General features: G+C 36.7%; 2 protein-coding genes, 1 non-coding gene and 1 pseudogene across 4 annotated transcripts; 2 read left to right on the forward strand and 2 right to left on the reverse strand.

The window, feature by feature from the left end:
• Positions 1 to 786: 786 nt before the first annotated feature.
• On the reverse strand, positions 787 to 44,310 carry Dbt (dihydrolipoamide branched chain transacylase E2). Its single transcript, XM_076861673.1, has 11 exons — positions 44,228 to 44,310; positions 35,369 to 35,492; positions 30,596 to 30,671; positions 19,816 to 19,997; positions 16,732 to 16,853; positions 12,511 to 12,730; positions 12,115 to 12,281; positions 8,219 to 8,296; positions 6,081 to 6,272; positions 5,880 to 5,951; positions 787 to 2,205 (listed from the first exon to the last, which is right to left on the reverse strand). The coding sequence occupies exons 1-11, from the start codon at positions 44,276 to 44,278 to the stop codon at positions 2,038 to 2,040; spliced, it is 1,452 nt and encodes a 483-aa protein (XP_076717788.1). The 5' UTR covers positions 44,279 to 44,310; the 3' UTR covers positions 787 to 2,037.
• On the reverse strand, positions 14,180 to 14,316 carry LOC143405350 (small nucleolar RNA SNORA2/SNORA34 family). Its single transcript, XR_013092059.1, has one exon. It is a non-coding gene; the product is annotated as a small nucleolar RNA SNORA2/SNORA34 family (small nucleolar RNA).
• Positions 44,311 to 52,512: 8,202 nt separating the features above from the next.
• Positions 52,513 to 80,318, forward strand: Rtca (RNA 3'-terminal phosphate cyclase). Of its 2 annotated transcripts, XM_076861674.1 has the most exons (11): positions 52,513 to 52,707; positions 52,809 to 52,909; positions 53,330 to 53,473; positions 56,379 to 56,502; positions 59,056 to 59,114; positions 60,823 to 60,964; positions 61,231 to 61,355; positions 63,257 to 63,315; positions 72,517 to 72,611; positions 74,077 to 74,181; positions 77,880 to 80,318. In XM_076861674.1, the coding sequence occupies exons 1-11, from the start codon at positions 52,663 to 52,665 to the stop codon at positions 77,979 to 77,981; spliced, it is 1,101 nt and encodes a 366-aa protein (XP_076717789.1). In that variant the 5' UTR covers positions 52,513 to 52,662; the 3' UTR covers positions 77,982 to 80,318. The 2 variants fall into 2 exon arrangements, with proteins under 2 accessions (XP_076717789.1, XP_076717790.1); XM_076861675.1 differs by lacking the exon at positions 52,513 to 52,707 and having other exon boundaries at positions 52,821 to 52,909; positions 53,315 to 53,473.
• An 8,174-nt stretch (positions 80,319 to 88,492) lies between these two features.
• On the forward strand, positions 88,493 to 94,468 carry LOC143404248 (WW domain-binding protein 2 pseudogene; annotated as a pseudogene).
• Positions 94,469 to 112,786: the final 18,318 nt, after the last annotated feature.

Below are 112,786 nucleotides of genomic sequence, written 5' to 3' on the forward strand. Positions count from 1 at the left end.
CAAGAGCTTTGTTCACCCCTGGCACACCCCAGGATGTGGATAGCCTTGTGGAATAGCACTGCTGCCAGAGCCAGGCTCCTGCCTCTGCCTTCCTCCAGGGGATCCTGCCATCCTGAAGGTCCTACACACAACAGGGAATGAATCCTTTGTTGAATTCTCAATGGATGAGACTATAGAGATGATAATGGCATTGGCATGGGATAGGACAAGATGATGAGAATTATCTTGAGCCAATGATGTTGAACCTTCAGGTGAATATGTTGCATATTTACTTCAGGCCTCCTTCTCCTTTATGCAAAGGGTAAGGCTTTACTGATCACGTTATTTTTCATTTAAAATTCAGCAAATGCCCATCAGTGGGGAACTGGTTAAATTATACGACACCTATCTTCTGATTGTCTTAGACAGATTCAGAAACTTCTATTAGATAGTTCTTAGTATCCTGTTCTTTTCCCTGTATAGAAATATAATTATATTTTTATTTTTATGAATTTTAGTATCTGTTTTCTTCATTAGACTGTAAGTCAATCAAGGCAGGGACCATGAGGGCAGGCATTGTGTGCACAGTGCTTAGAACCATTCTTAGTATACAGTAGATGTTTGATATCTGAATGTATAATAAATACATCAATGGAATATTATACAGTCATTTAAAATATGATAATGTGGAACTGTTTATTGACATATAGGAATCCAGAATATAATGACAAGTTGAAAAAAAATTAAAATGATCAAATAGTACATATACTATGATCCAATTTTTATAAAAAAGAATAAGCATATAGATACATCAAAATGTTAATAGTGGTAGTACTATGGATTATATCTTATTTTGTTTGTAACTTCCATATTATCTGAATTTTTAAAATAACAGCATTTATTTATTATTTTGATTTAAAAACTATTCCCATTTAGAAAAAAAATTTAAGTAGACATTAAAATGATCTTTTTCTGCCACAAAACTTCACATGAACAATGAATTTTGGCATACAGTATTCAGTTGAACAATATCAGAAACAACTCAGATTTCTGAATTCAATTCCCAATGCTGGATTACATTCATCTTGATATTTCTGATAACGTGAACCTTTAACAAAATAATCATTATGAAGCCTTCCTTTCTGAATAAATTTCATTATTTTATTTTTATGTTCATAATTACTCATCATACTCTTATCTCCTTTTATTCATGTTCCTACTCAGGATATGGAGGATGGAATAGACACTTTTTTCTTTTCTTAATCTATTTGTAGCTAAAAATCAAGAAAATTAAAAGGCAGCAGGCTTTTGAATTAAAAAAAAAAAAAAATCAACAGTTGCAACATTTAAAGTACTTTCCTCACATGAAGTAAGTTGTTGAAAGTGAAGTTTCTTCCCAATTAAATGCCAAAGTATATCCACTTTAAACAGGTACCTTTAACAGCCTTACTGATTATAAAACTATCATTAAGATTAGGCTATAATTTCCCCCTTTAAAAGATGTTAAATTATATAAATAAGGCATTCATACATGATTCTCTCTACACAGAACAAGAGTATATATATATATATATATACTCAAATATCTTAAAAGAAGTATAATTGCACTTATATATCGATAAGCATGATTATAGGGAAATGGAAAATGTTTTGGTATACAAATTCCTTTCCCCAATTAAGTATAAAGTTTCATTAAGAATTAGTTAAGAAAGAAAGGAAGGAAGGAAGAAGCAAACGCTGTGTGTATATGGCTACTTGCCTGTTAGTAACATTGCTTTCGTTTTCTTGTCAGTTTCAATCCACTGACACACAGACCTCAGCACCATATCAAGAAGTCCCACTCTGACCTATAAAATGTGACAGCCCCAGGAGACCTATTACATTATTACTCATTTTCATTAAACAGTTAACATAGTAGTGATAAATATTGTGCCTTAGAACCTTGATCATATAATACAAATCATTTATAATACAAATTATGATGAAGAATGTGTGCTGGCACAGCGAGGCTTTACATACTTTGGAAGCTCAGAAAGTTCAACAATGTCTTATTCATCTTCATTTCAGATCTAGTAGCATAAAAGCTGGGTTTTCTAAGTAGGATTTCCACAAATTAGAGAAGCGTGACATTGTAGCACCATCAATAATTCTGTGATCAGCCGACCAGCTCACATTCATTATCTGTGCTTTATATACTTCTCCTTTCTGGTTAAATCGGGGAAGGGCCTAGAAATAAGCAAAACAAATAAATAGGTAAACTTTCATTGCTCAAAATCAAACTCTGCTGACAATGGTATAAAATCAGGCAAACCCTCTTCTCTATGATAGAGATGAGGTAGACATCCCAAAACACTAACTCCTATTATTCCTATCTTTGGGAGGATGTGCCCTAAGCATTCAGTTTCTACAAGGTTATCTTATATCTCTATATAATTGCCACACCTACCATAAACTTCATCAATTTCAAATATTTATCAATATTTAACAAGCACCTATTATGTGCCAGGTACTCTATGGACCTTGGGAGAGCCCCCAAAAGTTGAGGATTCCAAGCCCCCTCACTGAGGACAAGAAGGAAATGAGCCTTATGGATACCTGAGGAGATGGTAGGGAAGCACAACTAGAGTGTTGTGGGAAAACCAAAACTGGAAGGTGACTACAATGGAGGGCAGGGGTGAGAGTGGAACACGGGGTGGGGTGGGGGCACGTCATGAAAGGCAGTGTTTCTCAATCTGTATTTGGTAAAGGATCTTCTCTTAAAATACAACGTCTAATCCATGGTAGGCTATTTTTTAAAAAGCACACTAAAAGTGAACTATTAAAAAAAGAAATAGAGCCCGGCACAGTGATGCATGCCTGTAATCCCAGTGGCTTAGGAGGCTGAGGCAGGAGGATGGTGAGTTCAAAACCAGCCTCAGCAAAAGCAAGATGCTAAACAACTCTGTGAGACCCTGTCTCTAAATAAAATATAAAATAGGGCTGGGGATGTGGCTCAGTGGTCCAGTGCCTCAGTTCAATCCCTGGTACCAAAAAAAAAAAAAAAAAAAAAAAAAAATAGAAATTACTAGCTCCAACTTCTTATTAGATTTGTTATACAAAATCACTCTGTAAACTGCTTTAAAAGTTCCCAAGGTCCACCCTTTCCATCTGTACTTACTGCCTCATGGCTTAGACACAACAGTTGCAGCCCAATGGGGGTCCCTGGTCACACTAAGTGGCATCCCTGTGGTTCTAGGTAGGCCATTGTGGCTACCTTGTTTTTGACTGAGTGAGATGAAAAGCCACTGGAGGTGTCTGAGCTGAACTCTTACTCACAAATGGGGAAGATTTCAGGAGGAACAGGATGGTGGAGAGGAAAAGAGCAGGGGCTTAGTTCTAGATTTGTTAAAACCTGAGATGCTTATTGACCTCCAAGCAGGATATGTCAGTTTGAATTTAAAAGCTGAGGTCCAGTCTGGAGATACAACTTGAGAATCATAGGTGTGTAAATGGTATTTAAAGCCGTGAGACTAGATCAGATAAAGAAAAGGGCTAGAATTGAGCTTGGGTACTCCAATGTTTAGATATTGGGGAAATGAGAGTGTACAACAAAGGAGACTCAGAGCTAATGGGCACTGAGACAGGAGGAAAACCAGTATAGCAAGATATTCTGCAACTCAGTGGAATGGATCACTGTCTCAAATACAGTTAAAAGGTCAAGCAAGGGATTGTTGTACTCAGTGGTAGAGTGCTTGCCTAGCAGGTGAGAGGCACTGGGTTTGATCTTCAGCACCACAAGAAATAAATAAGGATACCGTGTTCATCTACAACTAAAAATAATATTAAAAAAATAAAAGTCAAGAAAAGGAGAACAGTATTGAGTATCAAGGAGGTTTTGGTGTCTTAGACAATTTAGCAATAAGGAGTTTAAAATTTATAGTTAAAAAAAAATAGGAAAGGAGAGATGAAATGGAGGGAGAGAGAAATGAAATACTATTTGTCCCTACTGAACAAAGACTACATTAAGTCACAATTAAGATTTATATTCTAAGATCTATACTTCATATCTTGAAGAAACCATAGGTTAACCAATTATTTAACAATACACCTGGCTGATGCTGGGAGAACTGGAAATCCATATGCAACAAAATGAAAATAAACTCCTATCTCTCACCATGCACAAAAATCAACTCAAAGTGGATCAAGGACCTAGGAATTAGACCAGAGACCCTGCGCCTAATAGAGGAAAAAGTAGGCTCAAATCTTCATCACATCAGATTAGGCCCCGACTTCCTTAACAAGACTCTTAAAGTGCAAATATAATCAAATCAAATAAAAAAACTAATAAATGAGATGGTTTCAAACTAAAAAGCTTCTTCTCAGCAAAAGAAACAAACAATGAGGTGAAGAGAGAGCCTACATTTTGGGAGCAAATTTTTGCCACAGGCAGGTTAGATAGAGAATTAATTTCCAGAATACATAAAGAACTCAGAACACTTAACACCAAAAAAAAAAAAAAAAAAAAAAACCCAATCAATAAATGGGCTAAGTTGCTTCTTCTCAGAAGATATACTTTCGATCAACAATATATGAAAAAATGTTCAGCATCTCTAGTAATTAGAGAAATGCAATCAAAACAACTCTAAAATTTCATGTTGCTCCAGTCAGAATGGCAATTATCAAGAATATAAGCAACAATAAGCGTTGGTGAGGATATGGGGGAAAGTGCATACTCATACACTGCTAGAGGGACTGCAAATTGGTGCAAACACTCTGGAAAGCAGTATGGAGATTTCTTAGAAAACTTGGAATGAAACTACCATTTGACCCAGTTATCCCACTCCTTGCTCTATACCCAAAGGACTTAAAATCAGCATACTATAATAACACAGCCACATCAATGTTAATAGCCGCTCAATTCACAATAGCTAAACTGTGAAACCAACCTAGATGCCCTTCAATAGATGAATGGATAAAAAAAAACCTGTGGTATATGTACACAATGGAATATTACTTAACATTAAAAGAGAATAAAATTATTACATTTGAAGGTAAATGGATAGAGTTGGAGAATAACATGCTAAACAAAGTAAGCCAATCCCAAAAACCAAAGCCAAATGTTCTCTCTGAAAAGTGGACAATGATCCATAATGGGAGGGTGAGGAAAAATGGAGAAACTTTGATTGGGCAGGAGGGAGGGGGAGGGGGTATGGGGGGCAGGAAAGATGGTGGAATGAGATGGACATTATTACTCTAGGTACATGTATGACTGCACATATGATGTGATGCTACATTGTGTACAGCCAGAGAAATGAAAAGTTGTGCTGCGAATAAAATAAACTAAAAAATATGTATCTGCTGAGCAGATATTTGTACTAATGTTCATGTAGTGTTATTCACAATTGACAAGAAAATGGAAACAATCCAAATATTCATTGGCAGACGAATGGAGAAGCAAAACATACTATATACATACAATAGAGGCTTAAAAACAAGTGAAATTCTCATATATACTACAATATGGATGAACTTGGAAAATTATATGCTAAATGAAGTAAGCCATACACAAAAGGGTAACTATGCATGATTCCACTTACATGCAGTACAAGAGTAGTTAATGCAAAGAGTAGAATGGCAGACGCGGGGGGCTGGGAGGAGGCAGGGTGCATACAGACTTTCAGTTTTACAGAGAAAAAGATTTCGATTGACCTGAACCTAAACAATCTAGATCACCATTTATTGCCCATGGCAGCAGCCAACAGAATTGCAGGGCTACCTGCAATTAGGAAGAAACAACTGATTGAGCCAAACTTCACAAACTCACACCTACAGTAAGGGGAAAAACTTAGAAATGATAACTCTACTTTGTGCTTACTTCCCTAATTTGCTTTAAATTGTTTTTAATTATGTAATACACATACCATAATTGATCCAAGGGCCCCAATGGCTACTTCAGGTGGCAATATCACTGGCTTGGTATAAGTGCCACCAATCTTTAAAAAAAGAAAGAGAGTAGGATTAAGAGTTTAAAGAACAAATGGCAAATATCATTTTATATTTTTAACTAAGCATACGAACAAAACTTTAAATGATGGTTCATGAATCTGAACATCATCACTCACTGATCCAATGTTGGAAAGAGTAAATGTTCCTCCGGTAAGGTCACTGGTGCTGAGCTGACCGGCAGAGCCCAATTTCTGGAGGCGGTTCAATTCAGTGGCAATCTCAAATACAGAGCGGATCTGAACATTTTTCACATTAGGGACAATCAACCCCTGTTCGGTGTCCATTGCTATCCCAATGTTATGTGAAGCCTAAGAAATAAAAAAATTACACAACAGTCTTTTAATACATAAGTAAAGGAAGGATAAAACTTCACCATTTTCTAAAATAACCATCAACAACTACTTTCTCCAAATTGACAATGACTTATAAGAAACAATTTTTCTGTTTGTTTGTTTTGGTACCAGGGGATTGAACCCAGGGGCACTTAACCACTAAGCACATCTCTAGCCCTTTTAAATACTTTATTTAGAGACGAGGTCTCACTGAGTTGCTTAAGGCCTCACTAAATTGCTGAGGATGGCTTTGAATCTGTGATCCCCCTTCCTCAGCCTCCCAAGCTGCTAGGATTACAGGCATGTACCATGGTGCCCAGATACAAGAAATGATTTTAAGCAGGTATAGTGGCCCTTAACTCATAGGATCACAAGTTCAAGGCCAGCCTCAGCAACTTACGAGACCATCTTTCAAAATAAAAATAAAAGGCATAATTTTGTTCGGCTTTCAGAGTCCCTGTATATCCTCTATATCTGGAGAGACTAGTAAAGATTAGCATTGGAGGTGGGTGCAGTGGCACACACCTGTAATCCCAGCAACTCAGGGGGCTGAGGTAATAGGAATACAAGTCTAAGGTTAATCTTGGCAACTTAGCAAGAACCTGTTTCAAAATAAAAATAAAAAGGGTTGGGGATATGAGCTGGGGATGTATCTCAGTGGTAGAGCACTTAACTCACATGTGTGAGGCACTGGGTTCGATCCTCAGCACCACATAAAGATAAAAAAATAAAGCTATGTGTCCATCTACAACTAAAAAATATTTTTAAAAAAAGGGTTGGGGATATGACTCAGTGGTAGAGTGTCTCTAGGTTCAATCTCTAGCACTGCAAAAAGGAAAGAAAAAGGAAATAAAACAATTTTTAAAAAATTTTTTTGAAAAATGATAATTGCTTTGCCAGTAGGAAAGTAGGGCATATGTTGTTAGTGGGAGTGTAAACTGGCATAGATTTTCTGGAGAAGAGCTGACAATCTGTACCAACATTTATAAAAATTTGTGCTAAGAGATAAATACAGAGATATATAGAAATGAATAGGGATGTTGAATACAGATTGCTTTTAAGTTTGAGAAACTGCAAATAATAAAAATATTTATCAATAGGTTACTGATCAGTTGAATATCAAAGCTATATTTATTGACATATAATAATGCCCATAATACATTACATAAAAAAGAAAAAAAGAAGCAAGAAAAATTTCAAATATTTTTCTAAAATATGTGAAAAATGAAATCCTGGAAGAACATATATCTCAACATAAACAGTGAGTTACTTTAAAGTCATGGAATTGAAGGTAAATATCATTATTTTGTCTGGATTTCTTGTCATATATATATATATATATATATATACACACACACATATATATATATATATATTTAGTCAGGAATTATTAAAACAAAATTAAATACAATTGCCTATTTTAATCATATTGGAATATTTTAAATCTGATCCCCTAAAGAATCTAAGCTCACTGAGTGAGTGTGTGTGTGTGTGTGTGTGCGCGCGCGCGTGTGTGTGTGTGTGTTGCAGTGGATCAATCCAGGGCCTTGTGAATGCTAGGCAAGTGCTCTTCTACTGCTGAGCTACACCCTATTCCCTAAGCTCATATCTGGTTCTATATTTCTAATGAGAAATGTACATAAGGATTGACATCCCACAAAAAGTACTATCTTAATAACTCCAAACAGAAGAGTTCACTTGAACTGAATTCAAATTTTATTAGTTTTTTCGTTTAAATTATTCTCACTCTTAAAATTCTAGGAATTCACCTTTGAGGGACTTGCTTCTTTTGGGAGGCAGTTTTATCCCATACCTTAATTCTATATAAAAAAAGATTACCATTTGAGGTATGATGGAAGTCTCTCTAACCTACAAGCATCATCTTCTATTTATAACAGACACTTTCACATTGCATAGCCAACCTTGTATGTTATATTCTGGCAGTTTTCATCCACAGAAGAATTAAGAATAGGAAACTGCAGTAATCCCAAAGAAGCGGCCTGTTTAACAGAAAGAGAATGCAAAGTTAGCATTTGAACTCAGAAAGGATAAGGAATTTGAAGCAATAAGAGATATAAAAGAGGGAAGGAGAGAATCATCTATGCTGAGTTTAATCTCAAGCCTAAAGCACTGAGGCACGACACTTCCACTGTTACTCTCAATCAATTTGAATCACTGAATCACCTCTATGTCTTCCTCTTTGCCTTCTCCTTTAATTTCCCTTCCTCTTTTTTCCCTTAATACCATTTCTCTACTGCGCATATTCAGATTTCCCCAATTGTACCCAAAATCCTCTCAATAGCTTTCTCCACCCATGCAGGATTTAATAATCAAGGTTCACTTGTATTTGGTGGATGTGACGTGTATTAAAGTTAAAAGGCAGCAAAATTAAAAGATTGTTCTTAAAAAGAATCCACTTCCCTACTGCCCTCATCTAGACCTATTAAAAGTCTTAGTTTACTTGTGTTGTTTTGTTATTTCTGTCTGGATCTGTGGTCTGACAGGAAAATAAATAAATAAATAAAATACTTGAACTAGAGTTAAGGAAAGTTATGGAAATCTTTCATAGTGATTAGTTTAGATAGGATGGGTTAAGGAATTAGATCAATGAAGGTCAAATACAATGAAAACATTTGTTACAAATTCCTGAATTTTTATGACTTGAAAGTTTTAGCAAGTATTTCATTTGTTAACTATAACTTTTATCTTCTTCATGTAGAAATGTATAAGTAAGACTAAAGTATTACACATAATAAGTGTTGTGAGCCAGGCATGGTGGCACACCCTGTAATCCTAGCAGCTTGGGAGGCTGAAGCAGAAAGACTGTGAGTTCAAAGCCAGCCTCAGCAACAGTGAGGCGCTAAGCAACTCAGTGAGACCCTGTCTCTAAATAAAATACAAAAAAAGGGGACTGAGGTTGTGGCTCAGCAGTAGAGTGCTTGCCTAGCACGTGGGAGTAACTGGGTTTGATTCTCAGCATTGCATATAAATAAATAAAGTAAAGATCCACTCAAAGAAAAAAAAATAGGGCTGGGGATGTGGCTAAGTTGTTGAGTGCCCCTGAGTTCAATCCCCAGTACATGTTCCCCACCTCCAAAAACCCAAATTTGTAAAAGAAAATACAAGACACATGCCCATGGATTAGGTAATTTTCCTCCTACATAAATATTTTATAGTATCTTTTAAAATATTTTTTAGTTGTAAGTGGACACAATATCTTTATTTTTATTGACTTATTTTTATGTGGTGCTGAGAATCAAACCCAGGGCCTCCCGCGTGTGAGGCAAACTCTCTACCACTGAGCTACAACCCCAGCCCTTATAGTATTTTTTAAATGTTCTGAAACCTATATGCTATTTTAAAACAAAGTTCACTAAATTTTATTTTCAAAATATCTATCAGATATTTCATTTAGACTGGAAAAATAAAGAAAAATGGCAATAAAAGAGATCCAATATATTTAAGAACTGGTCTATTCTAGCTTCCAAATAGACATGCTGTCACCAGGAGGCAGTGAGAAAAAGCCAGTCAAAACATGGTGGCACTCTCTTGCTATTCAAGGTTGCCTCCCAACCCAACTCTTCTTCCCCTAAGGCCAGGGGAATTTCTTTGTCTCTCCTCTTCTTTAATTCCTATTCATTCCCAATTAACTGCAATCATACTTGTACCTCAACGATACCTTCTTCCACCTGTCTTGGTAGAGGCCACTCTCAACTTCCCAATGATTACTCCAACAGCATTGCTACCCTTATCCTGTTTAACCTTTGTGAAGCACATAACTGCCATCTACTTCCCTCCTTTCTCTGGGGCAAGAGAGGCTGAATCAATGGTCCCACTCTTCCTGCCTCCCGGCCCTTAAGTGCCCTATCAAACATTGAGCTTACATATGTGACTTGTTTTGGTCAAAGATAAGAACAAATTTATAGCAGCAGAGCTAGGGGAAAAAATGGTCTTGGGGAAAAAAAAAAAGTGGGCTTGCACATTTCTGCTTTCTCTATCAACCCTTCCAGTGCTGAGACCATTTATAGGTGAGCATGCTGGGGAGAAGAGAGATGTGGAAGAGAAAGGATTCTCTTTCTGTAGAAGCCATTCCATACCAGCCTGTCCCTTGCCCACCTATGAGCTGACTACAGATATGAGAACACCGCTGAGGTCAGCAGACTCACTCACTCTCCTGAAAACTCAAGTGACTCAATAAACAGCTATTTTTTTTTATATTTGTTTAATTGTAGATGAACACACAGTATCTTTATTTATTTTTAATGTGGTGCTGAGGATTGAACCTGGTGCCTCACACATGCAAGGCAAGCACTTTACCACTGAGCTATAGCCCCAGCCCCTAAACAGCTATTTTTTAAATAATTAAATTTTAGGGTAATTTGCTGTATAGCAACAGAAGCCAGTTACCTGGCTTCTAAGCAACTCTTTCCTGGTCTATCTCCACTCACTGTCAATTTTCTTTGCCAATTCAACTTCTACTCATCCCCATGTAATCCTTCACCACCTTCTAATTCACACACAATTTGGGTGATGTCTTCCACCTATTTCCACTGCTTCGTCTCGACAGCTGACTCCCTACAGCTGTCACAGAATCCAGATGCTTTCCTTCACCTACAGATATCTACTATATCTCATTTCTATACAGCATGCACTTACTTGTCAGGGTGGCTGCTCAAGGAGAATGGTTTCTGTCTCATGAGTCTCAGTGTCCAGCAGAGAGACAACCAAGTAAACACTGGCAATACACTGAGACATATACATTAGAAGGGGAAAGAAAAGTGTATTTAACTCAAACAGTGACAGCCACAGAAGCTTCTAGAAGAGTTTATATCTGAACAATTTGGTATTTAGGATGTGCAGGTATTTGGTCAAGAGAAGAGTGGCATTTAAGAAGGAATTATATATTCCACCAACTAGGCATAGCTTACTATGACTATCAGAGGCAGCAACCATGTGAGAGAAGACTGGAGATGTAGACAGCAGGGACTTAAAAGTATTTGAATGTCACAATAAGGATTTTGGAAACTATCCTAAAGGCAAAGAAGGAGAACCCCTGAAAAGAATCAGGAACTAATAAAATAATTTGTTTTAAGGAAAATCAGTCTTGTGTAGCAAGAAGATAGAAACATCAGTATGCACTTTCAAATAAATAGACCAGGACCAGAAACTTAAGTTTTTTTTTTTACTGGTTAGCTATGTTTCCTTGACAGGTTTCTCAATCTTTTGGAGGCCTAAATTTTTTTTTAAAAGAAAATGAGGTCAGTAATATTTACATGTCAGGGTTACTCTGAGGATTAAGAGATACTACACAGCCTACCACATGGTAGCTACTTCACACTGGTCATTAATGTGAGCTACACTATGAGTTGCTCAAGGTCAGCTGATGGTTTCACTGTATACTGGCCCCAACACCTGTGACACTAGAAATGATTTACAGGAGCCTCCACCTAAGTTTGTTGAAGAAATGAAAATAAATGCATGTCAGCAATACACAAAATCAATACCAAATCTCACTGTAGTTCAAAGCAGACTTTTCTGTGATCCTTTCAGAATTAAAAGCTTTACCTAACTGGCAGGACAATTCCAACCCCCAACACCATCCCATGTTCAGAGAAATAAGCAGATAAGAATATAATACACAATTCCAATTTTATAAGTTCTTAGGCAAAAAATAATGTGCCTGCACATTTTTCTAACTATACGATATGGTGAGAAGTAATATTTTATTCAAATCTGGTTAGCACATTGCATTTATGCAAAAAAAAAAAAAAAGTCAATATCCTACTCACAAACATGTTTGAAACAAATGAAATCTCACCTTTAAGAAAAAGGGCATAAAGGAGAGTTTAATTCCACGAGCTGCAGCAATAGGTTTTAATTCTTCTCGTAGCTTAACCAGTTCAGTAACGTCAACTTCATCACAATAGCCAAAGTGAGGTATCTTCAGGGCTGCAGACATGGTCTTAACCATTGCTTTTTGAAAGCCTGGAAAACATTCAATTATATTACTTATAAACCTGACATAGTATCATTCTTCAGAAATTAACTATACATCAATTGAAGTGTTTCTGGAAAAGCTATTATAAATTATATGCTGAATTTGAATTTTCCTTTTCGTAAGACTTAAAAACATTGTATTATAGACATGCATCTATTAAAGTAGCTTCCTCCTAAACAAAGGTACTGTTGCTGTGTGTTACTGTTAGGACTTTACCTTTTACAGGTTCCGTTATGTCTTTGCCTGTGAATACTGGAGGCCTTGATATTGGTATGGGAACAGTCCTGTCTTTTGGTTTTGGTGGTGGCGGTGGTATAATTTCAGCTTTAGGTGAAGGAGGTAATATAGCTCCTGTCTGCTTTTCCAAATAGTTGAGAATATCTTCTTTAAGTATTCTGCCATCTCTTCCTGAGCCAACAACTTCACTCAACTTGATCTAAAAAAAAATACCTTTTAACGTTAAAAATACAACTGCTCTTTCTTTGCTGAATAAATTAGTATAGGAAATAACATTTTCATCATCTTAATAGACATGCCACACCTCCCCTACATAAGTAATCACTTGTTACTTTTGTAACACTGTTCATTTGCCCATGTAGTTTTGAGGTATTTATATGTAACCCATAGCTATTCATGAAAAACTTATTTTTAACAGTCAAGTATTTTTAAATTTCATCCATAATTTTACTTTATTTACTTATATAGGCACTAGGGGTTGAGCCCAGAGGTACTCTACCACTGAGCTACATTTCCAGGCCTCTTTACTTTTCTTTTTACTTTTTAATTATAAAACAGGGTCTCACTAAGTTGCTCAGGCTGACCTCAAGCTTGCAATCCTCCTTTCTCAGCCTCCTGAGTCGCTGGGACCACTGGCGTGCACCACCACACTCGGCTCTTTCCTAATTCTTTCTTGAGTTTTTCTATTCTTAGAGACTACATGCATAAAAGGGAGAACTGAGAATTTAAATAAGAATACACACTATAATTAATTTAGACTAATATTTTTGATGTTGGTTACCAGTTAGACATATAATAGCTTAAATAATCATATAAAAGCTTTCTCAAATTATTTTTTTGATGGTTGCTTTGGAAACATTTGTACAAAACATTTAATTCTATTTCAATAAAAATAAACACAAGTTTGGATGATATCCTCACACAGTGTGTATTAATTTGTTAGAGTCATACCTCATTTTTTTTGTATTAGTGCATCTGGAGAAGATGATGACCTTTTTTCATTTGTTCTAATTAGTTATACATGACAGTAGAATGAATTTTGATACATCATACATAAATGGGGTATGTATAACTTCTCATTGGTCTGGTTGTACATGGTGTAGAGTTACACAGATCATGTTATCATATGCACACAGGATAATAATGTCTGATTCATTCTACTATCATTCCTACCGCATGCCCCCTCCCTTCCCTTCTGTCTAGCCCGAAATACCTCTACTAGAAGATGACTTTAAAAGAATAAAAAATTTTATCCTGTCAACATGAACTTTATAACAAGTGGACTCTGAATTTCAACAAAACTTTTTAAGGAAATGCAAACAACTATAAATGCCATTGATATTTAGTTTTAAACTCAATTCATAATTATTCAAACTGCAAGAAAAGAAAAAAAAATGACTTAGGATAATAAACTCCAACATTTAATTTCTAGTAATCATACAAATATTCTAGTCATTATATGTATCTTTAGGAGGTCATGTAGGAAAACCAAACCATGTATTTCTTCTACAGGTGATCTTTCTATATATTTAAGAAAAAAGCTGGTAAAATATTTTATGACTTTTAAAACAATAAATCATTATTTCATCTGATGTCCTAAATAACTTAGTGTGTCATATTAAAATTTCTGTTTTCTTCCCCTCCCCTCAGATGTTTCTTTCTATTGAATTGACTATTACACTTCTAAAGTTCTGAAGTAGCCAACAGACCATAGAAAGACATTTCTTTAGGCTCCTGCTTGAAACCAACAGCTTCAACAAACTGCTGGCCTTGATTCAGGGCCAAAAATTTCTGTTTTCTATTATGCTAAATGGTCTTCATATTTGAGTACACTTAACGATTATATACAATTTCATCAAGGGTATATAACATAATTTATATAAGCATTTCCTTGATTTTGAACACATATGTACTTTCTAATGTTTGGCTATCTAAAACACAAAGAAGAAAATGTCCCAGATTATTTTCTTGGGATAATTCCCCAAAGGCAGGGTAACTAACTGAATGAATATGAACATCTTAATGATTTCTATTACACATTCCCCAAACAGCTTTAAAAAAAAAAAAAAAAAATATATATATATATATATATATATATATATATATATATATATATATATATGTATGTATGTATATAAACTCATAGTTGGACATAGTACTTTTATTTTATTTATTTATTTTCATGTGGTACTGAGGATCGAACCCAGGGCCTCATACATGCTAGGCAAGCGCTCTACCACTGAGCCACAACCCCAGCCCACAGCTTTTGTTTTTTCCCCACTGCAATTTAACTACTTTTCTCAAGAACAGAAACAATTCTGCACTGTGGGCCACAGTGGAAAGAACTCAGGCTTTGGAACACCTATTTACTTCATCAACCTCCCTTTCTCATCAGCAAAATGGGGATAATCCAAACCACCCCTATAGGGTTGTTTAATTATTAGAGATAATATGTGTTTGGTATCTGACCTATATTTACTCAATAGTTACAACAGTGATTGCTGAGGCAGTATCTGATGACTGAGAACACTGGTTTAGAACACTAGTCTAAATTCACATAGCTAACACTACTTGGTAGTATTAGCTATGTGAATTTAGACTAGTTACTTTACATCTACAAGTCTGAGAACAGCTCTTTATCTCACAGGGTTAAATGAGATAATATATAAATACTTATGGGCTTCATTATACTCTCCATTTGCTCACTAACTGTGCTATAGTTTGGATCTGGAATGTCCCCCAAAGGCCCATGTCTTAAAAGATGTGGTCCCAGGTTTTAGAAGATGGTGGAAACTTTGAAGTGGGGCTTAGCGGGAGGTCTTCCAATTGTTGGGAATGTGCCTAAGCGGCGGACTGTGGAACTTGGTTTCTTTCTTTCAATTCACAGCCATGAGGTGAATGGATTTCCCCTACTGCACACCTACCATGACATACGATGCTGCAACAGGCCCAAAAAACTGGGGCCAATTGGTCATGGCCTGGAAACTCTGAAACTGAGACCAAATAACCTTTCCACTTTTGAAGTTGATCATCTCAGGCAATTCAGATTGGCAAAGGGAATACAACTGGTTTGCCTTCTTCCCTCTAAGCAGTACAATTCTGTGGTTCTCCCAATCTTTCTTGGATCAGAGCCTATCCTTGCTACTACATCCCATTTCTCCTTTTCCCTTTCCCATCCTGCTTCTCTCATTTCCTTCATAGATTTTTATTCTTTTAATACATGAATCACAGACATCCAAATTCCTACTTCAAGTTGTATTTCTAGGTCACCTGACATAAGATACTGTTATGTATAAATGCTCTGTTATTAGGCTATAAGAAAGAATAAAAACACACTGCTCAATGTTAAGTAATAAATTCATAATCCCTTCTTACCTTTCTCAAGTGCTGTTTTGCCACTAAGACTTTTTTTTTTTTTTTTTTTTTAGTATTTATTTTTTAGTTGTAGTTGGACACAATACATTTATTTATTTTTTTAATGTGGTGCTGAGGATCAAACCAGGGCCTTGCACATGCTAGGTAAGCAAGCACTCTACCACTGAGCCACAATCCCAGCCCCAACTAAGACTTTTTTTAATATATTTTATTTTAGCTGTGGATGGACCTTTTTTTTAATTATTCATTTTTTATATGTGGTGCTGAGAATTGAATCTAGTGTCTCACATATGTGAGGCAAGCGCTCTACCACTGAGCCACAACCCCAGCCCCATTACCAGTTTTTTTTTTAATATTTATTTTTTAGTTATAGTTGGACACAATACCTTTATTTCACTTATTTATTTTTTATGTGGTGCTGAGGATCGAACCCTGGGCCTCATGCATGCAAGGCAAGAGCTGTACTGCTGAACCACAACCCCAGCCCCCTATCACTTTCTTTTTTTTTTTTTTGGTATTAGGGACTTAACCCAGGGGCTCTTAACCACTGAGCCACACACACCTTTTTATATTTTATTTTGAAACAGGGCCTCACTAAGTTGCTTAGGTCCTCACTAAGTTGCTAAAGCTGGCCTTGAACACACAATCCTCCTGCCTTGGCCTCCCAAGCAGCTGAGATTACAGGTATCCACCACCACACCCTGCCATTTTCATCTTTTGTTAATCCTAACATAAGCCATTTCATCCTGCATAGTTGGTCACTTTTTCAGAGATACAAATGTATACATTTGTGCAGTTTCAGACTTAGATATTAAGAGAACTCACATTGTTTTCCATTGCCAGGCGGCGAACTGCAGGGGTTGCCAGTGTTTTCTGGCCCTTTATCTCCTGGTGTATGTGTTCATCATGGGACACAGCAGGAGTTTCAACAACATCTTCTTCTGAATCTGGAAACAAGAAAAATTTTTTACAAAGCTTAGTGGCCTCTAATATCTAAAACTCCAAGTCCATAGTCAAAATGCATAATAGTGGTTATAGTTGGGCTACTTTAGAGTGGGAAAACATGCAACTACACCAATGGTAGGCATAGAATGGGAGGTAGGTACCAATACCTGGTATTGTTTAAGTTATAATTACAGGAACTCCAATACTAACTTGGATGATACATATTTGCTAAAATAACGGAAATATATAAATATCCAAATGTATCATATAGCAGAGTTATTCTATATTTTTTCAAAACATCTAGTAATTCACTGCTATTCACCTTCCTGGAAAATATTTTGTGATACTATAATACTATAATACCGCCTTTTAGAATAACATGGGTATATATGAGAAGTAACTCATATTATTGTAATAGTCATGTAGTTGTTGGAGTAAAGCTCTAATTAATAAAATAGGGCCTTACTACACAGCACTTCAAATAATTTCCACAGTGTTTTTACACATATTTTATTCTTTAATTATCACAAAAATGCTAAGAAGATTAATCTGAGGGAAGAGATTGAGAGGTTTCTCAATAAACAGGGAAGATTTCTCAATTTTACCAATGTAGAAGAGACTAAGAATGGCACTGAAACTAATCTGAAATAATTTCATCACTTTGTTGGGTTGATGAAATTTTAGTGGTTCTAGCATTGCATTCTAATATTTAGATTTCATCTCTTTTTTTTTTTTTTGTACTTGGGATTGATCCTGGGATACTTTACCATTGAATATTACATCCCGTTTCCCTTAAAAAAAATTTTTTTTTTTTTTTAAATTTGAGTCAGGGTCTTGGGATAAGGTCTTGCTTGAAGGTTGCTGAAGGTCTTGCTAAATAGTTGAGGCTGGCCTCAAACTTATAATCATCCTACCTCAGTTTCCCAAGTCACTGGGTTTATAGGCATGTGCCACGATGTCCAGTAAATTGGGTTCATTTCTTTATCCTGGGCTGCCTCACATGAAATGATAAAACAAAATAGTAGGAGCAAAATATTTTACAAATTATAAAATGATTCTGAAAAAGGTGATAATGATTATATAGGCTACACTATAACTTGGATATTGCTCCCAGACTTTTGAACTATACTACTAAAATATCTTTATCTTAGCACTTGCTGATGAAATGCTGGCTTAGGAATCCCACCACAGAACTTATTACTCCCCAGGCTCTGATATCAAAGTGATTTTCAGCCAGGTATGGTGGTGCACACCTATAATCACAGCTACTTGGAAGACTGAGGCAGGAGGATTGCTTGAGACACAAGTTCTATACCACTTGAGCAGCAAAGCAAGACCCCATCTCAAAAAAGGGTGGGGGTGGCTATTTCATAGACGATATAACTTTTGTTTTGTGACCTTCTGCAGGAAACCATCTGTGAAATACAAGAGGACCTTCTCTTGGCATGAAAGCCAGGAAGGGATAGGCCTGGCATCGGGAACTTCCCATGGCTCTTGGGGGATGACATATCACCCAATGCATGTGACCTTCCCCTCTGCTCTGCTAGAAAGGTTCCTCATAGTAATGCTGAAGATGGACATAACCTGTTAGGAACTGAACAACCCACCTTTAACCTTTTTTGGAAAAAAAGATTCTATAGAATCTCTTTGATGTCTCCGGATATAAATGAAGCAGGCACGGGCTCCATTTTGTCAGAAGGTGGATCGTCTGTCAGCTTGCCCCTCCTGTCTCCACTTTCTGTGTTCTGTAGGTTTTTTGCCGCTCTATTTTTCAGCCAGGTGTGGTGATGCACACCTATCATCACAGCTACTTAAAAGGCTGAGGCAGGAGGATTGCTTAAGACACAAGTTCTACACCAGCTTTTCTTTCTCAGCCAGCCCATTCCACTGAGGGGAACCCCATTCCCACCACGGCTTGGGAGGTGGGCGGGAATCTTCTGAGGTAGGGAGTTAAATATCTGCCACCAGTGGGACTACTTATTGTTTCAGTTTTCCACTATAACATTATCTTAATGAATTACCTTTTGGAATAACATTCCCTGTTTATAAGTTCCACAGGTGCTGATGCTATGGAATGCTGAGCTCTTTACTTTCACTCTGGTTTTATATCTTTTTTGTTCTCTCTCTTCTAAAGAAGTCTGCATTTTAAAAGAATGCTTGTACATATGAGTGCTACTATTGTTTGGGTGTGCTTTGAGTCTCCCCCAAGAGTCAGTGTAATAGGAAGCTGGGTGTCTAGGGTGGCAGTATTATGAGATACTGTAGAAACTTTAAAAGGTTTAAGAGGCTGTGGATGAAGCACAGTAGTAGAGCACCTACTTAGCATTTGTGAAGCCCTAGGTTTAAACCCAAGCACCATACACAAAAAAAGAGGTGGGCACTCCGGTCATTGGGGGCATGATCTTGGAGGGTAGTTCCTGTGCAACCTTTGAGTTCTCTCTGCTCATGGTTTGAAATATGCCAATTTGCTCCTAGACACACTCTGTTGTGATGGGCTGCCATCTGTGCCCTCACCAGAGGCTAAACCAATGGGGATGCCCAATCTTGGACTTTAACCCTATAAAACTTTAAGTAAACTTCCTTTCCTTTAAAAACTGCCCATATTCAGGTATTTTGTTATAGGAATGAAACACTAATACAAGCTATCCCATTATGTTAATCTTTGTATACTCCAATTTTTGTTCTTAGTGACTAGTGTTTAGGACTTGAATCTTTAATTCTTAAGAGTTTTTCTGTTTTTTGAACACTAAGATTTTCAGAAGGCAGGCTTCCTAATAAATGAAATTTTACTATTCATGATATCAAAAGAAAATCATGCATCACTAAGAACCTTTTCTATTTTCTTAATTTTGTCTTTCAAACACCCGACCCAGATCCTGTAAGTTGGTAAAATTATAAGTTGTTCCAATGACGAAAAGACAGCAGTAATCAATTTGGTAAAAGAGATGAACACAGTTACAGTACCTTTTAAAGCTTCTGTTTCTATGTCCACTAATGGCTTCCCCACATAGGCAATATCATCTAGATTATAATAGAGTTTTTTAATGACTCCATCATAACGACTAGTAATAGTAACAGAAGCTTTATCACTTTGAACTTCACAGATGCTATCAAACTGAGACACTGTATCTCCTTCTTTAACATACCTAAAAGAAAAAGACATGAGATACTTTTATATGGACAATCCTAATTAGAGATCATCCTAACAATTAAATGCCATGCCATGCTGCATCAGTATCCATTTAGCCTAGCAGTTAATCCCAGACAGTGCACCAAGGAATGTTTCAGAGAAGATGATGCTAGCTTCCAGAGTCTCTTGGATATACCTCCAAGAAATATTAAAGTTTCTAATATTTAACCACTTATGGATCTATAACCCATAAGTCCATAGTATAATTAAACTTCCAGATTTTCTACCTGACCCATTTCTTGGGGAAAAAAAAAAAGCTTAAAAATGTATTTTTAAAGTGAAATTTTCTCTTTACTATGTTATAAGTTAAGCATTCTAATCTTAAAAATCTAAAACCTGAAACATTGTAAGAGTTGACATGTTGCTTAAAAAGTTTCAAATTTTGGATCCTTTTGGATTTTGGACTTTCAGATCAAGGGTGTAAAGTCTATACAAGTATTCTAATATATAAAAAACTCAAAAATCTGAATTAATTTTGGTCTCAAGCATTTAGGATAATGGATACTAAACTTATGTTAGTCTTTTTAAAACTTTAAGGAATGCTTATTATTTCTAGAACTAAGTAAACAAATTGTCTTCAATTAGTTTTGTGAAATAACTAGTCAGTTAATTATTTTTTAATTTTAAATTTGTTTTAATTAGTTATACATGACAGTAGAATGCATTTATGCACTTTGATATATCATACATAGATGGGATATAATTTCTTATTTTTCTGAGTGTACATGTTGTAGAATCACATTGGTCATGCAGTCACATATATACATAAAGTAATAATGTCTGTTTCGTTCTCCTATCCTTTGTATCTCCACATCCCCTTCCCTCCCCTCCCTTCACTTCCCTTTACCTAATCTATGGTAACACTATTCTTCTCTAGTGCCCCACCCCCCTTATTGTGAATTAGCATCTGCATATTACAGAAAACATTCAGTCTTTGGTTTTGAGGGGGATTGGCTTATTTCGCTTAGCATGATACTCTCAAACTCCATCCATTTACTGGCAAACGCCATAACTTCATTCTTCTTTAAAGCTGAATAATATTTGCCGCGCCCCTCCCCTGACTCAGGCAATGGCAAGGCACTACTGAGGTGGATGGCGCAAGGCGTCCATCCTCTGGAGGAGCGCAGTATGTTTCTGGGAATGGGCTGGTTTGTTTTTGTATTCCTTTAATAAGTATAGTTGCAATTTCTCATATGACCATTAAGTATGAAGGAAAAAACATGACTTTCCCAATTAATGCAACTACCATATGACCATTAAGTACGAAGGAAAAAACATGACTTTCCCAATTAATGCAACTACTTCTAAAGAATAGATCTGTTTGCTCTAAATGCAATGATTCAGCTGTGGAACATAAATTGTTAATGTCTAATGAAAAACTTCCTGTATTCCTGTCAAGGAAGTTTTTGAGAAATTAAATTAAAATTTAGAGAAGAATTAATTTTAAGAAGACAGATTAGTGCTTAGTACTGGCCAACTTGTTCTTGTTCCTGTGCACAATGGTTTGTGCTCTTACTCTTGTTTGATTAAAATTAATAACAAGTTAACCACTTGCCATAACCATGGCACCAGTTCCAGTCAGTAAGTCAAGAAAGAATAATCAAGGTATAGGCCAATAGTTTGGGACATTTCTAACTATTATTAAAAGTTAACTAAGCAGAAACAGCTCAAAGCAAAACACGAACTGAAAGTAAAAATGCTTGCTTAAGCCTAAGCCAAGAGACATTCTTCTTATCTAATTGTAGCTAGGTAATATTTTGTTTCTTTGAATAAGATTCCTGTTTTGTAACCATAAAGTACTGTAAGCCTACCAAAATGAAAAGTATATATGGTCAACTTCACAAGTAAAGATTGGGATTCAGCACCTTCACTTTGGTGTCTGTGTAGTTTCTCCACCCCCCTTTCGCCGACCATCCGTTCGTCTCCTGAGACCCCCTGTTGGAGCTGGACTTGGACAAATATTCTATTGAAATATATATGCCACATTTTCTTTATCCATTCATCTATTGAAGGACATCTAGGTTGGTTCCATATTTTAGCTATTGTGAATTGAGCTGCTATAAACATAGACATAGCTGCATTACTGTAGTATGCTGATTGTAAGTCCTTTAGGTAAAAACCCAGGAGTGGGATAGCTACGTCAAATGGCAATTAATTAATTTTTGAGACAGGAGGCTCACTATGGCTGGGCACAGTGTCGCACGCCTGTAATCCCAGCGGCTCAGGAAGCTGAGGCAGGAAGATGGCAAGTTCAAAGCCAGCCTCAGCAAAAGCTAGGAGCTAAGCAATTCAGTAAGCCCCTGTCTTCAAATAAAATATAAACCAGGCTGGGGATGTGGTTCAGTGGTTGACTGACACTGAGTTCAATCCCAGGTATCCACGCCAGAAAAAAAAAGTCTCACTATATTGCCCATGCTGGGCTCCAACTCATTCTCTAGCTCAACCATGCCTGGCTTAGTTTTTGCATTTCAGGTATGACTTTTCTCAGTTTTCCTTTCTACAACTATTTTAGCTTGTCCTTGTACACCAGTCTATTTTTCATTTTTCATATGCTTTACAATGTTCATTACATGTTCTTAGCAAGCAGAACAAGGAGAACGGGTCCAAGCCTGAAATGCTACATGTATATTCTAATATTACTCTTGATGTGTCTGGCTCATTTCTGGCTACCATCAATTCTTCAAAATAATAATTAATCCATTCTTAATGCCTGCCTTTGTGTCTTAATCAGTTTTCAGCCCTTTGCTAAAACATCAATCATGACATAAACACTAATTTTAAAAGCACATATAGGGGCTGGGGTTGTAGCTCAGTGGTAAAGCACTTGCCTCATATGTGTGAGGCCTTAGGTTCAATCCTCAGCACCACATAAAAATAAACAAATAAAAATAAAAAAAATATTGTGTTCATCAACAATTAACTATTATTATTTTCATTATTTTATTATTAAATAAATAAATAAACTGGAAAAAAAGCACATACAGATAATTTTTATTTCCAGAATGGCAGAGTAACAACCTCCAAAAATTTGTTCCTCCAAGTAAACAACAAGTACACTGACAAAAATCTTTCATCTTTAAAAATTAACTTTTTAAAATTTTGGTAATTAAAAAAAAAAAGCTTACAAAAGCTGAGAAATACTTATTTAAGAAAAATGACTGATTCTCATTAAAAATAGTGAGTTCTATGGCATTCAAACTTGCCCTATTCTTATCCTCGTTTCCCTATATCATTGGTAGCCTTAAAAATCAGCAACTTCACAGACAAGGTTTGGAGCTCCATAAAAAATCATACCTCCAAAAAACTGTCACTATTTGACTTGTCTGGCAGCTAACTGAAAATGTTGTACTCACACAATTCAAGAGTTCCCTTTGCTGGGAAAAAAAGTCTATCCTCAGAGTGTTTGCTGAAAACCATCAGCAAAGGTTATTTAAAATCTCAGCTGGTTAAAGGAATGATAGAAACTGGGACCAAAGATTGGCCAGAGATCTCACAAGGAAGTCAACCTGGGGAATGAGATGTCCATAGGAGGCTTTGTAAAGTTCTGACATATTCAAAGGGATCTGGAGCCATGAAATGCGTAGGGCAGTGTACATGATTAACAGACCAGAGAGAACACCTGAGGCCCTGTGCAAGCAAGAAATAAAGGCTAAGAAAATGTTGTAAAATGCTACAGGACTGAAGGCAAGTACAACCTGCATAAAGAACTCCTTGACAAAGGGATGAAGACTTACTGCTTCTAGATACTTAAGCAAGTCACTTTCTAATGATTAGTAATCCACCAAGTTAACTGAGTACAGATTTCAATGGCCACACATGAAAGTGAATACAGACTTTATAAAATCAGTCTAAGAAAGTCACTAAGCAGAGAGCAGTCTCCCAGCCCTGCCCCGTCCCACCAAAGCAAAAGTCTGGGGAGGTAGGATCTGATTTCTAGATATGCCACAATACTGTATCTAAAATATCCAGTTTTCAATCAAAAAATTATGAGACATGCAAAGAAACAAAAAAGTATGGCCCTATACACAGGAAAACAAAAAATGTGGTCAATAGAAACCATCCTTAGAAGAGGGGAGGGGAGGGGGGGGAGGGGGGATAGTAGAGGATAGGAAAGGCAGCAGAATACAACAGACACTAGTATGGCAATATGTAAATCAATGGATGTGCAACTGATGTGATTCTGCAATCTGTATATGAGGTAAAAATGGGAGTTCATATCCCACTTGAATCAAAGTGTGAAATATGATATATCAAGAACTATGTAATGTTTTGAACAACCAACAATAAAAATTAATTAAAAAAAAAAAAAGAAACCATCCTTGAGGAAGCACAGATGTTGGACTTACAAGGCAAGACTTTAAATCATCAATTAAAAGTTAAATCAATCATTAAAAATATATTCAAAGAACTAAAAGAAATCATGTCTAAAAAATTAGAGGGAAGGATGAGAAAATGATTTCTCACCAGGTAAAGAATATCAATAATGTGATAGAAATATATACATGGAAAAACACACCAAATTCTGGAGTCAAAGATTACAATGAATAAAATGAAACTTCACCAGTAGGGCTCGACAATAGATTATTGTCAGCAGAAGAAAAAACTGGCTAATTTGAAGAAAGGTCAAATGAAAATTTCCATCTGAGGAATGAAAAGAAAAAAGAAGGAATAAAAATGAACAGAACCTCAGAGACTTATGAGACACAATCATCAAGTATGTTAACACATACATTGGCATTTCAGGAGAAAAGAGACAAAGGGGCAGAATAAACATTTATAGAAATAGCAGCCAAAAATATCCCAGATTTGAAGAAAAAACATTAATGTACACATGTAAAAAGCTTAACAAACTCCAAGAAGAATAAGTTCAAGGACAGCTACACCTAGATACATTATAATCAAACTACTAAAACAGAGTATGTTGAAAACAACATAAGAAAAACCACATACATGTATAAGGAATTATCCAATTCAAGAAAGCTCTTAATATTTCTTTAAGAATTTCTTAAAAACAAATCAAATGATTTCTCATTTAAAGAGCTATTACATTTTCATTAGGAATTAAATGACTTCCTTTTCCAAGAGCCTTGTATCCTATACTAAATATATGAATCTAAAGAAATAATAAGAGATAGAAATTTAGAAATTAAAAAAAAATTTTTTTAAATCTAGAAAGAGTAGTCCTGAAAATAAAGTATCAAAATGTAAATGGAGAGGGGCCTTTTCAAGATGGTGGAATAGAGGAAGTTGATTTCCTGGCTGTTCCATGGAGTGAAACCAAGAAAGCAGAGAGGCAGCTTTCTTAGCAAGGTAGGTGAACAAAAAAAGTGGGGGGACTTTACTGGAATTTAAAATTGGAGATTCAAAGCAGAATGAGGACTCAGGAGATTGGATATGATAAAATAAGGAAGAAATCCCCAGTGGCACAGCCACTGCCACAGCCTGGCTAGAAGCACGAGCCAGAGAGGCCCTCTGTGAGCATGTTGTAAGACAGATGAGGCTGGGGCTGGACAGAGGCTGGATACGGAGGAATCAGCAGAAGCAGGTTGATTGGCTGCAGCCAGGTTCAGAGGGGAAAATTTTCGCTACGATTAATCAATCCCCCTGAATGTGGAGTTCAGAAAGTTTTAGAAGTTTATACCCAGTGTGTAGCGGGAGGGGCTCAGAGGTTCACAATCTACAGAAGTCCATATAACAGTGGTTTTCTTCTACTCTTCTGGGCTCCCAACTCAGGCCAGGTTTTACAAAAATAACCCCCAAGGATGCTCTCTGTAAAAATCAGTGCCTGGGAAAGAGTTTTTTCAAGGACCTAACTTTGAAATGCAAACACCTCTGAGAAAGCCTTGGGTTAAACTTTCTTGTCACACTCTTGCCTATAGGAATTCAGACTACAGGATTACTTCTCTCTCTCTGGCAATTCAGAAGGTGGAGCATCAGGCTCCAGATGACCCCACTGAAAACTGCTGAAGAGAGAAACTGAGAATATTTTGAACTTCAACGGAAAGAATTATTTGACTTTTTATCATGATCTTTTTCTCTGTTTAATTGTGACCTTAATGGTACATGGATTCTTATATGTATTCATATTTGTCTTTTTCTCATTTCTAGCATTTTTGAAGCCAGTTAGTTTTCATGGATTAGTTTTTTTGAGAACTAGGATGTTTAATTAGTATTTTAGTTTTGTATTATTTTACTTTTATTTTTAATTTTTAAAAAATTTTTACTTTTATATGTATATATTTCTTTCTCCTACCTGTTCCCCTTGATTCTCTTTTCTTCTGTTAACAGTCAATCTCTATTATTCTCTCTTTGTCTTTTAATTTTTTTACTTCTTGTCTTCTCCTCCCTCAGAATCATCACATTCTATATCACTTCTGTTCTCTCCCTAGCCACCATTTGAAATTATAAAACCTGTTGCAAACTTGCTATTTTCATTGTTGGCAATAACTGATCATATCAGTTCTAAACAGAAATCACAATAAATATTGTGGTAATTAACATTGTAGACGTCACAGTAGGAACTATTTGGTTTAATACTGTATATTGCTTGCATTGGTTGTTGTTATTATTTGTCTCCCCCTAAACAGTGAGGTACTGGAAACCTTCAGGGACACAATAAGTACATGGGTAGAAACTACTGACTCAGATTCATTCTGTTAGATGGGTAGACACACAAACAACATGAAAAAGCAAGGGGACAGTTTGCCCCAAATAAATCGAGATACTCCAATACAAAATCCACTGACATCACTGTGTGGAAGAAATGTCAGAGAAGGAGTTTAGAATGTACATAGTTAAACTGATCTGTGAAGTAAAGAACAGTATAAGAAATGAAATCAGAGAGAAAACATAGGAAGTGAAAGATCACTTCAACAAAGAGACATATTCTGGGGGTGGGGGTGGGGAACAAGCAGAAATCCTTGAAATGAAGTAAATAATAAACCAAATTAAAAATTAAATAGAGCCAGGCACAGTGGCACACACCTGTAATCCCAGCAGCCTGGGAGGCTGAGCCAGGAGAATCAAGTTCAAATACAGCCTCAGCAAAGGAGAGGCACTAAGCAACTCAGTGAAACCTTGTCTCTAAATAAAATACAAAATAGGGTTGGGGGTGTAGTTCAGTGGTTGACTTTCCCTGAGTTCAATCTCTGGTACCAAAAAAAAAAAAAAAAAAAAAATTCAATAGAAAGAACCAGTAACAGACTAGATCACTTGGAAGATATAACCTCAGGCAATGAAGACAAAATACATAATTTTGAAAATAGAGTTGATCATGGAGAGAAGATGTTAAGAAACCATAAAGAGAACTTCCAAGAACTATGGGATAACATGAAAAGATCAAATTCAATATTTATTGGGATAGATGAAGGTTTAGAGATACAAACCAAAGGAATGCACAATCTTCAATGAAATAATATCAGAAAAATTTCCAAACTTAAAAAAATGAAATGGAAAAATAAATGTAAGAGGCTTATAGGACCACAAATGTACAAAATTACAACAGACCCATACCAAGGTTCATTATAATGGAAATGCCTTACATACAAAATAAGGATAGAATTTTAAAGGCTGCAAGAGAAATATATTAGATTACGTATAGAGGGAAAACAATTCAGACCTCAGCTAATTTCTCAACCTAGACCCTTAATGCTAGTAGGTCCTGGAATAACATTACCAAGCTCTGAAAGAAAATAGATGCCAACCAAGAATCCAATACTCAGAAAAGTGAAGCTTTACATTTGAAGATGAAATAGAAACCTTCCCCTGTAATCCCAGCAGCTTGGGAAGCTGAGGCAGGAGGGTTGCAAGTTCAAAGCCAGCCTCAGCAAAAGTAGGCACTAAGCAGCTCAGTGAGACCCTGTCTCTAAGTCAAATACATAATAGGGCTGAGGATGTGGCTCAGTGGTTGAGTGCCCCTGAGTTCAATTCCTGGTACCCACCTCCCAAACCTTCCCGTATATAATTCTTTGCAGATTTGAAAGGATATAATTTTAACCATTGCATCCTTTGTTCCTTTCAATGACTGCTATGAGTAGGCACAGCCAGTACTGTTACTCTCATTTTATGGTCAGATAGGGACTCAGAACAAGTGAGTTACAGGTAAGACAAAGTCAGGCTTTTTTCATTTCGAGTTTGTTGCTCATCTCACAATCTCATGATACCACTAAAGACATAACCATAAGAATTGTTTCTATTATTATAATTCTGTTCTAAGTCACAAAGCAACAATGCTAAGAAGTACAGGAAAAGAAGTTCAGGTGGCTGAATCAGATCCTTAAAAAGTCTCTTTAACAGTGTAAAACTATGGTGTGGTAAAAATCTATTTACTCATCCTAACTGCTATTTCTAAAAACCTTTAAAACATTTAGTTCAGTACCCAGAGGTGGTATGATTTTTTTTGAGTGTTTTGTTTTGTTTTGGTGCTAGGCCTTATGCATGCTAAGCACATGTTCTATCACTGAGCTACCCCTACCTGCCTACCACCCTCCTCCTAACATTCCTGGGTATTTCTTTTCCAGAGGGTTAAAAAAGAAAAAGAATAGAGGGTGATTAAGATAGTCAACAATTTTTTACTATTTTTTTGTTTGTTTTTTTTAGTTGTTGATGGATCTTTATTTTTTACTTATTTATATGCCATGCTGCAAATTAAACCTGGTGCCTCACATGCTAGGCAAGCACTCTACCACTGAGCCACAACGCCAGCCCCCAGGTTTTTTTTTTTTTTTTTTTTTTTTTTTAACCTTTTTTAAAGGGATTTTTCTTTAAGTAAGACTTTTAGCAAAATATTTTAATCTTTTCTAAACATACAGAGAAATTGTGTTAGGTAATGTTGAGTATTCATACTACAGTCATTTTCAGTATGGTTAAGAAAACTTCAACTACAAGATGATGTTTTAAAATAGTTTAGATGGAAATTATAAGTTCATACATATAAATACTTTTATTTATTCACTTAACTTGAGTGTACTGCAGATTGAAACTAGGAGTACTCTACCACTGAGCCATATCTCCAAACCTCTTCATTTTTTATTTTGAGACAGGTTTTCACTAAGTTGCACAGGCTACCTTGAACTTGTGATCCTCTTGCCTCAGCTTCCCAGGTAGCTGGAATTACAAGTATTTGTCAGCATGCTTGGCCACATTAAATGCTTTTAAAGACATATGGGGGGCTGAGGTTGTAGCTCAGTGGCAGAGTGCTTGCCTTGCCCATGTGAGGTACTGGGTTCGATCCTTAGCACCACATAAAAATAAAATAAACAAAATAAAAATATTATGTCCATCTATAGCTAAAAAAAATTTAAAAACAAACAAACAAACATACATATGGTCCTGGGCTGGGGTTGTAGCTCAGTGGTAGAACCCTTGCCTAGAACATGTAAGGCACTGGGTTCGATCCTCAGCACCACATAAAGATAAATAAACAAAATAAAGATATTGTATCCATGTATAACTAAAAACAAATAAACCTACAGTCCTAGACTGGGGATGTAGCTCAGAGGTAGAGTGCTTCCTACAATGAGGGAGTCCCTGGGTTCAATCTCTAGCATTGCCAAAAAAAAAAAAAAAAAAAATCCAAAAGAAGACCATGTGGTCTTATATTAATTTAGAAGTTAATTCCTCTTAGTTGGGCACAGTGGAACACACCTATAATCCTAGTGGCTCAGGAGGCTGAGGCAAGAGGATTGCAAGTTCAAAGCCAGTCTTAGTAATTTATCGAGCCCCTAAGCAACTTAGCAAGATAGTAATCTCCTTATTTCAAAAAAAAAAAAAAAAAGAAAGAAAGAAAGAAAGAAAGAAAAAAAGAAAAGAAAAAGAACAAGAAAGAAAGAAAGAAAAAAGTCTGGAGATGTGCTAAAGTGCCTAGTGCCCTCCCTCAAAAAGGTAAATTCCACTTTCTTAACTACAGTAAGAGAAGGACAGAAAAAGGAGTTTTTAAAAGACAGGGAATACCTTCCACACACACATACAAAATGAAGGAATAATTGCTCGGTGTGGTGGTGCACACCTGTAATCCCAGCAACTCAGTAGTCTGAGATAGGAAACTGCCAAATTCAAAGCCAGCCTCATCAACTTGGTGAGACCCTGTCTCAAAACACAAAATTAAAAGGCCTGGGGACGTTGCTCAGTAGTTAAGTGCCCCTCTTCCAATCCCTGGAAACTCCCCACCCTGCCCCAAAGAGGAAATAATCATTAATTAATCACAACAAATAAAATGTCTTGGATGTATAATAAATTCTGTCACCAGTATATTGTCAACACAAAGTAACTCTACTTTATTAATTTTTAAAACAATTTTTCCTAGTTACACATGAACATAGTATCTTTATTTTGTTTATTCATTTTTATGTGGTGCTGAGGATTGAACCCAGTACCTCACATGTGCAAGACAAGCAGTCTGTCACTGAGTCACAATCCCAGCCCATCTACCTTATTAATTTTTTAAAAAGGCATTATAGGTTATATAAAGAAGTTTCTCAGTTTAAATTGATTCCTACTTATTTGTACTCAAATGAGTTTTACCATTTACTTAGATGTTCTTTCAGATTAACTTACCATTCTTTAACAGTTACTTCTCTAATCCCTTCTCCAATGTCTGAAAGTTTGAACTGAACAACTTGTCCATGTAGAGCTTTAAAGAAAAAAGAAATAATCTCATTAAATGTGTACTTATTACCCATAAATGCTTTTACATCTAAAATTAGAAAATATCCTCAGACGCAGAAACTATTTCATCTTACAGACAGAAAAACATCATTTTATAATTTTTAAAAGCATGAATCATTATTCACAATCATTAAGATTAATCTAAGCTACCCATAACACAGAATCCTGACACTGCCACAGAACCCAAATTTTTCCAAATTTCAAAATAATGTTCTTTTACAGGGCTATAGGAAGTCCTACTAACAAATCAGTGAGTTTTTAAAAATTTGTTTTGTTTTGTTTTGTAATAGGGAATAAAATCAGGAGTGTTTAACCACTATATTCCCAATCTTTTTTATTTAAGACAGGATCTTGCTAAGTTATTTAGGACTTCATTAATTTGCTGAGGTTGGCTATGAAATTGCAATCCTCCTACCTCAGCCTATAATCATTGGCATTATAGACATGCACCACCATGCCTAGCCAAATTAGTAAGATTATGAAACAATAGTAAAGAATAGACAATGGAACACATACAAAGAGAGACTCAGCTGGATCTCCTTGTTTTATGTTATGCAGCTACAATAACCACTAGTGGCCTACTCTCAGATCTCTTTTGACTTCATGTAACTATGCTCAGTCTTTATGGCTAAAAATCAGGCACTTCATGGAAAATTCTTACATTTTCAAATCCTGCTGCACCACCTTATTCCCTAAGACTTCTCTTTCCTCTTGTCATTTTCTATCCCCTTCTTAATACCCACTCCTGCCCCGCCCCACACACACCTTTTTTAACACTGTGGATTGAATCCAAGGACACTTAACCACTGAGCCACACCCCTAGCCCTTTTTTTATTTTGAGACAGAGTTTTATTAACTTGCTTAGTGCCTCACTAAGTTGCTGAGGCTGGCTTTGAACTTGCAATCCTCGTGCCTCAGCCTCCTGAGCTGCTGGGATTATAGGTGTGTACTACCATGCCTGGCCTTAAAATACACTTTTGATGTGGAGGTATCTCTTGTTTCCTTTCTAATTTAGGGCCCTCTCACAGTCTGCTGCTTCTTTTAAACAGGTACAGGCATTAAGTATCAAAAACTTTAAAAAATAAATCCACATCTTTCAATTATCAATAAATAATTCCATATTTAGGACTTTTCCCCCCAAGAAACTAATTAGAAAGGTATACAAAGATTTGAACAGGGGCTGGGGATGTGGCTCAAGTGGTAGTGCACTCGCCTGGCATGTGTGCGGCCCAGGTTCGATCCTCAGCACCACATACAAAAAAAAAAACAAAGATGTTGTGTCTGCCGAAAACTAAAAAATAAATATTAAAAATTCTCTCTCTCTCTTTCTAAAAAAAAAAAAAAAAAAAAAAAGATTTGAACAGAAGAATAGTTACTATAGAGTTAAAATGAAGAACTGGAAGTCAGTCTTTCAAAAAAATGAAGATTAAATACACTATGGCATTCCTTATAAAGCAATATATTGTAAGGAACAGCAAGAGCATAGAAATATGATACTGCATGGCATAGTCAGGAAATAACAAACAGTCCTATATAGCTAAAGATGGAGTACATGGCAAGAAATTAGCCCAGACACAGAAACGCTTTGTGTGCCCTGCTAAGGGGTTGTAATAAAACTTTATCTTAAAGGTCATTAGGAGTCAGTAGTAATTCATATAGTCATAACTTCTTTGTAATTGCTCATGTTAAGAGGTAGAGTCTTTTTTGCCACTTCTTAAATCTATGTTGACCTCTGACTTATTTTGACTAATGTAGTGTAGCAGAAATGAAATCGTGCAATTTCAGGAGACTAGATCTCGTGAGTCCTCACAGCTTCTGCCTTCTCCCTTTTGGAATTATGTCCTAAGGTCCCTGTGCAAGGAAGCTGATGTAGATCACTGGAGACTTTGTGGAGGAGAAATGAGGTGCCCAATAGCCAGGCACATGAGTGTGACCCTCCCGGATCTCCCCCCTAGGACTGCTGATCCTCTAGATAAATACAGTCACATTAGTGAAACCAGCAGAGGAACCAACTCAAAGAATCCTGAGGAATAATCAATCACTGTTGCTCTAAGCCACTAAGTTGCAGGGTGGTTTGTTATTCAATAATAATTAACTGATACAGAGTCCCATTTATAATATCAGACATGTGACTTTATGTCTATCATTTTAGACCAAACACCTCTGGCAAGAGCATGGTAGGTAGGGTTGGGAGAAAAATAGCAGAGGCAAAATAAGGCAGAGAAAGCAGGAGCTTATATATTTTTCAAAGCTGTCTAAAAGGGAATCATTTAAGAAACAGGAAAGATGTCAAATTGGTAAGTTTGATGGGCATGGTGGCACATGCCTGTAATTCCAGAAACCCAGGAGGCTGATGCAGAAGGATTCCAAGTTTGAGGCCAGCCTCAGCAAATCAGCAAGATTCTGTCTCAAAAAATAAAAAGAGCTGGGGCTGGGATAGTGGCTCAGTGGTAGAGTGTTCGCCTAGCATGTTCGAGGCCCTTGGTTCGATCCTCAGCACCACATAAAAACAATGAATAAATAAAAATAAAGGTATTTGTCCAACTACAACCATATATATATTTATACACACACAAAAAAAGAAAAAAGGCTGGAGATGTAGTTCAGTGGTAGAGCATGCCTAGATACAGTCAAGTACCAGAAAAGGCAAAATAAAATTGGTATGCTTGGGTGAGATTTGATGCAAAACAAGGAGTCGCGGTGATTCTAGGTTCCCAACTTAACTATTTATTGAGTTAGGAATGCAGGAATAATAAGAAATTTGTAGAAGACTGAATTTGGGGAATTTGAGTTATATATGGGATCCTGGAATGGAGATCTTCAGCCAGCAAATTGGTGATATGTCTGAGCTACAGATACAGATTCTAAAATGTTCAATGAGTACAGGTGAGAGTTAAAGGCATGAGCATAGATGGGGTGTAAGAAGGATGGGTTTCCGTGAAAAACTGAAATTTAAGAGTGAAGCAGAGGAAGAGGACCTGTAAAAGAGAATATGCAGCTGGGTGTGGTGGCACACACCTGTAGCCTTGGTCACTTGAGAAGTCAAAGCAGAAGCGTAAGTTGAGACCAAGAGTTTGAGATCAGCTACTCAATATAACAAGACCCAGCTCAAAAGGAAAAAAGAGAGAGAATGAGTATCAAGAGAAAATAGGTACCAAATTCTTTACATTTTTAAATGTATTTAATCCATCCAAGTATAAGAATCTTTGTTTAGTTTACTGATATGTCCACCTAGAGCAGCCTTGGCACACAGCAGATTAGCAATACCTGTTGTTGAATAAATGAATTCCCACAACAATACTATAAATTAAATACTTGGATCACTCCCATTTTCCAGATGATGACATTGAGAAAAATTACATAGCTTGTTATAAGTTACATAGTTAGTAAATGATAAACCAGGAGATATAGCCTGGAATTGGTGGATTGAGGAATGCAAAGCTCAAGATAAGTGTTTAGAGGCTGGAGTAGGAAGCTGGAGTTTCTGCTTGAATGACCTCTGCTTTGTCTGGAAGTAATGAAAAAAGATCAACTTAAAACAACAGAAATCTTGGCTGGGTGAGTAGCTCATTAGTAGAGTGTTTGCCTAGTATGTGTGAGTTTCTGGGTTCAACCTCTAGTACTATTAAAAAATATATATGTATACATATTTTAACAAAAAAAGTGGAGGTAAGGTTTACATGCTTTGTATGTTTTACATGTCTTATATGTCATGGTGTAAGATGACATATAAAAAGCATGGAAGAGTGGGGTCTGCCTGGAATTCTCCTATTTTTAAATTTTTTTAGTTGTCAGTGGATCTTTATTTATTTACATGCAGTGCTGAGACTCGAATCCTGTGCTTGACACATGTCAGGCAAGTGCTCTACCACTGAGCTCTGACCCCAGTCTGAATTCCCCTATTTTTCACTACGCTAAGGCTCAATTTATCTATCAAAAATTTAATTATATAATAAAAAGTCAGGGGTTCTTTGTCAGGGTTATCAAAAAAGTTCTTGTGCCCTTGCCAAATCTAATATTTAAGTCCTCAATATCTTTACAGAAGGTAGAAAAAGTTGGGGAAAAGGAAAGTAAATGCCAAAAGCTAGGGAACTTTCTACTTAGGAGTATGTCATGCAGATTTCACCACACCATGACATAACATAGCACAACAGATTAAGTATTTGTCCAAAAAACAATATTACAGTGTGTATAAAAGACACAGGGGCTGGGGATATAGCTCAGTTGATAGAGTGCTTGCCTCGCATGCACAAGGACCTGGGTTCAATTCCTGAGACAGACACACACACACACACACACACACACACACAAACACACACACAGATATTAAGATGCCTCTATTAGAAGATAGCTTGATTGAGAAGGTCAATCAATGTCAGTGCTAACTACCGCACTTAGATGAGTCAGATGATAAAGCCTCAATAGTCCCAACCAACCAATTCCCAAATTAGGAAGACACAGCACATAAAGGAAAGAATGGGGGTGAGGAGAGAAAAAAGAAAATGAAAAGATGGGGGACAGCCAGGCTAGAAATATGGTCTTAATTCTTTTTTACTATGGTAAATCTTCAATTACTAAAAAAAAAAAAAAGTTAAAAGAAAAAAATACTGGTGAGGTATTTAGAATTATTTTGTATATTAGCTACATTGAGATCATACTTACCAGCAGTTGTTTTCAGCAATTGATGTGGATGACTATACTTGAATGAAGGATAACCGAAGAAACACACACATTTTGGCTTCAAAACATGAACATTACTACATGTTTGAAAATAGCGAACACAAATCTACAAATGAGAAAACAACAACAAAAAAGTGTTTATTAATTATCTTAATGCCTTATCTCTTAAAGTATATACTGAATTTCAATTCTATTTAAAAAAGCAGAACCATCATTATGATTTACATCTAGATAGAAACCAGAAAATTAGCAACAGGGACAATAAAGTTTATGAAAAGTGGTTACTTTCTTTCTTTTATTTTTGGTACTGGGGATTAAATTTAGGGGCACTACTTAACCACTAAGCCATATTCCCCAGCTCTTTTTTGTATTTTATTTAGAGACAGGGTCTCACTGAGTTGCCCTCTCGATAAATTGCTGAGGCTGGCTTTGAACTCTCGATCCTTCTGCCTCAGCCTTCTAAGCTATTGAGATTACAGCCAAGTACCACCATGCCTGGCAAGAGTGCGTATTTTCTTAAGTACTTTTGTCCAAGAAATCAAAAGAACTCAAAACTCTAGTATAAAGAGAACATTTTGTTATTCTTTTGTTTAGTAATATTAAATCCTCAGAATTAGATTTGTTTATATATTTCTGATTTTCCCCAAATTCCTTAAAGAAATGTTACAATATATTCTAAACAAAAACAAAAAAAACCCTGATATATTCTATATAAACATATCAGAGGGAAAAGGAGGGAGAAGGGGAGTTGCACGGAAGATGGAAGGAGACCCTCATCGTTATATAGAATACAGGTATGATGTTGTGAGGAGAAGAAGAAAAAAAAAAAGTGTGTCACATTAGATTGGATAGAGAGAAGTGATAAGAGGGGAGTGGAGTGGAAGGGGGATAGGAAGGGCAGCAGAATAGAATAGACATTATGATTGCTGTATGTATATAGGTGACTCTATGACCAATGTGATTCTGCAATCTGTACAATCAGAAAAATGAGAAATTATACCCTGATTCAAATGTATGAATTGCCAAGATCATTGTAATGTCATGTGCAGCTAATTAAAAAAAGAAAAAAGAAACACATCAGCTTATAGGCTTGCTTAAGTTATCATGTAAGCAAGGGCAGCCTGAGAAAGCAGGATGCAGACTGTCTCCCATTTTGTTCCTGAGCCCTAATATAAAGTTGTTTCTAATAAATCTCCTTAAAGTTTCTTCTCCCAGAAATAATGTTCTACAACCCACCCTACCTAAGGAACCAGTACTGTGACCAAGAGGCAAACTTTACTTATTATGATACCAAAATCTCCACTCAGAAAAAAGCTGAAGTCCTATTTCCATGGGAAATAAGAAAAGGCATATTGCCAAGCATGTTGACTGCTGAGTTTTAACCTATTGATTTTAATTATTTTAGTTAGGCTTTATCTTTCCTTAACATTAACAGAAAAAAATGTAGATATAATAAAGATTGGTGGATTTTGGATGAGCTTTTTAAAGTAGAGATGCATGATTTAAAATTATACTTGTTTTAGGAATGATTTAAAATTATACTTGTTTTTCTTTGCTTTCAGAAATCAGTAACAACTTGGAAATCAAAGTAAAAAATCGTTTATGAATTTAAATGTATTGTTTCTTTAATTAAACCTAATTTTTTTATTTTATAGTATTTTTCATAAAAATAAATAAGATTCTTAATTATAAATATGAAAGCATCACTAATATATAATGTTTACTTTAACATAACTTTAAATTTGTGTGTATGTGTGTTAGCACGGATTTAACCCAGGGGTGCTCAACCACTGGGCTACATCCACAGCCTTTTTATTTCTTATTTTGAGATAGGGTCTCACTAAGTTGCTTGGGGCCTTGCTAAGTTGCTGAGGTTGGTCTTGAACTTTCGATCCTCCTGCCTCAGCTTCCCAAGTTGCTGGAATTACCTCCACGCCCCCATAAAGGCATGTATGCTCTCTCTCTCTCTCTTTTTTTTTTTTGGTCCTGGGGAATGAACTCAGGGACAGTTTACCACCCACTACTTCACCAATCCTTTCTACTTTTATTTTGAGTCCAGGTTTCATTAAGTTGATGAGGCTGGCCTTGAATCTGTCTTAAGTTTTTATAATAAGAAGTTATAGGGGCTGGGGATGTGGCTCAAGCGGTAGCGCACTCGCCTGGCATGCATGTGGCCCGGGTTTGATCCTCAGCACCACATACAAACAAAGATGTTGTGTCTGCCGAAAACTAAAAAATAAATATTAAAAAAAAATCTCTCTCTCTTAAAAAAAAAAAAAAGAAGTTATAGGCAATCAAGTGTTGTTTATTTATAAATATGTAGATTTTTTTTCCTTTCCAGATTAGCTTAATGTGGAAAGGCTTCTTGAAGGAAGATTTAAGTTGGGCGTGGCATAATAAGTATAGATAATAAAACAACAGAAAGGCAATTTTATGGCAGAGGCAACAGCATAAACAGCAGCATTTTGCCTAGCATGTCTGCTGGGGCAGTGAGTAGCTTGATCAAATTCATAAAAAGAAAGCAGAGGATAGCTCAAGGAACAAAATGTTGGTAACTGTAAATGTCAGGATAAAAGTTTGAACTTATGTATCATGGGGCTACTGAAAAAAAAGGATTAGGAAATTAATGTAGGAATAGTTTATTAAATAGCTCACAACAGGTAAAGCCTGGAGAGAATGGTTCAAGAAACTATCATAGTATCTGAGACATGAAACAAGACTCCTGACTGAAGTGATTAATAGTGGGGGAAAAACACGTAACAGAAGTGCACAGACATTATGTGATTAATAGCTACTGAATGAATATGAAAAGAAGTCTAAGGCTAGGGTTGTAGCTCCGAGGTAGAACACTTTCTACCATGCAAAAGACCCTGGGTTCCATCCCCAGCACCATAAAAATACCAAAAATATTTGTGAAGTTGCTGGATAGATGGACTAAAAGGCACAGAAAAGAGGAAAAAAAATTTTTTCAAGCTAGAGAAGACATTTTCCACCACTAGAATAGACGAGTACATTAAGCATAAGGCTTTAAATGTCCAATTTAAAAAGGCATGCCTTGAAAGTCAATGAACAACTGAGATTCAAGAAATTTGGAAGGAGGTGACAACTAGGTGCAACACGTTATCCTGAACCAGATTTGTTTAAATTTAATATAAAGCTCATAACTCACACAATAGGCAAAACTGAGGCTAGCAGTGCTACATCAACATCAATTTCTTGATGATTCTGCTGAGGTGACATTGGAAATGTACATTAAATCATTTCAAAGCAAAAGAGTAATAGATTGATTGGTAGATAGAGGGGGAAAGGAGAAACAAGACAAGGGAGGAAGAAAACAATCCATCAGCAGTGACGGACCAAGGCAGAGGGTTTATGAATGTTCCTGGTTCTATTCTTGAGACTTTTCTGAAACTCTGTGAAATGAGGAGTTAAACATACTTGGTGGAAGAGAGACTGAACAAGGCTGATTGTGGTTGAAGCTGAGAGATGAACTTACTGAAATCACTGCATTATCCTTTTCACTTTGGCACGTGTTTGAAATGTTTCATAATAACATGTTTTTAAAGCAAAAACAATACAGTATTCCCTATCCTGAAAAAAATAAAAGGGCATGCTTATACAGCTTACTAGTTTTACATATTTTATATTTAAGGCAATTCTTTTTTTTATTATTTTATATGCTTTTATTAGTGCATTCTATTTTAAAAAAATAGTTGGGTTCATTTTAACATCAGCACACATGCATGGAAATCAGTTTGTTCCATTTCAGTCTCCAGGGAAGGCAAATCTTAATTCACCTATCGACAATGCTTCAGTACATCTAACTCTCTAGAGACTATTCGTCCCAACTTGCCTGAGGCAATCCAGTTTATACCTACTAACTCAAGGTAATTATTAATAATTCCACACCTACAACTAAAATACAAAAACAGAGGGAGATGAAAATTTTAGCAGATTAGCATAGTAAGGAAATAAATAATACCTCAATAGGCAACTGTTGAACATACCCAAAGTAAGACACTGTGTTGGACTATGCAACTCAAAGCTAAGTAGGGCACAGTAAGTAGTCCCTACATTCAAGTTACTTTTTCTGTTCCACAGGAAGCAGACATCATAGAAAAATCCAATATAACATGGCTAAGGTAATTAAGAGTCAAAGGCATGATGTCCTGGAGAAATGTGAAACATGACATGATAAGACCACCTGCATCTGGATAATTTATTATGGGTGATAAGGGCTCTTGTTGCTTACAACTTTTTATAAGACATTAAAAGCAATAACTGTTCTTTACTGAGTCCTTGAACAAATATTGATTTATGAGTATTTACAATGGGCTAGGCACTTGGAAATAATTATTTCCCTTAGGAAATGTAGAGTGAAAGATAAAGACAAACAGGTACTAACACAGTACTACAATGGAGGAAATGGAGTATTTTAAAGGAACCCAAAGGAAGGGAGCCCAGTTGGAGAAAGTAATCTTGAAGCAAGACCAGAGGGATGAGGAGGAGTAACTCAGTAGATGAAGCGTGTTGCAGATAAGGCCATGGGGATTAAGGCAAGAGTCTTTGTAAAATCAGAGGGAATACATGCACAAAGGTCTGAAACAGAGGTGTGTCCAATTAACTCAAGTAGTTTAATAGCATTCTTAGTGTGCAGGAAGGTGGGGGAAGTGTGTCAGAGTTTGGCTTTTTTTTTTTTTTTTGGTACTAGAGACTAAACCTGGAGGTGCTTTACCATTGAGTCAGATCCCCAGCTCTTTTTATTTTTCATTTTGAGATAGAGTTTCACTAAGTTGCTGAGGCTGGTCTCCAACTTTTGACCCTCCTGCCTCAGCCTCCAGAGATTACAAGTGTGCGCCTGGCAAGGGAATGGGTAGATTTTTATTTATTTTTGGTATGGGGATTGAACTCAGGGGCACTCAACCATTGAGCCACATCCCCAGCCCTATTTTGTATTTTATTTAGAGACAGGGTCTCACTGAGTTGCCTAGTGCCTCACCATTGCTGAGGCTGGCTTTGTACTCAACAATACTCCTGCCTCAGCCTCCCGAACTGCTGGGATTACAGGCGTGTGCCACCATGCCTGGCAGGATGGGTAGATTTTTAATAAGGAATGAAGCCTTAGCAATTAAAAAGATCCAGATCATACATTTTCTTCAGTCATCTGAATTTTGGACATCTTGTTGAGGACAGTCTTAAATAAGAAAATAACATTACCAAATATGTGCCTTACTTGATAAGATCACCCTGGCTACAACTATGGAGAACAGATTGGAAAGGCACAGATCAGAGGCAAAAATGTCCAGTTAGTTAGAACCAGGACACCTGCAGTACAGGTGGGGCAGAGAATAGTGACCAGATTTCTTCAGTGAGAGTTACAGGCTAGAATGATGAGAAACAGGTTTGAGGGTTTTGTTCTACAGCCTCAAGTTTGATGTGTCTAAGATATTATGGCACACATGAGATGACTAAAAGTTAGCTTTTCCACTGTTGTGCTAATATGGCCATGTAACATGGTTTTAGTCAGTCGGCCTGGTACCAATTCTTCCTCTTTCCCGTCTTGAATTCTGAGTAAGAAGTTGTATGCTGGGTGCAGTGGTGTACACCGGTAATTCCAGCTACTGGGGAGGCTGAGGCAAGAGGATTGCAAGTTAGAGGCCAGCCTCAGCAACTTAAGACCCTGTCTCAAAATAAAAATTAGGAAAGGGCTTGGAAGTATCTCAGTGGTAGAATGTCCCTGGATTCAATCCCCAGTACTGGGGTGAGTAGGGAGCAGGGGCAGGGGGCAGGATTGTAGCAGCTCTCTTGTGACCCTGAAGGAAAAGTCAAATGAACTGCTGAACTCTGATGATGCTGGACCACTTTATCAGTGTCAGCTGACCTCTAATTTTAGGATGCTCTATATACTCAGATACTTAATTTCCTGCTTGTTTGTTGGGTTTTTATTATCTGCACTTGACAAACACCTCATATACATGCAAATGAAAATTTCTTGGACAATGATGTGGGTCTTGAGTAGACATGACGGGAAGATTGAAGAACTTTAGGAATCACCAACATAGATGGTAACTAAATCCAAAGTGGATAAGTTAACTAGGAAGTGAGAAAAGTGCAGAGGGCCAAACTTAAAGCCCTTAGAAACACCAAAAGTCAGTAAGATATGGTGGTACATGCCTGTAATCCCAGGAACTTGAGAGGCTGATGCAGGAGGACTGCAAATTCAAGGACTGCCCTAGCAATTGAGTGAGACCCTGTCTCAAAATTAAAGATAAATAGGACTAGGGAATGTAGCTCAATCAGTAAAGCACCTCTAGTTTCAATCCCCATTATAAAAAAGGAAACAAAACATCAAGAGTCCTAATCACTTGATGACAGGTACATGTTCTGAGAAATGCCTGATTAGGTGATCTCTTCTGTGGGATCATCTTAAAGTATTCTTATACAAACCAAATGGCTTACCAGTAAATAGCCTATATCTCTTATGCTACAAATTTGTAAAGTATGTGACTATACTAAATATTGCAGGCAACTCTAACACAAAGGTATTTGTGTTTCTCAATGCATCAGTGAACATAGAGAAAGTATATTAAAAACACAAGCCAATAGGAAATTTTCAGCTACTATATATGTGTGTGTGTGTGTGTGTGTGTGTATATATATATATATATATATATATATATATATAATTTATTTTACTTTTTAAGTTAGATTTTTTTAAAAATTATTGAGTTGTGACAGTTCTTTATACATATGGGATAAGGACTTATCAGGTAAATTATATATATATATTCCCATTTTGTAGTCTTTTTAAAAAACATTTATTTTTTAGTTATAGGTGGACACAATACCTTTATTTTATTTTTATGTGGTGCTGAGGCTGGTATTTAGTGCCTCACACATGCTAGGCGAGTGCTCTACCTCTGAGCCACAAACCTATGCCCATGGGTTGTCTTTTTTAATGCTGTCTTTTGAAGTGCAAAGGTTTAAATTTTGATAAATCCAACTGATCTACTTTTTTTTTATGGTTGGTTGTTCAAAACATTACATAGTTCTTGATATATCATATTTCACACTTTGATTCAAGTCGGTTATGAACTCCCATTTTTACCCCGTATACAGATTGCAGAATCACATCAGTTCTGATCTACTTTTTCTCCTGCTGCTCATGCTTATGGTATCATATCTAAGATATATCCCCCACATCTATAGTCATGATTATTAACCTCTATATTTTCTTCTAAGAGTCTTATAGTATTAGCTCTTACATTTAGGCCTTGATTTTTTTTTTTTTTTTCTTTTTTGGTACCAGGAATTGAACTCAGAGGTCCTCAACCACTGAGACTCATCTCCAGTCCTTTTTAATTTTTATTTTGAGGCAGGGTCCTGGTAAGTTGCATAGGGCCTTGCTAAATTCCTGAGGCTGGCTATGAACTCATCATCCTCCTGCCTCAGCCACCCAAGTTACTGGAATTATAGGAGGGAGCCACCACACTCAGCTCCTTGATTCATTTTTACTTAATTTTTACAATGTGGTATGAGGTAAGTGTTCAACCTCGTTCATTTGCATATGGTTATCCAGTGATCCTAACACCATTGCCTGATGTCACCCCTTCTTGTTTTTTTTTCTTTTTTTTTTATTGGTGCATTATAGTTGTACATAATGGTGGGATTTGTGGTTACACATTTGTACGTGCACTCCATTGTCATATATGCAGTCCATATATGGACTGCAAAACGTCATTATGTAGCACATAATTGTATTTAAAAGCTGGGTGGGGGAAAGAGATTGGAACAAAATGGCCAATGATGTAGGAGGAATACTGGGAAATGGGTCACAGAAGCCACGAATGGAAAGCTCTCAAAAGAAGGGCTGCCACCACCTACTAGGTGCTGCTAAGAGCATTCTTCTCCTGGTTATCTTCTACTTATGTTGTGTTATTCAGTATTTGGTAGGGACTCCTCTCTGGCGCCCAAGTACTCTAAAAAATATCCACTCCTGTTGTCCCTGTAGCTTCATGCATTTGCCATCACCGCCTTTCTTATAACAATTTGTAATTGCTTATTTCTACATCTGTCTCCCTGTCTGTTCTTCACCACAAAGTTGCAATCTCTGGGAGGAAAGGATGTTGCCTGACTTATTGCATCCCCAGTGTTGAGAAGAGTACCTGGTTCACAGCAGACTCTTAAATTCGATTTTGTAAGATCATGAGTCGATCGCTGCAGGAAACAGGAGCTCAAAAAGAAAACAGTTGCGCAAATAGGATAAAACAGTATCATTACTAGGATGTGTCAGTGCCTGCTGTTAAAGGTCTGCTAAAGAGAGTCTTTAGCAGGAGAGGTGGTGGTACAAAGGAGCGAAGAGAGTGAATTTCAAGACTCTCAGTTCCAGAAGGGTAAGGACTCTGTGGTGATGCTTTTTGCTTAACCGGTAAATTTCCCGAGGTCGGGGATCTTGTCTGGCACTCCATGGGTGTTCAATCAACTCTAAATGGAAAAAAAAAAAAAAAAAAAATCTCTGCATCCCCAGCGCCTATCTTAATGCCCAGCACCTAAAAAGTGCTTAAGGAAAGGGCAGCAGATGAAAGGGTAGCTGGGCTTCAATAGACAAAGTAGGAGGACGACCGAATCACGGAAGAAGCTCGTTCACGTAAAGGGAGGTAGTGGGTTTCCAGACCTGTCGCCTCGCCACCTTTTCAGTCCTCCCCTGGCATGCGTCCCTCCACCTGTCCACCACGCGTGCCCGGTCCGCGTGGCTATCACAAGAGAATGTAACACGCCAGGCCCGGATGCCTCGGAACAAGTCACTCCTTCCCGGCCTCAGGTCCACCCCCACCTGCTTACCAGCCGTCCAGCACCGCGGCTCCAGGTCCTCAGTACTCGCACTGCTGCCATCTTAGTCCGGAAATGCCCCAGCACCGCCTGGGATAGACGCCTCCGCCGGCGACCTATCCCGAGGTGGGAGACGCGCCTCCCCTGAGCAGCCAATCCCGAGCGGAGGAGCCAGCCGTCCGCCCCGCAGCCAACGCGGGAGAGGGGTGGGGCCGAGCCGGACCTGGCTGGGTGCCTAGAGCCTGCCCCGGGGAACTAGGGAGGAGGGCGGCGCAAATTTAATTCGGGAGGCAGAGTCTGGCTAGGTACTGTGTGTAAGTACAAGTGCACCAGTTCATCCTGTCATGGGGGGAAACGGTGGTGAGGGCACACGAAGAAGGGCAGTCACAAGGGGAAAGTCAAAGACCCGAGGGATGAGCAGGAAAGTAAGATTCTTGGTGGTGAATTTAACTCTCATAATTGCAGAAAAAGGGAACATTTCTATACTTAGTAGCAAGACTCTGTACCACGACTTTCTTCACAAGTCCCTACTGGAACACTTTCCAATGCCTTGTTGCTGCTGTTGTTAATTTTTGAGACGGTCTTGCTAAAACTTGCTATTTTCCTGCCCCAGCCACCCAAGTCAAGTTGCTGGGATTACAGGCCTGCACCACTGCTCCTGGGACTGACTAGTGATTCCTACTTTCCTTGAGTGTTCTTGATTACTGAAATTCTGAAACTGGCTTCTCAGGGTGTTTTTTTTTCCTCATAAAAGATGAGCAAGTTTACTCAACCTCATAGTTTCCTCATAAAAGATGAGCAAGTTTACCCAATGTCATCGTCATTATCGTTCCTTCTTACAAAATATTGTTAGATACAACAGCCCAGCATAGGCAGTATATGTCACCCACATATAATCTTGACTTATTTGCCTCTTGAAAAAATGCCAAATTCAGGACAAGTGGAAATGGTAAAGAAAAGATCAGAGTTTTCTTCAATAACCATCACCCTCAGATTTACTAGGAAAACAACTTCTAAAAATATCCAGGATGACATTTGTACTTGCCTCTTACATGAAAATTAAAATCCACACAAATGTCTAAGGAACTATAGAGGAAAAATGCAAATCAAAGACACCATTGTAAATCCTCAACACTGAAGGTTAGTGGTAATGGTACAAAATTCTAGGCATTTCACAATATTTAATATTAATTTTAATATTTTTAATATAACCCTGTTTAATATTACCCTGAGGGTAATATTAATATTACACTGGGGGTGGGGGTCATTGCCTTTCAGTGTATTTTACACACACATACAGCTACTGTAACAAGAAATATAAATTATTACCTTTCTCAGAAAATCTTTGATAGTCAAAAAACTTATATTTTTTAAAAAACTTTCCCATTTGCATTTTTAGGGATACTGGGAATTGAACCCCAGGTGCTCTATCACTGAGCTATATCCCAATTCTTTCTATTTAAAAAAAAATTGCTGATACTGGCCTCCAACTTGTGATCCTCCAGCCTCAGCCTCCATAGATTATATGCATGCATGACCAAACTCAGACCATCAAAAATTTTATAGGCATTTTAAATATATTTAATAATCCCACAAATATGAGTTTGCATAAAAAGTAGAAGTTATACCTTTGAAGTAAATTATTTTTCTTCCCAGGGTCACTATACAATGTTGCTCCTCTTAACTTTCCCTTTAACTGTTCCTTCTCAGAAAATAACTAATTTACTTCTTCCTTTTATCATCTTTTACCTCCTTGGACTACTGCTTTCATGTATATGTGTTCTTATCTTTCCAGCATCAAGAGATATTCTACCTATTGACTAGTTAATCCTTTCACTTGAGCTCAAAAGAATTTAAGACCCCATTCTTATTTTGGGTTAAAACAAAGTCAATTATGACCCACCAATTCCATTCCTATATATCTAACTAAGAGAAATTAAAATGTGTCCACAGACTTGTAAAAAAAATCATAATAACATAATAACCAAAAACTAGAAATGACACAAATGTCCATCAGTAGGAGAGTGAATAAACAAAATGTGGTATGCCATATAAAGGAATATTATTAATCCTTAATGACTGAAGTATGGATATATGCTGTAACATGGCTGAACCACAAAAATATTACCCTAAGTAAAAGAATCCAGACACTAAAGTCACATATGTATTATATGATTCTAATTAAAATGAAATGTTCAGTAGCTCAGTGATAGAGTGCTTGCCTAGCACAGGTGAGGCAATGGGTTCGATCCTTGGCACCACATAAAAAATAAAGGTTAAATTCTTTTTTTTTTTTTAAAGAGAGAGAGAGAGAATTTTAATATTTATTTTTTAGTTCTCGGCGGACACAATATCTTTGTTTGTATGTGGTGCTGAGGATCGAACCTGGGCCGCACGCATGTCAGGCAAGCGAGCTACCACTTGAGCCACATCCCCAGCCCTAAAGGTTAAATTCTTAAAAAAAAAAAAAAAAAGAATTGCCAAGCTGTCTTCCAAAGTGGCTCCATATTTCCACAAGCAATTAATTAAAATAAAACATTCAAAGAAGATTAATTTACAGAGACAGAACACAGATCAGTTTTATTATATTAGTATTATTAACTAATCTTATTGTATTAGATAATTGGTTCACCTGGGGATGGGAATGGGAATGAGTAGTGACTACAAAGAGGCAAGAGAGTTTTGGGGGTTTTTTGTTTGATTTTGGTTTTGGTGGTGGAAATTTCCTATTATCTGGCAACAGTTGCATAACTATAAATCTACTAAAAATTAATTGCACACTTAAACAGATGAATTTTAGTATATTAAGCATATATTAATAAAGCTATCATGTTTGATTAGATGCAAACAAAAGAATACTATAATGTATAGATAAGTTACATGTAATAATATAACAGAAATCCTTCAACCCACTATTCAGTTTAAGAAATAGAACCTTTCTCATGCAGGTGAAGATCACTGTTTGGATTCTTTCCTGACTCCTCTCTCCCTATCCTCCTAACCCTTTTCCTGAACTGTGCTTATCATCCCATTATTCTCTTTAGAATTTACCACATACACATACATGGATCCCTAATAATGTATTGTTTACTTTCGATTGTTTTCAAGTCTCATAAAAATGGAATCAGACTGCATGTACTTTTCTACAACTAGTTTTGATGACAATACCATATTTATCCACTTTCCAATCAGTGCAAATTTCTGTTGTTCCCCATTTTTCTCCTACATATCCGTGTTTCTATGAACATTATTATTTATCCCATACATGTTCAAGAGTTTCTCTAGGACAGTGCACCTCAGACTTCAATGAACATTTATATCAATTGAAGATCTTGTTAAAGTACACATTCTAATTCAATAGAATATTTTGATTAGGGCCTGAGAGTCTGCATCTCTAATAAGCTTCAGATATACAAATGCTCTTGGTTAATCAACAACACTTTGATTATTAAGAACAAAATCTTGGGGCTGGGGATGTGGCTCTAGCGGTAGTGCACTCGCCTGGCATGCCTGCGGCCCGGGTTAGATCCTCAGCACCACATACAAACAAAGATGTTGTGTCTGCCGAAAACTAAAATAAATAAATAAATAAATATTTTAAAAAAGACCAAAATCTAAAACAAAGTTATGCTTATCTTCAACTTTACCCTAGATAACACTAGGTTGTTTTGCAAGGTGATTATATAATACATGTCTAGTAGCTGTGTAAGGGAGAATCCATTGTTCCTCCTTTGGTATTGTCAGACCTAGATTTAAACATTTCCCCCAGTTTAGTAATTACAAGATGATATAATGGTATTAATTTGAATTTCTCTAATTAATAATAAAGCTGAGAATGTTTTAATGTTTATTAACAATTTTTAAAATGCCTATTCGTAATTTTAGCCCATTTTCCTTGTATTGTGTATGCATTTTTTCTTCTTGTTTTCTTGTTGATTTTTCTTCTTCACTCAGGTAGGAGCACTATAAATTGTGCCGCAACTGCTGTAAAACTGAGACTTCATGCTATTTTTTGATTTGAGGTTTTCCAGCACTTATGCACAATAAACTTAAAATTCTAACTTGATGTGATTTTATTTTTGACAACATTGTGGACATTCTGATCTTAATAATTTTGAAAGGAAGGTGCCTAATGTTTACTGTTAAAGTCCTCCCTGGATTCAATCCCCAACACCAAACCAAATAAACGAAATTTTCTATTAACATTTCTTATTTTATCCATAATGATTTAGATGTTTATAAATCTCCAAACATATGTGTCTTTTGGTTGTTGTTTTAATTCTTATTTATATATTTTTATCATTTATTTATTTGTGTAGTGCTGGGGATCATACCCAGGGCTTCACACAACTAGACAAGTGCTCTACCACCCAGTATACCCCAGTCTCTAAATTGTCTTTTTAAAATTTGATTTCTAATGTAATTGCCATTTTGGTATGGAATATGAGTGTAAACCTAATTTCTTTGGATTTGTTGAAATCTTTATGGCTTCATCTTCTTTTATATGTGTCATGAGGGTTTTTTTTTTTTTTTGTACTGGGAATTGACTCAGGAGCACTTAACCACTGAGCCACATCCCCAGCCCTTTTTTACATTTTAGATACAGGGTCTCAGTGAGTTGCTGAGGCTGGCTTTGAAATCACCATTCTCCTGCCTCAGCCTCCTAAGCCGCTAGGATTACAGGTATTTTAGTCAGCATTTTTGTTGCTGTGACCAAAAGACCCGGCAAGAACAATTGTAGACGAAGAAAAATTTATTTGAGGGCTCATATTTTCAGAGTTCTCAGTCCACAGATAGCCAGCTCCATTCCTCAGGGTACAAGTTGAAGCTGAACATCATGGCAGAAGAATGTAGCAGAGGGAAGCAGCTCACATGATGATCAGAAAGGAGAGAGAGAAAGAGAGAGAGAGAGAGAGAGAGAGAGAGAGAGAGAGAGAGAGAGAGAAAGAGAGAGAGAGAGAGAGAGAGATCTCCACTTGCCAGATACAAATTTAAACCCTAAAGCCATCCCCAGTGCCCAACCTCCTTTAGCCATACCCCACCTTCCTTCAGTTACCACTCAATTAATCTTATCAGGTGATTAATCCACTGATTGGGTTAAGGCTTTCATAAAGTAATCATTTTTTTCTCTGAACCTCCTAGCATTTTCACATGTGAGCTTTGGGGGGACACCTCACATTCAAACTATAACAACAGGCATGAGCCACTGTGCCTGGCTGTGTGTCCTGAGTTCTTAAGAAAATCATGTAGTCTATATTTGATTGAAGTTTTATATATATATATATATATATATATATATATATATATATATATATATAATATGTGTGTGTGTGTAGAATCATTTCTTTCCTAAATTCCCATTTGATAATCTACCAATAATTGAGATACAATTGCAAAACATGTTAGTAGATTTACCAGTTCTTCTTGTGCTATATCACTGGGATTACAGGTGTGTACTGGCTAATGTTTACTTAGGTTTACCTACATAATTACAGTTTCTTAGCTCATCATTTTTTCTAATAAATCAGACTTCCCTTTTGAAATAATTTCCATTCTGAAGTGCAAATATCTTTTAAAAATTCCTTTAGACAGTCTACGTAGATGTTAAATTCAATTTCTAGGTATCTAGAAATTATCTTATTTCTATACTTTACCCCCATTTTTGAGAGATTATTTTGCGAGGTACCAATTCCAGGTTGAAAATGACTGTCATGATTCTGAAGATATGAATCCACTGTCTTTTGACAGTGTTCTGTTGAGAAATCTGGTATCAGCTTAACTGTCCTTTTCCTGTAGATAATTTAAAAGATACAGAATTTAATGCAACTTTGCCACTTATCTGTTACATCATCTTAGTATGTCACTTCAGTTCTCTAGGCCTTGGTCCATCATTGGCTAAGTAACAACAAAAACACTAACTCTATAGTTTTGTTGTAAACATGAATATAGCGCTATACAAATGATTATTATTATCTACTCTCGACTGGCGTATTAGTCAACTTGCTGTCACTGTGATGAAATATCTGAGAAAAACAACCTAAAGAAGGAAAGATTTATTTTGAATCCCAGTTTCATAGATTTTATTCCATACTTGCTGGGCCACATGGCTCTGGGCTCATGATGAGGCAGAACATCATGGTGGGTAGAGTGTGACAAGCAAAGCTGCTCATCTCATGGTGGCTAGGAAGGAGAAAGAAAGAAAGGAAGGATCCAGGGACAAAATAAACTCTTCAGTCATGTCCCCCATGTTATCTACAAAATCACCAGCTGGAACCAAGTCTTTAGCACATGGCCTTTCGGGTACATGTCATATCCAAACCGTAATACCTGGGTAGTTTCTATGTCATATACCATCTTTTGTTCACTTCCCTCTACACTGGAAGTAACTGTAATGGGGCAAATGGGTCAGATCCAGGAGTGAGAATTAGAAATTAAAAGGACAAGCCAGAGCCAGGCATGGGGGCACATACCTATAACCCAGTTACTTGGGAAACTGAGACAGTAGCATTGCAAGCTTAAGTCTGGATGACTTCGTGAGACCCTGTCTCAAAATTTAAAGAACGGACTGGGGATGCAGCTCAGTGGTAGAGCATTTGCTTAGCACACACGAGTCCCTGGGTTCAACCCTCAATACTGTAAACAAGCCAGGGCGCAAAGTACAGCTCAATAGCAGAGGGTATGCCTAGGATTTGCAAAATCTTCTTGATTTGATCTCCACACTGCAATCAGTCAATAAACCAATCAAAGCAAGGGCAAACCTTCTTCTGAGGAGGTTTTTTAGTTTCTCTTATAGGAATCTAAGATGTCAGATAGTACTAGATATGGTAGTGCATGCCCTTAATCCTAGTAACTAGGGAGGCTGAGGCAGGAGGATTGTGACTACAAGGCCAGCCTAAGAAATTTATTGAGAATCTGTCTCAAAAAGGGGAGGAGGGCTGGGGATGTAGCTCAGGGGTTTCATAATCCAGTATGTATGTATATATACATACTGGATATATATATATATATATATATAATATTATGGTTACAAGCATAGCTTTTTTATTCTATCCCTGCTGCCACTGCCTTGCTTCAACTTTTCATTCTCTCTTGCCTTAGGCAAGAGAGAAGGCATTTCTGATTTCAGGTTCTCAGACCCCTAATTAACCCTCTGAATACTGTCAAAGCTATCATTCTAAATGCAGATATGATTACTTTCCCTGATTACTATTTTACAGAGTTGATTAACATAGGATGCTATAAAACAGTAAGAACTTTATCAAACTGTGAAAGAATGGGATGAACAGTGCAAAGCTCAATGAACACTGGCTGTTATTGTTATAGTTTATCATATTGTAATTACTGTCCCCATGTACATTGATGATGATGATGATGTTGAACCCAAGGCCTCATAGGCAAATGCTCTACCATTGAGATGCATCCTCAGTCCTTAATTATTTTTTTATAGATGGCATTGTAATTGATTACTTCTCAGTCTGTCCATTATATCTCCAATAGCTTTGGAGATTAACTGTTCTACCTCTTCTTTGCACACCTACAGGCTTACATATTATTGGGTCCTAAATTAATGTGGGAATTGAGCTACAGCAGAACCAAGAAGCTGGCTGTTGTTTCTGCTGTAGCCTACGTTGTATTATGTTTTACTGCACTGTTCATTGAAGGCAAGGGCTTTCACCTACTGTCAGACAAGGTGGCATAGCTTTGACCTTCAGAGTGTTAAATTAGTGGTTCTACCCCTTTCTCCCCACAAATACATAGTGTCTCATGGGGGGCGGGGGAGAAGATAGTACTGTACACACACACACACACCCCACAAGAAATGAGAAGTTCACAGGTTTCCATTAGTTCACCAGGGCACACAAACTTAGAGAGGTTGCAGAGAAGCAAATCCGTCCAGAGAGAAGGTTATTCGTACATTGTAGGGTTCTGATTTTTCTTAATTTTCAGTACTAAGAATCTGCAGCACTGGGTATGCCAAGATCCTCGAGAAAACAGAGATAAACACATATTTATCAAGAAAACAGATGAAGCACAAGCCTGCGGAGCAACTGGAGGATTTGGTTAAGAGTGGGAAAGGAGATTTTCCACAACCTGCAGGTTTTACTGTGTTTAGGGCACAAGTCTTCCCAAGTCCACACTTAGCTACAACACTCTCAGGTACCAGGTAGCGGCCCCCCACCTCCCGGACAGCTACGGGTCCTGGCGGGAAAGGAACATTCCCGGAACCGCCTCCCGAAGCGGCGAGGCGCTACGCATGCGCAGAGGCCGGACCGGTCCCACCCCGGATTCATTCCGGCGGTTCGGGTTTCCCGGGAGGCTCCACTTCTTCCGCTTTCGCGGAGAACTCCGCAACCCTGGGCGTGGATCGAAGTTTCAGAGCTGCGGGGCGTTTATTCTTTCTGCTGCAAAGGCGTTGTCGCAGCGGGCCAGGCCCCAGGGCGCCACCCATGGCGGGGCAGCGGGTGGAGGTCGACGGCGGGATCTTGGAAGGGGTGAGTGTGCAGCCCGAGGCCGAGCGGCTGGGCGCTGGTTGGGGACCGGAGCTTTCACGGCCGACGTTCTTACGCCTTCTCTTCGCCCCCCATCGTTCCAGGGCGGCCAGATCCTCAGGGTCTCCACAGCCCTCAGCTGTGTCCTGGGCCTCCCCTTGCGGGTGCAGAAGATCCGGGCGGGCCGCAGCACGCCAGGCTTGAGGTAATCGCGGCGGCAGAGAGCTGGACCGTGGAGTCGGGGGTCGCGGGGCCGGGCTGCGAGCGCGAGCGTCGCCGACCTGGTGGTCTGAGTGTAGCCCGGGAGGTCGCGGTCGGTCGGCCTTGTGTCCTGAGAGCGGGTCCTGAGGGGTGGCCCTTGGACTTCGTTGTCCAGACAGTGGCCAGATTGTGCGGTCGTTTATAGCCAAAATAAGGAGTCTCAAAGAAACCCCTAAAGTGATGCCTACTAGGAGGTAGTCTAAGTGCATACAAACCAAAGAGGTAGCTCCGACGCTGAGGATGGGGCACTTATTGTGGTTAGATCTTGCTGTTTCCTTGCCGTTGCAGTTTTATAAATATCATAAAATGTGGGGATATAGGCAGTCTGAATGCACACGTTTTGATGCAGTATTATGACCTGAAGGCCTCAACATTTATCTGGACTGGAAATGATTCGAGATTTGTGTGATGGGCAACTGGAGGGGGCAGCAATTGGTTCAACTGAAGTAACCTTCACACCAGAGAAGATCAAAGGTGGAATCCACACAGCAGATACCAAGACAGCAGGGTATGTATACCTTGAGATCTGTTTAGGTATGGGTTTTGCATTCAGATCTAGGTTCTACCACTTACTATGCAAGTTGCTTAACCTCTTTGAACTTCAGTTTTCTCAGTTCTTTTTTTTTTTTTTTTGAGTTTTTCATCAGGTTAAATTTTTTTCTTTTTTAAAATTTTTTATTTTAATTTGTTATATATGACAGCAAACTGCATTACAATTCATATTACACATATAGAGCACAATTTTTCATATCTCTGATTGTATACAAAGTATATTCATACCATTCGTGTCTTCATACAGGTACTTAGGGTAATGATGTCCATCTCATTCCACCATCTTTTTTACCTCCTTGCCCCGTCCCTTCCCCTTCCTCCCCTTTGCCCTATCTAGAGTTCCTGTAATCTTCCCATGTTCCCCCTCCCAACCCCAGCCTCCTCAGTTTTCTTACTTCTAAAGTGTAAATAAAATACCTTTGAGGTTAAAGACAATGAATGTAAAATTTGGGCACCTAATTGAAATGTTATCTTGTATGTAGTATGATATAGCATTTTTATTATTATTTAGAAGTTGAGTGTCACAAATTGACTTTGAGTTTTCACTTTCAGTATTTGCATTATAACTCAAGTTCTTTTCTTATAGTTAATTATAAACCATAGTCTACTACTTTTTTTCTTTTTTTTTTTTAATTTATTTTTTAGGTGTAGATGGACACAACATAATGCCTTTATTTTTATGTGGTGCTGAGGATCGAACCGGGATCCTGCCCGTGCTAGACGAGCGCTCTACCGCTGAGCCACAATCCCAGCCCCATAGTCTACTACTTTCAATGTGGATATTTTTATTGCTTTGTGTGTGTGTGTGGGGGGGGTTGCTGGTCCAACTCATGGCCTTGTGCACACTTAGCTCTACCACTAAGCTATCTACCCCAGCCCTCTGTTGTCTTCTAAGATATACTTATGCAACTCTACTTAGAAATTTTTGGATATAATCGTGATTTTTTCCCCCACTGAGAAATGAATATTTAACAATTAAATTGATCCTTGATAACTTTCTAAGTGCTTCTCCTTTTATTGACAAAATGTGGATAGTAGTTAATTCCTCCCCCCGCAATCCCCCCACTTAGTGATAGGGATTGAACCCAGGAATGCTCTGGGTTAGCACTCTAAGCTACTCTAGTCCTTTTTGGTTTTAGTTTTGATACAGGGTTTTCTTAAGTTGTCCAAGCTGACCTTGAACTTGTGATCCTCCTGCTTCAGCCTTCTGAGTTGCTGGTGTGCTGCTGCACCTGGCTAGCAGTTAATTTTCATGTTACTTCTCTAATCTATTTGACTGGTCACTTTGTGGTGCTAAGGATTGGACCTATTGCCTCATGCATAGGCAAGTTCTCTACCACTGAGCTCCATCCTTTTTATCTATTAGAAGACAATAAAGCAGTAGGGAGCATATCACTAAACGTCCAGGCTTACCTCAACTTCATATCCTCCTGCCTCAGCCTCCTGAGTAGCTGGAATTACAGGCATGTGCCACCATGCCTGACTTTAGCCTTGATTGTGATTACAGGACCTTGTGTTTTCTCAAGTGTCTACTTTATCTACTATTCCTTACTCTTCTCAAATTAAGGTTTTCTTTAGTGTTTTTAGAATCTGATTTTATTGGGGAGAAATTAAATATTTGTTGGATCACTTAGAGAGGATCAATGAGTTGAATAGGTATAAACTATGATTAGTAGTTAACTAAACATTTCCAAGCCCTTTTCTTCCAATTCTAAACACTTTAACAGTCAATAAATATTTATTAATCAGTCAAACTTATTACCAGTGATAGAGACTTTCTAGTTCAGTATGTATGGGCCTTTGTTATAAGAAAGTAAAGATTTTTCTTTTGGTATGTAAAAGCTATATTGGATTACATTTCAAACTATGATCTGCTTATGAGTATTATTACTTTCTCTGTAGAGAAGGGTGATAACAGCTTATTTAGAAAATCTGACCAAATTTTTTATTTTATAAAATACTTCATGTTCTGTGTTCATTTATTGTGATTTCTCACATTATTTGACTATATGGACAGAACTTTTCCATGTGAAATACTCAGCTTTTAGTCTTTGTAAAATATTTTTCTTTGATATCAAACTCTATGATGAGAGAAATTACATCGACCCCCCCCATTTTCCAACTTTATTGAAGTGTAGTTTATAAATAAAATTATGAAGAAGGTATATATCATGATATTTTGATATATATTTATGTTGGTAAATAATCACCAGTCAAGCTAAATAACATTTTCATCACCTTTCGTAATTACCTTTCATATGTGTGTATGTGGTAAGAATACTTAAAATCTGCTGTCTTACAAAATTTTAAGTAAGGCATTACATCTTAACTTGATATTTTGAACAGTGCCTTATGCATGATAACTCAGATAGAAACAGTTGAATATTTCCAGATCTTGACTATTTTGAATGCATTTTCATAAATTGCTATTTTCAAGAATCCTTTTATTTAAAAAAATTGAAGATGGTTTTATTATTTTATTTATTTTTTTGTAAAGAAAAGGATCAGAATTTAGCCAAGATCACCCATCTAATAGTGATGTGTTTTAGTCTTGAATTCAGAGGTTTGCTTATCTTTTTTTTTTTTTTTTAATCATGCTATATAGGAAACTAGGACCTCATTCATGCTAGGCAAGCACTTGAATCAAGGTACATCCCAGCCTCGTTTGCTTATCATTAGAAGCAATTCTTTGTACTGTGAAATACTTTCTTTAAGATTCAGGATTTTACAATTCAGAAACAAATCTCTTTTAACTTTACATTTGGCTATGCTTCAACTAAGTAATATAATAAATTATAATTCAGCTTTTTTTTAAACTTTGAAAAGATAGTGCAGTTAAGCCTGTTTTGCCTTCTCCTTAGGAGTGTGTGCCTCTTGATGCAGGTTTCAATGCCATGTGTTCTGTTTGCTGCTTCTCCATCAGAACTTCATTTGAAAGGTGGAACTAATGCTGAAATGGCACCACAGATCGACTACACAGTGATGGTAAGGGTTTTTGTTGTTAATGACATACTGAGATGATCTCATATATACTTCTGAATATCTATTCTCTATTTAAATATATTCTGAATATTTTGTGTATATTGCTATTTATTCATGATGTCTAGTTCTGCTGTAGGAGAGAGTGGGAAATTGCTTATTTTAGACTTTGTATTATATTTTAGAATAGTATTTATAGTGAATTTTTAAAAAACCAAATGTGATTATTATATAAATTATGTCAGTTATTAGGTAAGTCCACTACTTTATAAATATAGGATTATGATTTAGAAGGGAACTCAAAAAATTTTTAAATGATAATATTTAATGCTGGCGTGCTTATACAACTCATGGGAAAGAAGAGTGGTACAGGTTGAGCATCCCTAATCAGAAAATTTAAAATATAGAATGCTCCAAACTCTAAAACTTTTTGAATACCAACCTGGTGCCACAAGTGGAAAATTCTCCACTTCATGTGGTAGATTGCAGTCAAAACAAAAGATAGACTAAAAATGCTGTATAAAATTACTTTTGGGTTATGTATATAAGGTGTCTATGAAACAAATAAATTTTGTGTTTAGATTTGGGTCTCATACCCAAGATATCTTATTATGTTCATGTACATGTAAAATTGAAAACAGTCTGAAACTCAAAACTCTTTTGATTGTGAGCATTTTGAAAAAGGGATATTCTAAGTTTATTGTGGCATAATTCCTTACAATTAAATTCACCCTTTTTAATGTGCAGTTTGATGATTTTGAATAACAAACATTTATCTGTAAACCAACCACCACAATAAAGATATATAATACTTCCATTACTCTAAAAATTCCCTTATCCCCATATCAGGCAGTCCTGTCCCATAGTCCCTTGGCAACCACTTTTCTGTTTTCAGTCATAGTTTTGCCTTTTTTTTTTTTTTTTTTTAAGAATTTCATGTAAAGGAATAATATTGTTATATAGCCTTTGAGTCTAGTTTTTCATTCGCCTTAGTAAACTTTAGACTCACAGTGTTACTTGTATTAGCAATAAAAACTAAATAGTAAGTATATGAATATGCCAGCTTGTTCATTTAATCATCTGTTGAAGGGCATTTGAGTTGTGTCCAGTTTGAGGCAATTATTATTTTATTTTTTCTGCAGCACTGGAAGATTAAACCCAGGGGTTCTGTACCACTGAGCTATACCCCCAACCCTTTTTATTTTTTGAGACCGGTCTCACTAAATTACCCAGGCTGACCTTGAACTTTTAATTCTGCCTCAGCCTCTCGAAGCACTGGGTTTACGGGTGTGTACCACTGTACCTGGCAGTTTTTGGCATTTATGAATGAAGTTGCTGCCAACATTTATGTTTAAGTTTGGCTTAAACATAAATTTCTAGTTCTCTTGTATACTTAGAAGTAGGATTTCTGGGTTATTATAGTATAAATTTCCAGTTCTCTTGTATACTTAGAAGTAGGATTTTTGGGTTATTATAGTAAGTACATGTATAAATTTATGAGAAACTGCCAAAACTTGTGGCATCCAAAATAGTTATGCTGTTTTGTTCAGCTTTTTCAGTAGTCCATTATGAGAGTTCCAGCTGTTCACCATCCTACCCAGCACTTGACATTCTTAGGTTTTTATTTTTAAAAATTTTCTGCTTCTCTTTTTTATGGTAGTGGGAATTGAACCCAAGGCCTCACATATGCTAGGCAAGCACTATACCACTAAGCTATACTCCTAGGCCTGCCCTTTTTTTGTTTTAACCAAAGTTTAGTAACATCTATACCTCCTGCATACTATGGAGAAAACCTAGAAAAATGAGTAAATCTCTACAGTAGATCTTACAAGTTGCCTTAGACTTCAGGATTAAATATTGTCTTTCTCTGAAACATTGCCAACCTAATGGATAGTATAATATATTTAAAGTCAGTGTTATAGATCATATAATGAAAATTAGTTTCTCTTTAGTTAGTAATTCCACTTCAAGCAAACTATCCTAATAAAATAGTACAAAATGTAGCAAAAGGTGAATGTTAAAGGATTTGAGTAGGGAATTAATATATATCATTATGTAATCATGAAAACTTAGGAAATGGTTAAATAAGTAATGCTCAAATGCCATGCATTTGTTTAAGTTTTATTTCAGAAGAATTTTTATTGTATCAGAAAAATGCTTACACTCTTTTAACATTATATTTGCAGTGAGATTTCAGCTTTATAAAAGAATTGAGAGGGCAGAATAAAGTGTTGTTCACCAGTGCCCCTACTTTTTTTTACAGTGTACAATGTACTGAGAAGGGTCAGTAATGGTTTCTGGAGTAGAATAAACATTGGGTTCAAGTATTCTGAGTTCTGAATTTTTTTTCTCATTAGACTTGCACGGCCCTGATTTATTAAATGTTAAACTTTTAAATTTAGCGAATACAAGTTTTTTTCACTTGAAAAATGGAACTAGTCTATATATTTTGATACTACAGTTTACAATTACTAATTCAGTACAGAGCACTTTTCATTTAATAATTATACTTGTTGAATCAGTGAATATTGGTGGTTGCAATAACAATTTTTTTTTCAGGTCTTCAAGCCAATTGTTGAAAAATTTGGTTTTAATTTTAATTGTGACATCAAAATGAGGTAAGTTACTTATTTCTTTGCCTTTTCCATCTATTATTATGCTAAATTAGCATAGTGGAAAATTTAGACCTTGGAGAACTGTCATTCTAATACACTTAATATATTACCCTTAAAACATTTCTTGTCAAATAATTGTACTTTACAGCTTAAAAACAGTAAGCTGCAAGGGTGTGGAGCCTTGAAAGCAGCTACATGTGATATTTACTTGTTTCTTGGGAGAAATATTTTCAAGGAAATTTCCACATGAAAGCATCTTCATGTCTAATGTTATCCATGCACAGATTAAATGGTCAAGTTGTGCAGACACTTGAGCCAGGCACTGTAGGGTCATAAAAAGATTCTCTTCTATAGTGTGATCAGAATTATTTTTTTAAGAAGCATTTGGGTTTTTTCTTTTTTTAAATCATTTTTAGTTGTAGATGGACACAGTACCTTTATTTCTTTATTTTTATGTAGTGCTAAGGATTGAACCCAGTGCCTTACATATGCTAGGCAAGTGCTCTACTGCTGAGCCCCAGCCCCAGCCCCATTTGGGTTATTTCTTTGTTCTTCTTCTGTTATACAATGACAAGGTTAAATTTCTTGGCATCTCATTTAAGTGCATTGCAATCTTGCTCCAGTTTGCCTTCCTAGCTTCATCCTCTTTCTCCTTTTTTTTCAACTTGTTCTACATTTTAACACCACAATTACATTCTATTCCTTGAACATACTTTGTATCTTTGAAGTTCACATCTTTGTGTTATTCTTTTTCTGTCTTAAAAAATGGGAAATCCTGTTTTTTCTAAATAAAATTTGTGATTTCCTATATGAACTCTCTGTGGCTGTACCTCTATCAGAAGCCATATTTGCACACTGTTGTGGTCCTCCTTACATCCTGTGTTGTATTCTAGTCAACTGTATAAGGGTACCATTGCCCTATTAGATGGAGAACTGCTTGAGGATAGGCACAGTGTCCTTCTCAGCAGCTGAAATGGAATAAATGACTATGAATAATTGAGTTTGGATTCTGTTAGTGTCAGCTATTTATAATCATCAGCTATTTATTTGAGTTCCTACTGTGTACCAAACATTGGGTTAGGACCTGGAAAATAGGAACAAAACTACTCCAGATATCAAGGAACCTATGTTTTAAAACAAACTTGTCAAATAGAACTTTCTACATTGAGAAATGTTCCCTATCTATGCTGTCCAGTATGGTAGTCACTAACCAAATGTAACTACTGGGCACTTAAAACATGGCTAATGCAATTGGGGAATTGAATTGATTTCTAAACTATGTTTAATTTTATTTGCTTCTTTGTTTTTATTAAAACTTTTTTTTTTTTTTTTTAAGGGAACCAGTGATATGCTTCATTGCCCAGACTGTCCATGAACTCATAGGCCCAGAGGATCCTCCTGTCTCAGTCTCTTGAGTAGGAGTAGATGGGACTGTAGGAGAATGCTGACACACTTGGCTTGAGGCTGGCAATTGAACTCAAAGCCTCATGCATGCACCACTGAGCTATACCTCCAGCAATAAATTTTATTTCACTGTAATAGTCACATGCAGCTTGAGGCTACTATATTGAACAGTCCAGACCTAAAATATGATTTAGAACTTTTTCATGAATTGCATATTTGACTATCATTCACATTATTTTAATATAATATTGTGCTTTATTTGTGTCATGCAATTAGTTTATGTGGATATTTATCACACTTTTTATAGGGGCTATTATCCAAAAGGTGGTGGTGAAGTGATTGTTCGGATGTCACCAGTTACACAGTTGAACCCAATAGATTTGACTGATCGTGGCTCTGTGACTAAGATATATGGAAGAGCTTTTGTTGCTGGTGTTCTGCCATTTAAAGTAAGTTGTCTAAATGTTCTTAGAAGTGTGTGCATGCCTTGGTAAGTATCATCTAAATTTTGAAATTATTAGAACTTATTTTTTAATCCATCTTTTCATTAAAAATTTTCTTCAAATTCAGTGCTCACTCTCTAGAAAATCAAGTTTTAAAATGATACATATAAAAATTAATTATTTTATGTGCCTTTAAAGGATTGGAAACAATTGTTCAAATAATCAATAATTAATATTGTATCATTTTGTTTTTTTCTATCTTGCCAAAATAGGTAGCAAAAGATATGGCAGCAGCGGCTGTGAGATGCATCAGAAAGGAGATCAGAGATCTATATGTTAACATCCAACCTGTTCAGGAACCCAAAGACCAAGCATTTGGCAATGGAAATGGAATAATGTGAGAAAATATACTTTCTTAGACATCATTGAGAGCCCTGAAATAGTTACTGTGTTGGTTAGCTTTCCATTGTTATGATGAAATACCTGAGGTTAACAATTTAAAAGGAGAAAAGATTTATTTTAGTTCTTGGTTTCAGAGTTTCAGTCCATTGTTGCTTGGCTTCATTGTTTTTGGGCCTGTGGTGAGGCAGAATATCAAGGCAGGGAGTGCTTGATGGACTAAAGCGTCTCACCTCATTTTCATCAAGAAGCAAAGTGAGAGAGGGAAAGAGAAAGGAAGGGGCTGGGCTCCAGTATCCCCTTGAAGGGCATGCCCCCCTTAACCCATCTTCCTTCTGCTAGGCCCCACCTCCTAAAAGTTCTACCATCTCTCACTAGCATCATCAATTAGCCACCCAGCCTTCAACACCTGGTCTTTGGGGGACTTTTAAGATTCAGGCCGTGAGTGACTGTTATCCTATTTAAATTAAAGATTTCAAGTTTTTGTGCTCATTTGATAGTTTTAAGAAGACATGTTTTTAACGGGATTTCTACCTAAAAACAACAGTATGATGAATTAAGATGATTTTCTGAATTTTTTCTGAGGGTGTTTTGCCTTTTACTGCTCTGTAAGATCCTTGCCCTCTGTATTCATGGGTTCTGCATCCATGGATTCAAATGACCAATTTAAATTTGACCAGACTAAAAAATAACTTTAAAAAAAGCAAAACTGAGTAATGTCGTGCATATTGTAATTCCAGCAGCTTGGGAGGCTGTGGCAGGAGGATCAAGAGTTCAGAGCCAGCCTCAAAAAAAATGAGGTACTTAGTAACTCAGTGAGATCACATCTCTAAATAAAATACATAATAGGGCTGGGGATGTGCCTTAGTGTGTGAGTGCAATCCCTGGTATCCCCCCCCCCCAAAAAAAAAAAAAAAAACAAAAGGAAAGAAAGAAATGAAATTGTGTCTATACTAAACATTTTTTTTTTATCATCAAACACTTTTTTCTTATCGTTCCCTAAACAATACAGCTTAACAACTATTTATATATTGTGTACATTATATTTGGTATTGTAAGTAATCTAGGGATAATTTAAAGTAATAGAGGACAGGTGTAGGTTGTATGTAAATACTATGCTGATTTATATAAAGGACTTGAACATCCTTGGATTTAATCTACAGTGGGGATCCTATAATCCATCCTCCTGAATACTTAGGAATGAACTTAAATGTTAAAGGTAATCAGAAGTTAGGCTTTGAAAGTGATCCTAAGAGAAATGTTTTTAGTTGCTTAAAATACCTCAACTCTGAAATTAACTCACAATGGTAAAGATCACCTTAATAAAGGAATATGATTATTAGTGTTACTCCAATTAGAAGTTATGGTTTTATGTGTTATAAAAATGCTTTGATATTTTTGGATTGTAAAAGTACCGTTATTTTTTGTAGATACTTACATTTCAAATTCTCTTATTCAGAGTTTCTGTTAAAGGGTTTAAACTAAATGCTTACTTTAATAATGTAATGCTATCTAAAAACTATAGAATAAAACCTAAAGTCCTTACGTAAAGACATTTTTTATTAAAAGAAAATTATAAAATTCTGTATAGTACTGTGTGAAATGGTACCACTTTGCACCAAAAATATGATAACTTTCAGGGATACGGACAGGCGGTGGCATCCTTTATCTATGAGTGAACTAGAATTCGTTGTGACTTCTCCCATTCTAGCCCTGAAGGATATTATTGGCTGATGGAGAATGTTAATCAGACTACTCTGTGTAGGAAGAATTTCGCCACTGCAGTGTACTGGCCATGTGTCATTTTGTCTATTTAATGCCGTTTTTCTGTGTCTTATTTACTATAATTTTAGAATGTTTGTAGCCTAAGAGTAATACTTGCTTTTTCCCTATATGTAGAATTATTGCTGAGACATCCACAGGCTGTTTGTTTGCTGGATCATCGCTTGGGAAACGAGGTATAGTTAAATGAAAGTGGGTCCATAGTTCCTACTGCTACTAAAAATTAATTATCTGTCAGGATTGAAATGTTATAGGGAATGATGGATGACAGGTTTAAAAGGCTACTGTTAACTAATTCTTTTTTTTTTTTTTTTTAATTTTAGTTGTAGATGGACACAATACCTTTATTTTTATTTTTTATGTGGTGCTAAGGATTGAACCCAGTGCCTCAAACATGCAAGGCAAGCACTTTGCCACTGAGCTACAACCCCAACCCAGTTAATTAATTCCTAGAGTCAATTAAACTTTAAGTCTTTCACCTATTTTTATACTTTGAAAATTTTTAGACTTATAAGAAAAGTTGAGTGACTAATTCAACTAGTCATCTACACACCCTCACCTAGATTCATTAGTTGTGAACATTTGGTTGTGTGGTATGTGTGCTTCTGAACTGCTTCAATGTAAGTTATAGATACCATGCCTTACTCCTGAATACTGCAGCATATAGATTAAAAAAAAATATCAATATAATCACAGTATTGTTTTCTTTTTAAACATTTATTTTTTAGTTATAGGTGGACACATATCTTTATTTTATTTTTATGTGGTGCTGAGGATCAAACCCATACCACAACCACAACCCCCACAGTATTGTTTTTATACCTGAAGAATTTGTCTATGATATGCAGACACACCAGATGGGTTGTCTCCAAAATGTTCTTTAGAGCAATGTGATATATTTTTGAAGTACAAAATACTTTCTCATTTTTTTTTTTTCTGTTCATGATACTGACATTTTTGAAAAGGCTAGGCCATTTTCTTTCTTTTAGGCCATTTCCTCACAGAATTTCCCACAATTAGGTTTTTTCTGATTATCTCATGATTAGATTATTCATACTTGCTATAAAGGTTCCTTTTCCTTTTACAATCATAAAGTAGTCTGGGATAATACTTAGAGACTATCTGATATTCTGTTTTCATACAACTTTCATCCAGTGGTCTTAATATCTATTGATGTTTCTTCCTTTATCAGTTATTACACTGATAATTAGAAAGTACTGAATATTTGGAGGAAAAATAAATCTGTTTTAAGATTGGCATATTAAGAAGAGGAGATGCATACATTTGTTTGTTACCCAGGGGCACTTTACCACTTAGCTACATTTCCAACTATTTTATTTTGAGACAGGGTCTTGCTAAGTTGCTAAGGCTGGCCTTGAACCTGTGATCCTCCTGCTTCATCCTCCTGAGTCGCTGGGATTACAGGTGTGCATCACTGCATCTGGTGGTTAACATTTAAAGTTCTGCTAGTCAGGCAACTTCTAGTTATTTATGGTAATTAATTGCTTCATCCTACTTTGTAGCATCTTTTTTTTTTTAATATTTATTTTTTAGTTATATTTGGACGCAATACCTTTATTTTATTTATTTGTATGTGGTGCTGAGGATCAAACCCAGGGCCTTGCATGTGCTAGGTAAGCACTTTACCGCTGAGCCACAACCCCAGCCCTACTTTGTAGCATCTTTTAAAAATGCTTATGCTAGCCAAGCATGGTGGCATCTACCTGTTGCCCCAGATACTCAGGAGACTGAGGCAGGAGGATTACAGGTTCAAGAACAGCCTGGGAAATTTAGTGAGATCCTGTCTCAAAACCAAAACAAAAATGCTTCCACTAGCTGTGCTGTTTAACCTCTTTATTAACTATTGAATACAAAATAAATTCAGATGATTTTAGCTTGCTAGATGATTTGATCTATCCACTATAGATCATATAATCAACATAATAGAAGAAGTAAAATCAATATCTCTCTGGGTATGATGTGCAGGCCTATAGTTACTTAGGTTCCTGAGCGAGGCAGGAAGATTCTTAAAGGCTACAAGTTCAAGACCAGCCTGCGTAACATGGTGGGACCCCCATCACTAAAAACAAAGGGAAAACAATCAAAATCTCCAGTCAACTCACATAATGAGTTCTGTATAAATCTCTGCTGTTCACAGTGTGGATGGGAGGCAACAGGAAATCACTATCATCTGGGAGTTTTGTTAGAAATGGGGCCTAACCCAGACCTATTTGAATCTGTGGAGGGTGGAGCTATGGCTCAGTGGTAAAGTCCTTGCCTAGCATGTGTGAGGCTCTGGGTTTGATTCCCTGAAAGTGAGACCTAAGAATTTGTTTTAACAAGTTCTCTAGGTACTTCTAAGGTATCTTGAAGTTTGGGAAGTATTGATCTAAAATATATACTAGTATATATTTACTACCTATTAGGCACAGTGAGGAATCAGTGCAATATTTACAAGTCTTGAGAAGCAAAAATAATGCAAATATAAAGCAGAGAGCAGGAGCAGACATATTATAGATAATAAGTATTTGATGGACATTGGGAAATCTGTGAGTTCTGTTAGTTTTATAATTGGGTACCACAAATGTGCCAAGTACTATGTACTAATTATATATAAGTGAGAGCTACTATGCCTAACTGCTGACGTAGTCTGGTGAAGAAGACAGACCGGTGCTGATAGTGTTATCCCAGGGTACCATAGAGATAAATGCAAAGAAAGAAAAACTAATACTTCCTTGGAGGATGAGTAACTCCAATTCTGCCTTTTGCTATTCATTGATCTTTCATCAGGGGGATAAATAGAAGCCAGGAAGAAAAGTGAGAGCTAAGGTGAATTGGTGCAGCCATCATGGAAAATAGTACAGACATTCCTAAACAAACTAAAAAGACAATTGCCATGTAACCCCGCAGTCCCTTTTCTGAGTATATACCCAAAATAAATGAAATTGCCTCAAAGATTTATCTGTATTCCCATGTTCATTGAAGCATTTTTCATAATAGCCAGAATATGAAAACAACCAAATGTACTTCCATGGATGAATGAATAAAGAAACTGTGGTATATATACACATCAAAATATTATTCAGCCTTAAAATAGGATGGACATGGAGCAAAGTGAAATAAGCTAGATACAGAAAGAAAAATGTTGTATGATCTCACTTACATGTGGAATCTAAAATAAGAAAAGATCAAATATATAGAGAGAAAGTAAGAGTGGTTTACCAGGATGAGGTAAGGGGGAGGAAATGGGGAGCTGTAGGTCAAAGGATACAGAATAATAGATCTGAAGAATGAAACAAGTCCAAAAATCTGGTATACAGCATGAGAACTATAGGTAATTATAGTGAATGGTAGTCAGAATTTTTGTTAAAGGAATAAATTATAGTTACTCTTGTTTTAGGTGGGAGAATGGGTAACCAAGAGATGATATATTAATATGTTTCATTAAAGTAACCATTTTACTGTAAATGTATTTCAAAACATTGCCTTTATATTTAACGGTATATCAGTATTTTAAATATATATTTTTTAGTTGTAGATGGACACAATAGCTTTATTTTGTGTATTTATTTTTATGTGGTGCTGAGGATTATACCTAGTGCCTCATAAGTAAGAGCAAGCACTCTACCACTGATCCACAACCCCAGCCCCTAAATATATATATATTTTTTAAATATTTATTTTTTAGGTGTAATGGACACAACACAATACCTTTTTCATTTTTATTTGGTGCTGAGGATAGAACCCGGGTTTCGCCCGTGCTAGGGGAGCACTCTACCGCTGAACCACAATTTTTTAAAGTGAAGCTAAGGAGCAGGGACATATTCTGTCAATATTTTTTGACAGAAAAAGATGTTTTTCTGTGCTTAAGTAACTGCAGTATATATGATAAGTACAGGGTCTGGGTAGGGGGATGGAGGAATGGAGGATGATGAGAATAGAGAGGTCAACAAGGGCCAGATTTCTTTTTTTTTTTTTGCACTGGGGATTGAACCCAGAGGTGCTTTACCCGACCCCCCTTTTTTTTGGGGGGGGGGTTCTTGGGATTGAACTCAGGGGCACTTAACCACTGAGCCACATCCCCAGCCCTTTTTTTGGATTTTTTGTTTAGAGACAGGTTCTCACTGAGTTACTTAGGGCCTCAATAAATTGCTTAGGATGGCTTTGAACTGAGATTCTTCTGCCTCAGCCTCCTGAGCCGCTGGGATTACAGGCGAGCCACCATGCCTGGCTTACCTAACCCTTTTTATTTTTTGAGACAGTGTCTCATTAAGTTGCTTGGGGTCTCAGTAAGTTGCTGAGGCAGAACTTGTGATACTCATGCCTTAACCTCCTGGGTCACTGAGATTTCAGGCGTGCATCACCGTGCCAAGCTAAAGGCCATATTTTGAAGGGCTATAGGCTACATAAAGGAAATTCAAGTGTCATAATGAAAATATAAGGATTTTAAGGATGGATATGTAAGAGTCTGTTACAACTCAGATCAGACATGGTGAGGTTTTGCAACAAGGAATGCAGTGACTGGTGCCAAAGACATTGAGTACTGATAATCAGGGTATTTAAAAAGGTGAACAATTTGTTGACCAGTTGGATATTGGAGGTATGGGAGGCATTGTGAAGAAAACATTCCAGGTGTCTTAACTTAGGTAACTGGGTACATTTAAATGTGTGAATATAGGAAGTAGAGTTAGTTTGTCATCATTGACAGTAATTTTAGATATGTTGAATTGAGATTGTAAAGAGACCATAACTGTAATTTTAACGCATGCAATGTGTTAACCAGCCCTGAAATTTTTTCTCATATTCTGTCAATATTTTTTTCTCACTTTGTCATATGAGATAATATTTACTTTGAAGTTGTCTTTGGATATCACACTTGCAAAGTGTTCAGTACTGATTTTTATACTTACCGTGTTTGAAGAAGATAGAGACGAGAACAACAGACTTGATGACATTGACTGATTGTCCTCCCTTGTGTCAGGCACCTCAGTTAATGTCATTAGTGAATGCAAGGGCAACTTGGGATCTTCCCTCTCTTAATCTAGGTTCTCTTTATATTAAGGATCTCAGAGATAATGTCATAACTACCATTATCCAGATCCCCTTTTATTTCTGATTTAAATTAACTAGAAAATTACTGGACCCTGAATCCTAATGCCTAAGTATTATTACTAGAAGCAACTTCAGCTGGTTGTCAATGCCAGAATATGTGGTGGAGGCAGGAAGTTGTAGCTAGTCATGATTTTGTAATTGTCTTAGTTACTAAAACAAAAATTTTTATCTTCATTTTCTTATCTGTTACATAAGAGAATTAGCCTAGAGAATCCCTAAAATCCTAAATTTTAGACCTATTATTCTGTATAATGACCCTGGGCTTTCCTTATCTGAAAAATGGTATTGGACCATGATCTGCATATAAGGATCCATTCCAACTTTACTTGATTGGATTGTGAACATAATGTAAGACTGAAGGACTGGAGGTGTAGCTCAGTGGAAGAGCACAAGCAAGGCCATGGGTTCAATTCCCAGCACTGAAAAAAGAAAAAGAAATGAATATTGTTGAATTTGTGTGCTGCTTGATTACTTTTTGGTTTGCGGGTTTTATTTTGGGTTTTGTTTGTTTGTTTGTTTGTTTGTTTGTTTTGGTAGTACTGGCGGTTGAATCCAAGGCCTAATAAGTGCTAGGCAAGCACTCTTCTAGAGAGCTACATTCCCAACCTTATTTGATTACTATTGTCTCGCAGTTAGTTATGTTTTTACTATGGGAGCAAAACAATCTGCATTTCATCTGTACAGAAATTTACTTATAGAAAGCACTTTTCTTTCCTCATTCAGTATATGGTAGGTCATTCAGGGAATCTTTCCAGTGTCCTGAAGTAAGTCCTTTGGCCTTTACTGTTCAGTCTGATGACCATTTTTTAAAGTTTTGTCCTTTTAATAAGCTAGAAGACACCCAAATCGTTGAATATGCATTTTAATTTCCTGTGTTTTAAACCATTAAAGTTGAAACCTTTTTTTTTTTTTTTTAAAGAAACATGCAAAATATGAAAAGACTATTTGTCAATTAGGTAGAAAAGCATTAAAGTTTCAGAAGAAATTAAGATTTTGTTCTTTTTTGGGACAGCATAATACTACCAAACAAAATTCTATTTTCTTCATATGTTCAGTTGTCACAAGCTGTTAGTAATGACTGGTAATAATGTAGATCCATGCATACTATTATTCACTACCAAGGTGGCTGGGTAGGAATGAATATGAATAGCTCTGAGAAATATTTTGCCACTTGACGGAAAACTTCAGTGTGTGTTCTCTCTGGTCCAGGTTGAATATATCTGATACACTTGGATTTTGAATTTTTTCAGTATTTGTGTGTACATAGTGTGATTTCTTGGGGATGGAACCCAAAACCAAATAACAAAATTCATTTATGTTTTATATATATATCATCTACATATAACTTGAAGGTAATTTTATACAATATTTATAATAATTTTGTGCATAATATAGCTTCATGGTGTGAATTTTCTACTTTGGTATGTCAGAGCTCAAAAAGTTTTTAATTTTTGAGCATTTTGGATTTCAGATTTTAGAGGTTAAGAATGTTCAACATGTAAATTATAAAGCTAGGACTTCTTTCTATCTTCCATCCCAGTTTTAGGCATCTTTCAAGGATTAGTTTAGGTCTTGTCTTCTCAAATTATTCTAGAACCTGTAATCTTTTTCTTCTCTGAAACTCCTTTTGGATATACAGTTTATACCCAAAAGTTTATAGAACTTAGCGCTTAACTATTCTTTAATATATAAATACTTTTTATTTTCTTTTTTTTTCTTCTTTGTTAATGTTCCCTTAAGAAAAGAACAGGTAGCATTCGGTTCTTAATACTATTATTATTATTATTATTATTATTATTATTACTATTATTTATTTTTTAGTTTTTGGTGGACACAACATCTTTATTTTACTTTTATGTGGTGCTGAGGAACGAATCCAGCGCCCCGCGCATGCCAGGCTAGCGTGCTACCACTTGAGCCACATCCCCAGCCCCTACCATTATTATTAATACCCTATTATATACTGGTCTTGGTAATAAGTACTTTATAAATATTATTTCTGATTTCTATAACTTTATAATATAGTTGTTAATCATCTTCACTTTTTAAAAGAGGAAAAGGAAAGGGCTAGTAGCGTACTCTGTTAAGTCAAGAAACTGAGGATGTGGCTCAGTGCAACAGCACATACTTAACATATACAAGGCCCTGAGTTCATCACCTCAATCCCAGCAGCAAAGAAAAAAGTGAACATTCATACCAAAATTGAAATCATTCCATATATTTATATAAATACTTGACCAATTGATGATATATAAAAAAATAGTCTTTACTATATTATTATTATAACTGCTATAAGGAAAAACTGAGTTAAAATTATGAAATTTCCACTTTTCTGGGAAATTTTACCAAGATATATGTAATCACATAAATTTGCAAATATAAAATAGAAACAAAATTAGCCACATTCTCATTTTTTAAGAGACATTTTCATTTGTAGCCATGGATTTCATTTAAAGTAGATAATCTTGACTGCAGCCTCAGCTGCTATATGTTGGGGATTATGATAGCTCAGGCTTCAGATTGTGTGAGAAAGTGAAGAGACAAGAACATAACATTTTTGGTATTCTTTATTCTTTATAAACAGGAGTTGAATTTTCCCCTTCTTGTGAGATATCTCTTTCTGATAATTGGCAAAATTGCTAAACAGAATGTGTGGATCCTGTACATTCTCTGGCTTGTAAACCTTGAGTTATGACACTTGTAAACTCTTAAGAACCACACCACATCATTTTGGACCTGTAGCTCTGGCATTCTCAGGGTTTGGGGTCCATCTTCATGTATTGTTTACCTTCAAAGACACGATTAAATGGCTTAGTTGTTTTTTTGTTTTTTTTTTTTAAATAAATAGCCTTAAAAGGGTAATTTGACATTCTACTACTTCTGACAGATTTACTTTGTATTCAGTGTTATACAAAAGATTTAAGGTATGTTCAGAGAGGTCAGAAGTAGAGGAAGGGGTAAATATTCTGACATATTCATAATAAGCTGAAACCTATTTGGATCATTTTTTTTAAGATCATGGAAGCAAGCTCTTTCAATTTTATTTCACTGAAGCTTTATAATTGTAAATTATAAATTGTAAATAGTAATTGGGTTCATCCTAACAAACTCTTAAATGCACAGAAATCAATTTCAGTTCATAATCCCCTCCTTTCCCCTTCTATCTCCCCCACTTCCTCTAGTCTACTAGACTTCCTTTCACTTGTCTGTTAATTTGTATTTGATTGGTTCTTTATGTAAATCTTATCCTTCTTTCCCCCTTTTCCTTATTTGCTTGAGCTTCCACATATAAAAGAAAACATTTGACTTTTGATTTTCTAAGTTTGGCTAATTTCATTTAGCATGATATTCTTCATTTCTACCCATTTACTGGCAAATGACATAATTTCCTTCTTTTTAATGACTGAGTAGAACTCCATTGTGTGTGTGTGTACCACAATTTCTTTCCTTTTTTTTAATACCTTTTATTTATTTATTTTTATGTGGTGCTGAGGATTGAACCCAGCACTTCACATGTACTAGCGCTCTACTGCTGAGCCACAACCCCACCCTGTATACCACAATTTCTTAATTAATTCATAATTATAACTATTAATTAATTCATATTGATAGGCATCTGGATGATTCCATAATTTAGCTATTGTGAATTGTGCTGCTGTAAACATTGATGTGGATGTGCTGTTATCTGCTGATTTTAGATCTTTTGGGAAAAAGCAGTAGGACAGCTGGGTCATATGGTGGTTCCATCCCTAGTTTTTTCAGGAATCTCCAAACTGCTTTCTAAAGTGGTTCCTATTCAGATCTTAAATGGACTAAAACTTTAAAGTAGTTGACCTAAGAATGTTACCTGCTTTTTTTTTTTTTTTTTTTTTAGCTGAAACTTAATTCCCTGGCTTTCTAAAATCCTTTAGTTCTGATAGAATTGTCTGTAGACTAATTATAACTTGTATAAATGCCAAGTTTTAAATTTTACAAAGAGATATACCATTACAAGATCAAAACTTAGTTATAGACTGACTTTATAACTAATACTTTTAAAATAGGCCCACAGCTGCCTCTTTTTTCCTTCTCTAACTCATTCAAAGGTGAAAGGCATTTGTATATGTCAATCTCTTCAAGTAATTAAATAACTAAAGGTCTTGTCCAAAAGGTACTTGAATGAGTTCAAAGGTCTAAAAATGTTATACCACTACTAGCTGATATCAGTTCAACTTTTTGCCTCTCAGTAATTGATCTAGTTTTCTTTTGCATTATGCTTGTCTTAGGTGTAAATGCAGACAAGGTTGGAATTGATGCTGCTGAAATGCTGTTAGCTAATCTTAGACATGGTGGAACTGTGGATGAGTTTCTGCAAGACCAGGTAATGACACTTTTAGCTTGAAAACCTTTCATCCTATTAGATTTGAACATCTGCTAATTGGATCAAATAAAAATTTTGATCATTGACTATTACATATTCATTAGCAAGTCCTATTTTATTACTTTAAAATATTATTCTGGAGTTTATATTCCTAACATTTCAGTCCTCATCCTGTTGTCTATAAAGTTTGACACATTAGCTTCTTTCTTAAAATAATTTCTTTACTTGGACTGAAATAATGTATTTTTCCACCTCACTGGTTCTATGTTCTGGTTTCTTTTGCTAGTTTGTTATCATTTTCTTCTTCTCAACTTCTAAATTTTGAAGAGCCTCTTGATCTATATTCACTCCCTTGGTTATTTTGTCCAGTCTCATGGCTCATCTATTTGCAGACGACTCCCAGATTTATATCACTACCCAGAACACTATTCTTAATTCCTTATTCGTTAGATCTACTATACTTACATCAGTATCTCCACTTGGGCTTATTATATACTTTACTCTCATTGAGAAGGTCCAAATAATACCTTTTTTGTAGTTCACTGTCTTTATATATTTCCTTTCTACCAAAGGAACAATGCTTAGATCAGTGTCTACATTTAGATATTTATTCCTCAGGCTGGGAGTATAGCTCAGTAGTAGAGCACTTACCTACCATGCCCTGTGTTTGATCCCTACTACCATATACACTGGAATAGGAAGAAAAATATTCCTCAAGATTTCTTGATCATTTTTTTTAATGACAGTTTTCCATGTATTCTTACTTCTTGTTCTGGTCTATTCTGTTGTATTCCCAGTAATTCTGTATTAGTTTATTTATTTACCTGTTTTTTTAAAAAATGTTAAAAGTGGGGCATGGTGGCACACACCTGTAATCCCCATGGCTTGGGAGGCTGAGACAAGAGGATTGCTAGTCTAGGTGAGCTAAGTAACTTAGCAAGTCCTTGCCTTAAAATAAAAATTAAAAGGGCGGGGACTGTAACTCAGTGGTAGAGTACCCCTGGATTCAAACCTCAAAAAATAAAATTATTATAAGAGTAGAGGAAATTTGTCATATTTTATATGTTAGTTTGATGAGATAATTGATCTAATTAAATGTATCAACTTCTCCATATTTTATTCTTAGACATTAATTTTAAAAATTCTGTACAGCAAATTGCTGCTAAGCATTTTTATTTCTTTCTTAATTTATTTTTCTAGTTGTAGATGGACAGCTTGCCATATTTTATTTGCTTATTATATTTTAGTTTATTTTATTTGCTTATTTGCTGCTAAGCATTTTTAAACTACATTACAGACTTTTAGTAACAGTTTTCCATCATCTTCTAAGGACTTCTAGAAATCTAAAGAAATATTAATTCTTTTTTAGCCATCTGATTTCTAGTAGTATTTTCATTGTGAATAGCAGAATTATAATTCTGAACATTAGTAAATGTGTGATACTTTTCTTCTTTTTTTTCAATAGCTGATTATTTTCATGGCATTAGCCAATGGAGTTTCCAGAATAAAAACAGGACCAGTTACACTCCATACACAAACTGCTATACATTTTGCTGAACAACTAGCAAAGGTGAGTATTGCATTAGAAAGAGTAATAGGGTCATGGTTTAATAAACATAAAGCCCAATAGTAATTGTAATTACTACTACTCACTGAGTATTTCCTCTGTGGCATTTAGCCAACTCAGCAGTTTATATGAAGCATCTTTATTTTATTTATTTATTTTGGGGGTACTAGGTATTGAACCTAGGGACACCTAAACATTGCACCACACCCTTGGCCCTTTTTTATATTTTTGTTCAGAGACAGGGTCTTGCTGAGTTGTTTAGGGCTCGCTAAGTTGCTGAGGCTGGCTTTGAACTCTCAATCCTTCTGCCTCAGCCTCTGCTGGGATTACAGGAATGCACCACTGTGCCTGGCTCACTGAAGCATCTTATTCTGCATAACCAGATAGGTAGCTATTTATTATTATTATCTTACCTATGAGTAAAGTGAGGCAGAGAATAAATTCTTCAAGGCCATTTACTTTCTTAGTGCAGAGCTGGGCTTTGAGCAAATCTAGACCTCATATTGCAAGCCCTAAAATTCTAAAGAATTCATAGTTGGCTGTGAAGTTAAATATTCATATGAAATTTTAAATGTTTTATTTATTTATTTATCTCATTTGGTTGTTAAAATATTTACTGATATTCTAACATTGATCAATCATCTTAAATTTAGAGGGGTTTAAGCCAGCCTCAGCAACTTAGCAAGGCCTGGGCAACTTAGTAAGACCTATCTCAAAATAAAAAAAATTTTAAAAGGACTGGGGATGAGCCAGGTGCAGTGGCGCACACCTATAATCCCAGCAGCTTGGGAGGCTGAGGCAGTAGGATCAGGAATTCAAAGCCAGCCTCAGCAAAAGCAAGGCACTAAGCAGCTCATTGAGACCTTGTCTCTAAATAAAATAAAAATAGGGCTGGTGATGTGGCTCAGTGGTTGAGTGTCCTTGAGTTCAATCCCCAGTACCAAAGAAAAAAAAAAATACTAGGGATATGGCTCAGGGGTTGATGCCTTTGGGTTCATGTTCTGGTTTCTTTTGCTAGTTTGTTATCATTTTCTTCTTCTCAACTTCTAAATTTTGAAGAGCCTCTTGATCTATATTCACCCCCTTGGTGTGATCTATATTCACTCACTTTACTCATAGGTAAGATAATAATAATAAATAGAAAGTTTGAAAAATAGAGGGAAAAAATGGGCTTTAATTTTGCCTTGCCAATAGACCCACTGTTGACATATAGGTATTTTCCCCCTAACTTAAATTGTTTCCTCTGATGTTTGTAATTAATAGACACCATTTCATTTCTGTTCTTCTCAGTAACGTGTAGCATATTTCTCTTAGTATATTCTCTCTCTCTCTCTCTCTCTTTTTTTTTGGTGCAGTACTGGTACTGAACCAAGGACTAAGATGCATTGCCAGCCCTTTTTATTTTTTATTTTGAGACAGGATCTTGTTTAGTTGACCAGGCTGGACTCAAGTTATAGTATAATTTTATGAAGTGATATAAAATTTATAGCTCAATTTTATGAAGGTGCTTACCTAATTTTTTTTTAAATAAAAATAATGCACACTAGTAAAAATAAGAAATTAAATATTATATATACCAAGTAAAAGCCACTGCTTCTCTACTCTTATTTTTATATAATTCTTAATAACATACACTCTTTTTTGTTATTATAAAGATTAGATAGTTTTGATTAAATTTTAGGTAAGGTCTAAGAGAATTAAAGGCAAGATTTTTTCTGATAAAAAGAGTTAACTCTTTTTAAATTCTATGTATACTTTTTTTGATTTGGTTTTTAATTGGACACAATACCTTTATTTATTTATTTTTATGTGGTGCTGAGGATTTAACCCAGGGCCTCTAATGTGCTACACGAGCACTCTACCCCTAAGCCATAACCCCAGCCTTGTACATATACTATATTTATAATGATTACTTATCTTCTCTTACAGATTAGTAGTAGTTTTAATTATTATAGTTTTCACTTTTTATAGTACTTTGCATACAGTAGACACGTTATTTTAAGTGAATACATAAAGGGAAGTGCTTTGAATAGGAAATTTATAGCTCTCACTTCTTATTTTATTGTATTATGTTTTTAACTGAGTGGCATGAAGATTTCTTTCTTTTTTAAAAAAAAAAATATTTTGTTTTAGTTGTAGTTGGACACAATACCTTTATTTTATTTTTATGTGGTGCTGAGGATTGAACCCAGCGCCCCACCCGTGCTAGGCAAGTGCTCTACCTCTGAGCCACAATCCCAGCCCCTATGAAAGTTTCTTTATATTTTTGTGTCTTAGTGGAGATAGTTTATCTGTAAAATCTGAGACTTGAAGGCCAGGTGCGGTGGCACACTCTTGTAATCTGAGCAACTTGGGAGTCTGAGACAGGAGAATTGCAAGTTCAAAGCCAGCCTCAGCAATGGTGAGGTGCTGAGCAACTCAGTGAGACCCTGTCTCTAAATAAAATACAAAATAGGGCTGGGGATGTGACTCAGTAGTTGAGTGCCCCTGAGTTCAATCCCTGCTACCAAAAAAAAAAAAAAAAATCTGAGATTTGAGTTGAGTGTGGTGTTGCATTTCTGTAATCTTCCAGTGGCTCAGGAAACTGAGACAGGAGGATCACAAGTTCAAGGACAGCCTCAGCAACCTAATGAGGCCCCAAGCAACTTAGTGAGATTCTGTCTCAAAATAAAAATGGCTGGGAATGTCGCTCAATTGTTAAGCTCCCCTGGGTTCCATCCTTGGTACCCCCCCCCCAAAAAAAAAAAAAAATCTGGGACTTGAGCTGGATAGTCTCTTAAGGCTTCTTATAAAGGTTTAAACGTGGACTAGAAATGATTTCCATAACTATTAACTTGCATTTCATGTTTTCATTATGTAGATAATTTGAAAAATACCTGCATATTCAGACAAATACACAAACACACAGGCATAAAAAAAACCCACACACACACACACAAAATTATATAAAAATTTTGGTTATCTAGCTCAGTATTCAGCATTCATTCCCAGTAATTTCAAGTGTCCACTGTGTGTCAGTACACTATCAGTGTAAAACTAAATCTGTACTCAGTTTTGATTTTAAATCAGTTTTGTTAAACTGAATCACACTTGCTTTCAAAATGATCATGTTTCCAGAATACAGTGACAGAGATCAACTGTACTTAACAAGTGAAAAGTACAATGTTAAGCCTAATAAGATAGAAGAAGGTATTAGTCACCACCACCATCCCACCTTACTCCTTTTCTTCTCTGAACTAGATCTTTCTGAGTAATGTATTTAGGGAATTCAATTGGCAAGAAAAATTTAGTGATATTAAATGATAATTTCATACTTGACAGGATAAAAAGTTAAATGTTTGAGTTCTGCATTTTAGACAAATTTTTAGGGAACAGAGAGAGAAGATGCATTATAACCAACAGTTGAGATTTCAAAATTGGTATTTGACTAGGGTTCTCTTCTGGGAGTTTGGGTCCATTAAGCATGAAGTGGAGACCTACCATCCATATTCTAACAGTTCTACAAGAATGTATACCTCTGAGCAGGAACCATCGTTTTAGAACAAAATATGTTTTCTCTAAGCTATTGAATTTGTCATGAATTGTTTCATTTTTGTCTCTGTAGTTTTGAGAAACGGGTGTGATAATCTGCGTACTTATGCTAGAATTATGATCTCTTTATTCTTTTCATATTATTTATATACTAAATATTCTGGTTTCAGGCTAAATTTACTGTGAAGAAATCAGAAGATGAAGAAGATTCCTCTAAAGACACTTATATTATTGAATGCCAAGGAATTGGGATGAGAAATCCAAATCTATAGGGTATTTACCTCTTAAATGATACCTCAGTGATGTATCGCACCAACTTATTTTATGTATACTACAAAACAGCGAATGTTATTAAAGGGCCTGACTAAATTTGGATATGAAATATGTTCTAGATTTACTGAGAATGCTTCATCAAATTAATCTTACTTTAAATATCTCCTGAGATATGGGCAATAAAATGTAAAAATTGATGGATATGTATGATAGTCAATTTCAACATTAAATTATTAAAATATTCTTTATACCTGAAGTAAAGTCAGAGATATAGCTTTGATCAGTAATTTGTGTTCCCAGTAGTTTCCTAATCCAGTTTCACTTTCTGAGATTTCAATTGCCTAGAGTTAGCCCTGGTCCAAAAATATTATATGGAAAATTCCAGACATAAATATTTCACCAATTTTAAATGGCACTTCATTCTGAGTAGCATGATGAAATCTCATACCTTTTGCTGTCCTGATTGGGATGTGAATTACTTGTCTCTGTATTTATATTATATATACCACCTGCCTCTTAATTGCTTAGTAACTGTCTTGGTTATCAGCTATCATAATATTGGAATGCTTTTGTTCATGTAAACCTTATTTTACAGGATAATGGACCCAAGGTACAAGAGTAGGGATTCTGCCCATTTAGATATGCCAAAGAAAAGCTGTAAAGTTCTCTCTTTACATATCATCTCACACCATTGTAAGAGTATATACACTACAGTAAGAGAGAAACCACAATCACATAACTTTTATTTGAAAATACAATCAAGCATTGCTTAATAACAGGGAAACATTCTGGGAAATGTATTGGTAGGCAATTTCATTGTGCAAATGTCATAGATTGTACTTACACAAACACACATAGTATAGGTTAATCATTTGATGCAGCCTCTGGATGCAATAAAGAGACATGGTAAATACAAATGTATGAAGCTGCTGTTAACACAGTATACTGTTTTTACAATAAACTTTATTTTATAACTAGAAGGAGAATAATGTAAAATATGGTATATAAGTATTATCATTTTTTTTCCTTCTTAATACAGTGCCAAGGATTTACGCCAGGGCCTTACACATGCTAAGCAAGTGCTATACCACAGAATTACAATCCACAGCTCTATTATCAAGGATTACATGCAGTACATAATTGTGCTATACTTTTTTACGTCTGATAGCACAGTAGGTTACCACCAGCATCACCACAAATATATGAGTAATGCATTGCACTATAATGTTATGGATATGGTGATAAGAACTTTATGATGGTTCAGATCTGTAATGATCTTAAGGGGCCACTGTAATATATGCTGTCCCTAATTGGTCAAAATGTCATTGAGCAGTGCATCATCTATTGTTTTAATTGCTCTGATTTATTATTAGTTATTGTTGCTAATCTCTTACTGTGCCTAATTGATAAATTAAGCTTTATCATAGGTATGTTTGTATAGAAGGAAAAAAAAACATGTAAATATAGGGTTTTGTACTATCTGCAGTTTTAGGCATTTACTTGGAGGAGTCTTTGAACTTGTCCCCCATGGTTATGGGGGGACTGTTGTGTTGTTTAATCTCTTTGCTGAAATCATATGTAAAGTATAATGAGACAACTTTATATATAAGTGAACTGCTGTATCAATAATAATATTTATTTAAGAGGCATTGTCTCATCCCAATTATATATCCTTCTATCAAGTGGTCACTTGGTAAATGTTGAATTTCAATCTAATGAATATGTTTTGAAAGCCAACAATTAGAGTTGCAAATTTTAACCCTAGTGGTTTGGCCAACTTCAGCCCAAGATGTTTTTTGTTTGGCTTATATTAAAAAATAATTGAGTGGCTTTAGAATGGACTGTGCTTTCATCACTCTATTATTTTATACACAGCCTGTTTCCACATTTAGATGATTTCCTGGTCCCTGTAGGCTGTTGAGGTTGTGACTCAAATGAAACCAGTTAGGTGTATCAGTTTAATACACTGAACAGCGAGGAAGGAATTCATTACAATTTGGGTCTGTCTTGGACCTTATCTAGTGAATAATTCAAATTTAGTTGAAGATGTAAATCCAGAAGATGGTATTATAACACATTCATGGCATCCTGAGTTAGTCTGTATAGAAAAATATTTTTTAAAAAATGCCACGCGCACAGTTGTTATTCTTACGTTTATCAGTGACTGCTATGGCCTTGAAAAGTTTAATTCAGTTTGTTTTAAAGATGATGACAATACTATTACTTGATATTGATATTTTCACAAATTCGTAAGTTTATGAATTGCTCTTTTTTAACAGTTGAGATAAGAGGTATCTTTATATTTTTAGAGTAAACTTTTTTGGAGTAAAACTATACTTATTTTTTTTTTAATTGGTTGTTCAAAATATTACAAAGCTCTTGACATCTCATATTACATATATTAGATTCAAGTGGATTATGAACTCCCATTTTTACCCCCAATACAGATTGCAGAATCACATCGCTTACACATCCACATTTTTCAATAATGCCCTATCAGTAACTGTTATACTCTGCTACCTTTCCTATCCTCCACTATCCTCCCTCCCCTCCCCTCCCCTCCCATCTTCTCTCTCTACCCCATCTACTGTGATTCATTTCCCTCCTTGTTAATTTTCCCCTTCCCCTCACAACCTCTTATATGTAACTTTGTATAACATTGAGGGTCTCCCTCCATTTCCATGCAATTTCCTTTTCTCTCCCTTTCCCTCCCACCTCATGTCTCAGTGTTAATCTTTTCTTCCTGCTCTTCCTCCCTGCTCTGTTCTTAGTTGCTCTCATTATATCAAAGAAGACATTTGGTATTTGTTTTTTAGGGATTGGCTAGCTTCACTAAGCATAATCTGCTCTAATGCCATCCATTTCCCTGCAAATTCCATGATTTTGTCATTTTTTAGTGCTGCGTAATACTCCATGGTGTATAAATGCCACATTTTTTTTATCCATTCATCTATTGAAGGGCATCTGGGTTGGTTCCACAGTCTAGCAATTGTGAATTGTGCTGCTATGAACATCGATGTGGCAGTATCTCTGTAGTATGCTCTTTTAAGGTCTTCAGGGAATAGACCGAGAAGGGCAATGGCTGGGTCAAATGGTGGTTCCATTCCCAGCTTTCCCAGGAATCTCCATACTGCTTTCCAAATTGGCAGCACCAGTTTGCAGTCCCACCAGCAATGTACCAGAGTACCCTTTTCCCCACATCCTCGCCAGCACTTGTTGTTGTTTGACTTCCTAATGGCTGCCAATCTTACTGGAGTGAGATGATATCTTAGGGTGGTTTTGATTTGCATTTCTCTGACTGCTAAAGATGGTGAGCATTTTTTCATGTACTTGTTGATTGATTGTATGTCCTCCTCTGAGAAGTGTCTGTTCAGGTCCTTGGCCCATTTATTGATTGGGTTATTTGTTATATTATTGTCTAATTTTTTGAATTCTTTGTATACTCTGGATATTAGAGCTCTATCTGAAGTGTGAGGAGTAAAAATTTGTTCCCATGATGTAGGCTCCCTATTTACCTCTCTTATTGTTTCTCTTGCTGAGAAAAAACTTTTCAGTTTAAGTAAGTCCCATTTGTTGATTCTTGTTATTAACTCTTGTGCTTTGGGTGTCCTATTAAGGAATTTGGAGCCCAACCCCATAATATGTAAATCGGAGCCAACTTTTTCTTCTATCAGACGCAGTCTCTGATTTGATATCTAATTCCTTGATCCACTTTGAGTTAACTTTTGTGCATGGCGAGAGGAGGGGATTCAGTTTCATTTTGTTGCATATGGATTTCCAGTTTTCCCAGCACCATTTGTTGAAGATGCTATCCTTCCTCCATTGCATGCTTTTAGCTCCTTTATCAAATATATGATAGTTGTAGTTTTGTGGATTAGTCTCTGTGTCCTCTATTCTGTACCATTGGTTCACCCGCCTGTTTTGGTACCAGTACCATGTTGTTTTTGTTAAAATTGCTCTGTAATATAGTTTGAAATCTGGTATCGCTATACCGCCTGATTCACACTTCCTGCTTAGAATTGCTTTTGCTATTCTGGGTCTTTTATTTTTCCATATGAATTTCCTGACTGCTTTCTCTATTTCTACAAGAAATGCCATTGGGATTTTGATTGGCATTGCATTAAATCTATAGAGAACTTTTGGTAATATCGCCATTTTGATGATGTTAGTTCTACCTATCCATGAACAGGGTATATTTTTCCATCTTCTAAGATCTTCTTCTATTTCTCTCTTTAGGGTTCTGTAGTTTTCATTGTATAAGTCTTTCACCTCTTTTGTTAGGTTGATTCCCAAGTATTTTTTTTTTTGAGGATATTGTGAATGGAGTGTTTTTCCTCGTAAAGCTATACTTATGATATAGTTATTAGGCTCTGTTAAATATGGTCTTCAGGCTGATGTGATCCTCACTGCTTCTGATGGGATATGCTAAAAATGTTGAAAAGGTAGGCTAGAATGCAGAGATTGGGGATATGGGAATGAGAGATTAAATTCAACAGTGTAGTGGTGAGTGTATGATTAATCTGGGGTTGTGTTTTTCACTGTTACTGAGTCTCAGCTTTGGTAAAACAAAGGTGGGACAACCGCAAAGAAAAATTTTAAGTCCCAAGTGACTTTAGTTTCTATTTTCCCAAACCGATTTCTATTTTTATTCTGTATCTAAAATTCTATTTCAATAAGTTTGTTTTAGACCAACAAATATGAGTAGTTCTGTTGATTTGACATAGTATGTTTGACAGTGTTTAAGAATTTTTTTTAAACTAGTGGCCTTCAAACAGGGGTGTTCATACTTGGAGTTTCACAAAGCCTTTCTACAAGTTTCAGTTTGCTGATACCATGAGTTTAATTTAGAGAACTGGTTTCTAAATTTCCTCTGCTTAAATATGTATTTCCTTCTTGAGTTGCCTGAAGTCAAGGTAGGGCTTCCAGGTTCTCCTTTTTAACTATTCTCTTAACTATTCTTCCTCTTTACAAAAGAAAAGTTTATTTTTTACCCAATCTGACCATGCTCTGGTACATTCCCACAGAGTCCTAAGAAAATCTCCAGGCCACTAAATAAGCAATTGGACATGTTAGTCTTTGAAAGCTTGTTCAAAGATACAAACTTGCATCTTGTTTTTAAATTTTGTATGATTTTAAATAAGGAAGAAAAAAGCTGCAGTGTTTACTTTTAACAGATCAATATTGCATTTTTAAATAGAACGTTTTTCCTGATGAGTAGAAATACTTTCATTAAGTTTGCCAAAAGGCTCATAGAATACTTAAATTTCTCTTTTTCTTTCTTTTTTTTTTTTTTGTTTTCACTTTGAAAGTTTACTGTTTAGTGTGAATTAAGTACTTGGCTTTCTATTCATCCCTACCATGTGAAATATTATAGTTTCTATAATCTACATTGTTAATGTTCTACAAATAATGCCTATAATCATTAATACATATTTTTAAGAACTCTTCCTTACTTGGTAACCTTTTTGATATTGTTTTCCAATGAACCTTACCTCATTCCAACAATTAACAATAATCATTCATGATACATGATTTTATTTTGGGAAAAAAGCATCAATCTCTTATGACATATTTCCAGTAAAATTTTACTTTTTTATGTATAATATTTCAAATGAATTTTTATGCTCAGTTGTTTAGTAATATATTCTTCAGAAGAAACTAAAAGTTTTAAGAGTTGTGTTCAATGAAAAATTTTAAATGTAATGCAAATTAATACATATTTTTATGTTAGAAAAATATGATGACGTGAACCATTAAGCATAAAAATATATTAAATAGTGGAGAAGAGGAATGTATTTTTTCAGTTTCAGAAAGTAGATACAAAGAGCTATGGTACTTAGATACCCCGTGGATAACTTTTAGAGTGGTGGAATAATTTTATTTTTAAATAGAAATATAAAATTAAAATTAGATATTTTATTATAACTATTGAAACTTAAGATGAAAATTTTTATTTCAACTTAAAAATGTATAAGGATAGTAATATTTTTAAATTTTAGGAAGTTTATGACCAAAAATATTTGAAGTCAACTGTATTCAATTAATTTTTTTTAAAGTAAAGCTACTAATTTAATATCCAGCTTTTCTACATATAGTAAGTACATCTAACTGTCCAATAAATTTTCTGTGGTGATGGAAATTACTATTACTATATCTTAACTGTCCAATAAGGAACCCACTAGCCATATAGCTTTTGAACCTTGAAAAATGTCTAGTCTAACTGGGGTAGTTTAATTTTGGTTTTGATTAATTTAAATAGCTACATATGCTAGTGGCTGCTGTTTTGGACGATACTTATTTATTTTGTGCCCAAGAACACTCTACCACTGGGCTATATACCCAACCCTTTTTATTTTTATTTTTTATTTTGGGACAGTCTCTCACTAAGTTTCCTAGGCTGGCCTTGAACTTATGATCCTTTTGCCTCAGCCTCCTGAGTTGCTGGGATTATAGCCATGCACCATCAAACCTGGCTTATTTTTGAATTTTATATTCTCTCTTACATTAAGTACTAAGAAGGAACATTTGAGGAAAATCACTTGGAGCCAACATTTGGAGTTTAGATGGTTCCACAATGACAAGGTTTGTGCCACCCTAGAGAAAACAGTGAACGTTTCCAGTAGTTTTTCCACATTATTGTTCTCTGAAGGAGGGAGAAGAGTTGTTAATCTAATTGGTTAGACTGCCTTCTGTGGTAGACCCCACCTGCTGCTGCTGCAGCAGAGGAGGTAAGGATAAGCAGTTCCTCCCTTTCCCTGCTTATGCCCCTTTGTGAAAGGATGCTATTAAATGAGGGGATTTTTGAAACCTGTGATCCTTCAGGCAACTGACAGGGCAAGTTTGCTCAGTGTCTGTCTTGAAGTTTCTTCTTCCTCCTTGGAAGGTGTTAAGCCTAATTTTAAGGGAGGATAGGAGGTGGCTCTTCTTAAGCCTCAGGTCTCAGCTTTCTTGCTCCCCTGTCTCAAAAAATAAACGGTAAGATAAAAAAATAAATAAATAGGGCTGTGGATGTGGCTCAGTGATTAAGCATCCCTGGGTTCAATCCCTAGTACCAAAAAAGTAAAAATAAAAAAGAAGAGTAGTGTAGGGAAATGAGTAACAAGATCTTTAGATGTTATCAGGTGGGTGGGGCAGGTCAGGACAGATGTCCAACCCAGTGAGGATTGTCAAATCACTACATTTTTTCTTCTGTTGTAATATCACCTCTTTCTTCCCTGTTCTGACCCTAGCACAAATCTCCTATGTTCATAATTGGGCAACAAAGTGGTAACCCTTCATTTAATATCTGTAAAGGTCAAGTACTGTACAGCATTATGCAGGCTGTCATGGGGGAGATAGAACCTCTTGGACCACCATGCAAGATGCAGTTATTTGAAGCCATTGTTTGCCAAATATATGTAAAGCATATACTGACCTGTAAGAGTTTAAGAGGAATTGAAATTTGAGGGTAGAAACCCTGAGGCAACCATTTCCAACCCAAATGGATCCATCTTACCAAATCTTTCATGCGATTTATTTTAAGTTTGTACTATTTCAGTGGTCCCCGAAGCATATTGGTCCCCCAAAACATATTTCAGTATGATATATGTTCTTAAATCAGGGTTTAGTCAGGAAAAATAGGAACCACATTTGGTATTGCAAAGAAAGTTGAGCTTATTCAGAAAACTCACTAATAGTTGTTGGAAAGCTAACAATAAAGAGCAAAGAGAAGACACTGAGGTAACCAGAGATTAATAAGTTATAGAAGTGGTTAACATCCTAGGAATGGGGAAATAAAAGGTAAGAGTGTGATTACCAGAACCTAGCAGTTTGAAGGAGGGGCACTTTGGGACTACAATCAGATTTCTCAGCAAGGGACACTTTTCAGCTGATATCTGACCTTATAGCATTGTAGTTAGTACACAGACTGGTAGGGGGAGGTGCAACCTCATAGATTCCAGTGGCTTGGCACAGCAGGTGAGGGAGCACAGTGAGCTAACATTCCAACTGCTGAGGGGGCACTGCAAAGGTGTGTGGCAGGATCAGTGACAGAACTGAAAGAAGCCAGTCTGCTGCAGCTGCTGAAACAATCCTGAAGGAAGGGTATTTTCCCTTCCCCCGCTTCCTAAGTTAATTTTCCCTAAGATTGCTTGGAAGTTGCTCTTACCATGATTTCAGTTCTGTTATTTTCAAACCACTTAGGCACAGATTATTGCAGTCTCACCAGTGATATTTCTCTATAATATCAGTAATTTTCAAACTTCTTTGGGGAAATATAAAATCCCAGCTTGGGGATATAACTCTGTGGTAAAGCATTTGTCTAGTACACCTAAGTATACCTAACGCCTTGTTGGGTTTGATACCCAAGACAAAAAAAAAAAAAAAAGTAAAATTCCAGTCCATTCCACCCTCAGGAAATTCTGAATGGAAAATTCTGGGTGGGACCTGTTTTCCAAAGGACCCTCCCAAGTAAGTTGGGTTTAGGTGATCCATATAACACTGCTCTACATTTACAGGTGGCTCCAAGAAGGCTGGGAAAAACTGAGGAAGAATTCATGTAAGATTAGGGAAGAAACAGGTGCAAGTTGTTGTTCTGTTGTGAATAGAATCCAATTCCAGAAACACAAGTTGAAAGACAACCCAAAATCTTTTTTGCCTTTGCTTAACATTGATTCAAAATGTAGCACGTCACTGCACTCACATTACCAACCTAGGTATGCAGAACAGCTCTCTATCTGCATGAGAAAGGCCACACAACATAATGGATGCTGGTATCAGATTGCTCTTCCAGGACCATATCACAGCTGCCTCCAAAGCCTGCAGAAACAAATACATGAATACAAGCTTCCCCGATTCTTAGTTGTCTAAGTTAATTAACTGAGCCTTGGATTTTTCATGGGAATAATATTTTTTAGCTGTTACAGAAGTATGACTTGAATTAGAATTTTCAATTGTTTTAGACCTAATTTCTTTCTTAAAACAAGACTAGAACATTTGATATCTTTTCTAGCTCCAGACTTCTTCATATATTATTTGAGGACTCTATTCTAATGTAATTCAAGTAAAAACATTCAGATACTTGCAGAAAACGAAATCTTCTTTAGGCAGAAAGTGTTTTCATAATCATATTCCTAAGTTGAGTAATGACAGGTAAGGTAGTAATAGTTTCAGGCAAAATGATTCTAGCTGGCACTGCTACAGATCTCTGGAACAAAGCATGCACTTTGGATCTGATAAGAACAGCTTTATCAGACAAGTCCTGTGAACATCCTCAGTGGACTTTTTCATGGAAAAAGGAGTGCTCAGTGATGAGAAGCTGGAGTTGTGACACACTGACTCTGGAGTTAATGGTCTCAAAGTAGGGTATTTGAAGAGTGAAGTTAAATTTCTGAGGAGCCTTTGAGCTAAATAGAGCATAGCATCTCATCTCACTCCTGATGTGTCTCAGATTTCTCCATTCTCTATCACTATGAGAGTATAAAAGGGAGAGATTTCCCTCTTAAAACACAGAAGCCTGGGTTCCTGCCTTTCTCCACTTTCTTTGGCTTTTCTGGCACTCACCTTGTCCACTCCAGTACATTGTTTAGGTTTATGTAGAAACTGACCTTTATTGCATAGTGTGGATTCTGAGGTACAAACACCTGAGATTTTTTTCTCAAACGGATTTCATATTATTTAGTTGGCTTTATGAAGCCCCATGTTTTGCACACTTGCCAAAAAGGCTTAGGGGCTTACAGTACTAAAAAGGTGTTCTTCTTGGCATTCCATTTAGCTCTTAGATCTCTGTAAGGGTCCCCCCCTGGGATTATAGTTACTCTGAGTGGTGCCCCCTCCACCCCCATTCTGAAGAATTTTCTTTTCCCTGGAAGACTCTTATTCACTCTGGTAGGCAGGAATATTGAGTCAAGGGGGAAACTGAGAGTAGGAAACTCGGTTTTAAAGTCAATGAAAAAGTCAAGAATGAAGCACAAAAGGAAAAGGAAGTGCTGCTCTCAAGACACAGTAGGATAAAGTTTGTGAATGTCAAGAGTCTTGGGAAGGTTACAGGTCATACTAGGAGGGCATTCAAAAAAACAGTAGTAGGGCTGGGGTTGTGGCTAAGTGGTAGAGTGCTGCCTAGCATGCATGAAGCCCTGAGTTTGATCCTCAGCACTACATAAATATAAAAATAAAGATACTGTGTCCACCTAAAACTAAAATATAAATAATAATAATAATAAAAAAAAAAAAAAACCAGAAGTAGCTACAGAGTACCACAGACAAGGAGACCTTGAAACTGAGCTGCAGTCCACTCCAGAAAATGAGCACCTTGCGTGCTCTTGTTGCTATATTGCTGAATTCTTACTGGGTGATCACCCAGGTGACTTACTTTCCCAGGCAGGCTGGTCCAGTGAGGGCTAAAAACACACCGTCCCCTCAGAGAATATGTTTTAATCAGCTTTTTCATTGCTATGACCAAAATACATAACAAGAACAATTAGAGAAAGAAAATTTTATTTTGGATCACAGTTGCAGAATTTTCAGTCCATAGATGGCTGACACCATAACTGGGCCTGAGATAGAGCAGAACGTCATGGCGAAAGAGTGTGATAGAGGAAAGAAGCTCAGGACGTAATCACAACCCACCTGCCTACAGTTACCTCCCAGTTAATATATACTAGTGGATTAATGTGCTAAATTAGGGTAAAGCTTTCATAACCCAATCATTTCATATTTAAACTTTCTTGCATTATCTTACACATGAGAAATGGGGGGACACCTAATATCTAAACCATTACAGACATGTTTGTAATCTAGAACTACATTCTAGCTGTTGGTAAAAGCTGCACTGATTTTTCATTAATTTTGCTGTTGTAACTTCTCACTTCCCTTCCTGAAGAAACCCTGTTCTGTCACTCTTGTGTTATCCACAAACATCCTAGATAATCTATTTTTTATCAATCTCCTTATTTTCAATTTTTCTATCAGACCGTATTCTTTGTATTCTCCCTCTTGGGCTTCTCTCTCTTTTCCTACTTATCTCCTTTGTAGTTGATCTGTCATCACTTTTCTGCTGTGAGCAGATCTTTTGGCTATTTTCTTGAGTTTTTCCTTCCTTTTCTCTTTTTTTTAAAAAAATTTTTTAATATTTATTTTTAGTTTTCGGCGGACACAACATCTTTATTTTATTTGTATGTGGTGCTGAGGATCGAGCCCAGCAACCCGAGCATGCCAGGCAAGCATGCTACCGCTTGAGCCACATCCCCAGCCCCCTCCCTTTTCTCTTGCAAGTGGTTTTTTGTTCTTGTTTTTGTTTTCAGCTCATCACAACTTCATTCTCTTTTTTTCTCCCATTATCAGTGCTCTTGAATAAAGTAGATATTCTGGCAGTTCTTCTGCCCAGCCTTCTCAACATGGCTACCAACCAGAGAAAAGGTTTATTACCTTGTATTGGAATGGTTTATATCAAACAGCATGTTTTCTACAAGAATTTTTAAAATTTTTCTAATCTATGATTATTTAAAAAAAATAAATGTTAAACATTCAGGATCATCTAGGTGTCCTTTTTTTAATAGACAAGGATTGTCACAATTTCAGTATTCAGAGTTACACATATAATTGCATAGGCACCAAAGAAAACAGGAATAGACTTAATGTGTAAGTGATGAATTTGAGCTAAGTGGAGGCTGAATGACATCATGTTGCATTGTACAGATGAATGTTTTTCTGTGATTCAAATGTAGAGAATTAGTGGGGGAAATGAATCATCACAGCACAAACAGTGAAAAGCCTGCCAAACAAAAACAAACCTGTACTGAAGCAAGCAGTACTATGCCTAGTTTAAACCAAGTCACATCATTATGCACCTTAAATGTAATTAGTTTGAATTGTATTTTTGTTTTGGATTTTATCATAATTAATTTATAAAAATTTTAAATGGTTTTTAGTTGTATAAGAGCTATAAGCATAAGGGATTTATAACTATTTTTCTATTTACATATATTTATATAACATTATAATAAAAACAATTCGTCAGGCTTCCAAACTAACAGGAATCAGAGCCATCCTCCTGCCTGAGACAACTTAAACTGAACAAAATATATGGAGTGACAATTTTCAAGTCATTGTTAGATATTAGGGAATGAAAGATAGTATTCCCTGAAGTATGGGAAACAAACACAGATTACCCCTGCTGACTGCCAGTATACAGTTTAGTTTCCAGGCCATGGTACAGGGAGGGGAAAGCCAGGTAGGACCTGATGAACTTCTTGGATTGAGGATATTGACTGATTGTGGACACTTGAGTGACTACAGTTTGCAGGAAAGAATTCTGGAGAAATGAGAGAGAGAGCAGCAGAGAAGGAAGTTCAGAGACCTGCCAAAGGTTCCCCTCAAATATTCAGTAGAGTACTGATGAGTACCTTACTATCTTAGGCTGTGAAAGAATCATCCAAGAGGAATAGAAGGAATAGCAATTGTTGCTCACACAGGACTAGAAGATGTGCCTGTCCACTGCCACCCCTACCTACCACCAAGCCAAATTTAGAAAACCTCATAATTCATGGGGAATTATGTAGAGTATTCAGGACAGTCATGCATCATAAATGAGGAATAATTAACCCTAGAATACATGCTGAGCTCGTCTCACCTAAGAAACTTAAGATAGATTTAAAAGAGCCAAACTATTTCCTAGCAATATTATGTGGCCCAGAATCAATTCTAGTGATATTTAAAAGAATACAAAAATATCCAGCCACCAACAAAGTAAAAAATACAACATCTGGTATCTTAAAAGTACTAGGGCAAGGGTGCAACTTAGTGATTGAGCACATACTTAGCATGCACAAGGCCCTGGTTTCAATCCCTAGCACCAAAATAAACAAACAAAAACTACTAGGTGATCAATATTCAGGAATTTATGACCCCAAATTTTAAGAGAGAAATCAATAGGAATTCACTGAGAATTGACTATAATGTAATAATTAAGACAACATTAGTTGCTATAACTGTATTCCATATGTTCAGAAAGATAAAGGAAAGATTGAACATGTTAATTAGAGAAAGGAAGACAGAGAAAGGACCCATATAGAACTTAAAGATGAACACTATGATACTTGAGATGCAAAATATGCACATTAGACAAAATTAGACATTGTAGAAATGTAGATTAATAAACTTGACACAATAGAAACAATGCAAAGAGTAATATAGAGGAAAAATGAATTTTAAAACATAAACAGAATATTAAGATGTGGGACAACTTGAATGGGTTAAATATACTTAATTGGAATCCCTGAAGGAAAGGGTACAGGAAAGATTTTTTTTTGTTGTTTTTTTTGGGGGGGAATACCAGGGATTGAATTTAGGAGCACTCTGCCACTGAGCCATATCCCCAGCCCTATTATGTATTTTACTTAGAGACAGCATCTCATTGAGTTGCTTAGCACCTTGCCATTGCTGAGGCTGGCTTTGAACTCGTGATTCTTCTGTCTCAGCCTCCCAAGCCACTGGGATTACAGGCATGCGCCACCACAACCAGCTGACAGGAAAATATATGAAGAAATGAAATGATAATATCTTTCTAAATTTGATGAAGAATATAAACCCACAGTTCTAAGAAGCTTAACAAACCCCAAGCATAAGAAGCAGGAAGGAAAAACATCAAGCTATAAATTACCCCAAACCAATGAAGAAAAAACTTAAAAGCATCCAGAGACTGACAGCAGATTTCTCTCAGAAACAATGAGAAAGAAGAATGGAGGAAACATCTTTATTGACATTAAAAAAAAAAAAAAAAAGAAAAGAAAACAAAAGTGTCTTTAAAAAGAAGGCAAAATACCATTTCAGACCTACAAAAGTTGAAAGAATTCGCCACCAATAGATACATACCAAAAATAATAATAATAATAATACATTAATTTCTCAGGTGGAAGGAAAATGATACAAAAGAAACACAAGGGCTGAACACTAGGAATCATAACTGCATGGGTAAATATAGGCTTTTCTGTTAGCACAAAATGACCGGGCCAGACACAAACTTCAGGATCATCTCAGCCAAAAGGAAGTTTCATGCAGGAATGGGGTGATGCTGGCAGACCCACTTTCCTGGTGGAAAATGAGCCACTGAACAAAGGAGGGGACTGGGCTACTATGGGTTATACTGAGAGGTAACTTAATGAATGAGAGTGTCAGCTTGTGTACTCAGGAATTTGGGGTCTGTTTTACTGGGCAAAAGGGAAGGAAGTCCAGGGTCAGCAGTCAGTGTCTGGATTTATCTTACTGGACCAGATGGAGGGCCTGGGGTCAGTGGTTGGTATCTCTAAAGGGTTTGTTTAGGGAAGAATTAGGCTTTGGCCTCTTCCCAGAGACTAGGTTTGATGGACACCTCCTCCTCAGGGTTTGTTTTACCATCAGGAAAGGATGTACTAGGAAAGGATCAATGCTCTCAATGTATGGCCTTCTTTCTCACTCCCTTTTCCCAGGCCTTACTATTTTAGGGTTTGTGATTTTCCATATCTAATATTTTCAAAAATAGAATAGTCTGTTGAAACAAAAATAATAACAATGTAGTATGGATAATATTTATAGAAATAAACCATATGACAACATAGCAAAAAGACTGGAAGGAGAGAACTGAGAGTATTCTATATAGTAAATTTCTTACATGTGAAGGAATGTAATTGGTTCTCCTTCTGTCATTGTGCCCTGACTGATAAAGACAATGAAAAGTGTGTTGGAATTTTGAATGGGATCGCATTAAATTTATTTGAAGGTTTTTTGCTTTTTTGTTTTGTTTTGGTGCCAGGGATTGAATTCAGTGTCATATAATCACTGAGTCATATCCCCAGACCTCTTTTGTATTTTAGATAGAGACAGGGTCTCACTGAGTTGCTTAGGGCCTCACTAAATTGCCAAGACTGGCTTTGAACTCACAGTTCTCCTGCTTCAGACTCCTGAGCTGCTGGGGTAACAGGCATGCACCACCATGCTGAGCTATTTGTAAGTTATTTATTTAAAAAAATTTTTTAAAAATATTTTTTGAGAGAGAGAAAGAGAGAGAGTTTTTAATATTTATTTTTTAGTTTTTTCAGCGTACACAGCATCTTTGTATGTAGTGCTGAGGATGGAACCTGGTCCGCACACATGCCAGGCGAGCACGCTACCGCTTGAGCCACATCCCCAGCCCATGTAAGTTTTTTTTATTAATGAACATGGTATGTCTCTTCATTTACTTATGTTTGCTTTAGTGTTTCAATAAGGTATTATCATTTTTTTCAGAAAGGACTTATACTTCTTTTTCTAATTCTAGTTACTACATGAAATGTCCTTCTTTAAAAAAGAATACAGACTTTACTTTATAGAGCAGTTTTGGGTCCATAACAAAATTGACTGGAAGGTGAGGGATTTCCTGTATGCCACTTACATGAACACATATGAACATATATCCTCTCTGTGATAGAAGTTGTTTTGGTAGATACTAAGGAATGTAATTGTGGTTGCGAGTCTCGGGACCCCTCTCGGAGAGACTCTGGCGCTCAACAAGAACCACTCGGAGGGTGGCAGAGTGATCCTCAACAATACTGAGAGCATCCTAATGTCCTATGATCATGTGGAACTTACATTTAATGACATGAAGAATGTTCCAGAGGTCTTCAAAGGGACCAAGAAGGGCACTGTCTACCTTACAGGTCATCTCTCTGTCCAAGGGGAAGGATGCCATGCAGTCCTTCATGATGCCATTTTTATCTCATGAAGGACTGTGAGATCAAACAGCCTGTGTTTGGTGCAAACTACATCAAGGGGATGGTAAAGGCTGAAGCAGGAGGTGGCTGGGAAGGCTCTGCTTCATACAAGTTGACCTTCACAGCAGGGGGCGCCATCGAGTTTGGTCAGCGCATGCTCCAGGTGGCATCTCAAGCCTCCATAGGTGAAGCCCCCAATGGAGCCTATGAGTACCCTTCCATGCCCAGTGGGGCCTATGTCTTTCCCATGCCAGTCGCCAATGGAATGTATCCCTGCCCTCCTGGATACCCCTATCCACCGCCCCCACCTGAGTTCTATCCAGGAGCTCCTGTAATGGATGGGGCCATGGGATATGTACAGCCCCCACTACCACCCTATCCTGGACTCATGAAGCCTCCAGTCAGTGGCCCTGATGTCCCCTCCACTCCTGCAGCTGAGGCCAAGGCCGCAGAAGCAGCTGCCAGCGTCTATTACAACCCAGTCAACCCACAAAACGCCTACATGCCCACGAGCCAGCCTCCACCACCTCCCTACTACCCTCCAGAAGATAAGAAGACCCAGTAGACCCTGCCTACTTCCCTGTCCCCACCTCATGGTTTTCCCTACCCCTCCTTGTGGGACTGCATCTGGCTGGGGGAGGCCAGAGAGGACCTTATTCTTCCCCTGGTCTGATTATAAAAAGTTACCAGGAACTAGTGTTGTAGGAAGGCAGGGCTCTAGCCTCTGGAGAGGTGTCCCCCCAGCTTCCCACACTAGCTCAGCCCACAGCACCCCTCTTACCATTTCTGGGGCTGTCCTTGGGAGCACGGGGTGTTCCCCTTGTTCCTGTTTCACTCTAGTAGTTCCTTTCCACAGAGGGACTCTCTGGCTACCTCCTCTACTGCAGTCCAGCCCCTCATTCTGCACTCAGCCTTGTGAACTCCCCCAGACCAGCCACATGTCTTCCCTGTGGGCCAAGAGGCCCTGTCAGGCCCAACTCACATTCCTTCCTCTGTCTGTGCTTAGCTCTGGAAGGCCACTGTCCCACCTGACCATCAGCCCACATTCCATTCAGCCAGGCCTGCCTTCCCTGTCCTTGGTCATTCTGTTGCCACTTCTGACTTCAGGAGCTTTACAACAAGCCTCCAGTGTTTAGTGGCTTCAGGGGAAGCCCACTGTGGCTGGGGATGAGGCTCCTCTGTTCCCTTGCTAGTGTTTCTGGAATTTGTTTTCCCTCTAGTCTCTTCCCTCTACAAGGGGCTTCTCAACTGGATCTGAAGAGTACATGTCCATCCCATCATGCCATTTGGGGGCTGCGGGGTGGGCTGAGAACAAAGGGCCCCCAACCCTACATGCTGATCATAGCCTGCTGCCGGCCCCTCCGTCTGCTCGTCCCTTTAAGCATCATACCCCCTGGATGCACGGGAGATTTGCTTGTTTGTTCCTGGACCGGCCACGAAGTGAAGAGAGATGGTTATTTAAAGAGAATTCTCTATTTATTTGACAAAAAAAAAAAATCCAGTTACTATATTAATGTGAAATAAACCCTGTTTGCACCTTGATTTGTTTGCTAAAACTATGAAATAGTAAAAATTAAATAACTGGAAAAAATAGGAATGTAATTGTGAATCATATAAACTTTTTTTTTTTTAATAAGACACCGTCTTTCAATTTGGCTGTACCATTTTTGCATTCCCACTAGCAATGAATGTTTCTGTCCCTCCACATCCTTGTCAGAATTTGGTGTTGTGATTATTTGGGTTTTAGCCATTATAAATGGTATGTAGAGGCTGAATATGTGTTTGTTTGTTTTTAATTTCAACTTTCTAACTCCTAGCACTCTTTTATATTGGTATTATCATATTCTTATTAATTCTAATAATTTCTTTGTAAATTCTTCTGTATCTTCTATTTAGACAATTATCCTTTGTGAGTTGTGGCAGTTTTGTTCCTAATTCTTGTTCCATATATTTTAAGCAATTTCCTGTTGAAAAGGTTTTTCAGACATAGGCTGAAGGAATATAGTTATAATATTAACAATATAAAAGTTGAGACTTCTAGTATGAGGCTCCATAAATGTAGACAACCATCTTTATTGCTCATACTTACAAAGACAGAGGTCATGAATGGCCAGTTTGTAGCTCAAGAGAGGTTCATTAACAATTACTCTAAGGAGTGGAGCGTTGAGATCAATGATATTGCACATGTTGGTGGCCTTGGGTTCAGTCCCCAGCACAAAACAATTACTCTAAGATTCTCAAAGCCTACTGGTTCAGGTTCAGATTTTCTAAACTATCTTTGATGTTAAGACAAATCTTAAGGATTTCAACAACAGGATAACAACAACAAAAATTTCCCATAAAGAGAAGCAAGAGGGGTTGAGAGTGTATGGATCTCAGTGGTGGGCATTTGCCAGCATGCAGAGGCTCTGGGTTATATCCCCAGAACTGCAATAAGAAACTCTTCTCTTAGAAGAAAGAGAAAGAGGAAGGAGGGAAAGAAAAAGCATGGGTGGGGAGAGAGACAGAGATAGAGAGAAGAGCCTTCCTCACTAGGGGCAGACATCTTGGTGATATGGTTTACCTACACTTCATTTACTTTTTAAGTGCAGGTGCTAAAGAGGGCTGAGCCTCTAGCTTTATCTAGGTTAAGCAGACACTTCCATGGATTTAGTGTACTATAATGTACTATTTCCCCCATCAAGAAGAACTGTAGTGCTATGAGGGATGATCTGTGTCAGCCAGGATAAGATGGGGGTTGGAGAATAGGGGTAGCAGGCTTGTGCAACACACGTTGTAGGTGTGGGCTTTGTGGTGTGGCAAAGACTAAGGGAAGGCAAAAAAAAAAAAAAAAAAGGATGGTGTTATGGTTTGGATATGAGGTGTCCCAAAAGCTCACATGGGAGACAATGCAAAAAGGTTCAGAGAAGAAATGATTGGGTTGTGAGAGATTTAACCCAATCCGTGAATTAATCCCCTGACAGGGATTAACTGGGTGGTAACTGAAGTGGTAGGGTGTGGCTGGAGCATGGCTTTGGGGTATATATTTGTATCTGGCCAGTGGAGTCTCTCTCGGCTTTCTGATTATGATATGAGCTGCTTTCCTCTGTCATACTCTCCTGCCATGATGTTCGGCCTCACCTTGAGCCCCAAAGAATGGAGCTGGCCTTCTTTGGACTAAGATCTCTGAAACTGTGAGCCCTCTAATAAACTTTTCTTCCTCTAAAATTGTTCTGATCAGATCCTTTAGTCACAGCAACAAAAAAGCTGACTAAAACAGATGGTTACTTTTTATAAAATATCAACTTTGGGGAAAGAATCAGCATACAAGGAAAATACAAAAAGTCATCCTTGGTTCAACTACCATTTGGAACTCACATTTTTATATAATATATAAGAACAGATGGATAGATGGATAAGTAAATAGTTTAAAAAATAAATTTGTGCTTATAGTCAATATAGTTGTGTCTAGGATTTCCCCCCACTCCCTTTATAGTTCATGAACGTTTCTTTAAGTATAAATTCTTCAAACAGGTTGTTTGTAAACCTTATTTTCCAGGACAAGAGTGTTCACTGAGCAAGACCAGTGTGACTTCTAGGCTACAGAGAAATCTAAATCTCTCTGGAGGCTGAGCACAGTGACGCACGCCTATAATCCCAGTGGCTCAGGAGGCTGAGGCAGGAGGATGGAGAGTTCAAAGCTGGCCTGAGCAATTTAGCAAGGCCCTAAGCAACTCAGTGAGACCCTGTCTATAAATAAAATATAAAAAAGGGCTGGGCATGTGGCTCAGTGGTTGAGTGCCCCGGGGTTCAATCCCCAGTACCTAACAATAATAATAAAACTCTCTGGATAAGCATCGCTAGAAAGGATATCAGAGGAGCATATGAAGGCTATGTTTTTCTTCAGTGGAGAGCCTCCCTTACCACACCCGATGAAGCCAAGAGTTTCCTTGAAAGGATACTTTGTGCCCCTCTCTGTGCTCTGGGCTTTCATTTTTTTTAAGTTCCAGGCCTGGAGCAAAGACACAGCTCTTTAAGTAAGGAAAGAGGAAACAGGAAATACAATAAAAGAAAAGAGTAAGAAGTTGAGGTGAAAGAGGAGTAAAGAAAGAACAAATCCAGGGGAGCCAGTGAAGTTTGCTCTGTATAATTTTTGTTTATTTGCTTCTTTGTTTGTTGTAAAAGAAGCAACTGGTGTGAGAATCTTGAGTACACCCAGCTGGGAGTCTGGTTTCTGATAGTTTTGACTTAGGGAGTCTGCCATAAAAGCATGAATAGGAAAAGCTGCCATTACTTTATGTCAACAGAGAAGTCATAGAGTCATTGAGAGAGAACTTCCCATATTCAAACCTACCTTCTTTTAAAAAGGAAACAGCGGGGCTGGGATTATGGCTCAGCAGTAGAGCACTCGTCTAGTACATACAAGGCGCTGGGTTCGATCCTCAGCACCACATAAAAATAAAGAAATAAAATAAAGGTATTATGTCCAACTACTTCTAAAAAATAAAATGTTTAAAAAAACAAAAAAAAGGAAACAGCCCTGTAATTTCTCTCCATTTTTATCTTACTATTTTGCCTTAAATTCAATTTGACTTAAAATTAAACCATTGCCCTAACTTTATCACCCACTTCTAATTCAACTTCCTGGGAGTTTTGGGGGTTTGTTTTATGTTTTTTGTCTTTCACTTAAAAAGTTTGGATGGAGAACCCACCATGTGGCAAGATGCTAGATACCAGACAAGGGCTAAGCCTCTCTGGACCTGGAGGATACAGCATAGTTTGTGGGGCTGGCTGTGAGGGTGGCTCAGGGGGCAATTGTAAGTCAATGCACTAAAGCATAATTATGCTATAGGAACAGAAAGTATCCTTAAATTCCAGATATAATCAAATAATTAACTTCTCTGTTCCTCAGTGCCGTAGACTAAGTGAGCCCTGGTCATTTGTGCCTGGATGGTGCCATCAGAGAGGCACCATCTCTAAATTTTCCTCTCTTCAATTTATCCTAGCACTGATGCCAAATACATAGCTTTCAATGACCTCAGTGACTACTGAATCAAGTTGGTATTCCTGCACCTGGCTCTTGAAAACCTCATTATTTACCCTCATTATGGCCTGCACAGAATTTTCTCTTCTATCATTGTTTCTTCTATGCTAGAAAATGTCATTCTCTTTCCTGCCTCCAGGATTTTGTTCTTGTTATTCCTATGTTTTGGGCTGTTTTCTCCTTTCCTTCTGCATTTCCAGGTGCTTCACATTTCTCCATACGGCTTTCTTGGTGAGACCTTTCCAATCTCTCCAGTCCCTGCTTCGGTCTTCTCTGAATTTCTAATGACTATGTAAGTCAAACTGGACTTTAGTTCTTTGTTATATACTAGAATTTAATACCATCTAGGAGTAGACCTAGTTCTTTTCATTCATTCATTCTTACAAGTATGTGTTGCATAGCTTTTATGTGACAAGCATTAAGCACAGCTATCATTCTCTGTGTTATAAATGCCTTGTAGGAAGCAGCATGTTCCAGGATATTGAGCTTTAAATGTTTAACAAATTCTCAGGTATTGAGAACAAGACGATTTTAGGTGGGGAGGTAGAGATTAATCAAAGTGGAATTCAGTTTGGAATCAAGGATAGAGTTGGTGAGGAATGGGTAAATATCATCAAATGCTATTGAAGCTTTACCAAGAAGAATAACAACTGAGAAGCCACCAATGGATTTTGCAACTAGAAAGGTACTATTATTATCATTATTATTTGTGGTACTTGGAATTAGTACTTGGAAATCCAGGGATGTTCCACCACTGAGCTTAATACTTACCCCTTTTCATTTTTTAAATTTTAAGACAGTGTCTAACTATGTTGATCAGGCTGGCCTTGAACCTGAGATTATCCTACCTCAGTCTCCCAAGTAGTTAGTATTATAGATGTGAGCCACCAAGCTTTACACAAATAGGAAATTATTGATAACTTCCTAGAGTGAAATATATTTAGAATTGTTTGTCCAAAAATCATTAAAAAGGTTCTTAAATGCTGGGAAAGTAGCTCAGTGGTAGAGCTCAGGTTTAGAATGTGTGAGGTCTTGGGGTCTAGTCCTGGAACCTCAATCAATCAATCAATCAATCAATTCATCTCAAGAAAGAGATGCCTGAGTTCAGTTTTGGTTGTAAGAGAACTATTGTAGGTATTTTGGTCCTTCCTACGGTAGATATTAATGTTTAAGCTAAGCAATTCCAGAAGATAAACATTATATTTTTCTTGTTGTACATGGAGTAGAGTTTATTTAATTTGAAGGTAAAGCAAATTTAAATCTAGTCTATTTGATAATGAACATTTATTCGACACAAAACTCAGAGGCCTTTTAAATAAAAATGTTCCTTTTTCTTTTGCTACCTGTAATATATCCAATTAGGGATCAAAGCTTTTGGGATTAAAAATGACTTTCAGAAAATATAGTTACAAAATAAAGCTAATACAGATGTAAATTAAAGTAATATTAAACACTCTTTAGTGCTTACTGCATGCAGACACTGACTGCTCTTAGGGCTTTGCATATATTTATTCATCTAATATTTAGAATACCCCATTGTAACAAATAAAGAAATGAAGAGATAACTTGCTCAAGGTCGTACAACTAGTAGATAGCAGAACCATATTTCAGTATTGCAGATCCAGACAGTGGGACACCAAAACTAAATCTCTGTTTTGAGGTTTTTTTGTTTGTTTGTTTTTGGTTTTGTTTTTTAGTTTTTTTGTAGTGCTGGGAATTAAACCCAGAGGGGCTCTACCACTGACCTAGATCCTCAGTATGCCCCCTTCCCTTTTTGAGATGGGGTCTCACTAAGTTGCTGATGCTGGCCTCAAATTTACAGTCCTCCTGCCTTAGCCTCCCAAATTGCTGGCAGTATAGGCTTGTACCACCACTTCCAGCACCATGGCTGTTATTTTGGATGTAGTTGACAGAACTTGGCCAAGAGGCTGCAGAAGTACTAAACATACAGCACTTACATAGATAATTGGTGAAAAGAAGGTTTTGCTTGGATGTGCTCTTTGTCCTTTCATCATCATCTTTGCTGGATGTTTAATGCCAGGCTATCAAATATGAGTATGAGTTGATTATTTTGTTTTATTTTATTTTTTAGTTGTAGTTGGACACAATAACTTTATTTTATTAATTTTTATGTGGTGCTGAGGATCGAACCCAGGGCCCCAAACATGCTAGGTGAGCACTTTATTGCTGAGCTATAACCCCAGCCCTGAGTTGATTATTCTTGAAAGATGTGAAGGTATAGTATAATAGAAAGAGTATCACCTGTTATTCTGCACTGATTGAATATTTTGGAAAGAGCATTATATGGGAGGGTTTGGCACATTTCCTCCTCAGATAAAAGCACAAAGGAGGCAAGAAGTTTAGTGCATTCTCTAAAGAAGCAAGAATCCTCTAAAATTCCATCCAGGTTTCCATCTCAACAGTAGACTCAGAAAGTTCCATAAGTTTGATTACTTCTTTTGAAAGTTCCATAAGTTTGATTACTTAGTCTTTGTTCTACTCTTATCATTTCTTCCTTTGGTATTTCTCCTTTAATTTCCCTAAAGTTAATAGCAAAATTCTTATCAATAGAGAACTCCTGTATTTATTTTTTATTTTTTGTTTTTTGAGGGCAGCAAGATAGGGGTAGCTGGAGAGATAGCAGCCCACTCTAAATCTTGTGCCAGTTGACAAAATACCAACCAGTAGTGTACGGGATGTCTGCAGCCTGGGTCCAGTTCAGAGAGAAACATGATAAAATCCTCTGATGTAGAGCTGGGGTTGTTGTTCAGTGGTAGAGCGCTTGCTTCGCATGTGTGAGGTATTGGATTTGATCCTTAGCACCACATAAAAATAATTAAATAAAGATATTGTATCCATCTACAACTAAAAACAATATTTAAAAAAATCCTCTGATGCAAAAATCAAGGTTAAGCAGTAGGAAAGTCCTCATGGAATTTCCTGGCAATTGCTTATTTTCTTCTATCAGAACTAATATTCCAACTAGAAGGAATGTTTCAGTAACCTTTTTTTGTCTTTACCACAGAGATGCCACCACCTATATTTCTAATGTTCTAGTTCTTTCTATTCCTTTTTGCTGTTTCACAAATTCCACAAAATTACTGAAATGGTGGAGGTGAATTTTCAGGGTGCTCTGTCAGAAGTATTTTTTTCTCTCTCTGTCTCTCTAAGGAGAAAGTTGCCAGTGAATTGCCTTGGAACTCAGAAAAATTACCCTCTCTCTTCCAAGGTCAAGGGAGAACTTGCAGTGTGATCCCTGAGGAGTCTTCCCTAAGTGGCTCCCCAGTACTGAAATCATTAAGACAAGTTTCTCATGGAAGGGCAGATTCTGGGGGAAGAGCTCTCTGTTGTTTTCAGAGAAAAGCGGCACTCCCTTGGAGAGAAATTTTTAGAGTAGTGGATAATTGGATTGGTTGGTTTGTAGGCTGAATAGAAGTCAATACAAATGGTGAGATTGAAGACAGGAGGAGAGAATTAACAATAGGCAAGGTCAAGGTCTTACATTAGCAGCCAGGAAAATGAAATTAAAGACATAGTTGGAGAATTAGCCTTTGAGTAGAAAAAGAAGAGTTCTTTCCTTCAAATTGAGGGAAATGGGGAGAATAGTAGTTAGAAATACTGGGAAACATTAAAGTGACTGGAAAGACTATATTTAAATGCGAATGTCATCTGGTACATAGCCAATCAGCATAGACAAAGGCTGATGAATGTAGTATTAATCTTCAGATTAACTACTACTTGCAAAGTATAAGAAAATTGAAAGGCTGTGGCTAGACAACGTTATGAGACCAAAGAAGTTAATTTTCTTCCTGTTCTCACTTCCCCTTTCCTGCTGTAAGTGCATGGTAAATTTCCATTATTAGGGAATACACATTCTTTTCAAGTAGACATGGACGTGTATGAAAATTGACCATGTATTTGTCCACAGAAAACTTTTTAAAGTTTTCAAAGAATGAGTACCAAATAGAAACATTCACTGACATCAATAATTTTAAGTCAGAAATCAATAACAAAAAGCTGCTTTTAAAGTACTATACATTTGGAAATCAATCCACAATTTAAAGAAGAAATCATAATAGAAATTAATGATATTAAAGATTGTACAAGTAAATACTGTAGGAGGCAGCAGGGATACTACACAAGAGTTGTAGAAGGATGCTTGACTGTCATTTCTGGGTAGTATAGAACACATTGGCCAACAACCTGCAGAGCAACATGCCCAAGTTTTCCTGTGACTATTTTAAGACCCACCTCACCCATGACTCTCTATCTGGAGAAAGACACCACAGTGGTAGGAGATACAATAAGAATGTGAAAGACTACTATTAGAAATGGGTGGAAGACCAGGCTCAGAACCGGATGGACAAACAGACAGTGACTGCATTTCAGCAAGGAAAGATAGCTCCTCCTCCTGTTTGGCCAGTGATCCCATCTATCCCCGGTCTCCCAGGTCCTCCTCACTTTGATGATGTCATAACTTTTCCTGATGGCCCCTCCTCCTCCTGGGATGATGCCAGTGGAGCCTGCTCCTGGAATGAGCCACCCTTGGGAGGCCACATGCTAGTGATGCCAGTGCAGGATGAATCTTTGAGCCTAATCCACAATGATGCCCATTAGACAAGGAATGATTTGAGCAGACAAGAACAGAGAGGAGGTCTCTTTTTAAAAAATTTATTTTATTTAAAATTGACATATAGTAAATGTGTATATAATATACATATTTATAGGGTATGGTACCACATTTCAATATGTGTGTACAATGTGTAATGAATGACCAGATTAGGGTAACTGGCCTATCTAGTGGAGAGGTTCTCCTCCTCCTCTTCCTCCTCTCCAGTGGTGCCAGGAATCAAGGGAGGCTTCCTCTATCAGTTTTATATTACTTGTTCTACTTCACCAGGAGATCTTAGTGCTGTGACTCTGGGCATTTTCTAATAGCATGAAAAGGAAAACTTGCACCTTTTTCCTATCAAAGAAAAAATGATTTTGGAACAGTGAAATGGGACCAAAAGTGTGTAGCTTTCATTTGTATTATGAAATGTGAAAATAAAACTGTCAACCTTTTAGTTAAATACAAAAAGATTCTTGACCACATCATGGAAATTAAAATGAAAATCTCAGTGAAATACCATATTACCCTCACAGAGTTTGGCAAAAACTTTAAATCTGAAGTGTTTTCAAGAAAACAGAAGACTGGAATTCTCACGTACTGTTGGTAGAAATGTAAGTTAGTGTACCACTTTGGAGTGCAAGTTGATATTAATCAGCATACTTGAAGATGTACACATTCTACAATCCAAATGTCCTCTGCTTCAAGTATAACCTTTGGACTCCTGTATATGTGCATCAAGATTTATATACAAAAATGTTGGGCTGGGGTTGTGGCTCAGAGGTAGAGCGCTCGCCTGGCATGCGTGAGGCACTGGGTTTGATCCTCAGCACCACATAAAGTAAAATAAAGACACTTATAAATAAATACACTTATAATTAAAAATTAAATATTTTTTAAAAGATGTATATACAAGAATGTTTATAGGAGTATTATTAGAAATAGACTAAAAATTGCAAACAATTCAAATGTGCATAATGAGAAGAATGTCTGAAGAAAGGGTGGTCACTACTACATGAATATATACCCAAACAATTTTGAACTGAGAGGGCAGGTCACAAAGACATAATATACTTCATAAAATTTCAAAATGATAAAAATCTATACACTTAATTTATTGATTTCAAGATAATGGGGAATCTAACATATAGAAAAGTGATTAGTCTGGTGTGGAGAGAAGGAAGGAAGATAGGAACTTTGAAGAGATCACAAATAGGAAAGGAGGGAAAATAGAATAACATAGGTAAAAATAGTGTTAATTACGACTGCAACAAGCAGAAGAAGAATGGAAGATGAAGATAGGAACAAAGAACAAGGGAAACAAATAGAAAACAGTAACAAATATGGTAGAAATTAATCCAAAATTATCAATGACTGCTTTTGAGTGATCTAAATTCACCCATTAAAAGACAGATCTAGACCAGGCAGAGATTCACAGCAGAGAGTTTAAAACAGAGAGGCAACTCAGGCTTGAGTTCTGGGGCTTTTATGGGGGAGGTTCAGGGATTAGAGCTAGGTGGGTCCTCATGTGGGTGACTAAGGGTGGGGTTGGTGCATCTTTGAGTGGGAAAGATTGCAGTGGTTAAAGGTGGGCTGTATGAGGGAGTGGTAATATGCCCTTGGGCAGGAAAACGGTGGCTGTGACTTAGGATGGCCACCCAGAGGCTAAGCAATCGCCTTACACCTTAAGATAGTTTTCACTTCTTATTGATTTCCTTATCAACTAATTGTAAGGTCCTTAGCCATCTTAAGTGATAGCCAGCATCTTAAGAAAAAGTTTTGCTTTTCTCCCCAAGGGCCTTTCTGAGAAAGGCTCGCCACTCCCTCATTAAAAAAAAAAAAAAAAAAAAAAAAAGATCTAAATTCACCTGTTAAAAGAGTGAATCAAAACCAATTTCCAGGTATATATTGTCTGCAAGAAGCCCAATTATAAATATGAAGACACAGATTGAAAATACATGGATAGAGAAAGATACACCATGCTATTATTAAAAGAAAGCAGGAATAACTACATTAATTTCAGATGGAAGAGACTTCAAAGCAAGGAAAGTTATCAGAGAAATAAAGAGGAGCATAATATAATGACAAAGGTGTCATTTATCCAAGACATACAAATGTCTTACATACAAATTCTTAATGTGTATACACCTAAAAACAGAACATTAAAACGTGAGCAAAATAGGTTTCCCAAGTGCCGGTACTCATTTCCAAAGTCGTGTTCTATGACTTAAGCTGGGTGGTAGGCAAGGAAATATCCTATTTTATTATACAAAATGCACATGTAATTACTGTATGCCATTTGTATGTGCTACAGTCTGAATGTTGGCATCCCCCCCAACAATTCATGTGTTGAAACCTAATACCCACTGTGGGCAGAACATTCCATGAATGGATTTAGTGACCTGCAAAGTATAAGAAAATTGAGGTTTGAGGGAAGGTAGTTCATTTTGTCCCACTATCATGAGAGGACAAAAAATAACCATCTCTGAGGAATGAACCCTTACCAGACATTGAATATGACTTGTCCTTTATCTTGAAATTTTTAGCCTCCAGGACTCTGAGCAATATGTTTCTGTTGTTCATAAATAACCCACCATAATTTGTTATAGCAGGCAGAACAGACTAAGACAGTCAGTATACTATATTTATATTATACACATATGCATCATATTTCTTAATATGTTCAACAACAAGAATAGAAAACATTACTCTGGCAGTTATGTGAAAATAAGAGATTATAGTAGAGTCAGGAGATAAGCAGATGCTGACACAATAATATAAATGGAAAAAAATAATAGTCACAAGACTTTTCAAATTGAATTTAAAACTTTGGAATTAACTAGATTGGTTAGGTTGAAGGAAAGGAAAACACTGAGGATTATTCAATTTTCTAGCTTGTAACATATTATACATATCTATATATTAATAGAAAATTTCTGGAAGGCTATTTAGAAACTAGCAACAATGTTGCCTTTGGTGGAGAACTGAATAGTCCCTGTAGGAGAGAAAGGGATACACACTTTTTACAATCTCTTAAATTTTGAACCATATTCATGTATTATTCAAAATATGAAAAAAAAAGAGTAGAGATTTGTATTAGCTTAGATATGACTGTTCTGATTTAATAAGGGAAAACGTTTTTAGTAGTATAGGATTGTAGTAATAGCTCCACTAGTTTGGGATCCAATGCTGAATTGGCTAAATAGCAAATCTTGTGCATGTATCTTAGGCTAGCATGGAATGGAGGGTTGACTGCCCTCTGGCTGACTGCTAAATCTTACTGAGAGAAAGTGAGGCTGCTGGGGTTGCCCCTTCTTTAGTATGATATAAGTAGGCAATCACTATGATTGACATGCTGGGTATAACAACACAAAGAAATAATAAAATACTCTCTGATTGATTCTTGTGGCTGCAGAAGTCTCATTTAAAAATTATATAGTGAGGTTCACCCTGACGGTTTCTTACCTGCTCTTCCTGTATCTTTTCTTGATAGTATCCTCTGCGTAAAAATCCTATACATGTAAGCTGATCCTTAGTAAGCAGCAAAGTAATAAAGCCTTCAATATTAACCCTCCAAGGGAGAGGGGGCATTTATTAGAAATTCTCAAAATCAAAAAGGTCTCAAAAATCAAAATAGAAAAAAAGGGGGGGGGGTAGAATATTATTGTAAACTTCCTAATTCTTATGTCTTTTTTTTTTTTTTTTTGCATTGGGGAGTGAATCCAGGGCCTTTTGCATGCTTGACAAGCACCCTACTACTGACCTAGACCCCTAGTCCTTGTGTTTTTTTTTTTTATTATTATTATACTCTTTGACTATTTCTAAGCTGATCCTGCCTTTTTTAAAAAAATCTATCTATTTATTTATTTATACTGGGGATTAAACCCTGGGGTGCTTAATCACTGAGCCAAATCCTAAGTTGCTGAGTCTGAACCCAAATTTGTGATCCTCCTGCCTCAGCCTCCAGAGTCACTGGGAATTCAGGTACACATCACCACGCCTGGCTTGATCACTGTTTTGTTTAATTTTTATTCATTTCTTGCTTCATTTCACAAAGTAATTGGGGTGATTTATAATAAACACAGCTCACAAAACAGTAAGCTACAAATAAGGAATTGGGCCTAGAGAAATAAAAACTAGAGTAGAAAGTCATGTCCAGGCGTAAAAGTAAAAAATGAACCACTATTGTTTGTGTTCTTAATAGCTGCCATTCTGACTAGAGTGAGATGAAATCTTAGAGTAGTTTTGATTTGTTTTTCTCTAATTGCTAGAGATGTTGAACATTTTTCATATATTTGTTGATTAATTGTATATCTTCTTCTGAGAAGTGTCTATTCAGTTCCTTGGCCCATTTATTGATTAGGTTATTTGTTTTTTGATGTTAAGATTTTTTGGGTTCTTTATATATTCTAGAGATTAGTGCTCTATCTGACTTGCATGTGGTAAGAATTTGTTCCCAATTAGTAGGCTCTCTATTCACATCACTGATTGTTTCTTTCACTGAGAAGAAGATTTTTAGTTTGAATCCATCCCATTTATTGATTCTTGATATTAATTCTTGTGGTGGAGAATCCTTGGAAAACTGGGAATGGAACCACTATTTGACCCAGCTATCCCACTCCTCGGTCTGTATTCAAAGGACTTAAAAACAGCCTACTACAGGGACACAGCCACATCAATGTTTATAACAGCACAATTCACAATAGCTAAACTGTGGAACCAACCTAGATGCCCTTCAGTAGATGAATGGATAAAGAAAATGTGGTATATATACACAATGATATACACAATGGAATATTATTCAGCATTAAAAGAGAATAAAATCATGGCATTTGTAGGTAAATGGATGGAGCTGGAGAATATAATGCTAAGTGAGATTAGCCAATCCCCAAAACTCAAATGCTGAATGATTTCTCTGATTTAAGGATGCTGATCCATAATATGCTGTGGGGGGTGGGAGGGAGGGATGGGAGGATTAAATTAACTCTAGATAGGGCAAAGGGGAAAAGGGGAGGGAGGTAAAGGGAAGGGGCATAGGATAGGAAAGACGATGGAATGCAATGGTCATCATTACCCTAAGTACATGTATGAACACACAAAGGATGTGACTCTACTTTGTGTACAACCAGAGATATGCAAAATTGTCCTCTATATGTGTAATATGAATTGTAATGCATCTTCCAGCGTGCTAGGCGTGTGAGCCGCAAACCGCTTACCCCGTAGATACAGCCCTGGGCATGAGGCCATGTGTTGCAGTTCCTAAACTTGCTCCATGGCCTGCTCCTCGATTGGTTGCTGCAAGAACAGTTGGCCAGAAATTGCATTGGTAGCTGCCTGTAATCTGCTTAGCTACTACCTGAGTATATACACATGGTAACTGCGCAACCTGCTACCTACTTGATCTCTGGAGGTCTTGATTTGTGACTCCGCAGCCACACTCTTCTCTACCCTGTTCTGTGGACCCCCTTCATTGGATGAGAGAGAGCCCACGCAGGAAGCATATATTCCTAGTTATTCTCTTTGACTCTTTCATCTCCTAAAAAGCCTTCTTTTTTCTTAGGGAAAGTATATGACTTTTTCTAATACATGGCCATAGAAGAAATGTCTCTCATATAGCTATAAGCTTTTATTATCACCATGACTCCACTCACTTTTGCAAAATAAATGGCACAAAGTTAAAAAAAAGAAAATAATTTGTAATTGAATCAAAATTGAGTAAATGATTAATTTGTACACTGGGTATAAAGGAAACAGTGAATGTAACTGACATGACTTAGATTGCTGTGTATTTGTTTACCAACTTATATCTCAGGAGCAAATAACTAGGGATTTAAGAATCCTCATTTGTGTGCTTTGGAAATATCATGCAATCACCTGGTACAGTTGCATCATTTTTTTTTTTTTTTGGTTCATATGGAAATAGTAGAAGTGATGTTAACTTGATAATTCTGTTTGGCAAGCTTCTGGACTTGTGTGATATTTTGTAGTATATTTAAGTTGTTCTCTACATAAGTAAATACCTTCATTGAATGGGCCATTGCTAAAATAATAGTAATTTCTAAGAAAAAGTTTTGTCAGCATGTTTATCATTGACCCAGAGAAAAAGGGAGTATATTTATTAAAAGTAATAATGGACATAAAACTGAAAGGGTTAACTCAAAACAACAGATGACAGAATCTGGCTCTCATTCCCTCTTGACCATATTGTAAGTTGGAAGAAACAGCCAGAATTATATCTGCCTGCCTGTGGGATTTTTCCAGATCATTTCCTATTCTAACCTCTGGTCCTTGCCCCACTCCACCCAGGTCCTTCTTCTGTTTCCTGGAGATGATCTGTGTGCAGCCTTGGGCTGAATGCCCTGAAGATCTGTGGAAAGGTGCTCTGCCTTCCCTTCCTATTGCAAATTTGATTCAGCTGGGCCAACTTGACATGCTTCCTCATGGTGTGTGAATGGGTTATGATCAGTCTTTATATTCTTTGTGTTTAGACTGGAGTCAAAGAAAGAGAAAACCTAGGCGGGTGAGTTGGTGCAAGCCTGCAATCCCAGCAACATGGGAGGCTGAGGCAAAAGAAATGCAAGTTGGAGGCCAGCCTCAGTAAGTTAAGACCCCGTCTTAAAATAAAGAGAAATAAAAAGAACTGGGATGTAGCTTAATGGTTGAGAGCCTGTGAGTTCAATCCCCAGTATTGCGAAACAATGAAGAGGAAACCTAAATGTTGCTCACAATTGTTTAACAAAATAAAAATGTTCCAAAGTGTATTCGTTCATTCATTCATTGTGTGCCTGGCACAGAGAATATGGAGGTAAACAGGAAAGATTATCTTGACAGAGTTTAATTAAGAACAAGGGAAGAAGTAATTTTAAGGCAGATTTTTTTGAGTGTGTAATTTATTATCATTTACATAGTAGAAATAACTGACAGGACAATTAGGCAAGAATGATATAACAAAGATGATAAATCTTTAACAGCAGCTATTGGAACTCCACAATGGTTCTGAGGTGATTTTGCCACTCCTTCCCCCGCCATCAGACCTTGGTGTTGGTTGTCTACCTTGGCGTTGTCTAAGGAAATTTATGGATATCACATCTATGAAAGTGCTACATGATGGTTAGATATCAGGGATGCTGCTGAATGTCCTACAGTGTACAGAAGAATCCCCCATAATGAAGAATTATTGAGTCCAAGATGTCAGTAGAATCAAGGTTGAGAATCTCTGGCTAGAGTGTGTGTCAATCCAAATGCTTCTGAGAGAGCATCTATCAGAAAGGTTTCCTTTAGTACTTATTATTATTGCTAATAAAAGTATCCTGGCATTCACTGAGCCCTTACTATGTGGTAGACATTATGGTAACATTTTCAGTTGAATATCTCATTATTATTATTAGTTCTAATTTAGAGATGAATAAACAGGTTTGGTGGGGTTAAGAAACTTGTCTAGGGGTTGGGGTTGTGACTCAGTGGTAAAGTGCTTGCCTAGCATATATGAAGCCTGGGTTTAATTCTCAGCACCACATACAAATAAATAAAATAAAGGTCCATTGACAAATTAAAAATATTAAAAAAAAAAAAAAAAAGAAAGAAACTTGTCTAGCTGGGCGTGGCAGCGCACGCCTGTAATCTCAACAGTTTGGGAGGCCGAGGCAGGAGGATTATGAATTCAAAGCCAGCCTCAGCAACTTAACAAGATCTTGTCTTTATTTATTTATTTATTTATTTAATTTTTTTTAGTTTTAATTAGTTATACATGACAATAGAATGCATTTATGCATTTACATCATACTTAGATGGATATAATTTCTCATTTTTCTGATTGTACATGTTGTAGAATTATATTGGTCATGTAGTCACATACATACACAGTAATAATGTCTGTTTCATTCTACTATCTTTCCTATTCCCACAACACACCCTCTCCCTCCCATCACTTCCCTCTACCTAATGAGATCCTGTCTTTAAATAAAATATTAAAAAAGGGCTGGAGCTGGTTAAATGCCCCTGGGTTCAATCTCTGGTACAAAAAAAAAAAAAAAAAAAAAAAAAGAAGAAGAAGAAGAAGGGAAGAAGGAGAAGGAGAAATGTCCAAAGTCTGGGGATGTAGTTCAGGGGCAGAGCACTTGCCTAGCATGTGTCAGGCCCTAGGTTCAATCCCTAGTACTGCAAAACAACAACAACAAAAGTTGTGCCCAAGATCTCATTGCCGATAAGTGGCAGAGCAGGGGTTCCTGTTGAACCCAGGAATTCTGACTCCTCTCTCCTTACCACCACAACCAGCATCCCTAGCTCAGATGTCAGGCCCTCCTTTTAGCTGTTCATTAGCTCATAAGAAATTGCTTATGATTTGTTGTGGGTCACAGGCTTCTGTTGGAAACCTGAAGGAAAAGACAGGTTGACATAATGGTGCACAATTCAACCCAAATTTGGGAAAACAGTATTTTACATTTTTAAAACATCAACATCTAGTTTATGAAATTAATTAATGGTTCTGTCACATAATTATGCAGCTGGTATGTTAATCTGACCTAATTAAACAGAATCAACCAAAACTGTTAGTCATATCTAATTCAGCTTTGGCTGTGTTGACACAAAGGGAACCCCACACAATACTATAAATAGCAGAAGAAAGCTAATAGGCTCGATGCAGTCAGCTTTCATTATTTTACATGTTATTAATTTGGTTTTACTTTTCATTATTTTATACTTCTGCTTTACTAAGAGCTTCTGGGCAGTTTCTGATTTAAAAAATTTAGGATGTGATGGCACTTTTCATTAAATTTTGTTTTTTTCTGAAAGCTGCAGTCCAGTGTCATCCATATCTTTACTTGCATTACTGTGCCTGAGACTCCCAGACTGTAACTTGATCCAGTTCTTTAACCCCATATTCTAACTGATAGAAGGTAATCGAACACCACATCTGCCCATGTGATAGGGCAGAATTCTTCTTTCTTCTCACCTGAGTACAACAGGTCTGTGCCACCCAGAAGAATGCACCGGTAACTCAGAATATGTGGGATCCTTACAGCCCAGGAGGATATCCTTATGAAGAAGAGGAAGTATGGGCCCCACAAATCACAGGTCAGTGTGAAATGAGTGATCCCTGTAAGTTTCTGAAATAACTTTTTCATATATATGTATATTATCTCTAAGATGGGCTGTTTCTTTCTCTCTCTCTCTCCTTCTTTCTTTCTTTTTTTGTTTTAGGTCTTGAGGTATGTGTGGATTTTGGCACTTTAAATGTGCCCCAAGACATTTTATTTCATTTACTTATTTTTGGTACTGGGGATTGGTATTTTTTTTTATTTCCTATATTGAGACAGGATCTCACTAAGTTACCAGGCTGGTCTCAGACTTTCGATCTTCTTCATCCTCCTGAGTACTGGGGTTACAGGTATAAACCATTGCACTTGGCTCCAAGGCATGTTTTGAAAGAATAATTTATCTAAAATTCATATCTGTTTGGCTGATAGTGAG

This window comes from Callospermophilus lateralis, chromosome 7 (genome assembly GCF_048772815.1).
Source record: "Callospermophilus lateralis isolate mCalLat2 chromosome 7, mCalLat2.hap1, whole genome shotgun sequence".
In the NCBI taxonomy this organism is placed as follows: Eukaryota; Metazoa; Chordata; class Mammalia; order Rodentia; family Sciuridae; genus Callospermophilus; species Callospermophilus lateralis.

Coding starts and splice junctions, on each gene's coding strand:
- Dbt (XM_076861673.1), bottom strand. CDS start 44,278: ATGGCAGCAGTGCGAGTACTGAGGACCTGGAGCCGCGGTGCTGGACGG. Junction 30,672..35,368: donor ATTGCTGAAAACAACTGCTG/GTAAGTATGATC, acceptor TTTTCTTTAAAG/CTCTACATGGACAAGTTGTT. Junction 6,273..8,218: donor GCCAGAATATAACATACAAG/GTTGGCTATGCA, acceptor TTTATTTCTTAG/GCTTCACATAACATTGGGAT.
- Rtca (XM_076861674.1), top strand. CDS start 52,663: ATGGCGGGGCAGCGGGTGGAGGTCGACGGCGGGATCTTGGAAGGG. Junction 53,474..56,378: donor GCAGATACCAAGACAGCAGG/GTATGTATACCT, acceptor CCTTCTCCTTAG/GAGTGTGTGCCTCTTGATGC. Junction 61,356..63,256: donor GGCAATGGAAATGGAATAAT/GTGAGAAAATAT, acceptor CCCTATATGTAG/AATTATTGCTGAGACATCCA.